Genomic DNA, 144179 nt, shown 5'->3' with positions numbered 1-144179 from the left:
CAGCAGTAAGCAATAGGCTATATGAGCGGAAACATTTCTTATTTATAGATAAATGTTCCAGTTATCTCACCATAATTTTCTGGTAAAGAGAATATCATTTACCTGGCATATAAGGTGTAGTTTCATTTTTGCTAGGTACACTTTAATTGGCTTGTCAGATAAAGTCTTTATAGTATTGCCTCAGTCTAGTGTTGACACCAGTGCTTGGGTTATCTATCCTAGATAAAGTTTAGACATTTTCTAATTTAACTTTTTTTTTTTCTTATTTATCCACAAGCACATAATCCATGTTAGTGGCAAAGAAATTTGGTGACTGTCAGCTATACCAGTAGACATATCGGCATCAGTGCTAAATCCTTATTGAATAGAGGGGGAAACCCTTTTGCTGCCAGAGCAGTTCTTGTGTTTGTGTGTGGTGTTTAAAAAAAAAAAAAAATTCTAGGGATTCACCGATACCTGTTTTTTTTTACTGGGGAGTACAAGTACTGATACTTGTACTCAAGTACTCGCTGATACCAATTACTGATACCTTCGGGGTGCGATTTTGAGCCCATACAAAATGAATGGTTTCAAATCGCACTGCAAAGAATCGCATCTGATTTGAACAGGAATGCTCTGCGATTCCTGTCTGAATCACATGTGGTTTTCCGCACCGCTCCTGTGTGTGAACCCAGGCTGAAGTTGCCGTGACTTCGTTGGAGCGATGGGGGAAACTGCATGTGATTCGGACAGGAATCTCACCCTATTCCTGTTCAAATCCCATGCGATTCTTTGCAGTGCGATTTGAGCCCATTCATTTTGTATGGGCACAAATTGCACTGCAAGGGTATCGGAGCATTTGCATTGGTACAAGTGCTAATGCTTAGTATCGGTGAAACCCTAAAAATTTCAGGCCTGAAGGTTATTTGAAACACCCAAAACATGTATTTCCCGAAAGCAGACACCCCAGAGAAAAAAATAGTGGTAGTTCATTTTAGGGTGCACAAACGTAATAAGTTACCCAAGTTGCGCCGAGTAAATAGATACCCAACATGTTAAACCTGAAAATCGCGCACCCGTGAAACGATAACAAGCTGGTCATCGGTTTACAGTTAACTTTGTGCAGTATTATGCAACAAATTTAGCACAATCCATGTTTTTGTGCATAGGTGCCCCCAGACGTGTATGTATGGTGGGGGTGGCAAAGCATTTTTTTTTGGAGGGGGGGATTACTTCCATCTGACAGCCGACGGCCAACTTGTCAGAATTACTCCCAGAGGCTACAGCCGCCGGGAGTGTGTGTAAAACACACCAAAGCCACTTCTGTAGTTTCAACAGCGATTGCAGTAAAAGGGTTAAAGCATAATGGGTGCACAAATCACAACTGCCAGCCTCTAATTTTATTTTTTTCCCATTACTAAGGGCTCTTTCACATGGGCGCGCCGATCGGATCCGCCTGTCAGCTTTTTAGGTGGACCAATCGAGCCCACCTGCCGTTTTTTTTTTTTTTTTTTTTTTTTTCCCAAGAAAAGTTTATTTTATGAGTTCAACAGCATACAAATTAAATGTATGCATATAAAGTGCAAAAACATTGATCAACAATAGACATATCATATGGTTGATCAGTTCAAAATGGCTGTAACATCTGTGGAGGAGAATAGCTCATGCAAGATGAATGCTAGGGAATGAGACTGATTCTGTTCTCCTGCATAACAAAGTGTTTATTTGGAGCTCTACCAACACTTATGACTATGTTTGATTACGGTTGTTAATCCATATGAAGTTGTATCATGAGTGTGGGTGACATCAATGCTCATTATTAGTAATTCCATTCCTCTTTCGTCGTATCTCCCATATGTCATAGCTCCAAAAGGGAATAGAGAAGTATGAAGAGAAAGACAGGAGGAAAATTAAGATAAAATTAAAAAAAAAAGGGGGAGGAAGGGGGGGGGGGGAGGAGGAACATTTGGGGGAAGTGGCGTAGAGCTGGGCTGCCAGAGAGGGCGGAAGGTTCCACCAGCTACCCTCTCCGTCCACCTTTAGCGAAGTTTCCTAATAGACCAAAGCTACCTGATGCTCCAGGTATGAAAAAGAACAGAACACTGTCTTTGTACTAGACATCAGTCACACTGACATAATCTTTTTGCCAAGGATCAGTCCCTGCTCTGTATTAGTACTTGATATTGTTTTGAATTTTTAAAGGTGAGCCATGCTCCCCAGATAGCTGAAAAGCTAGATATTCTATCCTGTGAGGTGTGGATCAGCTCCTCCATTGTCTCTATACGGTTGATACAATGTATCCAGTTTTTGGTCACGGGGGTGATGAAGCAATTCTGGGGTTTTGTACCATCTTGTTTTAACCCTATATCCATTTTCCTGTACGTTTACATTGAGCGACCCCTTGTGTATGAGTAGGTGGATGCGATCCCAGTCTGTGTCTTCTAACTCCCTGTCCAGCACAGATCCCCAGAATGCATGATCTGCATGCAGTAAGGAGTGGGTCTCTCCAAACATAGAGGCATAGAGTGCTGAGATCACATGACTCTGGGGAGCTGAGCTCGAGCATAGGGTTTCAAACATGGTGGGTGTTTTTGTAAATCCTTCCCTTCTCCCTGGGTCATCTAGAAAATGTTTCAATTGCATATAGGGCCAAAAGGGAAAGGATTTGGTTTTGGACAATGCTGCTAGGTCTTGTTGTCGCACAAACTTGCCCCTATGAAAGAAATGCTTCGCAAGCATCTCTGTATATGGCCATTCTTGTGTTGGGTAGGATTTGGCTATCCCTGGGGGAAAGTCAGGGTTTCCTTTTTATAGGAGTAATCGAGCATTCTGTGGTTGACAGCGCATGCGTTTTACATGCCCTATCAAATTCATGAAGTGTTGCCCCAATGAGGGGGTGTGAGTGTAGATGTGGACTTGTAGGTTTCTTGGAAAACCAAGGGAGTAGGCAAAGATCACACCCCGATATTAGTCGTTCAAGGTCTACTCAGTCTTTGTAAGCGGCATAAATCCTCCCGTCTACAACCCTAGTCATGTGTATCGCCCAATAATATAGTAGTATATCCGGGAGGCCAATTCCGCCTTTGGATTTGGGTAACACTAATTTTGCCCACCCGATACATGCCGCTTTGGAGCCCCAGAGGAAAGATCTACACATCTTCTTGTAGGCTGCAAAAAAAGTTGGCGGTAGGCGTATTGGTACCGTTTGCATTTTATATAATAATTGCTTGGGAGAACTGTCATTTTCAGAGCAGAGGCCCTTCCGAACCAGGACAGGGTGGAGACATCCCATTTTTGTAGGTCTTGTATAATTTTCAGCTCAGATAAAAAGTTCTTTTCATAAAGAGTATCTAGGTTACTGGGGAGTTGAATCCCCAGATAAGTGATGGCATCTGTTTTCCATTTAAAGGGAAAGTTTGATTGGCATAACTGTACTGTATTGTTCGGTAAGGACACATTCAATGCGATCGATTTTGAGTAGTTGATTTTCAAGTTAGATATGCATTTAAATTGTTCGAGAACTGGCATGAGGTTTGGTAGGGACGTCAATGGCGCTGATAAGAAAAGCAAAATGTCGTCCGCAAAGGCCGCAATCTTGTATTCCTTGCCATGGACTTCTATACCTTTTATGTTTGGGTTAGCTCTGATGCATCTTAAGAGGGGCTCTAGGGTTAGGATGTAAAGTAGAGGTGAAAGAGAGCATCCCTGTCTTGTGCCGATATGGATGGGGAAGGCGTCCGATAGGCGGCCATTGACCTTGACTCTGGCTCTTGGATTTACATAAAGCGCTCTAATAAAGGTACGCGTACAGCTCCCTAATCCAAGAGCGTCCAAGACTGCATTCATATAGTCCCAGGCCACCCTATCGAACGCCTTCTCCGCATCCATTGCAAGGAAAAACCCTTCTCTCTGAGTAGAGGTCAGCCAGTGATGCAAATTTAGGGCTTTAATGGTATTGTCCCTGGCTTCCCTGCCCAGGACAAAGCCTACTTGCTCTCTTCCCACCCAGGCCGGGACATGATACGATAAACAGGTTGCTAGGATTTTCAAGAAAAGCTTTACGTCGACATTCAGAAGCGAGATTGGCCGATAGCTGGTCACATCAGCGGGGTCTTTATTATCCTTGGGAATCACTGTGATATACGCCTCTAGTAAGAAATCTGAGGGGCAAGAATCATTACCAGTGTGTTAAAGCTTTAAGGAAACGCTGGAGCTAAGAGCTCTGCGTAACACTTATAATGTTGTGCCATGAGGCCATCTGGCCCTGGGCTCTTGCCCGGCTTTGTGGTCTTCAGTGCTGCTCCCCATTCCTCAGAGGACAAGGGTGCCTCCAGTTCAGCATGGTCGTTATCCGACAATGCTTGCGGGCTGAATTTGCTTAGGAACTGCCGCATCAAGCTAGAGCGCGCCTCGTCCTCTGCAGGGCCACGGATCCTTTCATTGTAAAGTTTACTATAGAAATGTAAAAATTGTGCAATGTCCTCATTTTTACTGTGGGTTTTCCCTGATTGGTCAGTCACATGGTGAACTGTTGAAGCCAGTTTACGCTTTTGTATGCACCTAGCCAGTAGCTTCCCGGTTTAGTTGCCTTGTTCATAAAATAATTTTTGTGACATAATGTGTTGCTTTCGCGCCTTCTGAAAAGTTCTTTAACTAACAGTGCTCTTGTGTCCGCTAGCTCCTGTGCTACTTGAATAGCTCTGGTGCGTTTATGCTGGGTCTTGAGTCTGGTAATTTTCCCAGAGAGAGCCAGTATCGTTGCTTGGTGTTCCCTTTTTTTCTGGCTGCTATAGCTAGTAGATGTCCCCCTATGACACACTTATGTGCCTCCCAATGAACCATGGGAGTCACATCCGGCGTGTCATTGTTATGGAAATAGTCCAGGAGGGTCTGTCTAATGTGTTCTGCGTCTCCTGGGTCTGCCAATATAGATGCATCTAGCCTCCACATCTTGGTAAACCCCTCTCTTTGTGGGAATTTTAGAGTCATTGTGATCGGATGATGGTCTGAGAGCGCCATATTTTCGATGGTAGCGTCCGCGAGGTATGACAGGTCAGCCTGGTGTATGAAAATATAGTCCAGTCTCGAGTATCTATTGTGCGGTGTCGAGTAAAATGTGTAGTCTTTCTCTCTGGGGTTGAGGGTGCACTAGGTGTCATGTAGTGTAAGTGTATGTGTATGTGTGTATATGTATGTATGTGTATATATATATAAATAGTGGGGATCAAAAGTTTGGGCACCCCAGGTAAAAATGTGTATTAATGTGCATAACGAAGCCAAGGAAAGATGGAAAAATCTCCAAATGGCATCAAATTACAGAGTAGACATTCGTATAATATGTCAAAAAAAGTTAGATTTTATTTCCATCATTTACACTTTCAAGATTACAGAACAAAAAAATGGCGTCTGCAAAAGTTTGGGCACCCTGCAGAGTTAATATCTTGTACTGCCCCCTTTGGCAAGTATCACAGCTTGTAAATGCTTTTTGTAGCCAGCCAATAGTCTTTCAATTCTTGTTTGAGGTATCTTTGCCCATTCTTCCTTACAAAAGTCTTCCAGTTCTTTGAGATTTCTGGGTTGTCTGTCACGCACTGCTCTTTTAAGGTCTATCCATAGATTTTCAATAATGTGGTCAGGAGATTGTGAAGGCCATGGCAAAACCTTCAGTTTACGCCTCTTGATGTAATCCCCTGTGGATTTTGAGGTGTGTTTTAGGATCATTATCTATTTGTAGAAGCCATCCTCTCTTTAACTTCAGCTTTTTCACAGATGGCATCAAGTTACCATCCAAAATTTGCTAAAATTTTATTGAATCCATTTTTCCTTCTAACTCGTGAAATTTTCCCTGTGCCACTGGTTGCAATACAACCCCAGAGGTTGGACAGAGGTTCTTTTCATTAAATTCTGTGCCCTTTCTTATCCAAATGTACCTTTTGCTCATTCCGGCCAAAAAGTTCTATTTTAACCTCATTGGTCCACAGAACTTGTTTCCAAAATGCCTCAGGCTTGTCTATATGTTCATTTGCAAAGTTCAAACGCTGATTTTTGTGGTGAGGATGTAGAAGAGGTTTTCTTCTGATGGCTCTTCCATAAAGACCATGTTTGTGCAAGTATCTCTTTATAGTGGAATAGTGTACTACAACTCCAGTGTCTGCCAGATCTTTCTGGAGGGATTGTGCAGTCAAACGTGGGTTTTGAATTGCTTTTCTCACAATCCTGCGAGCTGTTCTGTCTGATATTTTTCTTGGTCTTCCAGATCTTGCTTTAACTTCCACTGTTCCTGATGAATGCCATTTCTTAATTACATTCCGAACAGAGGATATTGACATCTGAAAACGCTTTGCTATCTTCTTATAGCCTTCTCCAGCTTTGTGAGCGTCAACTATTTTCAGTTTCAGTTTTCTAGACAACTGCTTAGAAGAACCCATGGTGCTGATTGTTGGGGCAAGGTCAGATGGGTCTGGCCATTTAAAACCTTTTGAGATTGACATCACCTGGTCTTCCCAGACGATGATTGAGAACAATCCATGACACTGGCAGGTCTCAGCTTTGCAAAGGGGGCAGTGCATGCTATAAATTCTGCAGGGTGCCCAAACTTTTGCAGACGCCATTTTTTTGTTTTCTGTAATTTTGAAAGTGTAAATGATGGAAATAAAATCTAACTTTTTTGACATTATTATAAGAATGTCTAATCTGTAATTTGATGCCATTTGGAGATTTTTCCATCTTTCCTTGGCTTCGTTATGCACATTAATATACATTTTTACCTGGGGTGCCCAAACTTTCGATCCCCACTGTATAAAACTGTAAACAATTAAAGTAGAAAAATGTTGAACAGAGCCCCTGTATGCAACTTAGTCAGGAAACATGGTTATACTAGCATTTTGGTGGTTCACAAGAGCCACGTATGCTTTCCATCTGTTAGGAAGGAGCAGCGTGTCTCGCCTACCAGCACATGTCAGTATAACTAAGTGACCCAGCTGTAGGGGCAAGATAAAGTTTTACTTGGAATATGTGCAGTATTTGTCAGGTTCCATTAAAGGCCCAGTGAGGGAGCACAGCGGTTCCCAAAATCCTCGCTTTGCTCAATGTTAGCTGTTGAGAAACGTTAATAACAACATAATTCAAGTAGGTTTGCAAATTTCTATATGACTCCCTGTGAGCAGGGGAACGTGTCCCTTTTATGTGGCCAAGTCCTGTGTCTAGGAAACCTGTCTGCTCACTGCGTTTTCACATAGCTTTCAGTGTAACCTAAACTCAGCCGGGAAGTATAAGTATATTCACCCCCAGGCCTAGGGGTATTACCTGTTGTCCTGTTCCAATAAGGCGGTATGTCACTGGGCTATCTGGCACGTGCCATATACATAGTCATCAGGCACTGACCTCCAGCGAGGGCTGCTCTTGTGAGGGTGCTAAATAAAGGTAACTTGGTTACCTATGACAAAGGTTAAGTCTTGGAGTTCAGGGTAGAAACGTATGGGTGACACTAATCTGGTCACCCGTCACTCTGTCATAGAGTTAGCGATCGGTTCTGCGTCGGACGGGCGATGAGGATCCTCTTGGGCTTTCCTCTGTTTCCATGTCCCCCTGAAACCTCGGTGGTGAAGCATTTGAATTTCTGCGCCTCCTCTGCCTTTGTCTTTGTGATCTCGGCGTGGTTTCAGGCTGCATGGGAATCCAAGGGTCTGGTTGTATAAACGCACTATACCAGTTCGAGACATCCACCGCAGGGATGCCCAAAGTATCACAAAAGGGCTGCAAGTCAGCACGGGTTCTCAATTGTGCTGTGTGGTTGCCTGCAGTTGCTTGTAAGCAGAAGGGGAATTTCCACCGGTAGGGGATGCGTCTGTCACGCAAGGTTTGCAGCAAGGGACGGAGATCTCTCCTATGATGCAGAGTAATGGCTGACAAGTCCTGGAACAATTGAATACGTGCCCCTTCAAGCTCCAGATGATCCTGATTGGGCGCAAGTCGTAATATCGCTTCCTTTTGAGCAAAGTTCACTAGGCAGCATACTGCATCTCTAGGGGGGGTCAGTGCCTCTGCCCCTCGGCCTGAGCGCTCTGTGACACCTTTCCATCTCCACAGGTGCGTCTGGTGGCCTGCCCAGCAGAGTGTTAAAGATGGCCCAAATAGTAGCCTGTAACTGGGGCCCTTCAATGGAATCCGGTATGCCTCTCACACGTAAATTGCGTCTGCGACCCCTATTATCCAGGTCCTCCATGTGTCTGTGCATTTCTATGACATGCTGGGCATGGACACTGGTTACCTTTTGTACTTGCTGTATTGCTGTCCCATGTGTCATGGCTGCTGCTTCCACGTGTTCCAGCCTAGAGGCTACAGCTCTTATGTCTGTTTTAAGGTCAGATATGGCTGCATATAATGTGTTTTTAATGTCAGTGGCAACCATCTGGAGGTCTGCTAGGCACAATAGGGTAGAGGGGTGCGCGCTGAGCGTACCTGCAGTAGCGGAGGCTTCAGGAGTGACGGCGGGGAAACTCCAGTCCGAGGCCTGAGAAGCAGCCTGTGGGTCCACCGGTTGCGTGCGGAACATAGCCGGTACATTGCGGCTCAGCTGCGTAGATGGATCCTGCAGGGACCGGGTGGCTGAGGAGCTTCTCCTGGTCATCCTCGATGCTGTGTGGGAGGTTTATCCCGCTGATTAAATGCTTTCTGGAAGCCCTGGATGGCGGAGCTCTCTGATTAAGCTGCCATCTTCCTCTGGTGCTAGGCCATGCCCCTCCCTGCCATTTTTGTAAGCGGACCTAATCAGGTCATCCATTGCCAGTCATCCATCCATGTAAATGGACATCCGATCCATTCCCCATCTCTCTTTCACTTCGGCTGTAAACGGACAGGAGGTCTGTATACATTCGATCACCTATAGAGGAAAGCAGGCTGTGTCCATGTCTGCTCCACATAAATGGAGCCTACACAGACCTATCTTCTGGCGGAGTCCGCCTGTGTGATAGAGCCCCAAGTCAAGTACTATTTTCCATGATAAGGGAATGCTCTATGTGTGTGTATTGCTACTAAAGTGTATTGTATTGCAGCTTACCAGGCTTTTGATGTGGTTGCTTCATTAATTTTTTTGTTTTTTTTTGTTTTAGTCCTTTGCTATATTTTTACTTTGTGATTCCTTTTTAATTAGTTTTTCTATCATTTCATCTTGTGATCTACGCCTGTTCCAGGGTCCCACTGCTCACTCTCTATACTGTATCAATGGAGGAGCAGTGTTATAAGACGGGATGACAGAACAACTCTCTTCCTCCATACCATAGAGGGGGGGTTCTGCAGTTCAGAAAACTGGTAACTGATAAGAGTGCAATGCAGCACACACCTCCCAAGATTCCTGGCAGGATTAACAGGTATTTCAGTAGTATAGTTCACATACCAAAGAGACACAAATATGTTTGTGGTTGCATACACTTTAAAGTGTTACTAAACCTAATTTTTTTTTTTTTTAGCTTAATGCATTGCTTTCATTAAGGTAAAACATGTTTTCAGTGTCACTGTGCCCCCCCCCACCCCCCTTCCCTGTGTGAAGGGTAAGAGGGGAGAAGAGATCAGCGCTGTGCAGGGCTGCATCTTTTCTCCTCTTCCTCTTTACACTGCATTCACCCAGGAGCAGGTGCCATTGGCTCTTGCTGTTGTGAATCAGAGGAAATGGGGGCAGGCCTAAGGCCCGCTGTCTGAGTCTATGTAGACACAGCTTGGGAGCATGGGGACTACCTCTCCCCATAGGCAGTGGCTGGCTATGGTAGTCCTGCAGAAGAAGAAGAAGAAGAAGAAGAGGAGGAGCCAAGATCGTAGCTGGGGACCCCAGAAAAGGAGGATCAGGGCCACTCTGTGCAATACCACTGCACAGAGCAGGTAAGTATAACATAACATGTTTGTTTTAATTAAAATAAAATAAAAATTGAGTAAATGGGTCATAGGAGCTGGTGTTCACCTTTTTAAATGTGCTTGTTTCCTAGCTGTCATACTGATTTTTCGAGCAGTGACCTGGAAGAAATATGTGAATATGTTTTGACTCCTGATTTTTTAAGGTTTTTTCAGATCTGTGATCTGAAATGTCAATTGATTAACATGAGAGCCTTGGCATAAGCATTTTCAGAAGGTTGGCAGCAACAGTGTTCCCAATATTCCCTTTTAAATTAAATGGGTGAAGATAAAATTTTGTAATCTGCTATTGCTGACTAAGTTCAAAAGGTCCAGGCTCAGTACTCATTCTTGCTTTGGCTTTACTACCAAGTGAGTCACTGGCCCTGGAGCATCCAAAAAAAAAAAAAAAGCAAAGAAACCATGTCTTTTTACCGTTACAGCTTGACTAATCTCTTGTTGTAGTATGGAAGTGGCAATGTACTATTGGGTGTAAAACTGACTAATTTGTGCTATTTGTAGCACCTTTTAATGTTCTATTTTCTGTATAAATACACATTATTACATAGAACTTCAGTTACCAAAGACCAGCCTTGCTGCAAAAATGACAATCTATGAGGGATTGACTCGTGAAACTGGGGTAAGAAAAATTGTTAACTGGTAACCAGAGATGTCTCGTTCCCCGCTCCGAGTGAAATGCTGAATGCTTTTATGTCATCTGAGGTTGTAGGGTTTGCAAATCAGACTTTGAATACCCTATACCGGGGTGGGGGTCAGCAACCAGTAGATCGTGGCAAGGTGACTGGTAGATTGCGATCTGGGCTTGCTAACCCGCCATTCCAGAGCATCAAACAGAGAGCAATCCAGAGATAGTGCTTGTAAAGTTGGAGCTGTAGTAGGGAGCAAGAGCCACATAAGCTGCTGCCACCTCTGTAGGTCTGGCTCCTGTCCCATGGGGAGTGATACCAACTGCACTCCACCTCTTATCCCTACTTGCGTTCTCCAGAGTGGTGCCAGCAGCAGCAAAAAAGAGATCTTCAGGTCAGTGTGAAGCAATACACTGGACATAATGGTATAGAGCTTTTTTCACACTGATATGCTGTGGTTTATCCCACCGCAGATGCAGTTTACCTGCAGCTTTCCTGGGGGTTTGCTGTGCTTAGCCATAGACTTCTATTATAGCCTGAGGGTTTGGTGCACTCTCTGAATGCAGTGGTTTTGGAGCGCTTTCAGAAAGTGCACCACACTTGCAGGATATAATAGAAGTCTATGGCAAAGCGAAGCTAACCCAGGTTAGTTGCCGATCCACGGTGCAGGTAAACCCCAGCACATCAGTGTGAAAGCAGTCTTATAGGGGCTCAGAACACTTATGGGTTCACTTACATTTGCAGTTTGGGCGGGGTGGTAAAAGTTCAGATGTGTTTTTATCACCCCTCCCCAACCGCACCCCTTTTAGCTGCAGTGGGCAGGAGTGTACACATGTTGCAGCCGTAGCAAGAGTTAGTCACCCTGTCATTGTTAGTGGTTGTAGCATATTCACATGCAATGTGTTGCCTTCTCACCACCTAATTTAAACCCATGATTGGCGTGCAGTGCACAAGATTGTGAAATGTAGTAGGACAATTAGGGATTTAAATCAGGTGTGAGGAGGTGACACTGTGCCCGGTGATCTTTGATTTCTCCCATGTTGTTCAGGTAGATCTCCACCTCCTATAAGGTTGCTTACCCTTGCCCTATACTGTGTATGTAATGCTAGAATTTTTCCTTGTGTTATTACAGCATGTCTGTCTATTATAAAGCTAACCTTTAAGAGCTTTAGGCAAATACCCTACAACAGTGGTCATCAACCCTGTCCTCAGGCCCCACTAACAGGCCAGGTTTTATGTATTACCTTGGGGAGATGCAGACTAGAATACTGCAATCACTGAGCAACAAATGATATCACCTGTGATTTATTTCAGTTATCTTGCAAACCTGGCCTGTTAGTGGGCCCTGAGGACAGGGTTGATGACCACTGCCCTACAAGAACGCTGTGCCATCTCTATTTTCTGCATAGCTGTAAGCCTGTTTTAGCCTCCAACTGATGGATCCAACGATGCCTACATGAACTGGAAATGGCGTATGCATAGTATGTCATTGTTCAGCTTCTGGAAAATATCTTATGGATTTTTGTGCAGGTTTTTCAGAAGTCTAGGTACATACATTTTTGGTAAGAGTAACTTTTACCATTTGTGCTATTATACCGAAAAAAAAAAAAATGACCTCCCATTAACCTGAAAAGGCCACTGATCGTAAGTGAAATAGGGAGGTATCTATGGCTGAACTCAATCTGAAAATGCAAGCTAACTGGCTTTCATTCTGCCTCTTAACCGCTGCATGCTAATATACGTCGGCACAATGGCAACGGTGGGCAAATGGGCGTACCTGTACGTCCCCTTTTAATTGGCTGGGTTAGTGGGCGTGCGCTCGCCACATACAGGGTGACCCTGCCCGCGGGACGGGCGGACTCTATGTCCGCCGGTCTCTCTGTGATCGTGTTACGGAGCCGCAGAATGGGGAAGTGCCTATGTAAACAAGGCATTTCCCCATTCTGCCTTGTGACATGACAGAGATCCTTGCTCGCTGTCATGTGAGTTGAAGCCCCCCCCCCCCCCCACAGTTAGAATCACTCCCTAGGACACATTTAACCCCTTGATCACCCCCCTAGTGGTTAACCCCTTCCGTGTCCTTTACACAGTAATCTGTGCTTTTTTATAGCACTGATTACTGTATAAATGACAATGGTCCCAAAATAGTGTCAAAAGTGTCCGCCATGTCAGTCACGATAAAAATAGCAGATCGCCGCAGATTACTAGTAAATAAAAAAATGTAATTATAAAAATGCCATAAAACTATCCCCTATTTTGTAGACTATATAACTTTTGCGCAAACCAATCAATATACGCTTATTACGTTTTTTGGTTTTATTTGTTTTTTTTTTTTTACCAAAAATATGTAGAAGAATACATATCGGCCTAAACTGAGGTGGAAACATTTTTTTTTTAAATATATTTTTGGGTGATATTTATTATAGCAAAAAATAAAAATTTTTTTTTTTTTCAGAATTGTCGCTCTTTTTTTTGTTTATATCGCAAAAAATAAAAAACGCAGAGTTGATCAAATACCACCAAAAGAAAGCTCTGTGGTGAAAAAAAGGACGTCAATTTTGTTTGGGTACAACATCGCACGACCGCGCAATTGTCAGTTAAAGCGACGCAGTGCCGAATCGCAAAAAGTGCTCTGGTCAGGAAGGGGGTAAAAATCTTCTGGGGCTGAAGCGGTTAAACTTCGTACACACGATCGGACTTTCCGCCATCAAAATATCAGACTTTTGTCCGAAGGGCTTTGGCCAGGAACTTGTCTTGCATACAAACGGCACACAATTGTCGGCCAACAAACACGAGCGTAGTGACGTACTACGTGGCTTTTCTGCTCTTTAGCGCCACCCTTTGGGCACCTTCTGCTAATGTTGTGTTTGGTGAGCATTTATTCCGAGCAAGCATTGTACTTTGGACTTTAGTCTGACGGACTTGTGTACACACGATCGGAAAATCTGACAACAGACCGTTGTCTGCGGAAAATTTATAAGCCTGCCATCCAACATTTGTTTGTACGCTCCATCGGACAATTGTCGGATTTCCCACAAACAGTCGAATTTAATGCCAACTGTCAACACAATTCCTGGCGGGAAATCCGATCGCGTGTACGAGGTTTTAGGGCTCATTTACACTTGATTTGACACACATTAAAGCGCGTACCGGTTCAACATGCTTTTTTGATGCTTCTGTACTTTTTTGAAGCTTTAATAAAGCTTGGCAGATGCCCTGTGTGTTGATTTCTCATGCCTACAATACCTTCAAAACAAAGCAAAGCTAAAGCTGAATTAAAGCCTCTCAAAAGCTGTAGGTGTTTCAAGCTAGCTTTGTCATAGACTTATATGGAGGCATTGAAGCATCACTAAAGCAACCTGGTGTATCATTTTTGAAGCAAAGCCAAAGCAAGGTGTAAACAGGGCTGTAAGCTATCCATTTAGTGACAGGAGCTTTGACTGGCGTTCAGAGAGCTTTAACATAGGGTGTCTGAAGCCATGTTTTGAAGCAAGTGTAAGCAAGCCCTTGGGTTCTAATATATTGAGTTGCTGAGCTTGAACAGTTGTGCAAATAAGGACTTTGGAGTTTTCTCTTACTCTGCTGTAGATCAGTAACTGAGGAATTAGTATAATCAGTGGGCTGTCATGATAGCCTGGTGACTGGCATTTTCAGGACTTCATTGTCCTAATAAGGTTGTACAATCTAGGACTTAACCCTTGGGTGGTTCAGTGGATATGCAGTTGGCTAAGGGATAGATACCAGGGATATGCAGTCAGGGGGGCAGGTGAGGCAGGCCATGAACATAAAAAAAAAATGATCAAGGGTCCTAGTTTGGTGACCCGGGGTCACAAAGACCCCAAATTTGGGGGGTAGGTAGCTGAAGTCCTACACCACCACTGGTCAATTTGGGGCTCCTATTATTTATGGTTCTGGAGATATGGGGCTCCTTGAGCAGCCTGTCATAAGCCATATACAGAGCAGCAAGTTTAAATACAAGCTGGCGCACTGTTTGCAGCAGACTGGGAGGATGAGCTTACAGTGCCTCTCCTCACTTCTTGTTAGAGGCACTGAGCTCAATGGACAGCTTGGAGTCTTGGACCAATGGTAAAGTACCATTAGCCCAAGCTGTTCAATAATAATGCTGCAGTGGAGGCACGCCTCTCACTGCAGTGTCCTAGAAGGGGGGATGTGTCTAAAAGACACATGCTCCCTTCCAGCCCAGCCCTCTTAACTACAAGGAAAAATGTGTATAAGATTTACCCATAACCCCATGTTTTTCTCACACAGTTAAGCGGGAGGATTGGCTGCTGTTGAAAAGGTACTGTTTTAATCAAGCTAAATCATATATTATTATGCTGTTATAAGATAATTTATCTATTTACTGGTTAGAAGTTATAACTTCAGTAATTTGTCAATTAAGCCACCTACTTGAGTACAGTTTTTGAAAATATATAGTAAATTACCTTAAAAATAATATATAATTATTTGTATATTACTACGGTAATTAACCACTTGCCACCCAGGCCAATTCTGATACTTCTCTTGTAAATGTAAAAATCATAATTTTTTTGCTAGAAAATTACTAAGAAAACCCAAAACTTATATTGTTTTAGTAGACACCCTAGGGATTAAAGTGGCGTCGTTGCAACTTTTTATGTTGCACAGTATTTGCGCAGCAATTTTTTTCAAATGCCTTTTTTTTGGAAAGAAACCCTAAAGTTAGTCTGATATTTTTATATAATGAAAGATGATATTACGCTGAGTAAATAGATACCTAACATGTCACACTTTAAAACTGCACACACTTGTTGAATGACGCCAAACTTCAGTACTTAAAAATCTCCATAGACAGCGCTTTAACATTTTTTTTTAGAGGTTACCTGTTTAGAGTTACAGAGGAGGTCTAGTGCTAGAATTATTGCTCTCATTCTAAAGTTCGCGGTGTTTGTAACCTGTGTGTATCTGGCTCTGATACTAGTAGCCAGTGCCTCACCAGCCACTGACCTCACCCGCACGTACCTGATAGATACCAGAGTGTGGTTGTAAATGGGGTTCATTCGGAACACTGACCAGTCACTAGTGGTGTACCACAATGCTTTGTACTGGGTCATTTTCTATTTAATCTATATGTAAGTGATATAACTTGGGTATGGTATGCCGTTTTGCTGATGACACATAGATGTATAATAGGGTTGATGTCCCTGGAGGTGGCTGTTACCTGAAACATGATTTGGTATTGCTGGAAGATTGGTCAAAGCAGTGAAAACTTCAGTTTTATTGTTGCTAAATGTAAAATCATGTACCTAGGGAAAATAATCCATTGAGAGAGTACAACTTTGGGGGTACAATGTTGGTCAGCACTACAGAGGAAAAAGATTTGGGGTATTTATTTCAGATAATTGTAAAATGAGCAATCAATGTGATCAGGCAGTGGGAAAAGTGAATAGAATTCTAGGATTCATCACTAGAGGGATCACCAACAGGAGGAAGGAGGTTCTGATTCCCCTATATAGATCTTTAGTGAGACCTCAATTAGAATACTGGGTCCAGTTCTGGAGACCTCACTTACACAAAGATAAGATGGAACAAGTCCAGAGACAGGTAACAAAAATGGTGAAAGGTCTGACGGATATAACTTATCATGGGTGACTTCAGGAACTTAATATGTACAGTCTGGAGGAAAGAAGGGAAAGGGGAGACATGCTTGAAACCTTTAAATACATCAAAGGGGTTAATAAAGTTCAGGAGGGCAGTTTTTTTCAATATGAAACCAAAATCAAGAACACGGGGACATGACCTCAAACTAACTGGAGGAAAGTTGAAAACAAATTTTAGAAAGTATTATTTTACTGAAAGGGTAGATGATGCTTGGAATAAACTACCAGCAGAGGTAGTGAGCCAGTCAACAGTAAATGGCTTCAAACATGCAGGGGACAAACTTACTCAAAAAAAAAAGTAGGAAACGTGTATTTAAACAAAAAACGGAACACAGTCTTTTTTTTTTTTTTCTGCTGTCACGTCTCTGTTTCTAATGTAAAGCAGATAAAATATATATATATATATATATATATATATATATAAAAATAATTTTTATTTTTTTATTTTTGTCCAGACAGTAGGTACACAAGTGTGGTGGGTGGAGAAATGCCCTGCACTAAGAAATTGTATTCTAACAGCGGGGACACTGGTCAGGGGCTGAAGCTGATAATCAAGAAAACTTTTCCAACGTGTTCCTCTGACAGTAGTCGATCATACATCGAGCAGGAATAGTCACACACTAAAAATCAACTGGCCGCCCGTAAAGTGGACTGTATTTCAATCAGTATATAGCCAGCTTTACTCTCGGGAATGTTTAAAGGAGCTGTAACAGGCACTGAGTAGTAATGACCCAACAAAACAGCAATGTGAAATTTTATCACATTCCATGCCAAACAAGTTTTGTCTGGAGTCGTGCTACACTTTCCTCCCCACTCCATAAATCTGATCTTGCAGAGGTTGTATGTAGTCGATATTTTAGGACTAGGCAAGAAGAATGTACAATAGTTGAGAAATGGCAGGAAGCGTGATGAGCCTTTGTACAGGCTGTTGTAATATTAACAAATGGTCTTTATTTAGTAGCAAACATAATTTTATAGCTTTGCCCAATGTGTGAAGGGTCATTGCTGTCCTTTCCTTCTCAAGGTACTGGTTTCCTGGCTCCTTTTTGCAGCCCCCTGCACTGAATACAGCACTTGTTTTTCTCTTCCCTTTCTTCTTTTTTCTTTTTTTTTTTTTTCTCCAGTACATACCACTGCAACACATTGATGTAAACTGCCCTCATAGAGGACAAGGCTTTTTGCCTTGTATTGTGCTGGGCACTTTGCCCAGTGCAGTTCCAGTGCACCTGCTGTAAACAAGCCCTAAAGGCGTATAGGCTGTTCAATTTGTGAAGGAGTTTTTCCCTTAGCTAAGTGAATGAGGTGAAGCTATATTGACTTCCTGCATCCAACTGTGATGATTGGGTATTCTTTCAATGGAAATGATGGCTGCATTCATTAACTGCCTCCGGCCTGTCCCATGTATATGTACTGCATCAGGGAGACACTCCAGCGCAAAATCATGCACCTGTATGTCATTTACGTTTCTAGCTCTGGGGGTGCGCATGCGTGCCACTGGCGACCCGCTCCTGCTGTGATTGGACACAGCAAGAGCCACTTAGCGGATCTAGTGGACCCAATGTTCGCCCTGCACCCGGTGATCGTTTCCGAGGGAGGCAGAACGGCGATCTGCCTATGTAAACAAGGCAGATTGCTGTTCTGTGAGAGGGGAAGATGGAGATCCTGTGTTTCTGCTAAGCAGGAACACGGATCCCTGTCTTCCCTGAGTCAAAGCACCTCCCACACAGCAAGCACTCCCTAGGACCACATTTAACCCTTTGATCTCCCCTGATATTAACCCCTTCCAGTGTCATTAATACAGTGACAGTGCATATTGTTTAGCACAATATTAGTGTCACTGTTCCCCAAAAAAGTGTCACTTAGTGTCTGATTTGTCCACCGCAATATCGCAGTCCCGATATACTAGTAAAAATATTGCTGATCGCCGCCATTACTAGTTAAAAAAAAAAAAAAAATCCATAAAAATATCCCATAGTTTGTAGACACTATAACTTTTGCGCAGTCCAATCAATCTACGCTTTATTGGGATTTTTTTTCACCAAAAACATGTAGCAGAATACGTATTGGCCTAAATTGATGGAGAAATTAGATTTTTTTTTTTTTTAATTTTTTTTATTTTTACAAATTTCTTTATGTATAAACAAATTATACATAACATAAGCATACTGTGGTACAAAAAGCTCAACAAACATTGTTTGTATTGTAGTTCACTTTGAATCGAGAGGTCAACTGTATCCCGATTATGTTTAAATGCCTAACATCATTGAGTACTAATAGCAAGAAAGATGGGAGCGGCCCGCTGGCCAAACATATAAGAAAACTTCCCTAGGGAGGTAAAGTAGGGGGGGAGAAAGAGAGGAGAACCTAAAAAAAAAAAAAAAGGGGGGGGGGGGGGGGAGAAAGAGGGGGGAGGAAAGGAAAAGGATATGGGTGGAAAGGGGTAGGGAGAAGGAGCCTTCCTCCAGTTCCATGCCAGCACCCCCACACTCATTTTGGACTTCTCCCTTTCTTTTTTTTTTTTTTTCTTTTTTCCTTTCTTGCACCTCTCTCTCTTCATTTTTGCCTAGGAAATTAAATCCGCAACCTTGCATACTCCGGGTAGAAAAATTCGAGCCAGTAGAACCATTTTTTGAGGAACTGTTCTCTGAGACCCCTCTCTGTGGCCACCAGGTCTTCCATTTTATTAACGTTGGCCACCTTTTTCAACCAGACTGCCAGTGCCGGAGGCTCCGTCCGCTTCCAGAACAGGGGGATACAGCTTTTTGCTGCTGTGACCAGGAGAGGTAGGATGGATTTCATGTAGGCCTTACTCGGGATTCCATGGTGGTGTAAGAGGAAGAATTCAGGAGCCATGGGAAGCTCTCGGTCCGTGAACTTCTGCATAATACGGTGAACCTCTGGCCAGAAGGGGGTCAAGGATCTGCATGACCAGAATATGTGTAACAAGGACCCTGGTGCCTCCCCACATCTCCAACATATGTCCGAACTTTGAGGAAACATCTGGTGTAACCTGACTGGAGTGTAGTACCACCTAGAGAGTACCTTGAATCCTGCCTCCTGATGGCCACCACACACGGAGATCTTGCTTGTAAAGAGAAATATTCTCTCCACTTGCCTCTCATTTAGATGGATTCCCAGATCTCTCTCCCACCTGGCGATGTAGGGAGGCCTATGTCCTCTGGGGGGTGTGACGAGTAGCTGGTATACTAGTGATACCCCAAAGGGTTCCGAGGATGTCTGTGATGCTATAAAGTGGGCCAATTGAAGCTTTTGCCAGAAGGTAAGGTTCCCCAAGAGAGGATCTTCCATGATGTTTTCTATTGACATCCACTTTCCGTTGATGATGAAATGGCAAAGCTGAGATCGTCTGATCTCTTTCAGACCTTGGAATCTGATGTCGCTAAGTCCCGGGCTGAAGGCCGGGTTCCTGATTACGGGAGTGAGCGGAGAGGGGGAGGGTGCGACTGAATGATCATGAAAAGTTTTTTTGGGCGATCCGCCATGTCTCTCCCACCGTGGAATACTTTGTGGCGTGGCATGGAAGATTCTTCTGGCACCAAGGCAACCCATCCAGCTCTGTTCCCGCCATGAGCTGCTCAACTTGGACCCACTGTTTTTGCAGCCCGTGGCAACACCAGTCTATGATTCCCGACATGTGACAGGCCATGTGGTAGAAATTTGTGTCCTGCAAAGCCATTCCGCCCAACAGTTTAGGAAAACGCAAAGTTGCCTGGGCCAGCCGCGGGGGCTTCTGAGCCCAGATAAACTTGACAAGCGTTCTATTCACCGCTCTAAGAAACACGCTCAGAATTCTAACTGGGAGGGGCCTGCTAGTGATAGAGCAGTCTGGGCATAACGTTCATTTTTATTATACTGCAGCGACCAAACCAGGAAAAAATACCCTTCTCCCAGTTCAGGAGGTCTTTTTTGATATCTGACAGTCGGGGGGGGAGTTTAGAGGGAAGATATCCTCCGTTCTACCGGGTAGGAGGATGCCCAGGTATTTAATGTAGGACCCTGCCCACTTAAAAGGGAAATCCGCACGTAAGAGGGTATCTAGAGAGGCCGGCATAGAGACGTTTAGAGCCTCCGATTTCTGTTGGTTAACCTTGAAGGACAACTTTCCGTACTTTTTCAGTTCTGTCATCAGGTTTGGAATGGATATCAGGGGGTTGGTCACGAAAAACAATAGGTCATCAGCAAAACCTGCTATTTTTGGGGACAAATTGTCACTTAGGCAAAGGCCTGAGATGTTGGGGTTGTCCCTCATCGTGCGGAGAAAGGGTTTGAGGGTCAGTATAAATATCAAGGGGGACAGGGGCCATCCCTGCCTTGTCCCATTAGCTATCCCAAAGGGGGAGGAAAGGTGGTCATTAACCTTCACTTGAGCGGATGGTCTGGATAGCTTGAATCCAGTGCATCATCCGCTGACCTAAACCTATATGGCGGAGGGTCTCGAACAGAAATGGCCAATGTACCATGTCGAACGCCTTTTCAGCGTTGGTTGATAGGAGCAGCATCGGGGTCCCCCTTGTATTAGCAGCATGTATAAGATTAACTGCCTTGGTGGTATTGTCTCTCGCCTCCCTCGAGGGAACAAAGCCCACCTGGTCCGAATGGATAAGCTTTGGGATCAACTTCATCAGGCGCATTGAGAGGACCTTAGTGAAGATCTTCAGGTCCACGTTGAGGAGGCAGATTGGTCTATAGTTCTGGCAGTGGAGAGGGTCTTTGCCCTCCTTGGGAAGCACCATAATGTAAGCCCGTAGCATGTCTTTAGGGGGGCGTGCACCCTCCCCAGCGTCGTTATATGCTGCGAGAAAATGTGGTATCAGCAGCTCTCCAAAGGTCTTGTAGTATGGAAGCGAATACCCATCAGGACCTGGGGCCTTACCGTTTTGCATCCTGCCTATAGCTAGAGTTACCTCGTCCCCAGTAAGAGGAGCCTCCAGGGCCCACAGAACCTCGTCCGATAACCTGGGGAGGCCGGATTTTTGCACATAATCCCTTATGGCCTCACGTTCAAGGGACTTCTCCCTCTCAGATGATTTGTGTGGCAGATTGTACAATGAAGTATAGTATTTTAATCTCCTCTGTGGTATGTATCTTAGAGTTATCCTCCCCCATAAGTTCAGGGATAAAGGCCTGAGCGCGTTGCGCTCTCAGGGCCCTCGCTAATAGTTTGCCACATTTATTACTGTGTTCATAAAAGGTATGTTTACATTTTGCGATGATAGTTTTGGCCCTGGTTAAGGCCAGTTTAATTGGTTTTTGAGGATGGTGAGGTCCACCTGGGTAGCTAGAGATTGTTTGTGAGTGTTTTCCAGTACCCTGATTTTATCCAATAAGTTAAGAGTTTGCTGGGCTCTCGCCTTTTTGAGGCGTGAGCCAATTTTTATCAGGGGCCCTCTGATGGTGCACTTGCGGGCCTCCCAAATCATCAGTGGAGTGCTGTCTGAGTCCGTATTGGCGGAGAAAAAATTTCTCAACTCCCTGGACACCTCCTCCACTACTTCGGGAATTGGAGCAAGGAGTTGTTAAGCTTCCATTGCCATTGTTTGGGCACCGGAGATAATAGGTCTATGTCCACAAAGACCGCAGCATGGACTGAGAAGGTAATGGAGCCAATAGAGGCGGACCGTACCCTTGTAAGGAGGGATTGAGGCAGCATCAGAAGATCAATTCTCGTGTAAGAGTTATGCAGGTGTGAGTAGAACGTATAATCCCTCTGGGTCGGGTGTAAAACCCTCCAGACGTCCACCAGGTGGAAGGCGTGGAGATTCTTCTTCAGACGTTTAAGAGCTGCATATGCAATCTGGGATGTTTGCCTGGATGCATCCAGAGAGGGATCCATCATGACATTCATATCACCCCCCAGAACCTCCGCAAAATCCTGCAGCTTGGTCAAAGTGGATTCTAAGATGGGGAGATATAAATTCACCAAGGTCACCACAGAGCTGCCCAGGGTGCCTTTCATAAACAGGGCACGCCCATCCTCATCCCTCCACTGGCCCCGCAGCGCCCACGGAGTCGTGGACTGTATTAATATACTGACCCCTTTAGACTTAGAGTCAGGGGAGCATCCATGGTAGGCGGCCGGGAAGTAGCGGTTATAGAGTCTCGGTATTCTATCAGCCCGAAAGTGGGTCACCTGGAGGAAGTAGATTTGCTCTTTCGTATGCCTTAGATTAGAGAGCACCATGGTGTGTTTCTCCGGGGTATTAAGCCCCTTTATGTTGATTGGCATGAGTCTCAGGGGTTCCGGAGGACCCATGGTCCAGGCTGGGACTGGAGGAAGGGGGAATACAAAAAAAAAAACGGGGTGGGGTGAGGATTCCTAAGAGAGGGGTGGAGGAAGGAGGGGTAGTTGGAGTAGAAAGAAGAAGGGTCACTGAAGAGTCAGTGTACCCTGTCAGCTAATACGCCACTGGTATGTTAGAGACCAAGTCTCTGAGCACACCCAAGTCTCCAAAACCGAATCCTCGATGGGATGCTGTCCTATTTGGGGAGAGTGATTGGATACAGCAGGGGTCAAGAGCTCCCTATCCAGACCCTAGCAGTTGTGAACTCATAACATAGTAAACCTAAGGTGTATCAGGGATTCAAACATAGTTCATTCCCAGGGAAACCTCCGCGCCCGCATAGCATAGCCACCGTGTCTCTACCGGAACGGCACCCAGGGGCCACCAAGGGGGGGCCCCCAGTGTCACCCTGGTGAGAAAAGCCGCAAGCGGACTGGGGTTAGCCCCCTCATGAGTACTAGCTGGGCATGTCAGCAACAAGCAGATTTACATTCAGTTCCTAACTGAAAAAATAAAATAAAATTAAACAGCAACAACATTACCCCATAATAGAACCTACCCTTCCCCCAGCCCCTGTGCCGACAAACTATGGCCGCCCATCCCAGCACCATCAACCCCCCCCCGGACAAGGTGGAACCTTTCAACCAGCGGGGCCTCCCAAAAGGGCGCCCCTCCCGGGGCGCCAGCTGGGTCCAGCAGGACCACCCGTATTCATGGCGATTTCCCCCGGTGCCCCAACCAGAGCATAGGGAGCATAGGTGCCAAAATGAGCGGCCCCACTGTAACAATAAGTTGTACCAGTCTCAGTACCGTCCCATACCTCCACTCAGCATATCATCCCCCCTGCCCCCACCCACACACAGAGTACATCACGACCCCAACCACTTGCCTAGCAGGATGAAAATTAAAATTGGTACGTTCATTGTCCTGAAGCCTCAAGCTTAGCTGATCTCACCAGGACATGGGTGGCTATAGAACGATGACAGGGCACCCCCAATAGATGTAAGAGTTTCCAGGTGATATGCGGGGGTGTCTAAGACCACCATAGCTAGGAGTATCCATTCACTGAAATGCTCCAACCCCTTAACCCCTGCGGTGTAATCCCTACTAGGAGATGATGGTACAGATTTTCCAAATCTGACTACCGCCAATGGTGTACCGGCTTCATATGTTGTCCTGCTTCCTTGTGGATACTTTGTGCCATGGTCAGGGCGCGGATCTTCTGGTTCTCCATGAACGACCGTCCGCATAGCAGCCGGCCGCGGGGGGGGGATAACCCGGGGACCCGGGCAGGAGTCTGGGGGACATTGGGAGGCAGAGGGGGGGGGGCATATCAAATCAATCCGTGGGCAAGGAACAGGAACAGGAACAGTAACATGTCTCAATCAGTCTAAACTGCCTGACACTCACATGCCGATGTTCCAGGGGATCACAGCTCTGGGTTGCCTCTCCCAATCAGGGTAGGCTCTCTCCTTTTACGTCTAGAAGAGCGGCACGGGAGGCCCGCAGGAGCCGCCTGAGGCGCCATTCGGAATTCTCTGCTCGGTAAAGGGCTCAGCCAGTCCTGGAGTGGGATAGGATCCATCTCCAAGAAGCCAAACAGATCCGGGAGATCAGCATGGCGCTGCAATGTGAACGATTCATTCCCCTTACAGACGGTCAGCTGGATGGGGAATCTTTTTACAATTTTTTAATGGATGTGTTTTATAGCAGAAAGTAAAAAATATTTATTTTTTTCAAAACTGTCGATCTTTTTTGGTTTATAGTGCAAAAAATAAAAAACGCAGAGGTGATGATATATCCCCAAAAGAAAGCTCTATTTGTGGTGGAAAAAAGGACATCAATTTTATTTGGGTATACCATTGCACGGCAGCACAATGGCCAGTTAAAGTAACGCAGTGCTGTATTGCAAAAAAAAGGCCTGGTCATGGGGGGGTGGTAAGCCTTCCGGAGCCGAAGTGCTTAATTTAAGAGCAAATTCCGCTGCAAAGTGAACAGCTCATTTGCCTTTTGTAAATCCATTCTGTCACGTTCTGATGCACTTTTTTAGAGGCCGTGTGTTTTTCCCGTTCCCCAGTACAGATTAGTCCTGACACAGCTGTCCTGTTCTAGTTCATACATTTCTTTCCTAGGAGTAAAGCTATTCCAGCCACACCCACCGACCTCATATTCCTGGTGTCTGGGATACACTGCGTTCAGAAATATAAATACCGCTCCAAAGAACAACAACAACGTGAGGACATTGTGTGCTAGCTGCCTCCACGCTACCACTTCTTTCCCTATATAGCAAGGACTTTGCTTCCTCTCCGTTAGTGTATAATGAGCCTCCATCCCAGCTCTGGCACAGAGTTTATTTTTCCAGCAGAGGAGCATTCTATTTGTTAAAAATGTAAGATTAGATTAGATATACTTTATTATCATTGTATACATACAACAATAAATGTGTTTGTAGCTTGTGCTTCCTTTAAATAAACTACATGTTTAGAGTTCTCTCACACAGCAGTTATATATTTAAAGTGTAACTCCACTTTTGTGGGGGAAAAAATAGCAAATAAAGATTAATATAGCATATACAATAGCGACACAAATCATAGTGTAATTAAATGTTCTTAAAAATGACCTTTCCTTTTCAGTCTGCAGCTCTGTAATTTTCTAAAAATGCAATGCAATATGGTTACCTGGAGGCGGTACAGAAAATGTGTACTGAACACACCCCAGAAACATAATTTCCTGCTTGTGTGATATTGGCTCACTGATTTTCCCAGAAGTCTGCACTAAGATACCAGTCAGATTTTAGGCATCCCCTGGAATGAAAATTTCATTTTTGGTGAGATGCTCCCAATAGGAAATCATGTCTAAAGGGATGCAGGCCCAGTAGATTTCCTCATTAGTGCCCTGCAGGTGCACAGCTGATTGATAATTATGAAACCACTCCAATTAGACCCCTTTCACACTATGAAGTCTTCAAACATTTTAGCGCCAGAAATAATGCCTGTAAAGCGCCTGAAAACCTCCCATGCCGCCCGAATGTGAAAGCCCGAGTGCTTTTACACTAGGGTGGTGTGCTTGTGGGACATTAGAAAAAGTCCTGCAAGCAGCATCTTTGGGGCGGTTTGGGAGCACTGTATACAACGCTCCCAAAATGCCCATTGAAATGAATGGGCAGCGTTTCCGAAGCGCCGCAACACAGGCGTTTTTAAACCCTTCGGCCGCTAGAGGGGGTTAAAATCGCCCCGCTAGCGGCCAAAAAGCGCCGCTTGAACTGCTTAAAGCGCACCTAAAATAAGCGGCGCTTTAGTGCTAACGCACGGGCGGCCCTAGTGTGAAAGGGGTCTTAGACTCACTTAGCACAGGGGCACGGAGGAACACACATAGATTTCTTCAGAATAACAAAAGGTAGGAACCTACAACAAAGGTCGTTCTAATCCCTGCAATGTACATAGATCACCCAAAGGGGAAGGTTTTCTTCTCAACAAAAGTGGAGTTATGCTTTAAGAGGTGACAATATGATTCCCAGCTGTAGGAGAGACCTGTACTGATCTGGTTCTGTAGGCTGATAGTTTGTGGAATAAGTATTCAAAGTGATGGGGCTCTGCTGTTTAGATGGCTGAGCGTCGGTTTTACTGCCCACCTGAACTGTAACCATACAGCCAGTGCCCACAATGCTTTGCTTCATGGTCATGGCATTTTTTAACTAGAGCTGCCATACTGCAAGTATAAGCCAAACACAATGTGAAATTGCAATTTTGGCTATTAAAAAGTAAATGTAAAAAGAGAAAAACGTTCAGAAAAGAAGCCTTTGTACCATTGGAGGGCCCCTATATTGAGATGCAACTGCATGATGACCTTCTTGTGTGCTGAATTTTTAATGCTGCATTGATGTGTAAAATTGGTTACACACTGTTTGAAAATCAGCTAGTTTAGCATGAACTGGTCGACTTTCGGTCAGTATATACAGAAGCTGGTCTAATGACTGGCTTTTGTTGCAGGTACAAGCGGGAAAAGCGGTATTCAACCAGCACTGATCTGTGTATTCTGGCAGGGGGGAGGCCCGTCCCAATGTCAGAATACAATAGCACAGTGGAGGAGATTGCCGCACCAACATCGCTTGTGTTGGTATGGTGATCTGTCACTTTTTCTCCTGTTCAACCCCCTGTGTGCAGTGTGTACTGAGCTTAAATCAATTGTAATCACTGTGAGTGTGGTGTGCTTGTGATATTACAGGAACTGTTCTCTGCCCAATCACTTTGATACCTGTAATCTGGTGGTAACCCCTTCCCGCCAACTGCCTCCTGGCCCCTTTTAAGGGTTTTAAAAGCCGGGAGGTGGGCATTCAGGTCATGTGACCGCTGCGATTGGTTGTCACATGATCATAAAGCTCCAGCCACTCAGCGTTAGGACCCACCTGCAGAACGGCTGCATATATGCATGCGGCCGGCATCAAGGGGTTAAACAAGATTGCCTAAAGTTGGTAATTCGCACAACTGACAGATTTATTATTATTATTATTTTGATTATTATTATGGATTTATATAGCACCAACAGTTTGCGCAGCGCTACAATTAAAAGGGAGCCAAAACTGCGACAATACAAGGTTAGAAGGGCCCTTCTCCTGCAAGCTTACAATCTAATAGGGAGGGGCTGGTGCAACGAAAGGTAATAACTGTGAGGGATGAACTGATGGGAGAAATAGATGATTTGGTTAGTCTTCAGGGTCCGCCTAAAAGGGGACAGAGTTTTTCTGGACAAATTGGGGTAGTAGTACGTTGCAGAGGATGGGAGAAGCTCTAGAGATGAGCATGGGAGGTGGAGATAGGGGAGCTGGAGAGCAGTAGGGTTTAGGAGGAGTGGAGAGGTCAGTTTGGGTGATATTTGGAGACAAGATTGGTGATGTATCTCGGGACAGAGTTGTAAATGGCTTTGTATGTTATTAGTGTGTTGAATTTTATTTGTTGGGCAATGGGAAGCCAGTGGAGGGATTGGCAGAGAAGGGTGGCGGACACTGAATGGTTGGTAAGGTAGATGAGTCTGGCAGCAGCATTCATGATAGACTGAAGAGGGGATAGCCTGCATACAGATAGGCCAATGAGGATGGAGTTACAATAGTAAAGACGAGAGATAACAAGGGAGTGAATACGTCGTTTAGTGGTTTCAACAGTTAAAAAGGGGTGTACTATGGAGATGAAGTCTACAAGATTTGGACATTGATTGGATTTGGGGCTGAAAGGACAGGTCAGAGTCCGGGTATACACCTAGTACCCTGGCATGAGAAGAGGGACTGATGGTTGTATTATTGAACTTGATAGAGAATTCAGGGGAGGGGGCACAAGCAGGAGGAAATATTCTGAGCTTCGTTTTAGATGATTGAGTTTGAGTTTGAAGATGTGGTGCGACATCCATGCTGATATGTCAATGCAAGAGGAGACTGAAGGAGTGAGGTGAGGAGTAGAGAGACAGATTTGTGTGTCGTCAGCATAGAGATGGTACTGGAAGCCATGGCAGTTTTTCAAGTGACTAAGGGAGGAGGTGTAGATGGAGAAGAGGAGGGGTCTGAGGACAGAACCTTGGGGGACCCCTACAAAAATAGGAAGTGGAAAGGAGGACATAGTTATAGGTAACACTGAAGGAACGTTGTGATAGGTAGGACGAGAACCAGGAGAGAGCAGTCTTGAAGGCCAAGAAAGTAGAGGTTTTTTTTTTTAAGGAGGAGGGGATGCTCATCAGTGTAAAAGGTCGCAGGAAGGTCTAGCAGTAGAAGTATGTAGTGGCCATTGGTTTTAGCAGTTGGTAAATCATTAGTGGGCAGTTTCAGTGTAGTGCTGCGACCAAAAGCTGGTTGTTGTCCATGAGGTAGGAGCTCAGGCGATTCTAAAAGTTTAGAAGTAAATGAGAGCAAGGAGTTGGGTCTTTAGTTGTTCAGGCTGGTGGGGTCCAGTGAGGGCTTTTTACGTTTGGGGGGTGATCAGCGCATGTTTTAGAGGGGAGGAGAAGGTGCCAGTAGAGATGAAGCATAGGATAGAAGAAGAGGGTGACCGTTGTAGTTGTGAGGGAACAGGATCCAGGGGACAGGTGGTAAGGTGGGCTTTTGAAAACCTCTTAGGTAGTAGCAAGGTCAAAAGAGGAAAGTGTTGAGGGTGGGTTTGTACAGGGTATGTTAAGTGGGATAGATGTCTGTGCAGTGGAGATGGCACCACGAATTGCATTAATCCTTGTTTTTGAAGTGATTGGCAATCCCATGAAAAGTGAGTGAGTTACTGGGTGGAGGTGGTGGAAAATATAGAGAGTTAAAAGTAGAAAGAGACAACGAGGACTGGAGGACAGAGTATTAATGATGGCGGATTCGTATTTTAAGAAGGCAGATTTATATACGGTGAATGCTTGCTGTGACTTGGTTTTATGCCACAATCGCTCCAGTGTGCGGCTATGTCTTTTAAGATTTCTGGTGTCAGTCTGCCAAGCTTGTAATGGTCAGAGCATGGTACTTGGTGTAGTGATGGGGAGCAAGAGTCCAGTGCAGATGAAAGCGAACTGTTGTAGACAGAAGTGGTCCAGGTCAGGGAGGACGGGGGTGCGACTTTGTCATAGAGGTGGTCAGAGTAGGAAAGAGAAGGATTAAAGTGGTGAAGGTTTCTGCGGGTAATTATTTGCTGCTTGTGGGGACAGGTGGTTGGAGACGAGGACTTTGTGAAAGTGATTAGGTTGTGATCAGAAAGAGGAAATGGTGAGTGGAGGACTGTGTCCATTGTGTTAGGTCAATGGATGAGGTTAATTTGAAAATTTGGGATGTAGCTGGGCTGTTAACATTAGTGGGGATGTTAAAATCACCAAGAAAGATAGTGGGAATTTCAGAGTAGAGAAAGTAGGGCAATCAGGCAGAGAATTCTTTAAGGAAACATGACACTGGTCCAGGAGATCGATAGATCACTGCAATCCTTGGAGAAATGGGAGAAAACAGACAAATACAGTGAGTCTCGAAAGAGGAGAAGGATAGAGAGGGAGGGGTAGGAAAGACTTGAAAGGTGCTCAATGGGGATAGAAGCAAACCAACTCCACCTCCTTTCCATCCATTGGGTCTGGTTGAGTGAGTCCAGTGGAGGCCTCCATGGGAGAAGTCTGCATGAGAGGCTGAGTCTGATGCTTGAAGCCAGGTTTCTGTTAGTGTAAGCAGGAAACAAAAAGGTTGTGGGCTTGGTGAGCTTGTTGCAGACAGAGTGGGCATTCCAGTGGGCATATGAGAAAGGGGGAGGTGGATTTTGAGAGCATGGGGATCAAGATTAAACTGTAGTAGTTTGCGGCTAATGCTGGTGCAAGGAGGGTGATGGGTGTGGGGGTGAGATACTGGAGGACCAGGATCAGTAGAAGTTAGGAGAAGGAGGGTGAAGAAAGTAAGATGGGAGTGGGATGTATATGAGTGCACATACCTCCCTGTCCTGGTGTTTGGCAGGTGGATTAAGTATTTGCAGGTGATGAGAACAGTAGTAGGGAAAGGGTAGAAGTGAGGGTAATATGTACATGTTTTGGGGTGGAAATGAGGGGTAAATAAATGAGAATTTGAGAACAGAGGATACTAGTATGATAAGGAAGAGTAGAGGGAGCATATTAAAGGGTAGCGCGATTAGGAATTGGAATTATTTCCAAAGTGGAGCAACGTTCTTTGTGGTAGGCTTTTGTGTACACTACAGTTCATAAACTTGAGTTTAGGAGCTTTTGGTGTTTTTTTTTATTTATTTTTTGGCCAAAGCACCTAAACTCAGCTCCATAAAAGCCTATGTGTCTACACATAGGCTTTTATCTGAGTTTAGGAGCTGCTGCAGTTAGGGTAGCTTCAACCTCCCTCTCCTGAATGAGGAAGAATCGCGTTCAGGATAGGATAGTTTTGACTGCCGGCCGCAAAGCGCTGCAAAATCATGGTAAAAGTAGGCTATGTGTACATAAAGCCTTAGATTATTTACCCTAAACATAGCAGTGTTTCAGGATATCAGTGAGACAGTTTCAATTGGTTCTGAGACAATAGCATTACCTGTGAAAAAGATATGATGAGAGAGTGACACTCTCTCCACAGTGTAGATGGATGACTCTCTTGCCTTGTCTATTGTATTTTAACAGTAGGCACTGCCAGCTGTCAACACCAAAACTGTGCCAGAACATGACTGAATGCAGGTGCTGTTTCTGTGACAATTTTCCACCCAGCTCCTGTGACTGATTTTTTTTTTTTAATCAGTCAAATGATGTTTGGTGGATGAGTGCCAAAAGGGCAGGGATCAGCTGAAATTCACCATATGTATGACCAGCTTAGTCATTGTAAAGACTTTTTTTTTTTTTTTTTTTTATGAAAAGACAAGAGGCAAGGGCTTAATCACATGTATGTCAATACCCTGTGTTTTAGCAGCATTTAGCCCTGGTTCACATTGATGCAATTTGACATGCCAAATCACATGTCAAATCGGCGGCAATTGCACCGACCTAATTGGTGCGGAGCGGCAACGATTCCTAAAAGTAGTTTATGTACAACTTTTGGTGATTTCGGGTGAAGTTTCCTTTGACATCTGTGCAGGAATCTGCACAGATGTCTCTGAAATCGCCCCTGAAGTCGGGGCTGACATGCTGGGATAGAAATTGTGCGAGTTTAGCTGAACTCGCACAGTTTCATTCCCGCAGTCAGTGTGAACCAGGGCTTATTCAGTTATATTATTTTTTAAAACCCCATAATGACACTTCAGTTCTTGCTGTGAATATTACAGTTGGCACCACACAGTGTCGTACACACAGGAACGGTAGCGTTGTGTTAGAATTTAAGCAGCATGTTGCTTTCATGAGGCATCCGCGCTGATCAGCTGATTCCATTCATTTTAATGGTAATAATCTATAACCAGACTTTAACAGCACCTATAGCATTTATAAAGTGTTAGCTGGGTGCTGGCCTGGGGCAGAGACAGTGGAGGTTCCTGTATTCCAGAATGCACTTGCAAATAATAGAGAACTAGGACAGTGGGGCCCCAGCCACTTCCTGTTTGTACTGAACAGCCGTGTGGTAACACCATTTGTATCGGCGTGGAGGCAAAGGCGTCAAAACCGCCAGTAACACTGACAGTGCCAGACAGGAGCATAGGCAATTGAGCATGATTGTCGGTAGGAAAGCCTTTTGTGTCCGCAAAGTTGAACTGAACTAAGCCAAATGTCAGAGTTAGGTAAGTATAAGAATCCATCTTGCAGAGAATTCCAATGTCTGCTGTCACACCACAACCCAACCATGACTCGAACATCATTTCCTCTACAGCACTTCCCCTTTAAGTATTTCCCTGTAGAAAAAAAAACACTTCCATGGGCATTTATTAAGCATTTGGGAAGCTTTCCAAATGAAAACGGACCATGAATACATTATAAATGCTATTGCAGCATCAATACGCATTGTTTCATGCTTCATAATCGGCACCAATTTGAATGAGCCCTTATACTTACCTGCTCTGCTAATTTTTTTGGGGTCCCCTGATGGTACTCTCCACTCCTTCTTCCAAGCAAGATGGCTGTTAAGGAGGCTCGTGAAGTACATCCACTTCAACCAAAAAAAAAACAAAAAACATATAATCCCATATACACAATCCTTCACCCACAGTTGATCCAGAGGAAGGCAAAAAACCCCAGCAAAGCATGATCCAATTTGCTAAAGCAGGGGAAAAAATTCCTTCCTATATATAGTGTAAAAGCTTGACCGCTCATATTCATGATAAACTAAATAGTCGCATAATTAGACAAGATATGCACAAAAAAGGAATACATCCAAGCAGGTAAAATGACACTTTTGGGTAACGCAATGACGTTGACAAGTAACTCCTCCCTACGCGTTTTGTCACGATAGGACTTCTCCTGGGGCATGAGCACCATGTCTAGTCATCGCTTTTATACATCTCATGACATATATAATCTAGTACAATAGGGATTTATCAGGAGCCCTATTTGGGGGTATTGATAAATTTGTGTCCCACTTTACAGGTTAAATGTTGACTGGATGTTAATTACTTTATAGACAATTCCTGACCTGTAAAACAAAAGTATAGCGCTAGTAACACTAGAATCCCTGACCTGCTTTTATTATTTTCAGTTGTTTAACAATTTGTATTTTTTTAATTTTAATTATTATGTATAGTTACATGAAGGTAGGCTTAAGGCCCCACTGCTACTCCCAGTATATGCAATAATTGTAGTTATATTTCTTAATTTGTATTATAGTTTATTTAGTTGGCACTACTTTATTTTTTTGCCTCCAACCGGAACTGTATAGATATCTGTTCTTGTTGTCTCGACTTATCACTTCCTCTATTATAAGGAGGTGGGTGTTAGCTTGAGAAGAGGCTGAGTTTATTTGCTTTAAAGCTTGACGCTTCTATGTTCAAAGTGAGGTGTGACCAGTAATATGGCCTGGGAACAATAGTGAGGCTTGGTTGTTTATAATTAACTGCTTGACACTAGAAGTGACAGCGAGGCATGGTTGCTATTAATGGACATAAAAGGGATGACTAGACATGGCACATGTGCCCCAGAAGAAGTTCTATCATGACAAAACACGTAGGGCGGACTTACTTGTCTTTGTCATAGCGTTACCCGGAGGTGAAATTGGACGCCATTTTACCTGCCTGGATGTATTTTGTTTCATAGCATATTTCGTCTAATGATGTGACTGTATTTCTTTTATAATAAATATGAGCTTTTAAGGTTTTACACTATATAGTGTTTTATTCATCCACATTTTCCATCGGGAGTCTGTGGTCGTCATCATGGATTATATTGGGAGATGACACCTTTGCTGTTTCCACGATCCCTGCTGGAGCATGTGCAATAGGAGATACCCCATAGCGTGTTTGACCTTCCTAAAAGGAGGTCCTGGCTGTCCATTATGAGCATATTTCATCTATTTGGTGGTGGTCGACCCCTGCGGTGGAGGTAGATTGATTAGTTTCACCTCTGATCCTTAATTAAAGCAAGAGAAAGTGGTGCCAATCTAAGTGCAGTATCAGATTAAAATAGTCCACTGCTGGTTCTCCATCCCTCTGGTGACACCTGGCTCTCTCTTCCGCCCACTGTCCCGGAGCTCTGGATGCCACAGGCACCAGGGCCGTCTTTAATATTGATTGGACCCTGGGCAAGAAATTTTTTTGGGCCCCCCTCCATGCAGTTTTGCTCTCCACCTGCTTTAAGAAATACAATAAAAATCAGCTAGACTCAAAATCAGTTTACTGAATCAGATCAGACAGCGATTGCAATTGGTTGCCAGAGGTTACAATGTATCATTACCACTCACTGACTGGTTGCTAGAGGTTACAGCACATAATTTCTGCTTGTTGATTGGTTGCTAGAGATTACTGTACATCAATACTGCTCACTGATTTTGGAAAAGGGTTTGGGAGTTTCTTCTGCATTTGTAGCGCATAGAGCAGCCCATTGAAATGAATGGACTGCCCTACACATGACCTACATCTTTATCCACCCTGTCAGTACACCTTTGCATCCTTAAACCCATGCTAACCTCTGCACCACAAACCTCCCCATCCTCTCCACTCCTCCTCCCCCTTTAACTCTACCTGCCTCCTCTGCTCATCTTTGCACCCACCTTCCTTTCCTCTATACATCCCCTCCTTGCTCACCTGTGCACCCCAAACTGTAATTCCTTCGCTGCCTACCTCTGCACACCCCACACTACCCCCCCCCCCCCACCCCACTAATTTGCTTACCTTTGCAGAACAGGCTGATGGTAGGATTAATGACCACAGTTGTAGGCAGGACTTTCAAGTATGCCTTTTACCTCCCCAGTGGGCAGCATTCAGTATAGGTGATGGTGGATATGACCTCCAGGGGGGCATGATATACATATGAATTCTGCCTCTATTTACATATGAATCCTGCCGGTCTGCCGCTTTACATATGAATGTCGTCACTATTTACATGTCAATGTCGGTATTTACATATAAACACAGGGTCTGCAGGTGAGTCATCTGTACACAACAATAGGGCAGAGCTGGGCAGCATTAGTAACAGAACTTTACACCAAGATATCAGGACACAGCATGGGACTAAAACCTCAAGGGACAAGGGAATTTAAACTGGGATAGTTGCCAAGTATGAGGCAGCTGCTTTGGGCCCCACAACAATGACAGGGCGCAGGGCAGCTGCCCCTTTTGCCCTGCCTTAAAAACGGCCCTGACAGGCACTGCCGGCAATGTGAGACGCTGCAGATCCTAGCTCTCCACTGCTTTTATCCTGTGAGTAAACTTTATAATAAAGCGTGACTATTTTAATCTGATACTGCACCTAGATTGGCGCAGCTTTTTCTTGCTTTCATGTCCACAGACCCCCTTCTTATTCTGCATAGCTGGCTGCCTATCTGCATCTAACCAACTACATCTCTCTGCATGGATTTTCCCTCGGACTCATCACCACATATAAATATGTGCTATAGACAGCTGATAATAATAATAATAATAATAATAACACTGCTGAAGGAGATGAGGTATGGGTAATTCAACGCTTGCAGACTTTACATAATAAATACAAGGTATGTAAAAATAATGCTAATTATTGCAATTGTCTGCCAGCGCTGAATCAGCCGTAGTTGTAAAGCAGAGTTGTAAACCAGGATTTTATAGATCAGGTCACCCTATGGCAGTGATGGCGAACCTTAGCACTCCAGATGTTTTGGAACTACATTTCCCATGATGCTTAACTACACTGCAGAGTCCATTAGCATCATGGGAAATGAAGTTCCAAAACATCTGGGGTGACAAGGTTTGCCATCACTGCCCTATGGCATATATGTCAACTAAAATTATCTCCCACAATCATAGCCTGCAGCAGCCAGGTTTGTGTGCTGTAGAATGTAAAAAAAAAAAAGTATAAGAACATATATTAAAAGCTCCATAAAGAAGTGTGCCCATGTGGAAATAAAAGACAGGCATACTTGGATCAAATTCGGCCGCTTCAGCAGGGACTGGCTGAATTTCCATTCATATATGGGCAGGAAGGTTGTGCATAAGTCCATCTACCGATCGACTTTTGTACAACCGCCCTGTCAGAATATCCCTGTTGGATTAGCACCAACAACAGGGAAGTCGCCCTGCTGGCAGAATACAAAGGCTCAGTAGGGGAATCAAGTCAGTTTTTTTCGTTTAACCTGTTGGTTGAATGAAATAAAAAGAAAAGACTCCTCTGATTGGCCAAAGCCTTATCTCCCCTAGCGGTGTTACTATTATGTAAGGCGGCTGTGTGCACACTGCTATGAAAGGGAGCAGGGGGGTGTTCTTGGACTGATTGTTTTCGCATACAGTCTGTGCAGGTAATACCCACCTAGTAAGAGGAGAAAAGAAACGCTCACAAATAATGCAGGTAGAATAAGCAAGCCCAGTAAGCTAATTCAGCTATAGGAGTCGGGCCAAGGTCACAACTCCTAAAGAGGAGTGAAGTTTAACCACTTTAATACCAAGCACTTTCCTGCCCAGGACAATTTTCAGCTTTCAACGCTGTCGCACTTTGAATGACAATTGTGCAGTCATGCAACACTGTACCCAAACTAAATTTTTATTATTTTCTTTCCGCAAATAGAGATTTCTTTTGGTGGTATTTGATCACCTCTGGGGTTTTTATTTTTTGTTAAACAAACCTAAAAAAGACCAACATTTTTGAAAAAAAAAAAGTTTTTCTTAGTTTCTGTCATAAAATTTAGTTTTCCCCTTCACTGACAGGCACTGATGAGGCGGCACTGATAAGGTGGCACTGATGGGAACTGATGAGGAGGCACTAATATGTAGAATTGACGGGCACTGATATGCAGCACTGATGGGCACCGATAGGCAGCACTGATATGCAGCACTAATGGGCATTGACAGGCGGTACTGATTGGCACTGATGGGTAGCACTGATGATGAGGTACTGACAGGTGTTACTGCTGGGCACTGATTGGCACTGTAATGGGCACTGATTGTCACTGTGGTGGGCACTGGCAGACTTTATTATTGGGGCATTCATTGGCAGCTGATTGGCACATCTGAGGGGGCTGTACTGATAATCAATGTGCTGATTATCAGCACAGGCCCCCCCCCCCCCCCCGCCAATCGGCTCTCCCTGTCAGCACGAACGGAGGAATGCCATTTAGCGGCACTTCCTGGTTCACGCAATGATCAGCTGATCAGCTGATCAGCTGTGATTGGAACCACTTCCTGGTCATCATTCTGCTATAGGCATGGCAGGAAGTGTTTAAAGTGGTTGTAAACCTCTGAAATTAAAAATGAGCAATGCATATCCTCATGTAGTGTGTACTTGCCTCAGTCCATTGTACTTAGTGTGATTTCTGTCTGCTCATCTCCTCCCTCTGCAATCTGCATGAATCCTTTTTCCCAAAACCCAACACAAGACAGTCCTGGGAGACAGCTCCGCCCCCAGCGTACAGCAGGTGATTGACAGCCTCAGCTGTGCATGTTTCCCTATAAGACTGTGTAGGGTGGGGGGTGTCCATTCCCTTCACTCAGGCCTCAGATTACATTCAGTTCTCTGCAGACTGTTCTGTGCACTGTGTATAGTGAGATCCCTGGCACCTTCCTCCTGGAAGCTGAGAAGTATCCCTTAAACTGTGTACTATGGAAGGCAGTAGAGTAGAGAGGGCTGCAGATAAACAGGCATAGCTTATGTAGGAGGATTTGTTTCATGTTTGTGTACCATCTATAGCAAGATATTTTATTTCTCTGTAATGGAACTTTGGGAGCGAGGGTTAGGACCAGGACACCCTTAGGTAGTTGCAATATTAATTTGGCAGACTTCTTCATGTAGAGAGTCATACAGGGAAAGGCATCCAGCAAGACACCACATCTGCATGTGTAGGAATGCTGTCTCCTATGGCAACAGTCTTTAACAGTTTCTTCACTTCCACTACAATCACTTCTGGTAGTTCTTCAACCCACTGAGCTCCCAGTCTCTCTCACTAGACTAGATGATCCACTGCCACTGAATCCCTTGAGCTCCTCCAATCTTCCTCAAGCATCACCCCCGCTTCTCTGCTGGGTCCCTAGCTTGGCATTCCAGATACTTCTCAAGCCTGCTCGGTCCCTGGCTTGGCACACAAGGCTGCTCTGCAAGCGTCACCTCCCCTGGCTGGGTCCCTGGCTTGACACCTGCTGAAGTTTCCCGATTCTTCACTGTCCCCGGTTGGTGAGAATACTGCTCTGGGAATTTCTTCAACTACTCACTGTGGTCCCTGGTAATAAGGTGGATGGTCCCTTAGTGGCGATAGCTTCCCCTCTTCCTCCCACAACGACGTGTTCTCTGGCCGGCAGAACCGCCACTTCTGGTTGGACTGCAAGCCGCAATCCTAACCCTGCGCTGCTCTCTTGCTTCTGGATAGGCCCTCAGACAGCCTAGCAGCCAGATGTGCCTGGGATAGGCTTGTGAGCCCAATCTGCCCTCATTACCTGCGATGGTAGTGGTGGTCTGGCAGCCACCAATAGCAATTCTCCACACCGATAGCACTGACTCCAAGGATGCAAGAACAGAGCAAACCCGGCAAATGATCCCCATAGCTGCACAACTTTGAGAGATATACAAGTCGATCTCTCCTCTTGGCACCATCCAAATACCCGTGTCGGTAATCGTGGTTCCAGAGGCAAATAAACTGGCAATTTCCTGTGGTTCATATTCAGCCAATATTAGATGGGGGGCCTCAAATCCAGGAGCTCCCAGATGTGCATGTTGCCCCTGAGGCCACAAGGTTTCAGCATGTGGACCCAAGATGGCGATTGGTGAGTCAGCGACCCGAACAATAGTGCGTCCTTCTCCCCCTGCCAATGGATTGGTGCAGACACTCTCTGGAAACTTTCGTGCCCACCTCCTTCATGCTGCGGCGCGCCAAAATTCAGATGGAGTCCATTTTGGAGTCTGTTTAACCCTCACAGCGCTGGCGGGAAGTGTCAAAAGACCAGGCTGATCCTCTCCCATGAGCAATGAGACTTGGTTCTTCCCCACGTTGTTAGTATGCACAATAACAGTCTATGAGAAGTACAGATGTTACTTGCCACCATCCCATGGAGCCATACGAAATCCCAATGGAGATGTAGCCGGTTGCTATGGACGACTGCTGCGAGGATAACAACTTTTGGCCTTCGTTGGGCGCCAAATGTAACAAGGTCCCAGGCCTCCTTCAGTCTAATGAGAACCTCCAGAGCCAAGAGCTGCTGACATCCTTCTGGATAGAGTGGGTTGTAAGGCATAGTGGGTGAAGTGTAAGATATATTCATGGGTGCCAGACACTTCTTGAATGCAAAGAGATTTTATTTCTCTTGAAAAGAACTTTAGGAGAGAGGTTTAGGGCCAGGACACCCTTAGGCAGTTGCAATGTTAATTTGGCAGACACCAAGACTTCTACGGGTAGACAGTCATGCAAGGAAAGGCATCCAGCAAGACACCACATCTGCAAGTGTAGGAATGCTGTCTCCTATGGCAACAGTCTTTAACAGTTTCTAACACAAGGTGTAACAGTTCCTTTACTTCCACTACAATCACTTCTTGTAGTTTTTCAACCCATTGAGCTCCCAGTCTCTCTCACTAGACTAGATGATTCACTGCCACTGAATCCCTCCAATCTTCACTTTAGTGTCTTCCTCAAGCATCACCCCCACTTCTCTGCTGGGTCCCTAGCTTGGCATTCCAGATGCTTCACCCCACTGGCCTGCTCGGTCCTTGGCTTGACATACAAGGCTGCTCTGCAAGCATCACCTCCCCTGGCTGGGTCCCTGGCTTGATACCTGCTGAAGTTTCCTGATTCTTCACTGTCCCCGGTTGGTGAGAATACTGCTCCGGTACTTGCTTCAGCTACTCACTGTGGTCCCTGTGTAAAAGTCTCACACATGTGGTATGTGGTGGGGAAGATGGGGGGATAGGGAAAAGTGGAGTGGGATCCTTCATAGTACTTATTATTATCAACATTACATGCCATAATAATTCACCCAAGACAACCAACTGATCCAGAATAACCCTATTAAATCATTATTTGATTCTTATTTACCAAAAAAAAGGGAGTGAAATATGAATCACCATCATATTTAGAAAAAAAATGCAGTTTTTATTAATATCCTAATCCATATTATACTGTGTCTTAATTAGTGTTCTCCCAAACCTAGTGTATTCGTGCTCAGTTTATTGTTCCCCTCCCCTCACGTAAGAAGCAGTCTGCCCCTCCCATATCCCTTTTATCCCCCTCCCAAATAGCTCTCAGTATGTTATTTCAACTAGCCCAGTTCAAGAGACAAAACAAAACAAAAAAACCCACTCCCCCATGCCAGATGTATCCAAGCCTTACCTCTACCATCATAACGCTACCAGAACAGATTGTTTGTCTATGGTTCTTATAACTGTACACCAGATATCTCTGGGGAGTAATATAGCCACCCTGCCCAGGTATCGCTAAATTTGTCATATTGATCTCCAACCAGGTGTACCCATCTGTCAGCTTACATTATTCTGTCTACCTCCCTTTTCCAATCTCCTGTCGTGGGGCATTTGGTTTGTTTCCAAAACCTAGGTATGAGTATTTTTGCGGCGTTCAACAGATGTGGTGTAATACTTCTTTTATAAAATTTAATAGAGGATGGCATCCCATGAAAAAGAAAATGTAGTGAAGAAAATTCTATAGGTCTTAACATCAGTTTCTTTATCCAAAGGGGAATTTCCTCCCAAATCTTTTTAATTTTTGGGGCATGTCCACCATAAGTGGCGAAAAGAGGCCCCTCTGTTTACATCCCCTCCAGCACCGAGCGTCCGCCGCTGAATACATCTGTGCCAGCAGCACCGGGGTACGGTACCATCTGGTCAGGAATTTATAAGACATTTCTTGTATTTGGGAGCCTCTAGTCGTTTAATGTGTTGCTCTAATCAGTCTCTGGATTTGTTCTGATGTAAAATTTTTACCCAATTCTCTTTCCCATTCTCTAATAAAGTATGGGATTGAGATCTGTTGAGCACTAAGAACCAATTTATACATTTGGGAAAATAAATGTCTGAATCTGGAATCTCGACACACCAGGATTCAAATATAGTAAGAGAGTTTAAGGGTATAACCTGGGGTTTTATTTTATTAAATAAATCCGTTATTTGTCGGTACTTCCAGGGGCCATTGGTATCTCCCCCAAAGACGTTATCAGCTCCGCTAAGGGCAACAATGTGCCTCTTGGTGCGAACCTTGCACAAGTAGCCTTCCCATCTCTTCCCCATAGATTTAAACTTCCCTCTTCTTCCCCTGGTGGAAACCAAGTGTACCCTCCCAATGGGGTTAAGGGTGATATTGCTATTCAATCTATCCCATACAGACAAAGTTGTCTTGGTCAATGGCGATACCCAGTCTGACAGGCCCCTAGAGGGGCCCCAGCCAGGTCTTTACCTGCCAGTGTCTTCTCCAGGGGCACCCAGAGTTTATTCAAGAAGTCATGACGCCATTTCATAATTTGTACCAATGTCATAGCTTTGTAGTACAAAGATACACCGGGAAGTCCTATTCCCCCTTCTTGTTTATGTAACCATAGTATATCATGTGCTAACCTAGAATGTTTATCTCCCCACACAAAAGTTGTGAAAGCCCTCTGTATTTGTTTTAAAAAAATCTGTGGAAGTGCCACTGGCACCGTATATAGAATATAAATGATTCTAGCCAATATACTCATTTTAAGAGCATTCACCCTTCCAAACCACATCAACAGATGGCCTCTCCATCTCTGCAAGTCTTTCATCTCCCTCAACAAGGAGCCATAATTAAGGTCATATAAACGCCTCAAGTTGGGGTTGATGTATGTCCCCAAGTCACAATGTTATATAAAAGGAAAAGACTGTTGCAGAGAGGTCGCCATCCTCAATGGGACATGGATTGGAATCAGTACCGATTTCTCATAGTTTATTTTAAAATTAGATAGAAGACCAAATCTGCATACTTCACTCATCAATTCAGTTAGAGATTTCTGTGGGTTAGACAGGTAGAGCAGCAGATCATCCGCATATGCTGAAATCTTGTGTTCCATTGCTCCAACCTGGATCCCTACTATCTTCCTGTTTTTCCTGACCATACACATAAATGGTTCCAGCACCATTGCGAACAGTAATGGAGACAAAGGACACCCCTGCCTTGTCCCATTCCGTATATTAAAACAATCTGATAGTCTGCCATTTACATTGACCCTTGCCCTGGGGTCCGCATACAATGCCAATATCCATCCTAGACCCATTTCCCTCAAAACTTCAGTCATGAAGATCCAATTCACCCTATCAAATGCTTTTTCCGCATCCATTGATAATATCACAATTGGGGTCTTATCCGGTCCATTTTGTACCCAGTGTAATACATGCAGGACTCGGATAGTATTTTCTCTGGCTTCTCGGCCCTTCATGAAACCTGTCTGGTCCGGATTAACCAACCTTACTATATGATCTTGCAATCAGAGGGATAGGATCTTTGCCAACATTTTAGTGTCTGAGTTAAGGAGGGAAATGGGTCTATAATTAGCACAAAGTTGAGGATCCTTCCCAACTTTCGGGGGGACCATCACATACACCAGTAATGCTTCTGTGGGCAAAGGGTTACAGGCTGTAATTGAGTTAAAGTACTTACAAAGGGAGGATGACAACATTAGCCAGAATTTTTTTATAGTAGGTGTTTGTGAAGCCATCAGGCCCTGGACTTTTGCCCTTTGACAGTGTTGCCACCACAGCTTTCAACTCTTCAATGGTAATCGTCCGCTCCATTTCTTCCAGAGCCTATGGAGAAAGACCAGGAAGCCCAAAGGCCTTTAAACATTCCCTAATACTCCCCTCCTGTCTTTCCCCAGCACTCCCCACAGGCATCAGGCCTATATTGTATAGTGCTCCATAAATGCAATGAAATTCAGCAGCTATTGATTGGGTATCCATTATCTGTTTATTATGACCCCTTAACGTATGGACATGGGATGAATCTTGTTGCTTCTTTAACTGTCTTGCCATCAACCTACCCCCCTTATAGGGTTGCTGCCTGTCCAGGATTCACCCGGACTGTCCAGGTTTTGAATCATGTGTCCGGGTTTCAGTCTGCCTGTTACATAGTTACATAGTAGGTGAGGTTGAAAAAAGACACAAGTCCATCAAGTCCAGCCTATGTGTGTGATTATGTGTCAGTATTACATTACATATCCCTGTATATTGCGGTCATTCAGGTGATTATCTAATAGTTTCTTGAAGCTATCAATGCTCCCCGCTGAGACCACCGCCTGTGGAAGGGAATTCCACATCCTTGCCGCATTTACAGTAAAGAACCCTCTACGTAGTTTAAGGTTAAACCTCTTTTCTTCTAATTGTAATGAGTGGCCACGAGTCTTATTAAACTCTCTTTTGCGAAAAAGTTTTATCCCTATTGTGGGGTCACCAGTACAGTATTTGTAAATTGAAATCATATCCCCTCTCAAGCGTCTCTTCTCCAGAGAGAATAAGTTCAGTGCTCGCAACCTTTCCTCATAACTAAGATCCTCCAGACCCTTTATTAGCTTTGTTGCCCTTCTTTGTACTCGCTCCATTTCCAGTACGTCCCTCCTGAGGACTGGTGCCCAGAACTGGACAGCATACTCCAGGTGCGGCCGGACCAGAGTCTTGTAGAGCGGGAGAATTATCGTTTTATCTCTGCAGTTGATCCCCCTTTTAATGCATGCCAATATTCTGTTTGCTTTATTAGCAGCAGCTTGGCATTGCATGCCATTGCTGAGCCTATCATCTACTAGGACCCCCAGGTCCTTTTCCATCCTAGATTCCCCCAGAAGTTCTCCCCCCAGTGTATAGATTGCATTCATATTTTTGCCACCCAAATGCATTATTTTACAGTTTTCTACATTGAACCTCATTTGCCATGTAGTCGCCCACCCCATTAATTTGTTCAGGTCTTTTTGCAAGATTTCCACATCCTGCGGAGAAGTTATTGCCCTGCTTTAGCTAAGTATCGTCTGCAAATACAGAGATTGAACTGTTTATCCCATCCTCCAGGTCGTTTATGAACAAATTAAATAGGATTGGTCCCAGCACAGAACCCTGGGGAACCCCACTACCCACCCCTGACCATTCTGAGTACTCCCCATTTATCACCACCCTCTGAACACGCCCTTGTAGCCAGTTTTCAATCCATGTACTCACCCTATGGTCCATGCCAACACACCTTATTTTGTACAGTAAACGTTTATGGGGAACTGTGTCAAATGCTTTTGCAAAATCCAGATACACCACGTCTACGGGCCTTCCTTTATCTAGATTGCAACTCACCTCCTCATAGAAGGTTAATAGATTGGTTTGGCAAGAACGATTCTTCATGAATCCATGCTGATTACTGCTAATGATATCATTCTTATTACTAAAATCTTGTATATAGTCCCTTATCATCCCCTCCAAGAGTTTACATACTATTGATGTTAGGCTAACTGGTCTGTAATTCCCAAGGATGTTTTTTGGGCCCTTTTTAAATATTGGTGCTACATTGGCTTTTCTCCAATCAGCTGGTACCATTCCAGTCAATAGACTGTCATTGTGTTAGGGCATTACTTGACAAAAGAAGGTCAAGTCATCTAGGCATACAGTATATGGTGTATGGGTGAACCATCTGCCATCCCTGGTCATACGGAGATGTTAGGGAACCAAAAGAAAAAGAACAGGAAGCCAGCTCAGTCTCCAGGAAGATGTTAGTTATTGCGTGACCAGCATTTTGGAAATATGGGATGTGAGATTATTATTATTATTATTATTATTATACAGGATTTATATATCGCGAACAGTTTACATAGCGCTTTACAACTTGAGGGTAGACAGTACAAATACAATACACATTAATACAGTAGGAATCAGAGGGCCCTGCTCCTTAGAGCTTACAATCTAAGAGGGAAGGTCAAGAGATACAAGAGGTAATAACTGTGGGTGATGTGCTGATTGAGAAGATAAATGTACAGTTGTTAGGTGGGGGCCAGATGGGCTTCTCTGAAGAGATGAGTTTTCAGGGATCGTCTGAAAGTGGATAAAGTAGGAGAAAATCGGACGGATTGGGGTAGAGCATTCTAGAGGATGGGAGAAGCTCTGGAGAATTCCTGAAGGCGAGCATGGGATGAGGTCACAAGGGAGTTTGAGAGCAGGAGGTCTTGGGAGGAGCGAAGAGAACGATTAGGTTGGTATTTTGTGACTAGGTTGGAGATGTAGCTGGGGGCCAGGTTGTGGATGGCTTTGTAAGTTATAGTTAGTATCTTGAATTTTATTCGGTGACTGAGTGGCAGCCAATGGAGGGATTGGCAGAGGGGTATAGCAGACACTGAGCGGTTTGTGAGGTGGATGAGCCTGGCAGCAGCGTTCATGATGGACTGAAGTGGGGATAGCCTATTTAGAGGTAAGCCAATGAGGAGGGAGTTGCAGTAGTCGAGGCAGGAGATGACCAGGGAGTGAATTAGAAGCTTTGTGGTGACATTGGTTAGGAAGAGGCATATCTTGGAGATGTTGCGGAGGTTGAGGTGGCAAATTTTGGATAGCGATAGGATGTGGGGCAGAAAGGTTAGTTCAGAGTTCAGGATTACACCTAGGACCTTGGCGTGGGGGGACACATTGATAGTTGAGCTGTTGATATTGACAGAGAAATCAGGGGAAGTGGCACACAGAGACAGCAAGCAGAGCTGAATAGATGTGAGATCAAAGTCCATTATCATTTGTTTGCTTTGCTATAGTGATAAAAGGACAATCAAGAGAATACATTGAAGTAGACCTTTTATTTTGGTTTTTGATGATGATTCTTGGGAGTTAAATTACATGCTGCCAACACCTGGTATAGTTGTCAGGATACACTGTGCAAGAGGATACACTGTTTGGCAAGAAATATTCATTGTGAGCTAAGAAGCAGATGATCAGCACATGTACTAGACAGGTGACCAGTACATGACCAGGACCATTTCTTGCTGGTCCACAGTTATTGTCTCTTTTTCAAGCGCTTGTATTCCTATTTATCTATGGTTTGGCTGATTTGCATCTGTATGTAAGCTGTGTCTACTCTGCTGAATTCAACGGAACGTCCATCCAGACGCTGTATTACATACATTAGATTGGTGTCTCATTGGATACCTTCCTAGCTTGATTGGCTTGTCAGGTGTACACCCGTACAAGTCCAATCTTTCTGGTAAGAGACTACTACTTTTGGTGGTGGTCTTTTTATGGTTATTCACCATTCACTTTGATGCCTGCTCAGGATTTTAATGATCGTCACATGCTTGTTTTGGATCACTCACCACAGGGATTTACCATTATATGTGGTCCCTTTTCATCACATATGGACATTTATTTTTATTGATCTTTATACTGGTCATATGTCACTTTATTTACTGTATATTTATGTCTCTGTTCACATATTATTTCACTTCTTTTATTGTGACATCATTGTCGACAATTACATTTTTGGTATTTATTTGTTTATAGCGCTGCACTCCCCCTCCTTTTTTTGACCATTTTATTTACATTGTCGCGTTGGCTGCTTTTTCACATTTTTTTTGACAGCGCGGTACTCTTTGTGATTTTTTCATGACCAGGACCATGGCCAGAGGTGTGATCTGAGGCATAGCCAGTGCATGATCAGATGAGGTAATGCCTTGTTATTTGAAGATGCAAAATAAAGGGCTGTACAAAAGTCACCAGTGTTTGGAAATTCACTTGGCTAAAGTTTGGCTGGAGCACGTCATCATGTTGCCATAGAAACTTCCTTGCCAAGAACCAAAATCAACTTCCGGGTGTTCTGACACAGGTCTTCAATTACAGGCATTTAAAAGCTTAGCCCAGTGTCAATATAGGAATGGAGAGGTGCTGTGACGCTGTTTCCAAGGTATTAGAGCCTTGGTAGACAGGTTGCTGCATGGGCAAGGTGCACAGACAGCAGGAATTTCTTGTTTGGTGCCCAGGAATCAGTGGAGGCTCCCCAGGATCTGGATATGCAGGGGGATGCCAAGAGTGTACTTGTGCCTTCAGGAGAGTGATACCGGTCCTCCAGGGCCCTATCAGGTTGGATCAGAGAAGCTGTGTGCTGATTCCCCATGCCAGCAGCCCTATTTCAATCCAGCGATGTGCACGAGAGCAGCAGATCTCCTTGGTCTCTTCCTCCTCATTGGCTACCACTACTGTCCATCACAGCCAGTGAGCTAATGAGGAGAGAGCAGGGGTGGGGCTACTTACTATGGGAGCACTCAACAGGAGCCAGGAGTGGGAGGGGGGGCGGGAGTAAAGGAGGATTGGGGCTTCAGAGCCCAATGTGTTTCATCTGTGTTGCTTGTGTAACTCTTTTCCTTTTAGTACTTGAGTGATTTGTCATCACCTGCAGGCTGCAGTGAGGGGACAGCCCAGGAGGTCCCGAATGCCAGGATTGAGACTGTCGCTTCTCCACTTATGGATGCAACACTACATTGAGGTGTGTTGGATGAGGAAACTCCACTTTGCCAACATACATATGCCCTGTAGGGCTCTGGACTCCTACTTGCCACCAGGGACTGCACAAGAGAGAAATATGACAAGGTTGTCCTGGTTGCAAAGATAATTCAACTAAGTGGTAAAGAACTGGCATAGATATGAGTATCCTTTTGTGCCAAAACCACTGATGCAGGCACTTGAGGCGGAGTTGTGTTGGAGTACTTTGCAGTCCCACAACCTTTATGGGTCCTTGAGGAGGATGCTGCTGTTGCCAAGTACCTCCAGAAATTGTTTCAACAGTTGAACTTGGGGAGGCATATTTTCATGGACTGAATTGAACTGCTTCCCAATGCTGAGCCAGTTGTCTTGCACGTCGTCACTCAAGCATGGGGGATTGGGGTTGTTTGCTTTACTCAGCTTATTACATTTGATATGTGAGCTGTTTTTTAAGTATTCCTGTGTTTATGTTGTTTATTATTTTGCTGTTGACATTTAATTGGGGGTCACATACAGAGATGTGTATTGGGTCTTGATTTCAATACTGACTATTGTGAAATGTATATGTGAAAATTACTATATGCTAAATCTTATCTAGTTCCTCCTGTATTGATTTGTATTGTAACTGTACTGTCTGCCCTCATGTTGTAAAGCGCTGCGCAAACTGTTAGCGCTATATAAATCTTGTATAATAATAAAATAATAATAGTATAGAGACTGACTGTGTTTAGGAAGGAGTGTAGGCAGGGCCTACAGTACTGTCTATCTGGTTTATGCATTGGTTAATTCCTGGTAACTGTGGGGTTATGGGGTTAACTGTGGACAGCTGTTTGTCAGCCGGTGGTTGAATCACTTCCCGTTTCAGGGTATAAAGAGGGAAGGAGGTTGTTCTTTGGGGCTCTTTCCATCGGAGGTCGGAGGAAGGCCACACATGTGACAATGTAGTCACTGTTGAGTGGAGAGTAATTACCTGAACCTATGGGACGGGAAGAGGAAAGACTAATTAGCATTTATAGTGGAAGTGTCAAAGCTATAGGTATTCGCACCACTGTCACAGCCAGAGCCACATTCTGTTAAAGTGTGTTAACCATTACTAACAGTGTTTGAATATATCACAAATGCTGCATTATTGAACTATATCTAGCCTGTCACCTAAGTGTCAGGAACTAAATACTGTAAACGAGTGCCCTTTTTTCAGCAAACTCTGGTCTGGTCACTATATTAAGGATTTACGTTTTTTGCGTTTACAATGCATGCTAATGGGGAATGATGTATAAAACCATATCTATGACAATTAGGATTTGGACTTTACTGGTACAAAAGAGGGCAAAACATACATTTATAAAAATACCAAAAATGTATTACAAATTTAAAAACACATGTAGAAAAAAAATACACTGTCCGATCCCATTGGAACCAGTAATATTAACCAGAGAATGGCTGCTCAACAATTATTGTATCCGTAGTTACACCAAGAGATCTAACAAAGGTTGACTCGTTTCAAATCCTTGCTTCCTCAGGACCTTGTATCCTTGAGTATAATGATGTGTAGCCTGGCTAGGGGATACACAACCTATAGTATACATTTTTAAATTTCAATACAATTAAACATAGTAACATTAGCCTAAAGTGTCAACACCTTAATACATGTATATGGGCAGCATTAACCACTTGCCGACCACTGCACGGCGATATATGTCGGCACAATGGCAGTGGTGGGCAAATGGGCGTACCTGTATGTCCCCTTTAATTGGCTGGGTTAGTGGGCGCGCGCGCCATAATGTCACAGTCATGCAGATCGCTGCCATTACTAATAAAAAAAAATTAATAATAAAAATACCATAAAACTATCCCCTATTTTGTAGACGCTATAACTTTTGCGCAAACCAATCAATATACGCTTATTGCAATTTTTTTTACCAAAAATATGTAGAAAAATACATATCGGCCTAAACTGAGGAAAAAAAAAATGTATATATATTTTTGGGGGATATTTATTATAGCAAAAAGTAAAAAATATTGCTTTTTTTTCCAAAATTGTTGCTTTTTTTTTGTTTATAGTGCAAAAAGTAAAAATCTCAGAGGTGATCAAATACCACCAAAAGAAAGTTCTATTTGTGGGAAAAAAAGGACGTCAAATTTGTTTGGGTTCAACGTCGCACGATTGCGCAATTGTCAGTTAAAGCGACGCAGTGCCGAATCGCAAAAAGTGCTCTGGTCAGGAAGGGGTTAAAATCTTCCGGGCTTGAAGCGGTTAAACAAAGTGTTTGCAGAAATTTAAGAAATGTTAAGTTAGTAACATTGTCTGGTATGGTATTAAAATATTATCTATCCATTAGCCTTGGACATTTTAGGTGATGCATCATTGTCTACATGGGTTTAATACCAACACTCACATAATTCCATCAATCGATCAGTAGTCCTACTCAGTACTAAACAGAGTATTCTATTATATATCTATATATGACAGTATAAAAAATCGCCACTAGATGTCAGTCTTGTTCTGTGTATACATGTACAGATTCGATCCTTCATGGATTTTGGACACAATAACTGCAGGCAAGGTTTATTATGATAGAGAAAAGATATTTACACCAGCACCACCAGACATGGGGGCAGATAGGAGATCTATAAGTAATGAAGCCTGGACTGTGATGTAATGGTCAACTCTCATGTGTTTTAGGACACCAACATAAGACATTTTGTTCCCTGAGTAAAAATGATTTTGCATTCAATTTGATCTTAAAAGTAACCAGTGCTAAACACAGGTAAGACCTGCTGCTGGTAGCCAACATTACTGTATGTTCATACTTTTTCATTAAAGGTCCTCTACAATAATGCCTGCTTAAAGAGGACCTTGCATGAAAATGTTAGCATATATACAAATCCTATATTTTTTTAATATTCTAAATGAATAAATAACATTAAAAATAAAAAAGGATTTTTTTGTGAGATTTAGGATTCTTTTAATTCCTAAGATCCCTTGGGATAAGAGGTATTACTGGGCCAAGACAAAACAGCAAGAGGCTGCAGTAAGTATTTTTTTATTTTATTTTTTTTTACTTTTTTTCTTTTACAGTTTTCTTTTTCTTTTAGGTGTCACTTAACATTTTTGTATGGAGGGCTTGAAAATAGCAGGACCTTGTATTTTATGCAAGGTCAACTTTAAGGGTCCCCACTTATGGAGGGGATATATATCTATATGCAATTGAGAAAACAGAGGCACAAAACACTCTGCTCACTATCATCTCTTTGCTCAACTGGTTATACTAACCTTATTTTTTAGGTCACCCTTCACACTCATTTAGAATGGCACCACAACGCAGTGTACAGAGTAATGCATATTTGACTGTTCATTTAGAATCACATCCCAACATACAGTACAGTAGTTGCAGTGCGGGACCCACACTGGCAGCACACCATAGTGCACATGCATTGTGATATGCTGCATTTAAGAAAAGATGAAGCTTCATCTTTTGTTTACTTGATGCACATTGTCAGCCATTCAACATGAATGAGCTGCTTTAATGCAATGCATGCATTACCACCCGTGAATGTGTGTTCAGTAGGGCACCGCAGGGCTGGCACAAGGGGTGGGCACGAAGGGCTGCTGCCCTGGGCACTGTGTTATCATGTGAGGTGGGGGGGGCACCACAAGGAGGTTGGGGCGAGGGTATTTGTGTTGGGAGGGGGAACTTGGGGGGCGGCAGGGGATAAGAATTGTTCTAGGAGCGGAAATTTAAGGTGTGCTAGGAGTGGTGAGTTGAGGGGATTTATGTTGGGAGGGGGGATGGGGAAAGAAGATTTGTGCTAGGAGGGGGAATTTTGGGGGGTTTGTGCTAGAAAAAGTAATATGGTAAGGGAGGATGGGAATTATTTTTTTGGTGTTGGGGGGGGGGGGGGGGGGTTTGTGCTAGCAGGGTCGAATGGGAGTATTTGTGCTATAAGGGGAAATTTGGGGGGATTTTTGGTTGGATGGGGGACTGGGGAGAATTTGTGCTGGGAGGGGGGATTTGGAGTGTGTGGGGGGGGGGGATTTGTGCTCAGAAGGGAAATTTGAGGAGTAGAGGATTTGTACTAGGAGAGGGGGATTTTTTTTTTGGGGGGGGGGGGGTTGTGTTGGGGGTATATGGGGAATGAGATGATTTGAGTTGGGGGGTTGGGGAAGCAGGTGGGATTTCAGCAGGGGGGGTGGATTTGTACTGGGAGGAAAGGGAATTTATGCTTTGGGAGTAAGCATGCAGATTAATGCTCAATTTTTTTTTGGGGGGGTTATTTGCTTATACATAATGCTCATACATCTTGGGGGGGGAGGGCACATTTTGGACTGCAGCAGTGTAAGGGGCAGATGTGCAGGGGACATGAGTTCATAGGGCCTGATGTACTAAAATATGAAAATAAACGATCCTGGACCTTACTTACTAGAAGAATGTAAGGTGAAGTGCCCCCCAGGGTTCAATTCAGATGTCCCAGCACTTGAAGAAGCTCAATTTTTTACATTTTCCTGCACAATTCAACTAATGTTCCACTATAGTTAATCAGGAAAAGCATGACGTTATGGTACCTCACCTCGCTCATTCTATTTAGAATTACTGTGTTTAGATTTTAGGTTTAATCTACTTATTATACTGTATTTAATATTCAGTGCAATGGCATGCCACAGTCCATGATAATCACAGATCATTTTTTCTTAATATGATTACATAGTAGTGCTAAAACTGACTTGGATTTGGTTGCTATGGGCCATTTTTACCTCAACAGATCAATTCAATAAAGCAGTGCAAACTGCTGTGTTAGGCCTGTTTCACACGGCTTTCAGCTTGTATAAGAGCAGTGTGAACAGCAAGCGTTGGCAAAGCATTTGCAAAACTTTCAGCAAGATTTGTTGAAGCTTTTAAAGTACCATACAGTTCCAGTTAATAAATAGGAAACATAGACCCTAATGGGAATGCTGATTGCTACGTTAAGTAAATCAACCACAAGGTGTAATAACCTATAGTGAGCGTTCAATAATATGCGTACTATACACTGAAATCAGATTGTTTGCTGAGTTAAACTGGAGAGTGCAAAATCTGGTGCAGCTCTGCATAGAAACCAATCAGCTTCCAGGTTTTTTTTGTCAAAGCTTTATTGAACAAGCTGAAGTTAGAAGCTGATTAGCTACCATGCACAGCTGCACCAGATTTTGTACTCTCCAGTTTAAGGCTCCATTCACACTTGTGCGACTTGTTATGCGACTTTGGACACCAAAGCCAATTCTTTTTAATGGCCTTGAGTGCTGATTTCTTCCCGTAAGCATGCTATATGCAGTGAGATATTGATTAACTAAAATCTGGCAAAGTTCCTTTGCATTAAAAAATACTAACAGACAAACACTAAACTCTGAAAAAAAAGGAGAAAGGCTGGTGCCATGGAAGTTGGCTAAAACACAGTTTTACTATAGCATGTAAACAACAGTCAAAAGAGCCTACGTGTTTCGGCCATCAGGCCTTAATCATGGCCCAAACGCTAAACTCTGGATTTTAAAAAAATCTATTCAGGTATATATTCTTAGGTCAAAATGACCTATTAGCCTCCTCAAAATATATTTGCTTTTCTTCTTTTTGTGCGGCTGTGATCAGACTTCCTGTTAGAGGGCGGCTACATTTGTTCTCCATAGCCCCACTGCATTTAGGAACATAGCCAAGCTCTCTTGCTTGATCCCAAGTTGGATTATGGGATTTGTAGTGTGCATAGAGCAGTGCACACAACTAACATTAACTGCTTGTTTCACACAAACCGTCAAGCTGCACATGGTCAGTTTGGTGTGTATTGCTGGAGAAGTTTTTTTTCTTTTCTTGGGAGAATGCATGTGATCAGCACAGGGGCAGTCACCACTGTCCAGACAGAGGGTCAGGGGTCCTGCAGTCTCATAGGTCAGTCAGAAACCTCCTCCTACTAGCTTTAACCAGTGCATGGCTGGACACTGATAGAAGTCACAAGACTGCTATATACTGCTGCTGAGAAAAGGTATTTAGCAGTTTATATTTGCTAAAATAATTGCATTTCCATATTCTGTGTACTGTGGGAGACCAGATATTGTGAATGTGGGGTCCTGGGTTTATTAATACTTTAAAGTGACATTAATGTCTTTTTTTTTTAAATAACAATCATGTCATACTTACCTGCTATGTGCAGTTGTTTTGCACAGAGCAGCCCAAATCCCCCTTTTCTCAGGTCCCCCACCGGCGCTCCTGGCCCCTTCCTCCTGCCGAGTGCCCCTACAGCAGTCAGCTTGCTATGGGGGCACGCAAGTCAAGCCACTGCTCTGTGTATCTATTCAGATACAGAGCCACAGCTCGGCCCCCGCCTCTTACTCTCCTCATTGGCTTACTGACTTTGACTGACAGCTGCGGGAGCCAATGGCGCCTGCTGCTGTGTCTCAGCCAATCAGGAAGGAGAATCCCGGACAGCTGATGCTCTCGTTCAACATCGCTGGATGAAGATGGGGATCAAGTAGAATGCATTAAGATTAAAAACCTTCTGCCTTTAGAGCTACTTTAATTGAACAAGCTGAAGTTAGAAGCTGATTGGCTACCATGCACAGCTGCACCAGATTTTGCACTCTCCAGTTTTAGTAAATCAACCCCTATGTTTGATTTATGGCCGGCTATCGGCTGTATGTACTCCTTCAGCATGATTTTACTACCTAGCGAACTTTTGGCACCACAAACCTTTGCATGGATTAGTGTATGAGGAATGGCACCTACCCTTGTCACACCATCTACGAGTACGCAATGCTGTGCTTTCTTCATGATCAATTAATGACCTCCTTCAAAGTGCCCACCCCTCTGGCTAGTGATATACATTCTTTAAGGCATCTGGTTTCCCCGTTTCTTGGGTCTCACTTTATATGTGATGTATGTCCCCCGCATTTGCTGTAGTGCCTGATGCTGTGCTGCCCTGTGCTGCTCCCTCCCTCCTATCCTATTGATTTGTTTTTTCCAGTGGCAGTGCATCCATAAGGGCACATGGGCACCGCCCCCTCTCTCCTGCCACCCCCTCTAGCACCAATAGATAGATCTATCTATGTCCGCTGCTGCCACCCCCTATTCAGGCGCCCGGCCCCGTTTCGGGCACCGGGCAACTGAATTACAGTGCAGGGGGGGCGTTTTTGAAGCACCTGATTAGAGCCATAGGCCATAGACTCTAATAGGCGTCAAAAAAGGTGACCTGCGAGCGCCATGCTGGGCGCTCGCAGGTCACTCAGCTGTGTTAGAAAAGCTGTGTTAGAAAAGCGAATGAATATTCACTTTCCTAGCACTAAACCACCTTAGGTACTCGGATCTGTTACCTGTCACCTGATTGGCTGAAACGACAGGTGCTGTGATTGGATGCCTATCAGGTGTCCTATCATAGCAGAGGATGGGAAGAGAGGACGGGAGAAGACATCGAGGAGCATCGAGGAGCTGTCCCACCAAGACAGGGTAAGTGCAGACGGCGGGTGGGGGGCACACTGGCAGCATTTGAGATGGCACAGTGGGAGCATTTGATATGGGCACAGTGACAGCATTTGATGGCACAGTGGGGGCATTTGATATGACACAGTGGCTGCGTTTGATGTGCACAGTGGCTGCGTTTGATGTGCACAGTGGCTGCGTTTGATGGCACAGTGGCGGCAATTGATGGGCACAGTGGCTGCGTTTGATGGGACAGTGGCTGTGTTTGATGGTACAGTGGCGGCAATTGATGGGCACAGTGGCTGCGTTTGATGGCACAGTGGCTGCGTTTGATGGCACATGGCAGCAATCGATGGGCACAGTGGCTGCGTTTGATGGCCCAGTGGCGGCAATTGATGGGCACAGTGGCTGCGTTTGATAGCACAGTGACTGTGTTTCATGGTGCAGTTGAGACGATTGATGGGCACAGTGGCTGCGTTTCATGGGCGCAGTGGCTGCGTTTCATGGGCACAGTGGCGGCAATTGATGGGCACAGAGGCTGCGTTTGATGGCACATGGCAGCAATCGATGGGCACAGTGGCTGCGTTTGATGGCCCAGTGGCGGCAATTGATGGGCACAGTGGCTGCGTTTGATAGCACAGTGACTGTGTTTGATGGTGCAGTTGAGACAATTGATGGGCGCAGTGGCTGCGTTTCATGGGCACAGTGGCGGCAATTGATGGGCACAGAGGCTGCGTTTGATGACACAGAGGCTGCGTTTGATGGCACAGTGGCTGCGTTTCATGGGCACAGTGGCTGCGTTTCATGGGCACAGTGGCGGCAATTGATGGGCACAGAGGCTGCGTTTGATGGCACAGTGGCTGCGTTTCATGGGCACAGTGGCTGCGTTTCATGGGCACAGTGGCTGCGATTGATGGCATAGTGACTGCGATTGATGGTACAGTGAGGCTGCAATTGATGGGGTTTTTTTCAGAATTTTTCAGTTTGTTTGCACCCCCCCAAAAATTTTGAGCACCAGCCACCACTGATTTGTACCAAATCTCCTCAGAAGTGTATAATAACGAAAAATGTCGAGCTTTATCAAGCTAACTTGGGTTTCGGCATTCCCTGAATCTCTACTGTTACAACTATGTCACACTGGGGTTACCTGGCCCATGACAAGCAACAGTTCGTAGCTTGGTGATCATTATACAAAGTGTGTATTTTTTTTTTTAAGACGTTTTTATGTTTTTGTTACTAAATACATTTTTTAAAATTTGTTAACACATTTTGTATTATTTTGTGCCTAAAAAAGTGCATACTCTCTTGCAAACCAATCCTATATATTAGATTTTAGGACGTGGCACAGCTTATTGCCAATACACCCACATTACCACCCTGTGGTTGTGTAGATATTTTCATATCGTATTTCTTAGTACATTCTTGGACCTCTTGAGGGAGATCTCCCCCCACCATAGAGATAGCTATTACAGACAAAGATCAGCTTTTCTGCCAGACAAAAGCTCATGGGGCACTTACGTGGCAAGTGACAAAAGAGCAGGGCAGCCCATAGAAACTAATTTTATATCTCCTTATCCCCTGAAGTTTTTATACAGTAGGTTTTAGGGCCAGTTCACACCAGATGCAGTTCCGTGCGCTTTTTTTCTGCACTAAAAATGCATTCACGGTGTTTTCCATGTATTCCAATGGCTCCAGTTCACACCAATGCAGTCAGTTCCAGTCAGTTTCCGGTCAGTGACCGGAAACTGACTGGAACTGACTGCACTGGTGTGCACTAGAGCCATTGGAATACATGGAAAACCCTGTGCATGCATTTTTAGTGAAGAAAAAAGCGCACGGAACTGCATCTGATGTGAACTAGCCCTAAGTGCAGAAAAAAGCGCACGGAACTGCATCTGGTGTGAACGAGCATTTAATATAAAAGAAAGAATAACAATTGACCACTTTGATAAAGGAGAAGTTCAGGTTTGGGAACATGTTCCACCCGTTTTTAGAGTGGAACATTTAACATGTTCCCGCTCCTGCAGCGGCTCGACAATGCAGAGTTCTGTGAATGAATGAACTACAAGTACCGACATCCCTTGTGGCTGTCGGCTTGTAGTTCTCAATGAACTACCATGGCTCTGTTGAGCTTAACGATGTATGGGCAGACAACTCATACTGACAGGTCTGCAGGAGTCCTGCATGGCACCAGCGATCTGCTGATCGTAGGTGCAATGCTTTCCAGGCTCCTAAAAAACATATAGTAAATGCAAATTTTTTTATCTGCAGAAAAATGTGCATTTATTATTTTATTGTATTATAAGGTGAACTTATCCTTTAAATGTTAGTAGACTGCCAACACTTTTGGTAACCAGCTGCACAACAGGGTTTGCACTCCATTCTGTCAGTTAGCAAATCTCTCTATCTAGGAGATATATTTTCATAATTATTATTCAGAATTGATATAGCACCACCAACAGTTTGTGCAGCACTTGCAAAAAAAAAAGGGAGGCAGAACAGTTACAATACAATTCAATACAAGAGGATTAGGGGGACCCTGCTCCTGTAGCTTACAATCTAAAAAGGAGGGGCAGATGGTACAAAAGGTAATAGCTCTGGGGGATGAGTTGATGGAGAATGTTGAAGTACAGTTTTTAGGTGGAGACAGAGTAGGCTTCAATAAAAAAGATGAATTTTTAGGGATCACCTAAAGGCAGACAACACAACAGATTGGGGTAAGAAGTTCCAGAGGATGTGAGATGCTCTGAAAAAGTCCTGGAGGCGAAGTGTCAATTGAACTAGAGAGCAGGAGGTCTTTGGAGGAGCGGAGTACTGCAATCTGCGAGCAATCGCACTATTGATAGTAGTGAATCTAAAAAATGAACCTGCTAACCATTTTAGACGTACAGTATATAGCTAACAACCAGTATACCTAGACATACTATGTTGAGGTGGCCCATTCACACCATATGTGTTAGGTTACTCTGGGCAGCTTTGTTCAGTGCAGCCCCAATTGCATAGACAAGGTAAATTACCTGGTGTCCTATGTGTTCAGTTTACACCAACGCATAAAAAGTAGCATGTACCCTACTGTTTTCACTGTAGTGAGTTGTGACGCACTACACCTGCATTGCAACACTGCTGTAAATAAAATGAATGAATGTCACTCTGTGACCTTTCAATGAATTGTGAAAAAAAGTAAACAGTTTGATACATTGTAATTGTCAGATCTGTTTACTTCTGAGGGCACACCAGGAGCCATGGTAGGACATGACCACAAATGTGAAACAGCCCTAATAGCGTATCTTAACCCAAGAACAAAAACTGATAGTATTGTAGCTTACCTATCCTTAGATGTGGTGGCTGCATTCGTTTTCTTTTTATTCACACTCACTTTATTTTTACCTGGCAATCCTGCCATTATTACACTTTCTGTCCTAGAGTGACAACCATACTGAGCAACGTTGTCACGCTAGGACAGGGAGTGTGTTGGGACTACATAACACTGTGTTAGGACTACATGGCACCTCTCTCTCTTCTCCATAACAAGAGGAGTTGTTATGTAGTCCACAGAAATAGCAGGAACCATTGCTAACACATAACAGTCCAAATACAGAGTGCAGGAATTATCAGCTCACAAGATTTCTGGCAGGATGAACAGCTACTTTTTTTTTTTTTTTTATTGCACTTGTCGAGTGGACATAATATAACTCATTCAATGGTATATTTAACAGAACATATGGAGAACAAAAAGGATCCAGAACTGCTGGTTTGAAGTATATATCCAGAATGGTTGTTTTATATTTTAGTATTTTTATTGAGAAGTTTTCCAAGTATTACAAGTAACAGAGCCGCTTGGGCAACATCGGTAAGGACATTACAAACAAGGCGTAGGTATGTAAAGAACATCAATTACAAAGTCATAACAAAATAAATGACAATCAGGTGAAGAAGTGACAATTTCGGCAAAACCTATGCAGTAAGTGTATATCAGTGGTGCGTCATGTGGCCAATATGGTCAGAATGGTTGTTTTAAAGTACAGATCCAGAACCGCTGGTTTATAGTACAGATCTAGAACTGCTGGATTATAGTACAGATCCAGAACCACTGGTTTATAGTACAGATGCAGCCTTATGGGAGCAAGCAAATAAGCAAAATGTATTGTTAGACTTTAAATATACTTTAAAAGAACCAAAAACCCTCCAGTGCATCTACATCCTACATAAATATCTAAAATAGGGGGTTAGTGTTATTTTTTATTATCAACCAAGGCACTACCTGCCTGGAGTTTGCATGTTCTCCTTGTGCCTGAGTGGGTTTCCTCCGGGTACTCTGGTTGCCCTGCACACTCCAAAGACATGCTGGTAGGTTAATTGGCTCCTGTCTAAATTGGCACTAGTACAGTTTGTGTATTAATGAGGGTTAGGAACCTTAGACTGTAAGACTCCTGGAGAAGTCCTGAAGGGGAGCATGGGAGGAGGTAATGAGGGGTTTCTCATTTATTTCAGGATAGTGGTGGAGCCATGCAAATTATTCATTTTTGCCCCTGTGCCAACTGTACATCCAGAATAGTTAGTTTATAGTGCAGATCTAGAATGGATGGTTTTTAGTACAGATCCAGAACTGCTAGTTTATAGTACAGATTCAAAACTGCTGGTTTATAGAACAGATCCAGAACCGCTGGTTTATCATACAGATCCAGAACTGGTGGTTTATAGTACAGATCCAAAACAGCTGGTTTATAGTATAGATCCAGGACTGATGGTTTATAGTATATATCCAGAACGGTTGTTTTATATTTCAATATTTTTATTGAGAAGTTTTCCAAGTATTACAAGTAACAAATCCGCTTGGGCAACATTGGTAAAGGCATTACAAACAAGGCGTAGGCATGTAAAGAACATCAATTACAAAGTCATAACACAATAAATGACAATCAGGTCAAGAAGTGACAATTTCGGCAAAAGTTATGCACTAAGTGTATATCAGTGGTGCGTCATGTGGCCAATATGGTCAGAATGGTTATTTTATAGTACAGATCCAGAACCGCTGGTTTATAGTACAGATCCAGAGCCGCTGGTTTATAGTACAGATCCACAGCTGCTGGTTTATAGTACAGATCCACAGCTGCTGGTTTATAGTATAGATCCAGAGCCGCTGGTTTATAGTATAGATCTAGAGCTGCTGGTTTATAGTATAGATCTAGAGCTGCTGGTTTATAGTATATATCCAGAACTGCTGTTTTATATTTCAGTATTTTTATTGAGAAGTTTTGCAAGTATTACAAGTAACAATATGGTCAGAATGGTTGTTTTATATCCAGAACCGCTGGTTTATAGTACTGATCCAGAATGACTGGTTTATAGTACAGATCCAGAATGACTGGTTTATAGTACAGATCCAGAATGACTGGTTTATAGTACAGATCCAGAACTGCTAGTTTATAGTATATATCTAGAACTGTTGGTTTATAGTACAGATCCAGAACTGCTGGTTTATAGTATATATCCAGAACCGCTGGTTTATAGTACATATCCAGAACTGTTGGTTTATAGTACAGATGCAGCCTTATATTAATATAAAGTGTAGTAAATTATTCCTAACTCCATACAGCTGATTCAGAAATTATATGCATAGCCCAGCGCAGAAATAATCGACATGGCTCCACCTACTATCCTAAAATGAGGAATAATCCTCTTATTTTTTTGGATATGTGGTAGAAGTGAGTAATGTAGATGGCAAACAAAAGTAATAGCGGGCACCTTGTCACTGGAGGGTGAGCACTGTCATTTCTGGTCATGAACTATAGGCACACTGCTATGCCTGTTGTTATGCAGGACATTTCATTCTAAAAGCTTAAAATTACAGGTTTATGTTAACTTATCAGTTATTGCTTACCAGCTATGGCGGTATATTACTAAAACTGGAGTGCAAAATCTGGTGCAGGTCTGCATGATAGCCAATCAGCTTCTAACTTCTGCTTGTTCATTTAAGCTTTGACAAAAAAATGGATAGCTGATTGGTTTAAATGGAGAGCTGCACCAGATTTTGCACTTTCCCATTGTCTCTTCACAAAAAAGCTTTGCTGGGCTAACAATTCAGTAACCATTCAAAGATCTCGGTATATATCCAAGTGAAAATATTTTTTGACAGTATTATAAAGAATAAATGATTTCATCACACTTCTGCGTTTATAGAAAACTGCTTACAATGTAGGCATTTAAGCTGGCTGCTGCTCCCTGCTTTGATGTCCCCACAGTATTTCTCATACTGTGAAGGCACCGAAGACGATTATGAAGAAGGATCCATCTCAGAAAGGGGTCAATAGACCCCAGAAGGGGTGAGTAGAACATCAGCTCCCTATAACTTATTCATAGGCTTCTGGACTGCAATGCGTTTACTGAGGTGGGGGGGAAGTCAAAGGCCCGTTTGATAAAGATGATGTAATGAGACACAAATAGCTCTTTCTGTGTCCTATTGGTTAAAATTAAGATGAACACGTCACGTGCTTAGGCTTATAATGACATGACTGTACTGGGTTAATCCTTCTTCCTATTATTAACTGCTTCGTAGCTGAAATCTATTATAGTGTAACAAGAAGACTATGTGCTATGCTTCTCGGATTCCTATGCCATTTTAATTTTCCATTGTAAGAGTCAGTCTTTTAATTTTCCTTTCTTGACTTGCATGCAATTTTCTTGCACACTGTGAATTATTAAGATTGTGTTTAAAACATGCAGCATCATTTGGAACAATATAGTAAAAGATGACTTGCATTCAAATTAAGTCTCAAAGCACACATACAGTACATCGTAAATTCCCTTTAATTAAGGCTTTCAAAGTCCCCGTCTGGCATTTTACATGACAATGCACATTGGGATTAGTTCACTAAATTGCATTCAATATTTTATCATATGATATATTTTTTAAACAAAATATACAAATCATAAATATAAAGATTGTATAAGGGTGAAAACTTTTTTCACATAAAATAGTCTGTATTTATCATCAGCCGGTATTTTATCTTAGGAGTTATTTTACCTCCATTTCAAATGACTCTTTTCTCTCCTCTCCTTAACAGAAACCTCAGATAACATATAACCCATATTTATGTCAAGGTCCCTTGAGATAAGGTGTGCATTGTGCTGATGGCCATGGAGAAAATGTCAGCAAACCTGACTGCGATACTGAGCAGGAAAAGACACTCAAGGGTCCCAAAGATGCACATAGAAATAAACTGCCATTTTAGCAATAAAGACAACTAGGTAATCTGCATTGGAGAGGATTGCGCTTCATAGTTTCCTAAAACAGATGGACTTACTAAATGACAGTGAGGACTTGGGTAGGTGACAAGTCAATAAATTGTTACATACTTCCTACCCAGACCTTCTGCAATGTATGTGATGTTAACAAGGAAAAGAAGAAGTGTGCCCTTACTGCTGGTAGAGGTAAGGCTCCTCATTCATTGCTAACAAGATGCTAAGTCTATACCCCCAATTTGTATCTCCCACCCCTCCCCCTTTATTAGCAGTCCCTCAGACAACAGAGATTTTGTGACTCTAATAGGATTTGCAACTGAAACAGCAGGTGATGATGATGAAGTTCTCTGGGTTTTGGGTAAGGAGACAGATCGACAACTGAAAAGATGAAGGTTGTGGTGTTGCTGTTGACTACTCTGCTTCTTTCACAGGATGGGGAGATGGCATGAGCCTGGAACCTATCCTTATAGAGCAATAAAAGGGTCATCTGGCAATATGGACATACTGTAAATTGGCAGGCTGGAGGTACCTGCAAAATGTTACCGATCTTCCACTAATGTCCACGATCTTCCACTAATGTCCACAGCTGCAGCAGTACTGGCCTTCCAGGTAGCAAGGATATCGTACCACAAATTTGTGGCAGTGTTGGATTGTAAGTTTTGTTAACTTGCTGCACATTTTCACTGGCAAGTTGTACACTTGCAGATCACTTGAAGCACAAGTTCTAGTTGACACATTTCCAAATTCAGCCACAGTGACCCCTGTGGTGGGATGACTATTGCACAAAATAACTGAACCAGAACTTGCAGCAGACTTGCAGATCTGGATCTGGAGTCATGCAATGCAGACTTGCTACAATTGTGCAACACACTTTTGAAGCCTGGCAAGTCTAGCAATAACTTAGCAAGTCATTTTCAAACTTGCAGGTCGATTGCTTGTTATCTGGGCTTCAAATTACTTTGTCTATTGTGTGGTACATTGTCCAATGTGGCAATATTGTTATGTTGTAACTTGCTAGAGTTCTAGAGTTCTAGAGTTCATTTTGATTAATCACATGTGTGTTGTTAAATTGTATTTAAAACCTAACACCGATCTTATATTCTCCCTTTTGGCTTGTTAAATATACAGCTGGAAGCATTTTGTTGTATTTGTTTCTCAAGTGCCTCTGGATCTTATCAGAAATTTAGAGCTGTCTTTGTGTTCTCTGCACACTTCCTACACAATCTCATACAGACCTCCCTCCTAGTGTAGCACTTACGCCCCCCCTCCCCCAAAGGAGCTAGGTCCCCTGTTTTCTGTGCCCAGGGCTCTGCAAATAGCACAACACATTCTGACACACCTGGGCTGAAGCGGGAATTTTTTTTTAAAATGTATATTGTAACCCAGCAGTTTCAAGGGAAAGAAACAGTAGTAATTATTTAACAAATAGGTAAAACGATGGCAATTAAGCTGTATAGTTAGTGACAGACAAGTACAATAGACTAGAGAGTAGTGCCACAATAATAGCATATCAGTCTATATTAAACCACTTTGCCCACTGGCCAGCACGTTGGGGCCCAAATCTGTTGTTGGAGCGCCCAGAATAAAGTTCCTCCAAACAAGCACCTGCACTGTGACCCACATGGGCAATGCTGTTCCTTCTTACAGTGTGTAGTGGGGCTAACCAATGGTCTCTTCCTGACTCTTGGGGCAGTAGATGATCTCTCTCTGTTTCCAATAAAGTTGATCAATAAACTCAGTAACCACAGCATTCTTTCCAACAACTGGGCAGTAGGCTCAGTCAGTAACAGTGACGATCTCAAGTACCAGGGAGTGTCCTCTGTGATGCCTCCCTCTGTCTTAGATGGGGTGATAAGCATTTCGCCAGCAGCCAGATGCATGCTCTCTCTCTTAATGTCCTTCTTGTGTCTCCCTGAGCCCAGGAACAAGCCTCCTCCTTTTCCTCTCCCCAAATTTATCTGGTATCTGTAGTTTCTCTGCGTAGTCCACAAAGCAGCTTCTGCTGCTTTTGCTGGCTCTTCCTGGTGTCCCCACTGGTCAACTTCCTTGTTCCAAGCACCTTACATCATATCCACACGGAGGTGCTTGCTCACCATCGACCACCTGGAAGATTGCCACCTGCTGGAGACTTATTGATAGCTTTTTAATGTCTTTCAAATGTGAGTGCATATTTATTGTTTTTCATTTTAACAATATGTTTTAATAAATGCTACACTTAGGTAGTGGTGCTTTTCTTTCCTTCTTATTTCTGTTTATACTTAGTCCTCAAAGCAGGCTTACTCTATATGGAAATGAAAATAAAAATATCCAGTTTATATATCAATCATTAAATCAAGTGTCCACTTCATAAACAAAAATCAATATTTCTAATGTAAACAAATACATAAAAAGTGTGAAATAAAGGAAAGTCTCCAAATACGTCTCTAGGAATGAGTGCCAAAGTAAATCCACAACCTTCACCAAGATAGTGGCAAGATGCAGGCTTACCAGATTGATAGGTGTCTTTCCCCCTCCTTCACAGAGTCCTCCAACACTCGCTGTCATCCAAGCAACCACCTCTGATTCTCAACCACATTAGCTCAGGGCAGAAACAAACAAATAAATGCCCACATAGTGTAAAAACCTCCTGGTACCTTTATTAATTAAAGTTTTGCATTTATGTATAGAAAAAGAACAGTTGCGCATTAAAAATCACACTCTTGATGGCAAATACCGCAACTTCCGGGTCCCTTACACGATGACGTCAGCAAATGGCTCCACCCTACATGTTGACTAGTGCCTGCCACAGGTGCCATCACTCATGGAACTGAAGGGTTAATACTCACCTGTCCAACAGTCCCTCACCGGCATCTTCTAATCGCCAGTCTTTGGGCCTATTCATGGGCATCCGCAGGAGGCTGTCATCCTGACACTCAGAGACCAGCCTGGCACTGTAAGCTGAGCTGTCCATGCACAGCTCAGTTTTCAGCGTTGCAGAAGATAGCATGCAGGCAGGTAGTATTTTATTGCAGAAAAGACATTGCACGTTTGCTTGCTGTTTGTTACGGCAAAACTTCAGTTCTGCTTTTACCCCCTCAGCAGAAATCTTCCAGGGGACAGAGAATATCGGATTTATGTTGAACACAGCATCTACCAGCACACTGGGCACTTTTCTTTCATAGTACGTACCGTCCCTAGTACTTACTATGGAAAAAAAATTAATAAACTTCAACTTTGGAATAATCAAGAAAATGCTTTTTTTTATGTACTGGTCATTTAGTAACATAGTTTAATTGGCGGAGCTCGCATTTTTCACTAAAATTATGATGACCATATTTTCTTTCTCAGTAGTCACAAATCTATAGTAGAATATTATGCTGTCTAAGTCACTAGTATTAGAGAGGTTGTATTGAATTGAAATCTATTTTGACAAATAGCAGGAGAAAAAAATATTCTGCGAGCTCTACAATAGGTAAAATATGCAAGAACTTAAAGCCCAACACCAGCCAAGATGTTTTTTTTATGTTTTTGTTTTGTTTAAGAAGAGATTTTAAAGTTCAATTGTAGTTTCTGTAAAAACAAATTAGATAACTTAAAATGCATGTTGCCCCAACATTTTATACTTTTGGTGTTTGTCTGGGTTACCATGTATTTGTACGAAAAAGTATCCCGTTCTCTGCATTGTTTCCTTTCTGTGAAACAATATCTTACTTTTACTGGCTTCTTAATTTTGCTCTAGGAGCAATATAAATTCCTATCTGTGGGGCAGTAAGATGCAAATAACTACCCTGTGTGTGAGAACAGCAGTCGTGAATGCCAGCCCCATACACCTCTGCTGGGTCAGTGCTAGAGCTCTCCAATCAGCAAAGCTCATACTCCCTGTTTCTTGGAGGGCTCTACCCCTGACCTAGCAAGGCTGTGTCTAACCACTGCAGAAAGGCTATCACCAGCCCCAGGAATAAGATTTTATACTAGTACTGGGACTCAATTACTAGCCCATTGAAGGTAAAACATTTGTTTTGAATGCTGTTGTGGTAATTTCACCTCATTTCCTGTTCTGTCTGACACCCATCACCTAAACAGGAAGAAACTTCCCAATCAAACTTCAGACAACGATAAGGTTCTAATCCTTCTTTACTAGAAATATGGGTTTTTCTTGGTCAATGACAGTAGGGTAATATATCAACTGTGCTTTTTCTTTTAGTCCTTGAGCAGATTGAAGTGTAGCACTGGTAAGGCAATCGTTTATGCAGAAAATATTTTCTCTGAAAACTGCTTATTTGGTGGTTCTTGGATTCTCTTATCTCTAGTTCTGATCTAATAATTTAGCGGCATTATTAATTAACTGGTATAACCATTATAACAAATTGCTTGAGCTTAATGGTGATTAAGTGTTATATCTTAACAGATGATATATTACCCTACCCAATTCACATGCATATGGATTTTCAAGCAACATAAATCAGAAAATCTACAGCACAGAATAGAGGATATGTTGGCCTAGAGTAGGGGTCTCCAAACTTTTCAAAGTTTACTGTCCTTTAGACTTTTTTGGGGGCGGATGGGGGTGTATTTTTGGCCAATGAGAATAGAAAATGTCCCGGACCCAGCATCAGTGAGAATAAACATTACCTCAGGGTTGGTGGTCAGTTACATAGCAATTGTGGTCAGTAGGAGGAGGAGGAATAGTGGCCCATCATTGGTATTCCTGGGGGGAATAGTGCCCCATTATTGGTATCAGTGGGAGGAATAGTGTCCCATCATTGGTGTCAGTGGGAGGAATAGTGCACCATCACTGGTATCAATGGGAGGAATAGTGCCCCATCGTAGGTATCAATGGGAGGAATAGTACCCCATCATTGGTATCAGTGGGAGGAATAGTGCCCCATCATTGGTATCAGTGGGAGGAATAGTGCCCCATCATTGGTATCAGTGGGAGGAATAGTGCCCCATCATTGATATCAGTGGGAGGAATAATACCCCATCATTGGTATCAAAGGGAGGAATAGCGCCCCATCACTGGTATCAGTGGGAGGAATTATGCGCTGCTATTGGTGTCAGTGGGAGGAACAGCGCCTCATATCAGTGGGAGGAATACTGCACCAGGGGCCAGATAGGAAGCCTAACAAAGGGCCACATCCAGCCCCTGGGCTGCAGTTTGGAGACCATTGGCCTAGAGTTGTTAGAACAGTGTGTTGTGTAATCTCCTCCAAGGTACTAAAAGAATCAGTTTTGCTCTACACAATAGTTTTGGGCATTTCCCACTAGTGTTGAAGTACCCCGCGTCCAATTCGCATAGCAGGAGAATATGAGCCGCTCCTCATGGAGCCAGTTCACATGTCTCCCCGGCGGTTGCGGAGCGCACTGCACAGAAACACTGTGCATCTTTGCCTCCGTTTCAGGGCCAAATTCAGGCAAAGATTCTGCCCTGATTCGTCCCTGAAATGGAGAACAGGGACGGACAGCATTGCTGTGCGATCCGTGGCCGGTTTAGGTGTGAACCGAGCTTAAAGGCAAAACTCAAGCCCAGCCAAAAGTTAACAGTATATAAATGATTAGTTCAATAAAAGATAAAATAAAACCAGTTTTGCTGCAATATTCATCTTGAAACTGGAGATTTCACTGCAGTACTTTTTCTGCCTCTAGATGTCCTTGGTCTTATAGCCAGCATCATTCAATCTCTTCCTTTTGAGCCCAGGTCATCCCGGACCTGCCCCAGCCTGTGACTGGCTAATGAAAGGAGAAACAGCACCGTGGAGAACTCATCTCTTTGTCATTCTTCTCTCTTTTCCTATAAGCATACTCCTTATAAGCACATGAACGGATTTGCTCACTGTGCTGCTTCTTCCTCTTACACTCCAGCTCTGCTGAACAGGGACTGAAAAGGAATGATACCAGGCTCAATTTAGGTACTTAACCACTTCAGCCCCTGAAGGATTTGCCCCCTTAATAACCAGGCCATTTTTTTGCGAAACGCACTGTCGCTTTAACTGACAATTGCGTGATCGTGCGACTATGTACATAAACAAAACGGACGCCTTTTTTCCCCCACAAATGGAGCTCCCTTTTGGTGGTATTCTATCACCTCTGTGGTTTTTATTTTTTGTGCTATAAACAAAGAGCGACCATTTTGAAAAAAAAAAACATTTTTTTTTTACGTTTTGCTATAATACATATCCAAAAAAATATCTAAAAAAACAAATTTATTCATCAGTTTAGGCCGATATATATTCTTCTACATATTTTTGGTAAAAAAAAATCGCGATAGGCGTATATTGATTGTTTTGCGCAAAACTTATCCTGTCTAAAAACTATAGGATAGATTTAGGGACTTTTTTTAATTATTATTGTTTTTACTGGTAATGGCGGCGATCTGCGATTTTTAGCGGGACTGCGACAGTGCGGCGGAAAAATCTCTGTACTAGGCGATCGCTGGCACGCTCCCGCAGCGTGCAGCAAGAGTGCGCCGCCGGCGGTGCACGGCTGCTCGCTTTCACGCCTGCACGAGCCGACGTACAGGTATGCCGATTTGCGCAGGCGATCCAACCTGTCGCCGTATAGTGGCGGCGGCTGGTCGGCTAGTGGTTAAACTGTTTTCTCTAAAAAGTACATTTAATGAATACAAAAGCTGCATGAATGTGCACCTTTTATATCTGCATGAAGTTCAGCTTTAAGTGAGCTGGTTGATGGTTTAGGGTGGTGGTGAAAATAAGGGTGAGGTCAAGGGTTACATTTTGGGGTCAGGAAGAATGTGACAAGATTTGTATCATGGTTACATATCATAGCTAGCTTAAAGCTGAAGTATAAGTGTGATTTTTTATTTTTTTGCATAGTTACCTTAAAGTTATGTAAATATGCATAGCTCATAGCATAGTTACCTTATGGTTATGTAAATATGCATATCTCATTCCTGTGTAAACTGCAAATCACCGTAGTAGAAGCCACTACTACAGTGATAGCAGTCTTCGGGGACCAGTAAAGAGTTTCTGCAATTCTGCATAGTAACCACAGGGGGGCACCGCTTGGCACTGCGACCATACAAAGATAGCCTTATATTTTTTCAATGAATAGAAGGACTTCTCTGATTGGATGAGTTGGAAAGACTGTGCAGTGACGGCACTGGGCCCAGAAAACTGCTGCTATCACTTTGCTACAGGGATTTGCAGCTTACACAGAGATCAGACAGGTTTCAGATATGCATACGTACATTGGTCAAAGCTGGACCAATGTACCTATCCAATAAAATTCACAACTAAATTTCATCTTTAAATGTAAAGGATAACAGGCAGATTAAGTGCTTGTATCCTTTGTGTATTAAGGGTTAACTTTAGAGGTTAGTTTAGCTTTTAAGCTAAGTATAAAGCTTCCTACACACTAGTAATTTTTTTCGTTCAACCCAGGTTGAATGAGAAAAAAGAATGACAGCTCAAGCAATTCGATGTTAGTACAGCGATCTCCCCTGCCGTGCTATTGTGTTCAAACAGGGGGACGCCCCTCCCCTGCCAGAACGCTTCGGTCAGCACTCTCAACGATTGGCTAAGAGTCGGTCGGCAGACCTTTTTTGGACCTTTAGACAATAAGCCAAATCATTGTCATCAATTCACCTTCAGCAAAAGATGTGAGCCAAAATGGTCTGGAAAAAAAATGAGAGAATTCTTTTTAAAAAAAAGCCCAGCTTATTATTTACGTAACATGAAATATTACAATCGTTTTTTGCATTCGGTCAGTAAATGGGCAATAGTAATAGTATTGGTAATAAAGGATTATCTGCCATAACATCATCACCAAGTCAGGAAATTACGTAATTCTTGCAGTATCACCAGGCTTTACATGTTTCCATATAAGTGACTGTTACTAAATATCACAAGTTAAGAAAAATTAATTGTCTACTGCCATCCACTGGCAAATGCCACCTAAATTATATTTATATACACTATATGCCAAAAGTATTGGGACGCCTGCCTTTACACGTACATGAACTTTAATGGTGTCTTAGTCTGTAGGGTTCATTATTGAGTTGGCCCAACTCCTCTAGGAAGGCTTTCCACAAGGTTTAGGAGTGTGTCTATGGGAATGTTTGACCATTCTTCCAGAAGCACATTTGTGAGGTCAGGCATTAATGTTGGATGAGAAGGCCTGGATCGCAGTCTCTGCTCTAATTCATCTCAAAGGTGTTCTTTCGGGTTGAGGTCAGGACTCTGTGCAGGTCAGTCAAGTTCCTCCACCCCAAACTTGCTCATCCATGTCTTTTTGGACCTTGCTTTGTGCCCTGATGTGCAGTCATGTTGGAACAGGAAGGGGCCATCCTCAAACTGTTCCCACAAAGTTGGGAGCATGAAATTGTCCAAAATGTCTTGGTATGCTGACACCTTAAGAGTTCCCTTCAATGGAATTAAAGGGCCAAGCCCAACCCCAACCCCTGAAAAACAACCACAATCCCCCCTCCACCAAACTTTACACTTGGCACAATGCAGTCAGGCAAGTACTGTTCTCCTGACAGCCACCAAACCCAGACATGTCCATCCGATTGCTAGACAGAGAAGCGGAATTCGTCACTCCAGAGAACACATCTCTACTGCTCTAGAGTCCAGTGGTGGTGTGCTTTACACCACTGAATCCGACGCTTTGCATTACACTTGGTGATGTAAGGCTTGAATGCTGCTGCTCGGCCATGAAAACCCATTCCATGAAGCTCTCTACGCACTGTTGAGCTAATCTGAAGGCCACATAAGGTTTGGAGGTCTGTAGCTATTGGCTCTGCAGACAGTTTTCGACTTCTACGCACTGTGAGTTGACCCTGCTCTATCATTTTACGTGGCCTATAACTTTGTGGCTGAGTTGGTGTTGTTCCCAGCTGCTTCCACTTTGTTATAATACCACTAACAGTTGACCGTGGAATATTTAGTAGCAAGGAAATTTCACGGATGGACTTATTGCACAGGTGGCAACTTATCAAGGTACCATGCTTGACTTCACTGATCTCCTGAGAGCAACCTGTTCTTTCACAAATGTTTGTAGAAGAAATCTGCATGCCTAGGTGTTTGATTTTATAAGATTTTTTATATGATTGAGACACCTGAATCCAATGATTTGGAGGGGTGTCCCAATCCTTTTGGCAACATAGTGGTTTTTTTTTTTTTTGCATCTCAATGCTGTTGTTATCCCCCAGCCTCTTCCTCTGTGCTCCGGCATTAGCTGCACATCATTCCACAGGACCACCAGCTTTATGAAAATTTAAAACAAGGCAATGCCTTTGCAAAGTTTGTCGAGGACACCAATGGCAAAGGAAAAAATGCAGAAGCATAGTTAGGAGACAGTTGTCACCTCATAACAGCAAGTGCTTTTATGGCAGGATTGCCATGTAATATTTTAAAGCTGAACTCAGGTCAGTTTGTAAAAATCACCCTTTGGTAGCTACCCTCCTTTTCCTCATAGTAAGGTTCTAATGCTTGCTTCCTCTACTGGGATTAACAGAGAGAAGTACGTACCTTATTTCTTGCTCCTTTGTCAACAACTCTGCCCCCGCTTCAGGTCCAGAATGTGATTGGGCTCCTAAAATTCTCACATACAATGAGGCCAACTGTTGAAAAGGAGCAGCTTCCTGGGCTTGTCAGTCAGCAGGGATGTAGCAAGCTGGAGCAAGAAATAAGGTTAGTAACTTTGTTTATTACATGGCCCCCCCTCCTACTAAACAAGTATTAGAATCTTTCTAAGGGTTGAACCATCAAAAAATTATTTTAAAGCTTGAAGTGGTTGTAAAACTCAGACATGATATATGAAATAAAGCATATCACTATAGTGTGTTCTTGTCTCGATTAGGAGCACTAAGTGTCATTTCTGTCTGCTGCTTCGTTCCTCTGCTATCAGAAGGAATCACTTCTGAAAAGTTTTCCTGACACCAAGAGAAAAATGTTGACAGGGGAGGGACCTCCAGCTGGATGACAGCCTCAGTTCTGTTCCTGTATGCTGAAGGGGGTGTGTCCCTTCCCTCCAATCAGCTCTCAGTCCTCTCCTTACTGAGCTCTGCAGAGTGTAACTTCAGCTCCCCACCTCCTTTTTTCTGAACTATTGGAGAAACTTTATAATTCAGCACTTTGAACAGATGTAGAAAAGAGAGGGCTGCAGATAGACAGGTACAACGTATGTAAGAGGATTTGTTAAATCTGTGTATGACCTGAGGCCAGTCACTTCACTGAGTATATGTAAAGGTTTACAACCTCTTTAAAGGGGCTGTAAACCCTTGTGTTTTTTCACCCTAATGCTTTCTATGCATTAGGTGAAAACCTTCCGTAGTGCTGCAGCCCCCCCCCCCCCGGTTTTACTTACCTGAATGCTGTCATCCTTCAGCTCTAGCTGGTGTCTCTTGTCCTGATTGGATAGATTGATAGCAGTGCAGCCATTGGCTCCCACTGCTGTCAATTAAATCCAATGCAAAACAGGTGGGGTTGGCACTTTAAATGAGACATGGTGGTGTGTATATTGACGTATGGATGAAATAAATTGGATGTCAAAGTTCCCTAAAAGACATCATAATTGTATTATAATAATAAAGCCAGTAGCGATAAAGCATTTATGATACAGAAATGTAATCATAAAAGAACAATTTATAATAATAAAAATGCATTTAATAACAAATGATTGACTAGGGAACATAATTAATGACAGACATGAACACAATAATTGATCCGTCATCAGATATGTACAAATAATTCATACGTAATCAACATAGAAGAAATTAATGGATGATATGATATAGTTATCAGAGTAGGCTTGTGTTGGCAACCATGGATGAACACTCAACGCGTTTCATGGCTGCTTGCCAATTGTCAGGAGTTGGGATGCATAGAAGAACTGAAGATTAGTAAGTAAGTTTACTTTTTTTTTTCCTTTTCTACATTATATTTCTCCATCTCCATCTTAATTTACCCAACATTTTTATCAGTGTTTTTAGAACTAGAATTTTCTAGTTGTTTACCAGCCAACCTTCTACTGTCCCATATTTTATTAATTGCCATCCTAATTATTCCATCTAGGGGTTTTTTTCATAAATCTCACTTCACCGGGGGCGTGGTCTGGACATGGCCGAGTGAAGACGCATTTGCACAGAGCTCCCGGCCTCTCCTAACCCATCTTGGCTATTTTAGCTCTTATCTCGCAGAATGCTCTCAGCTAAGAAGCGCACAAACAGACGGAACAAGAAGAAGACTTTTCGGCAGATCTCGCACCGGCTCTCCGGATCTTAAAATGGCGGACCCCTGTGCCTCCGGCTCGCAAACCCCTGACCTCATGGAGACTCCGGCCTTCCTGGAGGGACCCCGCAGCCCGATGCTCTACTCCAACTCCCCCAGCCTACCAGAAGCAAACTTTGATGGGACTCCCCGCCAGTCATTCATGGTTGGAGCAGACGCTGAGTTGAAGGCTCTCCTACGAGCGCTGCCGACCAGAGCGGACATCGAGGCCCTCGTGGGGAAGGTGAAGGCGGCGCATAGGAAAGAGCTGAACGTGGTGAAGCAAGAAGTACACTCGCTCACCACGCGCCTGGCAACAGGCGAAACCTCGCTTGGGGCCCTGGAGCGGAGATTGTCCTCTCTAGAGACGAGCCAGGTCGATCACAATACCTCAGCAATAGAATTACAACTCAGAATGGAGGAAATGGAGGACAGGAGCCGTAGGAACAACCTGCGGCTCTGAGGCCTCCCAGAAGCTACGGGGCAAGCAGATCTCCAAGCCACAGTGACGGACATTTTCCGGAGGGTGGCGGGAGACCATTTACCGGAGCGGATCGAAATTGACCGTGTACATAGAGCCCTGGGCCCCAGATCGTCGGATCCGACCAGACCCAGGGATGTGATTTGCTGCCTCCATCACTACACCCACAAGGAGGTTATTGCACGGGGAGCTTGGGAGGCGGGAGAGCTGGAATTTGATGGCGCGCATGTGAAGCTGCTTCCGGATATATCCAGATCAACCCTCATCCGCCAAGCCACTCTGAAACCTCTGCTGGACCTTGCCCGGCGCTGCAATGTCACTTACCGATGGGGCTTCCCGCTGTCAGTTACTTTCATCAAAGACCAGAGATCCTTCCTTCTATGCTCTCTGGATTCCCTACCTGCCGTGTTTGATTTTCTAGGCACAGATCCAATTGACATTCCCAACTGGCTGGACTATCTTCCTAGAGCACCTGGTCGCCCTAATACAACGCGGCACCAGGCACCGAGACCGCAGAGAACACAGAGAAGCAGACGTCGCCCCCGATCTCTCTCTCAGGAGAGCCAGCGGGAAGTGTGAGTACACTTTTGTTTTTCCTCCTCTCCTCCACACCGCAGGAGATGTTACTCCATAGGTTTATGGATGGCTGTTGAATGCCCCCCTTTTATCATTCCCCTTGGAAGATCCTTACAGATTCCGTGTGATCATTCCCCCTCAGAGAGCCTCGTCCTGAACGGGCTCCTCCTGTCTCCTCACATCGCAGGACTCTCATGATCAGACACGAACCCATGATCCAATATTGATATCTAAGTGTGCCACTAATGTTTGCCTCAATCCACAGCTTCAGAGGTACTATTATATATCCATCAGCCCTGATGAGACCCCTGGAGTCTTTCCTTTAATCTTTTACATGGTGGACACAGGACCCTCTGGTGGCCAAGTCGCGACACTACCTGCAGCTAATGGCCATCGTTTTCCCTGGAGGGATTCTGTTGATCTGAGGACACACCAGAGAATGACCCAATCTGGCTTGATCAGAACTCCCCCCTTATGGGGCTGGCCTAAGTTGTGGCTCGCAAGTCAGGCGTGAGGTAACCATTTCTCCACAAATGCTGGACTTCCCCTTTTATGTTTGAGTTAAACGTTATGTTTTGTTTCTGTTTGATAAGAGGGGAAATCTTGTTGGAGTTTGCACTGCTGAGCTGATTTTTAGTATGTACTAAGTTACCTGTGCACACGGGGGAACACTTTGTCCAATGAAGGGGATACTTGGCCGTGGGGGAGGGGGGATGGTTTAGGCTACACTATGCTCATGTTCTCTAGAGATGACGGTTCTCCTCTCCCCGCTGGCGACGATAGCATCCAGAGAGACCGGCCGGACATATACTTTGACTGGAGGCTGTCTGGGGGGAATAACCCAATTTACACTGTTAAGGTGGAAATGCACCCTGTGTGCTACGCAATCTTGTTATGGGCCTGTACATCTAGCCTTCATGGATCACCGATTTACAACAGATGGTGGCCGTAGAGGAGGAGAGGAGACCCCTAACCCACTTCCCTAGGGGGACGAGTACTAGAGATAGCCGGGGTAACCAGCTTTCTTCTGTTTTGTTTTCTTTTGTTTTTCTTTTTGCTATAGTATTTACCAATTACAGTATGGCTTCTTAAGCTGACCAAGATGGGAAGGAGTCCCGGGACCTCACCCACGGGCGATATCCATCCACACCCCACGTAGGCCATTGCATATATCCGGGTTTTATAGGGTATTATGCACTATAAGTAAGAATTATCTTACTAAATTAGACTTAAACTAGGTGAGACAGCTAGAGTGTGAGTAGTCGCTGTCCTAACGCCTTCTTCTTTTTCTTTAACCCCTCACTTCCACTCTATCTTTCTTCCCCCCGTTTTCCTCCTATCTGCCTGTGACCCTTGTCAGTTTTCCCTCTTACCCTCCCGGAGGACATGGCGGTTGACACTTTCAAGGTGACATCCCTTAACGCTAAGGGCCTTAACAGAAGAGACGCATGCTACTTCATGATCTTAAAAAATCACGCACAGACATTGCGTTTATTCAAGAGACCCATTTTAAAACAAACAAATCTCCTGCGCTCCAGAATAGATCTTTCCCACACGCTTACCACTCCACAAACTGTAGCGCCAAATCTAGGGGCACGTTGATTCTAATCTCCAATAGGTTGCCTTGGCGTTTCCAGGAAATACTAGCAGACCCCGAGGGACGTTATTTGTTTCTAAAGGGACGTCTGGGGGAGGCCCAGTTCACGCTGGCCACCATTTATGCTCCCAATGAACAGCAGGCAAACTTTATCAGGTGTACAATAAGGAAACTGATAGAATATAGGGAAGGCCAACTGATCTTGGGGGGTGACTTTAATGTTCCCCTGGACCCCTCAGTGGACACATCTTCAGGCACCTCTTTTCGTTAACAGTCACACCGAAAATGTATTAGACAATCCATGCATAATGCCCATTTACTTGATATCTGGAGGCTCCAGCATTCGGGAGAGAGAGAATATACCTTCTTCTCTTCCCCTCATAAAGTATACTCCAGAATAGATTTCTTCCTGGTACCACATGACCAGCTACATCTAATGGAAGCTTCCACAATTGGTCAGATCACATGGTCGGACCATGCGCCAATCCACCTCTTGTACACACTTACTGAGAGACCCTCACCTAGGTCTCTCTTCTGGCGACTGAATGAGAGCTTGTTGCAGATCCCGGAGGTGCTGGGAGATGTGTCCAATGCCATAGATGCATACTTTCAGGAAAATGATACCCAGGACTGCGACCCCGGTATTTTATGGGAGGCTCACAAATGTGTGTTAAGAGGGGTACTTAGTAGCCTCCCTGGCGGTATTCCCGAGTGTGGCTCGGGGTTAAAATTCAGTACCATTAGCGGTAACCCCGAGCCACACTCGGGATCGCATTGCAGGATCCTGGGGCGGCTTTACTTACCTTGTCCCCGGGATCCTGCGATGTCCCCCGCAGTGTCCGAGGGCTCCGTCCTCCTCCGAAGCCTCTCCGTGCCAGGCTCCGTTCCCTGCGAGCGGCGCGACGCACGGGGGCGGAGCCTGGCGGCAAATTAAAAAAACAGTAAAAATCATAACACACACAGTACTGTAATCTTACAGATTACAGTACTGTATGAAATGATTTCACATCCCTTTTGTCCCCAGTGCTTTTGGCCCATGCCCTGCATGCAGTTTTACATGATATACACTGTTCTTTCTGCCTGGAAACTGGAGATTATCCATAGCAACCAAAATGTGTCCCTTTACGTCAAAAGTGGCTTTAGACCAGCTAGAAAACAGCGATAGTAAATTAGAACACTTGCAGAATTGAGCGATAGTGAATTGTGGGGAAATTTATTTTATTACTATTTTTTTTTTTTTTTTTTAATTATTTATTTTTATTTATTATATTATAATTTATGTTTTTGTGTTTCAAACTTTATCATACCCGGGATATCTACTAGACTCTGGTTTGGACAGATTTAAGTGTGTTATTGTTAAGATTTACAGACCTACAATATAAAACGCCAAATTTCCATGCAAAATAATGGTACCGCTTTCAGCACCTAAAATCCAAAATAATCATACCGCCAGGGAGGTTAAACATGGGGCCACCATTAAAAAAGAGAGGAATGCACAGCTTACCGGGTTGCTCTCTGACCTGTCTACCCTAGAATCCCAACGTAAACAGTTGCCCACCCGAGACCTAGAGGTGAAGCAGGGGAACTTGCGAGCACAAATTAATGACATACTCCTCTACAAAGCAAAGGCTGCTTGACAGTTCTGTCGCAAGATGTCTTACGAGTCGGGAGAGAAATGTGGTAAGCTGTTGGCTAGGTCGGTGAAGGAAATTAAAGCAGCCTCGTACATCCCACAGATAACATTACCAGGTGGTGAGAAGGCCATCATCCCGAAACAAATTGCAAACGGTTTTGAAGCCTTCTACTCTGACCTATACAATCTCCCCCCCCCCCTCTAGCCTAGTGGATATCGACAAATACGTATCGGAAGCCCAAATTCCCTCACTGACTGAAGAAACCAAGGACCTGTTAGATGAACCAATTACATTAGAAGAACTACAAATCGCAGTAAAATCCATGGAAATAGGTAAAGCACCAGGACCGGACGGTTATACAATCCAGTATTATAGGACTTTCCTAACGGTTTTAGGCCCAAGACTGGTGACATTTTTTAACACACTAGGAGTAAACTCTAGCTTCCCCAATGAAACTCTCAAAGCTCATATCTCTTTAATCCACAAGGAGGGGAAAGACCCATGCTCATGTGGGAGCTATCGTCCCATATCTCTTTTAAATGTCGACCTTAAAATATTCTCTAAAATCATAGCAACTAGATTAGCGGCACATCTCAATTCCCTGATCCACCTAGATCAAGTGGGGTTCATCCCATCCAGAGAAGCCAGGGATAATACCATTAAAGTCCTTAACCTCGTCCATATAGCAAAGACTAAGAAAATCCCCAGCATTTTTGTTAGTACAGACGCGGAGAAGGCCTTCGACAGGGTGCATTGGAACTATATGTTCTCGGTGCTCCGTCATGTCGGCCTAGGAGACAGAATGCTGAAATGGATCGGTAGTATTTATTCGACTCCATCGGCACAAGTAAAGGTCAATGGTATACTCTCAAGTCCTTTTCCTATCAGGAATGGTACGAGACAGGGGTGTCCTTTATCCCCCCTGCTTTTCGCCCTTTCCCTTGAACCCTTCCTTTGTAAGATCAGATCACACCCGGACATAACAGGTCAAGTAGGTAATACGCACTGCAAAATTTCAGCATATGCCGACGATCTTTTGTTCTCCCTAACAAACCCTAAAATTTCCCTCCCAATCTAATGCGAGAGTTCAAAACATATGGAGAAATTTTGAATCTGAAAATAAACTTCACTAAGTCTAAAGCAATGGGTGTATCGGTCCCCCCTAATATTTTAACCGATCTCCAATCAAACTTTAAATTTAAATGGCCCTCATCAGCACTTAAGTACTTGGGCACGTTTATCCCCCCAGATGTAACACAGGTATTTGACCTAAACTTCCCCCCACTGTTGACAAAGATCCGGACATTGTTGGACAGATGGCACAGAGGCTTCCATTCCTGGTTTGGGAGATGTAACCTGCTTAAAATGAGTATTTTACCGAAATTCATATACCTAATTCAAGCTTTACCGATTCATATCCTGCCCTCTTTCTTTAGGCAGACCCAAGCACTCTTCACCAGATTCATTTGGGCACACAAAAGGCCGCGATTACGCCACTCACAGCTGACCCTCCCTAAACATTGTGGGGGACTGGCAATGCCCGATATTCGATTATACTACATGGCCTCACACCTAGGACGTATACTCGATTGGAGGAGAAAAGGAACTTCCAAACTGTGGATAAAACTGGAACAATCACAGTCGAGTGTGCCTCTGGGGGGGCGTTATGGTGTGTTAGCGATCTTCCAAGCTCCCTGAAAACTCACCCTCTTATAGGTACCACCCTGAGGAATAGCCACCAAACCACCGCCCACACAACTCTTACTTCAAAGACATCTCCCCTATTCCCCATTTTGGGTAACCCAAAATTTGAACCAGGCATGGAAGTAGCGGAATTAACGTTTCTTAGAGAGACTGGAAGGGACTGTGCAATTACATTTATCAGTGGGGGGAAGTGGCCAACTTTAGAGGATTTTTACAACCCAGCAGGTCTGTACCGACTAACCTTCTGGAAAGCAATACAACTACACCACTTTCTCCACTCACTTCCAGAACCACACAATTTTTCTCGAGAACTAACGCCATTTGAGGCACTCTGTTCTGATGACACCCCTTTGGCCCACATCTTATCACAAACGTACCTTTTACTGAGTACACCAACGACGCAACCTCATTTGACTTGCCTAGCCAGTTGGGAAAAAGATCTACACCGCACCTTCTCTCCCTCACAGAAGGCTCGAATCATTTCCCTCTCCCTCAAATCTTCGCTTTGTGCTAAAATACAAGAATCTAACTTTAAACTGCTCACTAGGTGGTACATGACACCTTCTAGACTAAGAAAATGCTACCCGGACTCCTCCGGGCTATGCTGGCGTTGTGAAGAGGGGGAGGGAACTCTGATCCATGTCTTTTGGACATGCCCTAAGATACAGGCCTTCTGGGGCGAAGTTAGGCGAATTACACAAAAATTTACTGATTACGTGGTGCCAGAGGACCCCGCATTCTTCCTTCTTCACCTCTCTTCGGTACCCATTAAGACATATAAAAAGTCACTTGTTCGACATCTCCTTAATGCAGCGAAGGGTTGCATTTCCATTTTTGGAAAGCAGACTTTCCCTCCTCCTATAAAATTCTGGCTTCAAAGAGTGGAAGAAATTAAGCGAATGGAGGATTTGATACTGACAGCGCAACATAAGCAAGAGACATTTAAGCAGACTTGGGACAATTGGAATATGTTTATATTTTCTGATGAGGGTCAACGACTCTCGACCTGATTCGGTTGGCTGTGACCACTTGGCTGGAAATAGTGCGAGTACCTGCCTGCCGCCATGTCTTCCCCCCCCCCCCCCTTTTTTCTTCTCCCCTTCTACTCCATATGTACTTTCCACCCCCCTTACCCCTCCCCACACATCTCTTTCCTTTCCTTTTTCCTTTCTCTTTTCTTCTATCTTCTTCTTTCTACATCTCTTAGCTACACTATAGATACCTTTGGGTTCCTTTTTTTTTTCCTTTTTTAAAGTAAAGTGTAAAGTCGGGTGAGGACCACCATTAATAGATATTTCCGATACAAGATGAGGATCGCTATAGAATATACCTTAATGGCAGATAATGTATATGTCTGTGAACCTTATGATTGCAAGCCTGTACTGTTCTATACTGTATACCTCTCCTCTACGAATTACAACTGTAACACGGTTTTTTCCCAAATGTAACTGTTTGTATTGGTGGGTTCCCCGCCCGTGTTTGGAGTTCAATAAACTTTATATTTGAAAAAAAAAAAATCCCACTTCACCAACCATTCAGGGTATCAATGGTGGGTCAGTCTGTGTACGTCTCAGGTCTTCCGGGGTTGCGATGAACTCAGGTCCCTCCCTCCCCCCGCTCGTCTCTCCTTTGCGACGGGGGCAGGGTCAGACCTCAGTTAATCAACGTCATGTCTAGCGCACCCTACGCCGGGCGCCACAAAACAACATCCCGCGCTCTAGCAGGGAGAGTTGGGTGTCCCATGCCCCTCCCCCACCTCATTTGTGCGGTTATACATGACGTTGGAGGGGACCCGCCCAGGATCGGGGGTATATTTGACTGGGGGCGGACTGCCAGCTCACTCCACGGACCATCACTCTGAGGTTTAGAATCCCACACACTGCATATATTTTCAGCTCAGGTAAATGGGGTATTCTCATTTTTCTCATCACTCATTTCCAACACACATTCATACAGATGTATACAAATATCCATACTCATCCCTCCAAATACTTTCAACGACTCGCATACATAAATACATATACTGACATTCACACATACATACATTCACATATACAGTTATTCAATTATACATACACCTATACATGGTTTACACTATTCAATTTATTTTTTTATTTATTCACTGGTGTATCTTCTATGTACTACTGTTCTACTTCGGACCCATCCTTCATTCCTCATCCTGACAGTGCCCATTACATATGGGCTGCCTTGTAAGTTACACTAACATTTTCCTTTCCTTTTCTCCCCCTCTCTCTGGGCTTGTCTATGGGGAATGGTGGATCCCCAGAAACTACCTAACATATTTTTTTACTTATTAATCTTCAGTTCTTCCATGCATCCAACTCCTGACGATTGGCAAGCGGCCATGAAACGTGTTGAGTGTTCCTCCATGGATCCCAAACACAAACCTACTCTGATAACTATATCATTGTCAGGGCTGGCTCAGTTCTTCCTTCTCTGAGTTGGTCGCTCAGCTGTCGGCTAATTGCCAGCTCTCTTCTTTCTCCACAGTTAACCAGCTGTTGTGGATCTGCTTGTCAGTCCCGCCTACTTAAAGACGTCAAGCTCACTTAATTCCTGCCTTTGCCTTGGTCACATCACAAGAAACCATCTCCTGTGTTCCTGTTTAAAGACTGGCTTTGCTGTCATCCCTTCTGGCTCCTTATCCTGCTTGCTGTTCCTCTACTTGGATCCCTGACTTCTGGCCTGGCTGATTACCCGATCTGGTTACTGAACTCTGGCTTGGCTGACTATCCGATCCGGTTACTGGACTCTGGCTATGCTTTGACTACGCTTACTCTATTTACCTTTATTTTTATTAATAAACAAGTGGGATTTTACTGTACTTTTGTCTAGGTCTGGTTCATGGTTTCTGACAATGATATCATGCATTCATTTCTTCTATGTCCATTAGGTATGAATTATTTGTACATATCTGATGACGTATCAATTATTGTGTTCATGTCTGTCACTAATTATGTTCCCTAGTCAATCATTCGTTATTAAATGGATTTTTATTATTATGAATTGTTCTTTTATTATTACATTTCTGTATCATAAATGCTTTATCACTACTGGTTTTATTATTATAATACAATTATGATGTCTTTTAGGGAACTTTGACATCCAATTTATTTCATCCATACGTCAATATACACACCACCATGTCTCATTTAAAGTCCCAACCCCACCATTTTTGTTTGTTTTTGCATAGTATTTAGGGATGGAGACATCTTGGTGCGTTTATAGGTTGAGACAGGTCTCACTCATTTTTATTCATAACAATTAAATCCAATGACGCGGCGCCGGGGCGTGGGGCCGAGTACTGCATTTTGTGTGAATGGACACAAATACAGAACGCGGGAGCGCGCCTGCATGGGTGTCCACCAAGGAAAGCGCTTCTTCAATGTGCACACGCGATGCAGGGAGGAGCCACCAGAGCTGCTGAGAGACCCCAGAAGAGGAGGACCGGGGCCACTCTGTGCAAAACAAACTGCACGGTGGAGGTAACTATGACATGTTAGTTATTTTTAAAAAAACAAAAAACAAGGGTTTACAACCCCTTTAGGTTTAGTCAAAAATAATTAAAGCGGGGTTCCACTCAAATTTTTTACTTAATCTTACCCCCTTCAGTTAATTGCATAGATGTTCAAATGCTGCACTTTATCGCTGTAATTACCTTTATATTGTACTTTATTGTGGCATTTCCTGTCTCTCCTCCCATGGGAGTAGGCGTGTTTATTGCCTCTCCCCAGCGCCGTCTCCTGGGAGCTTAGTGTCAGGCTTCCCAAGATTCAGTGCGTGAACAATGATCATGTGTGTGAACAGGCTGTGAATGAACAGCATTCACCGCATCCAGGAAATCAATGCTTGTGGGCTTCACATGCCCACAAGCAAGATGGAAACAGCCAGCATCACATTTTTAAAGTTATTCTTCAGTACGAAAACAGACAGAGGTGGAAATATTACACCCAAACTATGAGTATTATTTTGGGATTAGCAAAGTGTCTCAATGACCTAAAAAAAAAAAAAAAGATTGGTCGCCGGACTCCCACTTTAAATCAGCACAGGGGACATTACTTTGTTTCAAAGAACAAAACACACAGTCTCCTGCTCTTAGTGGTGGGCCCAGACGCAATTCTAGACTCCTATCCCAGCTTATCCGGATATGTCACATCTTGCTGCCCTTCAAAGACTTGGGAAGTCTGATCACACTGGAAACATAAAATAAAACAGAGGGAGCACAGGCCTAGTGTATTATCCTCAATGCATGTCTTTAATAAATGAAAAGAGGTAAGGTAAATGTTATACTCACAAACAAATGCTTTTATCACAGCTTTCTATGAAAAACATCAACTCAAGTCCATGGTGAAACATCCACATCACAAAAGGACTATCCAGCGATGTCATTGACTAATGCGTTTCAAGGCTGGCCTCTTCCTTAGAGCCAACTAGACTGTGTCTCACTCACACACTTATTTATTGTACATTAACATAGTGATAATACCACAAGGGGTGTGTCATGCTCCCCTTAATGGGCATGAATGCCCCAGGACGGGCCGTGCTTGTTGGCGTCACTTCCATCCACTTGGTTCCAGGCCGCGGAACGCAAAACGTTTGATAGGAGTTGATATGAGCATTTAGATTGTGTAATGTGAGCCTCTTGATAATGTAAGTAGTATACTGCTTGTTTTTAACCTTTTTTAAATAAACAGAATTACACTATGGTACATTGTCTGGCTTATATTTCCCACTACATTTATATGATGGAGCCTTGATGGAGCATTTTGAGTATATTAATGCAGCTCAGGAGGTTCAGAGGTAGGTTGGTCCAGGAGGAGCTGCCACCACAATCTTAGGGTGCATCTATTCTTGCCCTTTCCTCAGATTCCATGAATAAAGCTTCCATGAATAGAGGAGGTGGACAGAAAGTGCAGGCAAAATTGGTACTTTTGTTGAGTGCATATGACAGAGGGACACAAGGGTTACATCACATTAATTATAAGTAATGTATGTCCCCTGTGCTGAATTTTTTCTTTTTTACTAAACTAAAGGCTCGTACACACGATCGGATTTTCTGCAGACAAAACCGCTGACTTTTGTCCGAAGAGGGTTGGCCCCAATCTTGTCTTGCATACAAACGGCACACAATTGTCGGCCAACAAACACGAATGTAGTGACGTACTACGTGTTTTTTTAGCTCTTTAGCGCCACCCTTTGGGCTCCTTCTGCTAATTTCGTGTTAGTAGAATTTTGGTGAGTGTTGATTCATGCTTTTCATTTCGCGCTTTTCAGTTCACGCTTTTCAGTTCGTTTCTGAACGGTCGTTCGTCAACCAGCCATGTTGCGGAATCGGAGGAGATAATGTGTTATTTATTATTGGCCTTGGAGTTATTGCTTTGACCCAAGTCCAGTCCAGGAACAGGAGGAGGGGGAGTTCTTGGACCAAAAATTGGTTGCTTTATTAATCGTGACCAATTATGTCATATGCCTTTGCTGCGGGAGCTCCAGGAGAATAATCCGGATGTTTTTTTGGAATTATCTCCGGATGAAGGACCCCTGCTTTCACCAACTCTTGGCATTGTTGACCCCCTATATTAAGACGCAGAACACATGCATGAGGCTTTTATTTTATTTTTTGGTTGAATAATGATTTGATTTGGTTTATTTTCTATATTTTTGGATGCATAGAATGCACTTTTTGGTTAAGTTCTATTGGCAGATAGCATATCTAATTTTATTTGTTTTCTTTTTTTAACGCACAATAAAAAAATTGTGTAGAATAATACTTGGCTATGTGTTTTACTTCAAATGACAGTTTGGGAGTAGGCAGTTACATTATAAAAAATACAATGTAAAATTAACAAAGGACACTAATATAGTTGTATCTTTGATCTTAAATACTATGGGATAATGGTGTTGTGGTACCTTGCACCAAAAAAAAAAAAAAAAAAATATGACAAGCATAATAATATTATTCTTGATATCACTGAAAAAAAAAAAGTTTTTGAAAATTCGTTTGCCATAACTCCATTACTATCACCAGCAAAGCAGTTTCATTATTATCCCATTAAAGAAGAAGAGAATGTACGCTGAATTTCGAGATTTTATAATTTGCCACGTCACGAAAGTTAATTCTCCATTACGAATGTTAGTTTACAAGAGCGACCGCTTACGGATCGTCCTTGCTTCCGAGCATGCGTGTTTGTACTTGGGACTTTTGTCCAACGGACTTGTGTACACATGCTTGGAAAATCCGAAAACGTACATTTGTGTATGAAAAATTTTTAAGCCATACAACATTTGTCCGTAGAAAATCTGAAAACAATTGTCCGATGGAGCGTACAAACGGTCGGATTTTCCGCCAACAGCCTGTCATCACACATTTCCCGTTAGAAAATCCGATTGTGTGTACGAGGCTTTAGTCTTTAATAATAATATTAATAATAATAATAACATGCTAACTGGAGTTTAGCTTTTATAAAAACATCAGATTTAAAAAGGTTAAAAACAATGTGTGGAATTACATTACTATTCGCTACTGGTTTCCAGCTTCTCCTTCTGACCAATCAGGGCAGGAGGCAGATCTGAAGAAGACCAGGTTAGCCGGGAGGAGAAGCCGTGACGGTTGAGGGGTGAGTGCGGACCTGGGAGAGGGTTGTTTTCCAACCCCCCAAAAATGTTTAGCACCAACCACCACTGGTTTTAAAGTGAACTTGATCTGACCTAAAAAGTGCCTGATGTAACATTGGTTATAAAATGCAGGCAAATTATGTTATCAACCATACAAGGAGTAGCTGTGTTAAGCTGGTCATACATTATGTTGCTTGTTTTTAAGACAAACAATATATGAGGTCTATAGTGTTTCTTGAGGCTTGGTTCACACCTAAACCGTCCGCAGATCGCACAGCAACGCTGTCCGTCCCTGTTCTGCGTTTCACGGATCAGGGCAGAATCTTTGCCTCAATTTGGCCGTGAAATGGAGCCAAAGATGCACAGCGTTTCTGTGCAGTGCACTCCACAGCTGCAACGGAGATATGTGAACCGGCTCCATAGGGAGCCAGTCACATTCTCCTGCTATGCGAATTAGATGCGGGGAAACCCTTAAAGGAGAAGTATGGAATGTAAAAAATCTCCGGCCGGAGTCCGGCCGGAGTCGCGGGGAGCAGCAGAGGCATGGAGAAGTGTTCCCTGTCAACCATCGATCAGTTCCTAGTTTTATATAGAGCCTGGTTACCACCGTGAGTCAGTAAGCGCGATCTACAGCCACGGTGGTGGGTTTTCACTTTCCCCCCCTCTCTCTCTTTTTTTCTTTTTGTTGTTTTGTTTTTGTGTGCTCACCAGGGTGTTGGTATGTCTGTATGTCCATGCTAAACATCTGATTATACTACACTATGGCCAGTTTTTTGTGTTGTTTTTTCTCCTGTATCCATTGAGGGGACTACATTTTGAAAACGGACGGTGCAGATTTGTTTTTCATCCCAAAGGCCCTGGCTGGGTTTAATGCCATCCACTCATTGTTACTGATGTTCTGGTAAGGGCAATCATAGCTCATATTTTTCGGATCGTTACTTATATTAAGTTGAACGTCCTGCTATTTTGAGGATTGATCCCATTTCAAGAAATATCTGGACTTTTTCTTTGTGTTTAAATATTGATTTTTGTTTTTTTATATAATATTTGTGGGTGGTAGAAAAAAAAACCCACTTTACCAATTGTATATTAACTTTTACTTAGCGCGGTTTATTTTTTCTATAAATAAACATTCATAATCACCTCTATCACATGACTGCTGATCATGCAGTTTTCTGTCTGCACTGCTCTCTGCTCTGCTCCTCCAGCACTCACTGGAGCACCAGGCTAGGGAGGGGCTTGTGGGGCTGGCTCCGGCTCTCATAGCCATGTCCAAAAAGGCAGAGACAGCTGTCAAACAGGCAGCGGGCTGGATTCTGACAATATTGTCGGGATCCTACCCAAGCCTGGCGTGGCTCTGCTCTGTTAGCTGATAGCAGGCAATATCCCGCTATCAGCTGACTCTGGGCCACAGGAGAATAAAAGTAAATGTACTCCTGTGACCCACAAAAGAAGTATGGTCTAATAAACGTTGACCATACTTCTCTTTTAAAGCTGAACTCCAGGCAAATATACTTGGTGCCCTTCTTTACCCTCATTCAAATTTCAGGTATGCATATCTCTCAAAGCAAGGTGCCTTTGCTTTCTTCTCAGGTAATTGCATACCTAAGATACTGGACGCCATTTCAGGTAGTACAGGGGCACTCTGGATGATAAATGGAGGTGGGTACAAGCAGCTGTAGGTGTCTGCTTTCAGGTTCTACTATTTAATTTGTTCAGAACGAGTGCCGGATTATTTCAAACTATTGGTATTTTCTGATATTGTCACATTATTATTCTTCTTTTCTCTGGGACCTGTTGAACTATTAAAAAAAAGTGGTAGAAAAATAAACTGAAAAATTATAATTATAATATCACGTTGACACACAATACCTGTTTAGATCTTAGCAAACTGATAAATAAAAACTAAAAAAAAATACTGTATGCAATAAAAAGTTCAAGCATTGGAATTTAACCCACAGTTTTGCTTACATACCCAGTATAACAATACAACTTCTGGTGTAGTACAGCTCCCAGTGTAGGTGCTCCCTTACCTCTGGTTTCCATATCTTTTTTTTTTTTTTTTTTACATTGTAATTTTGTACAGGCAGATCTCACTTCTGTTGAATTGTGACTTTGTGACTTTGCAATTACATATTCTTGTTCATTTTTTGGGGATCTGCATGAGATAACATTTTTAATTTATTTTTTTGTAGAGCCACACATAATGTTGCTGCAACTACATTACTATTGTTAACAGCAGTAGTAGTAATATTTGAAAAAAAAACAAAACATTTTTTATATGTATATACTGTATATATATATATTATTGGAGAACTGACAGCTATAATATGGTTGTGAGAAATGTATTATTATATATTATAAATACATCTAAACAGCAGAAATAGTGGAAAGCTGGCTCTAAAGATCACATACTTATCCCCGCATTCAACAATATTTTACAACACATCTGACTTTCACAAATTCTTTTTTCCTTCCTTTTGCTTACATGTAAGATGGCATGAAGTAATTGGTTGTATGGGAAAATTCAATATATGTTAATTAGCTAAAATTCTATACAGGTGTACTATTTTTCACATTAATAGGTGTAAATATATTAGTAGCTCTTCTACATAATTTGAAGTAAATTTATATTAGTTGTAATAGTTAAGGCTACTTTGAGAGATACTACTGCTTGCTGACAGTTATCTAATTAGATTCACATTGATTTCATTGAGCTCCAAAGCAGATTACTGCCAATAAGTGGTTAAATCTCAGAGTAGCAAAGAGATTATATTGCATGTGTAGCCCTAAACCAACTGTCGGGTGTAGTTCAATTTTAAGTGTTATCTTTCAAAAATAAAAATAAAAAATGCGTCTAAAGCATATGGTGTTTTTTTTTTATTACAGGTGTATTTGTTCTTAAACTATTGGATGTAGTTATGTATTTTAAAGCATATTTTTCACATAAAAAAGAAAATTAAAAAAAAAGAATACCAGTTTGTGTATATACATATATGTGTGTGTTTATGTGTAATTACAGATACGCGTGTGTATTTCTTTTATTTACAGTGTTATCTTATTTAGCAACACTTTACAGTAGTGTATACAGTAAGCATACAATGTGAAGGAAAACCTGTAGAGAAAGAAATATGTAAGATGGTATTGGTAAATAGCCTCAGAAAATGCTAGTTGCCTGACTGTGTTTGGCTTTTACACTTTGGGGTTGATTTATTAATGTCAAATATACTACGCACTGCAAGTGCACTTGCTCCAGAGCTTAGTAAATGAGGTAAAGCTTCACTTTGCAAATAATACCCAATCACATGCAAGGAAAATTTTAAAAAATTGCATTTTTCATTGCACATGATTGGATGATAAAATATTGATTTTCCTTTAGTAAATCAACCTCCCTAAGTCACTGACCTGGAACGAGCATACAGCATGTGAAGTCAGAATGCTTTGTGTATATGTTATTAATCTATGAGTTAATGTAGAATGTACAGCAAATTTTAACAATACAGTATGGTAATGATATAGGTCTTGAAAAATACAAAATAGTAATAATATAGACTAAGAGACAAAATATAGGAGGGTCCTGCTGCTGAAGACTACAATTTAATAGGGGACAGGTTATTATATAAAATAAGTGAGAACCTTATATTTACATTTCCTAATGTGATCTAAATATTATAAAATAGGTTTTAGTCATATTTAGTCATAAACACACTTTTTTTCATAATTATTATTATAAAGGATTTCATACAAGGAAAAAAATACACTCAGTTAGGCCTGAATAGAGATTTATCATCTATGGTGTAGTCACCGGGCAATATTTAGCAAGTGGATAATATACAAAACACAGCAACCTGTGTAAATACCCTCTACTTGCTTTGACTCCTAAACAAGAGATGATCTTCTGCCCCTATATTATGTCCATATGGAAAAGAAATAAATAAAAAATGGGCAAAAGTTGAATTTAATAGATAGTTTCAAAATGTTTGCCTGTTTGTGACACTGAATTCTCTAAAACACCAGTTTAAGCCTGTTTTTGAATTGTCCGTAAGCAGCATATCTTTGCCCAGTTTTGTCCTTATTCTTTGGTTACATTGTCTGACATGAGGCCTGCCAACATGAGACCATGAGACTTATAAATGTTGCAGTAGAGGCTTAACATGAGATGGAGCTAGTGTTATTGTATCCTTCTGTGATAATGCCGGTTCTGGAGTATATTGTTACCTAGCTGTCTCTGCAGATGGATAAAGGATGCAGGTACAGTGAGACGTACTGGTATTATTACTGAATAGGCTTTGCTAATAGGCTGTTTGGAGGCTGTCCTCATATTGCCTGACAGGGGGCCACAAAGGAAGGGGTGATATTGAGAAACCAAGGGACCTTTGGCTTCCAAGTGTTTGGCGTATGAACACTGTAGAAGCACTTAGAAAAGACCCTTTTTGATGTAAAGTAGATAATTTATGAGAAATTACTTTCTCCAAACAGGATAGTGTGCTAAACCTGTATGTATACAAGAGAACCAAAACCTTTGCTAAGTGGAAGAGTGGTTTTGATAATAAAGTTGGCAGTGCCTCCACCCAGGTGAGGGTCTCTGTTAACAGAAGGGATTCCCTTCCTGGGAAATTAACCAATAACCTAATTAAAGTAATTGGACGCAACCAGCATATAACTTTAACCATAACTATATAGACGCACACCAGTATTGAAATAATGCAAGCTTTATATATTAAAAGAATTATAATAGTACATGCATCAAATGTATAATTAAGTATTGTCAACAAAGGGAATTAAATTAGGTATAAAAAAGAATTTGTGTGTGAGAACTTAGGGACATTTTTAATCTTTGGTAAAAAACAATTTTGGTCCAACTCTATGTTCATACTGGCTGGTTGCATAGTGCACTATGCAACCAGCCTGTATGAACATAGAATTGGACCTAAATTGTTTTTTAACAAACGATTAAAAATGTCCCTAAGTTCTCACACACAAAAGTCAACAAAGGGCCCAATAGGACTTTTGCTTGGAAATTTGTATATATACCCATGTATATATAGTTAATAATAAAGATAGCTCCGGATGAATGTTGCAGCAAGGTCCAGTTGCAGGGGCCCCTGAAGACAATCATAAGGTAACGTATGTCTTGAAGAAGACCTGAAGCAGGATACACAATGATGGGGGGGATCATCCAATTGTTGTCCAACCGACCTGGAACGCAGCTTCTCACCAGCAGAAACCATGATCTGAAACAGGAACTCAGAGTCAGCCTATCTACACTGCGTCTTTGTCCCTAGTAGCTTCTAATCTGTCATGCACCCGGACCTCTAACTACCAAGTGGCCGTCGGATACCTTTTCTGGTTCTAGTCTATGCTGGTTATTGAGCTCTGAGCTAAAACCAGCTATAGAATCCCAGACCAGAAGGGTTCACTTGAATACCAGGAGTTGTATATAATCTCTATTGCAATAAACAGGTTCACCTACTAACATACAGCAAGGTGACCAATACACACGCACATTGTGTGACAGACTGAGCTAGTTGGTATAGGCCATGTGAGATACCAACAAGGGGACAGATAAACTTATGCCACCAGTCTTTAAATAGACTATATTAACAAAAGTATTGGGACGCCTGCCTTTACATGCACATGACCTTTATTGGGATGCCTGCCTTAGTCCGTTGGGTTCAGTATTGAGTTGACCCACTCTTTGCAGCTATAACAGCTTTGACTCTTCTGGGAAGGCTGTCCACAAGGTTTCCTCCACCCCAAACTCGCTCATCCATGTCTTTATGGACCTTGCTTTGTGCACTAGTCCAGATCATTTGGTGGAGGGGGGGAATATGTGGGGTGAACATGTGGGGTTGTTTTTCAGGGGTTGGGCTTGGCCCCTTAGTTCAAGTGAAGTGAACTCCTAAGGCGTCAGCATACCAAGACATTTTGGACAATTTCATGCTCCCAACATTGTGGGAACAGTTTGGGGTGGGTCCATTCCTGTTCCAACATGACTGCACAACAGTGCACAAACAAGGTCCATAAAGACATGGATAAGCGAGTCTGGGGTGGAGGAACTTGACTGGCCTGCACAGAGTCCTGACCTCAAACCGATAGAACACCTTAGGGATGAATTAGAGCGGAGACTGCGAGCCAGGCCTTCTCCTCCATATCAATGCCTGAACTAAAAAATGCGCTTCTGGAGTTGTTGAAGCTGTTATAGCTGCAAAGGGTGGGCCAACTCAATATTGAACCCTACAGACTAAGACTGGGATGTCATTAAAGTTCATGTGTGTGTAAAGGCAGGCGTACCAATACTTTTGGTAATATAGTGTATATACACCCATAAGCTATCGCCAACAATAGTAAACTATTAAATATAGGAACACTTGTCTAATAATCCCTGCTTCTGGTCTGGATTCAGCAGCAACCCTTCCATAGCAGAACATGTTTCATTAGACTCTCCCTTTCTGCTTTCTCCCTCTAGGGTTTCTGACTCAGCCTTACAGAGACAGGAAGTGATGTACATTTGTAACCTTAACAAGAAACAACTATTTACAAATTTAGGCAGTAGGGGGCAGCAAATCTATACACAACTAATACATTTTTTCTATTATTCCACCGATTCTTAACTATCCGCAAGGCCATCTAACAATTGGCAGTCAATAACAAGTACCATTAAAATTAAACCGGAAAGGCTCTGAACCATGGTGATTTATCATAATGTGGCTAGAGCATGAATTTGTGGATTGGCTACTTAAGCTAAGGCCTAGGGCAGCCAATATCTAGGGGCTGCAGACTGTCTCTTGTTTTACTATCTAATTGATTTTCTTATATAACTCTGTGGCGAATAAAAACATTAGGAAATTAATATTGCATTACAGAAAGAATACAGTTTATACTATTGTGTGCCCACAAAAATCTCTGATTATAGTGAAGACACTGGTAAAATAAAAGTAGACTGTGAAAGGATATGCTGAAATCCAACCCAGACTGTACAATCAGTAAAAAAACAACAACAGAGAGATACAATCTAATTGAATGGATTTCCATCTATTTTTGGCTCCCAAAACACTTATAGGATCCAACATGCGTTTTAGGTTTACCCCTCCCTTAAAGAATACCTAAAGTAATGTTACCTAGAACTGGCGCAGCTTGGATCATATAGTCTTTGGCTGCCAGATGCATTATGGGTGTTTAACATAATTTAGAGGCTGCAAAATTGTTTTCGGTAAAATAACACACGTTTTGTTGGTAATTTGACATAAACCTGTACATAATAATTGGGTCAGAAATGTAATCAAAGGTTGTGTGTATATCCCATAAAACATTGTTTTGGAGTTGAGAGCTTTACATGGTCCTCATAAACAGCAGTATTTGTATAGAAAATCTCAGTTGCTATTGTTCACCAGCGCTGGGATTCAATACACAATAAAAGCAGATGTATTCCAATACCCTATGGGTATTTAAGTATATGCAAATGTACATATACTGTATATATATATATATATATATCTATATATATCTATATAGATATATATATATATAGATAGCACTACACTATGTTAATTCTATTAATTAAAAAACAAAAACAATATAAAGCTAAAATAAAAATCATGAACTTAAATATTTCTAAAAAGTGTCTGTGCTTAAATATAAATATAAAAGTGTCCATGCATTAGAATTTCTGATTTCTCACAAAGTGCAATGTACTGTGCCAGAAATAACCTCGCTTCCAATTGCCTGATTGTTCATCGGTGCTCCAGTTATCCTCCACCATCACACCAGAAAACTCACCAACTTTCCAAGACCACCCACTACAGGTAAGTCATTCAGCATTTGTATCACAGGGGTTTCCACCATCCACATCAAGCTTGGGCCAGGTATTTCTCCTCTCTTCACATCAATATATCAATGTGCATATTTTGGAAGTAGCATAGAGAAAACAAGGAAAGCCTCCGTAGTGTAAAACCTTTAATATCTATTAAAACTCTAAACAAATCCTCTCGTACAAATGCCCAATCACATTTGATAGTACTATACCTCATACAAAGGTAAACCGTAAACATCATGGAGAGATGCCAAGGTAACTGCTTCACAAACAGACTATGCAATCGGCTCACTCATCCTTTCTTCCGGGTGTATGATTACATTATTTCCGGGTGTATGATTACATCACTTCCAGGTGTATGATTATGTCACCTCCAGGTGTATGATTACATCACTTCTGGTGTGCAGTGCGGGATGACGTCACTTCCTGCTCTGTGGAAGTGTCTAATGCATGGACACTTTTTATATTTATATTTAAGGATGGACACTTTTGGGGAAATATTGAAGTTTATGATTTATATTTTAGCTTTATTTTGTTGTTTTTTGAAGTGATATAATTAAGACAATATAGTTCTATGTAATTAGTTATTTGCAGTATTTGTATAAACTTTACCTACACTCAATGGGCACTGTATAAAGTTCAACTAATAACCATAAAGGGGTGCAATATGTACAGTAACAAGAGGGAGGTAGGCTGTGGCATTCAATTGATACTCAGGTGGGACTAATGGGACTAATGAGTGTTAATAAAACATTCTATTTACCACTACCGACACAGCCTAAGCCACTACTTGAAAAGATGGATGCAGGATATGTGTGTATGTAACCAGTCATTCCTGACTCTTAGCGATTCTGTGGGTCAGATCTCTGAGCATCATGGATTCAGGGAGTGGATGCCAATTATGACCCATCATGTACGTTATAACAAAAATTAACATTTATTAGAGCATGCAACATTTTCGCAAGCTTTGGTTGTTCAATTTTGCTGATCCCATTGCCCCCTGTAGCTTCATTTTTCTGTTCTCAATGGGCATGAGTGAGATGGTCTGCTGCTACTGTAGTCTGTGTCCTTCAACATTCTACGCATTTTCCTTCAGAAACACCCTTCTACATGCCAAAGATTTGAAGAGGGTCATTTGAGCAGCTTCGTTAACTTTGTTCACCCACAAAACTGCCATTCACTGGATTTTTTTTGTATCTGTTTTACCTAGTGACTACAGTGTTAAAATTCCAGGAGGATTGATAGTTTTTAGATGCTGTAAACACTAACACTGACATTCCTTTTGCAGCATGTTATTTTTAAACCTTTTTTCCTTTGTTTTCACCTGGTTATCCTGTGAATAACAACTTTCTTGTCCCTGGGTGGTTATGTTCACTGCTGTATCTATGGAGCAGTGGCGGCTGGTGAAGTTTTAGGATGGGGGGTGCCAGACCCCGCCCTTCCTTTTTGACCCCTCCCACCTGGTGAAAATGGGCGGGGTTTCAGTGAAATAGTGGGCGTGGCTGTAAGGTGGCGTGGTTAGCGTCTGAGATGAGCGAGAGATGGAGGGAGAGGGAGAGAGAAATGGAGGGACAGCATGCTCAGATCCTACACAACAATAGAAATATGTGTATTCTAGAAAGTTTAACAATCAGCAGATAAAGATACTCCAATCACCTGGTGTTAACACTTCAATCATCCCCGCACCATGGTTGTTATGGTGTCAGGATGTTTGAAGCGCATTATTTCTATTATTACATTGTAATATAAAATTAAATCATTCAACTCACCATAATGCAGAATCAGTGGGAGCCCTGAGCGTGTCACTAGCCACGTTGCCTGCCACCAGATGTCATCAGGTATCCCCAGCGGAGTCCGTCCTTACATCAGGTGCCCCCAGCGGAGTCCCTCCTTACATGCAGCCTGTGTCCCATCAAATGCAGCCTGTGTCCCATCAAATGCAGCCTATGTCACATAAAATGCAGCCTGTGTCACATAAAATGCAGCTTGTGTCACATAAAATGCAGCCTATGTCACATAAAATGCAGCCTGTGTCACATAAAATGCAGCTTGTGTCCCATCAAATGCAGCCTGTGTCACATAAAATGCAGCCTGTGTCACATAAAATGCAGCTTGTGTCCCATCAAATGCAGCTTGTGTCACATAAAATGCAGCCTGTGTCACATAAAATGCAGCTTGTGTCCCATCAAATGCAGCTTGTGTCACATAAAATGCAGCCTGTGTCACATAAAATGCAGCGGTGTGTCCCATTAAATGCAGCGTTGTGTCCCATTAAATGCAGCGGCGTGTCCCATTAAATGGAGCCTGTGTCCCATTAAATGCATCCTGTGTCCCATGAAATGCAGCGGTGTGTCCCATTAAATGCATCCTGTGTCCCATTAAATGCATCTTGTGTCCCATCAAATGCAGCCTATGTCACATAAAATGCATTAATAAATTTGTGACTCGCGCTAATGACAAATAAAGTAAATATAAGGGTGGTGAAACATCACCTTAAACAAAATTCAAATATGTATGTGACCATATAGCATATGGAAAAAGCATGTGCATTAAATGATGAGACTTGCATCAGAGGCTACAATATATTGTGCAACAAAAATTAGAAAATGGTTGATATTAGTCCACGTGTGAACACCTGAGTATGGTGTTAAATCAAGTGAGAGTCCGGTTATATAAAAACACAAGTGCTTGGGTCCACCACCATAAATAGAGTGCCTGGCCGCTTACCAGAAACTCATGACCCCCCGTTACAGAGGGTCTGAGTAGGCTGTTGAATCTTAATACTCCGGACCACCATAAGGCCAAGATGGATAGCTGGAATGGGACATCAGGGACTATAGTGTAGATGGATAGATCCATGGGAAACCTGGCCCTCAGCGGAATGATGTAACCATTAAAAGAGAAGGGGAGGGCTCCGACAGTGTAAAATCATAAGGTTTTATTAAAACAAATAAAGTGGGCTGAGCGGCGTCATCGCGTCACCTCCCACTGTTGTTGTGAAGACCAGCAGGACGGGCCGTCTGTTTCTCCAAGAACGTTTATTCCTGAGCTTACATGTGAGTGTATACTTTATTTGTTTTAATAAAACCTTATGATTTTACACTATCGGAGCCCTCCCCTTCTCTTTTTATGGTTACATCATTCCGCTGAGGGCCAGGTTTCCCGTGGATCTATCCATCTACACTATAGTCCCTGATGTCCCATTCCAGCTATCCATCTTGGCCTTATGGTGGTCCGGAGTATTAAGATTCAACAGCCTACTCAGACCCTCTGTAACGGGGGGGTCATGAGTTTCTGGTAAGCGGCCAGGCACTTTTTTTTATGGTGGTGGACCCAAGCACTTGTGTTTTTATATAACCGGACTCTCACTTGATTTAACACCATACTCGGGTGTTCACACATGGACTAATATCAACCATTTTCTAATTTTTGTTGCACAATATATTGTAGCCTCTGATGCTAGTTTCATCATTTAATGCACATGCTTTTTCCATATGTTATATGGTCACATAAATATTTGAATTTTGTTTAAGGTGATGTTTCACCACCCTTATATTTACTTTATTTGTCATTAGCGCAAGTCACAAATTTATTAATGTTCACGTTGTGTGTTTGTGTCACATATAGGATTTCGCAGCTTTTTTTCATAATTCATTTTATTATATTTTACTGATGAGCAGTTATTTTCCACTTTTTTTCTGATCACATAAAATGCAGCCTGTGCCACATAAAATGCAGCTTGTGTCACATAAAATGCACCGGTGTGTCCCATTAAATGCATCCTGTGTCCCATTAAATACAGCCTGTGTCCCATTAAATGCACCGGTGTGTCCCATTAAATAAAGCCTGTGTCACATAAAATGCAGTGGTGTGTCCCATTAAATGCAGCCTGTGTCACATAAAATGCAGCGGTGTGTCCCATTAAATGCAGCGGTGTGTCCCATTAAATGCATCCTGTGTCCCATTAAATGCATCTTGTGTCCCATCAAATGCAGCCTATGTCACATAAAATGCAGCCTGTGTCACATAAAATGCAGCCTGTGTCCCATTAAATGCATCCTGTGTCCCATTAAATGCAGCGGTGTGTCCCATTAAATGCAGCGGTGTGTCCCATTAAATGCAGCGGTGTGTCCCATGAAATGCAGCGGTGTGTCCCATGAAATGCATCCTGTGTCCCATTAAATGCATCTTGTGTCCCATCAAATGCAGCCTATGTCCCATCTAATGCAGCCTGTGTCCCATCAAATGCAGTGGTGTGTCCCATTAAATGCATCCTTTGTCCCATTAAATACAGCCTGTGTCCCATTAAATGCAGCCTGTGTCCCATTAAATGCAGCAGGGTGTGTCCCATTAAATGCAGCCTGTGTCCCATTAAATGCAGCCTGTGTCCCATTAAATGCAGCGGTGTGTCCCATTAAATGAAGCCTGTGTTACATAAAATGCAGTGGCGTGTCCCATTAAATGCATCCTGTGTCCACTTAAATGCAGCGGTGTGTCACATTAAATGCAGCCTGTGTCCCATTAAATGAAGCGGTGTGTCCCATTAAATGCAGCGGTGTGTCCCGTTAAATGCATCCTGTGTTTCATTAAATGCATCCTGTGTCCCATTAAATACAGCCTGTGTCCGATTAAATGCAGCGGTTTGTCCCATTAAATGCATCCTGCGTCCCATTAAATGCAGCGGTGAGTCCTATTAAATGCAGCCTGTGTGCCATCAAACCCCCTCCCCCCCTTCTCTGTGGGAGCACAGCGGTACTTACCTTGCTATGTTGTCCTCTCCTGTGGTGTCTCCTTCCACTGGCAGCGGCAATAGAGGAGTCCGCTCCTCATACTTCCGTTTTTCTCTCTCTCGGGCGCAATGGGAGAGAGAAAACAGGAAGTGACATCTAATTCAGATGCCAATCAAACCGCCTGGCCGTAGTAATAGATACTACGAGCACCGGGCGGAAGTTACTCGGCGCTCCAGAAAGCGCCGCAAGGCAGGTCGAGAGCCCGCAAATGAAGCACCGCGTCTGCAATCTCGTGATTGCATAGACGTGGTGCTTCCCATAATGCCCGGCTTCCGAACACAGTGCACTTAATGACCTTTTTTTGTATCTTTTTTTTTTAAAGAGCCAGTTTTAAATTTTTTTTTTTGAGACTGCCTGGAGGGGGGGCAGCCCTTTGGATGGGCCGCCACTGCTATGGATGCAGCCAAGGTTGCCATTAGGGTTGCCACCTCATCCCTTTAAACTTGAACAAAACTCACGCAGTGAGTTTAATTACCACCTTAATCAGACACAGAACCTATTTAATTAATATGTGTTTGGTTTTAATTCCCCCCCCCCCCCCCCCACAAAAAAAGTGCCATTTCTGAAAGAGGAGCGGGGGAGGAGGCCTTAAAGCGGAAACTTCCCCTTTTGGATGAAGCTCTGCTTTAACCATGTCTGCCTTTGTTCATCTCCATTCCTGGGGGTGATGGGATTGGTAGTTTACACAAGAAAGATAACATTTTTTTTACTTTCAAAGGAAGTGACAAGGACGCTGAGTTTCTGGTAAGATCACCAGGCATTTCTGTACTTGGCAAATATGATTTTAGCCTGAAAAATGAAATCTAATACAACCCACACATATGAAGACTGGAAAGCTTCAACATATTGCATTTTTCTTTTAGCTATATTTTAAATTGCATATCTTCCCAATTCTTTTTGGCTGAACATAAAATGAACCTGTCTGTAGATTTAGCATTGAATTGGTGCCACACAATTCCCAATTCCCTAGTCTCTATTCTCTAGCTATGGGAGTATACAAGCAAGTGTATCCAATAAAATCACAGGCGAGTGTAGATTAAGTATGTTTTGAAGTCAAACTAATTTTAAAAGTTCCTATAAATTACTGTTTTTAGGCAATGTTTGGGTAGATAAAGTACACGGTGCTGGGATTTACTGCAAAGTATATAGTTATTCTTATTAAAAGCAATAGAAATAATATCTTGTGCAGTGTATTAGTAAAGTCAGTAGGAAAACTCTTAACCACTTCAATACCAGGCACTTAGACACCTTCCCGCCCAGACCAATTTTCAGCTTTCAGCGCTGTCGCAATTTGAATGACAATTGCGCGGTCATGCTACACTGTACCCAAACAAATTTTTTTATCATTTTGTTCCCACAAATAGAGCTTTCTTTTGGTGGTATTTAATCACCTCTGCGGTTTTTATTTTTTGCGCAACAAATAAAAAAAGACCGAAAATTTTGAAAAAAAACACGTTTTTCTTTGTTTCTGTTAAAACTTTTTGTAAATAAATACGTTTTCTTCTTCAATGACGGGCACTGATATGGCTGCACTGACGGGCACTGATACGGCGGCACTGATGGGCACCGATGAGGTGGCACTGATGAGGTGGCACTGACGGGCACTGATGATGGGCACTGATAGGCGGCACTGATGGGCACTGATAGGTGGCACTGGTATGCGGCACTGATGGGCACTCATAGGTGGCACGGATGGGCACTTATAGGCGGCACTGATGGGCACTCATAGGTGGCATTGATGGGCACTCATAGGTGGCATTGATGGGCACTCGTAGGTGGCATTGATGGTTACTTATGGGTGGCACTGATAGTTGGCACAGATGGGCACGGATGGGCACTGATAGATGGGCACTGATGGGCACGGATGGGCACTGACAGGTGGCATGAATGGACACTGATGGGTGGCACTGATGGCATTGCTTATTTGCAGTGATGCCCCTAAGGGTGGCATTGCTGGGCATCACTGCAACATAATTGTGCCAATCAGTGCCCATTTGTGGGCACTGATTGGCACAGATTTGGCACACTGGGCACATGTGGATGGCCATGGGGTACATACCTGGCCATCCACATGTTGCCCCTTCCCTGGTGGTCCTAGTGGCGATCCCTGGTGGTCCAGTGTGGTGATCTGCGGGGGGGGCTGCGCTGATAAACAATCAGCGCAGACCCCCCCTGTCAGGAGAACCGCCGATCGGCTCTCCTCTACTTGCGTCTGTCAGACGCGAGTGAGGAAGAGCCGATCAACGGCTCTTCCTATTGACAGCGTGATCAGCCGTGATTGGACACGGCTGATCACGTGGTAAAGAGCCTCCGCCGGAGGCTTTTTACCAAGATCAGTGTAGCGGTGTATCAGACTGACACACCGCTCCACCGATCGCCGCGATGCGCGCCCCCGGGGGCGCGCTGCGGCATGTTATCCTGCTGAACGTCATATGACGTCCAGTCAGGATAACAGAACCACTTCCTGGACGTCAATCCGCTATAGGGCGGGCGGGAAGTGGTTAAGCCTCATACACACAATCGGATTGTTGGCCAACATAAACGTGGACTTTTGTCCAAAGGGCGTTGGCCCAAACTTGTCTTGCATACACATGGCACACAACTGTTGGCCAACAATCACGAACGTAGTGATGTATTACAGCTCTTTAGTGCCACCCTTTGGGCTCCTTCTGCTAATTTCGTGTTAGTAGAAGTTTGGTGAGTGTTGATTCACGCTTTTCATTTCACGCTTTTCAGTTTGTTTCTGATTTCTGTTCCGTTCGTCAACCAGACATGTTGTGGAATCGGAGGAGATAACGTGTTATTTATTATTGGCCTTGGAGTTATTGCTTTGACATTATTTTTTTGGTTGAATAATGATTTGATTTGGTATATTTTCTATATTTTTGGATGCATAGAATGCACTTTTTGGTTAAGTTTTATTGGCAGATAGCATGTCTAATTTTATTTGTTTTCTTTTTTTAATGCACAATAAAATAATTGTGGAGAATAATACTTGGCTATGTGTTTTACTTCAAATGACAGTTTGGGAGTGGGCAGTTACATTTAAGGGACAAGGGACACCAACATAGTTGTATCTTTGATCTTAAAAACTACGGGATAATGGTGTTGTGGTAACTTGCCCAAATTAAAAAAAAATCATAATAATATTATTCTTGATATCACGAGAAAAAAAAGCCTATGGAAATTTGCTTGCTCCATCAGTATCACTAGCAAAGCAGCTTCATTATTATCCCATTAAAGAAGAAGAGAATTGTGCGCTGCAGTTCGAGATTTCATAATTTGCCACGTCACGAATGTTAATTCTCCATTACGAACTCTAGTTTACAAGACCGACCGCTTCTGGCTCATCCTTGCTTCCGAGCATGCGTGTTTGTACTTTGGACTTGTGTCCCACGGACTTGTGCACACATGCTCGGAAAATCCAACAGACATTTGTTAGTGGAAAATTTTAAAACCTGCTACCCAACAATTATCCACGGAAAATCCGACAACAATTGTCCGATGGAGCATACACACGGTTGGATTTACTGCCAACAGTCTGTCATCACACATTTGCTGTTGGAAAATCCGATTGTGTGTACAAGGCTTTATTGTTCTTGTTGCAGTCCTAAAGCTGGCCATATACGGTTCCAATTCCCACTGATTCCTACTGAAATTCAAGCTATGAGTGGCCCTGTCATCACCACACGAGTCAACAAACCCTGAGGCTGGGTTCACACTTATTGGAGCTGGTTCACACAGCTCTGAGGCAGCCGCAGTCCACACTGGAAAAGGGTCCTGTGCGTCTTTGGCTCTGTTTCAGGTCCAAATTCAGGCAAAAATTAGGGTCTGATTTGTCCCTGAAACAGATAACAGGGACGCACCGGACCTTCCTACTGCGAGCCATGGCCACAGCTAGTGTGAACCCGGCCTGAGTGAAAGCTTGAAGGACCTGGATTGAAAATTGTTGGCTGATTAGAGATTGCATCCTGTCAGTCGACAGCGGTTGTCTGAATACAATAGCCGGCAGGGGAGATTCCTCTATCCACACTGTGTAGCATGAATGAAGCAATAGGGGTTGAATGGAATAAATATATACCTGTATGGCTAGTTTTAGCTGACTGAAATAATACCTTTCCTTCTGGTTATCAGTCAGGCTATTTGACTATCAGTTTTATTATGAAGTTCTTTATGTATCTTGCACGATATTAATCGTCTTTGAAATCTAGTTTTGATGATTGCATTGTACTTTTTTCTGTTCAAAGAGTGAACACTGAGAACATTTTGTGAAGGTGCCCTACAGATCTTTGGCACTACATCCACCCAAGGGAATCATCACAGAAGAAGTGATTGGTCCCTTGGGTAACCATAAAGAATCTACTGCACAAATAGTGTGGTGTAATAACCTGTAACATTACCAATGGCATGGGTAAGTGGATGTCTTATCAGTGATATACTATTGTCTGTTAATATTCACCACATTCTGGTAAGCACTTTGAAATACATGCTTGTAATAACTGCTCACCCGATTTTATTATCGTCCATGTGGACATTACAGAAACAGAAAACTAGAACATTTGAAGAAAAAAAAAAATGTAACTAATTCCCCGAATATTTTGTGTAACTTGTGTGACTGGGAAAAAGCTGGACTGGATGCCAGAAGTCTCACGTTTTGAGGACTCCTCCTCTCCCTGTTCTTGAGCTGAAGAACCCATCCTGTGACCCCACTTTTACAGTAGACCACCATCCACTGAGTGCTGTCCTTGGGATTGACTGAGCCAAGCGGGAGCAGAGACTTCTGGCATCCAGCCCAACTCTTCACCTGTCAGCTGGCCACCCATTGATCCGGACATTGTGACTGCTCATCCATCCTTTCCTTGTGACTGTGATGTGTGGGCTCTTTCTCGTGGACTATATGCGCTCTCTCACATTTTATATTATGAGTATACAAATATGTTTTTAAGAAAGCTCTTTGATCTTTTTCTCCCTTCCCTTGCTTTTGTCTTCACAGGTGGAGTTCCCTCTCCCTGATTACAACAGCACTCCTCCTAATGTGTAGTAGTTGTGTGTCTTAAGGCCCATACACACGATCAGAAAATTGCACGAAAAATACAGATTTCGAATCGATAGTACGATAACCTGATAGTTCATACACAGCTTACGAAAGCCAATCACAACAGTTCATCCGAAATGATCCAAAGGGACAAATATGAAGATTTTCCATGTACTATACTAGGACTGGACTGCAAGTTATACAGGTGGCCATGGAGGGGCCTTGCAGCTTACACATGCGTTTGCAAATGTGTGCTAATTAAACCCCTGTTTTTAAAGCATACTGTTGGACAGGTTAATTCAGGTGGTAAGCAGACTGGTTCGTGAGTTGAGCTGGGAATTTTCTCTGGTTTTGTCTTTCATGCGTTTGCCCTTCCATGTGCTCCTCGCTGTGAAGGACAGTTATAGGTGGGGCAGGGGCCATCTGTTTGTTAATCGTATGATTTTCATTGAACTTCACACCGAAGTAACACAAATATGCGGCCCCATTAAACTAGGCTTTTTTCTGCGGGGCTGCATATTTGCGTATCTCCCTTTGTGCTGGGAGCGCGCCGCATGGCACACTCCCAGCACAGAGACCAAGGTCTCACCCTGAGCCCTGGGTCCCATATAGAGTTGCCACCTCATCCCTTTAAACCCGAACACCTTTGAATTACACAAGTTCTGAGGCTAATTAAATGCAGATAAGGCACCAAGTGAGTTTAATTACCACCTTAATCAGCCACAGAACCTGTGTAATTCATATGTGTTCGGGTTTAAGGGGATGAGGTGGCAACCATAGTCCCATACTAATGATCGGAAACCTGGAACTCACGGTTCCGGGTCACCTGATCACTCTGATAGCCTCTGATTGGACAGAATTTTTTAATTTTATTTTTTAAGTTAGTGTCAGTGAGTATAAAAAAAAGCAAAATGCGCACTATTGTTTTTTGGCTGTACTACAGGTACATACAACCAACATACAGTACACATATGTGGTATCGTGCGATCGTCAGGAGCAGGAGAATTAAGGAGAATACAGCTGAATTTAAATTTTGTAAAACTTTTTTACTATTTTTGGGCCAGTTTTCCTTTGATGATTAACACAAAAAAAAAATTTCGATATCCATTACCATTTACCACCAAATGAAAGCCCAATTTGTCTAGAAAAAAAACAAGGTATAATCCACCTGGATGCACAAAGTGGTTGCCATGATATGTACGGTTTTACTATCACATGTCAAAGTTGCAAAATTGTGCTTAGGCATTTTGATTTATTTTACCCTTAGACGCGAAGGAGTTAATCAGTACAGTAGTTGTACAAAAATTCAATACAAATACAATGCAACACATTACATCACCTCTGAATTTTTTTATTCGTACAAGAATTTTTGTAACTTTAGTAACCTCTTCATTTTCAATATGGAGACTAGCATGCAAAAAAAAAAACTGACAATCATTCATCTGATAATCTCATTGTGTGTACTAGGATTAAGGCTGGGTTCACACTAAGGATGGGCTCGGGCGTGTTCGCACACTCCACGCACAGAGCCCGCCAGGAAGTCGGCACGGCGCTGCGCTAATCACAGGCAGTGAGACATTTTCCAGATGTGCGGCTGCAGAGATCGGGAAATGTCTCACTGCCTGTGATTAGCGCAGCGCCGTGCTGACTTCCTGGCGGGCTCTGCACGTGGAGTGTGTGAACACGCCCGAGCCCATCCTTAGTTCACACTTAAGAACGCAGCGGCTCACAGCAGGAGTCTGGTGCATCTCCATTCACCGTTTCAGGTCTGATTTCAGTCCGAATTTTCATTTTTCCAGTCCAAAATACCTATACATTTTGACAATGGTTTTAGGCACAAGTTGTTTGTGAGGCCAAATAAAAAATCCTTTACATCTCAATAAGGGCTTTGGGTGCACAGAGCGATCAGAGTTGGATTACTTTACAGAGGGTGCTTGACCAGTGGTGAGAAGACAGTATATTGCATCCTCATTGCCTGTTTTAACTCCTAAAAACCAGCACCATGCAATGTACACAGCTGAGGGGCAGTAGCGGTGCGACCACATTCGAGCAACAGTGAGTATAATTTTTTCTTTGCATCAAGGTGGCAGCATGTGAACACCCCCGTCCGTTGTCTTTGCAATGTAAATGGTTGTAAAGCCTAAACATTTTTTTACCTTAATGCATTCCTTGAAATAAGGTAAAAAATGTTTAGGTGTCAGTATACCCCCCCCCCCCCTTTACCTACCTGAGCCCTCATTCGATCCAGCAATGTGTATGTCTGCAGCTCTTCTCTCCCCACTTCTGGGTCTTGTTGGCTTTGCTGGGGCACAGACCAGGTAAGTATAGATATGTTTGGTATTTTTTAAGAAAATAAAATATTCTGGTACAGTCGCTTCAAGTTGATGGGATCGAGCCATGTCTTTTTACATCAGGTGAAAGTGAGGCCTTTAGGTTTTCGGTTAGCCCGACAAAAGGCTTGTGCCGGAAACGATTGCTTATATGTGTTTTGCTCGCTGAAATAAATGTTCATCTTTTGCTGCGTGAAAGACCACATATTGAATCTCAGGTCAAGGTTCAGGTTGCTGTCATTGATAATACTCAAAGCAGGTGTTCAGTCTTCACCTATTGATTGGCATATATACATATAGTATATAAAAGTCTAGTTTTCCCCTTTATTGTTTTGAAATTGACATTAGGCGGGGACAAGCGCTATGAAGTTTTGCATCCCTTTAACAGAGGGACATTGTGAAAGGTGGTAATTGGGGCTTCCCTGGGGGCAGTGACACCTGTAATATGGAGGGAACTGCTTTGGTGGAGGGCTCAGCCATGCCTGAGAGCAGATGTTGCATGACAAGCAGACTTTGGTGTGGGGATGGTCCTTTGCATACACCTCTGAATCAGCAGAACACCTGAGGGAGTTCATGCCTCCTGCACACAAGTATAAACACAGTCATGGAAATGATCTTGTTCTGAATGTATGGATGGCTGCATTTGTAAAGATTCAAATCTATCCCAAAGCACATGCTTATGGGGGAGGGGACACTCTTCCTTTTGCTTTAACCCCATCTGTGACAGTAGTATGCTCTATCCCACTCATAAGTAATCAGTTAGACCCCTTTCGCACTGGGGCAGCGTTAGTGCTAAAGCGCCGCTCATTTTAGCTGTTTAACCACTTCAATACAGGGCATTTTCACCCCTTCCTGCCCAGGCCGATTTTTAGCTTTCAGCGCTGTAACATTTTGAATGACAATTGCGCGGTCATGCAACACTGTACCCGAATTACGTTTTTTTCCCCCACAAATAGAGCTGTCTTTTGGTGGTATTTGATCACCTCTGCAGTTTTTATTTTTTGCGCTATAAACAAAAAAAAGCGACAAAAAAACACAATATTTTTTACTTTTTGCTATAATAAATATCTCAAATTTAAAAAAAAACTAATTTTTTTCCCCAGTTTAGGCCAATATGTATTCTTCTACATATTTTTGGTAAAAAAAATTGCAATAAGCGTATATTGATTGATTTGCACAAAACAGGTTAATGATTTATGGCATTTGTATTATTATTATTTTTTTTTACTAGTAATGGCGGCCATCTGCAATTTTTTTTGTGACTGTGACAGATCGGACACTTTTGACAATATTTTGGGACCATTGACATTTATACAGCGATCAGTGCTATAAAAATGCACTGATTACTGTATAAATGTCACTGGCAGGGTAGGAGTTAGCACTGGGGGTGATCAAGGGGTTAAATGTGTTACCTAGGGAGTTATTCTAACTGTGGGGGGATGGAACTGACTAGGGGAGGAGACCGATCGGTGTTCCTATATACTAGGAACACACGATCGGTCTCCTCTCCCTGACAGGACGTGGGTCTGTGTGTTTACACACACAGATCCACGTTCCTGCTCTGTCACGAGGACATCGCGGCCGCCAGGCACGTGCATCGGCTCCTCGGTAAAGCGGCGGTGCGCCCCCTATACTGCTGGGAAGATCCCATCTGTGGACATCATATGACAATGGGTGGGATGTGAAGTGGTTAAGCGGCGCTTTTCAGCTGCTAGCAGGGTGCTTTTAACCCCAAAGAAGAGGTTAAAAGCGCCCGTGTTGCGGCGCTTCCAAAGCAGTGGGCAGGGTGTTTTGGGAGCGCTAAATACAGCGCTCCCAAACCGCCCCAAAGATGCTGCTTGCAGGACTTTTCCTAACATCCTGCAAGCGCACCGCGCCAATGTGAAAAGTCACATTGAAATGAATGGGAGGCGGTTTTCAGGCGCCTACAGGTGCTATTTCTAGCGCTAAAACATCTGAAAAATGCCTCAGTGTAAAGGGGTCTTAAGAAGACTCAGGCTGCTGGTCAATACAATAAACCTACATTTACTTCAGAGGAGATTAGAACATATTTATTTCTGAGCTTGTGCCAATAAGAAAAACCTACCAGGACATTTTTGTCCACTACACCGCAGTTCACAGCAGTGCAAAACAGGAGCAGGGAGTTTCTGAGACAGTATAAGAATTTGGTACCGGCACCTCCCGGCCCTTTAAAGGTTTTAAGATGCTGGGAGGCGTGGCAGGGTCTGTGATCATGTGATCGTCGTGATTGGCTGTCAAGACAGTCACATGATCTGAAAGCTCCCGATCCCCGCTGGTAACTGTGCCGGGAGCGCGCAGGGCGTGTGCTCTCGGCACAACTGGTTTTGCAATGTTGCCAGCAAATATGCGGCCGCTCGAGGCCAACCTGCCGAGATATCTGCGTGCCGTCTGCGCCAACAGGTTAAAGAGTAACGCCACTTTTGTTGAGAACAAAAACATTCCCCTCTGGTTGATTTATGTAAATTGTAAGGATTTTAACAAACTTTGTTGCAGATTCCTATCTTTTGTTATTCTGAAGGAATAGCTGTTTGTTTATCTGTGTCCATGTGCTGTGTGAATGAGAATGGGAGTGACTTTATAACTATCAATTAGCTGCTGCACCTGCAGGGCTCCAAAGAGGAAAGTGGCAGGGTCTGCATCCCTTTAGTGATTTCCCTTTGGGAGTATCTATCCCAAAAATTAAATTTTTGTTGCAGGGGATGCCCAAAATCTGACTTGTATTTTAGTGCAGACTTCTGGGAAAATCAGTGAGCCAATCATACAAGCAGGAAATGACATATCTAGGGGGTGTTCCATTAACCATCTGTGTACAGAACGCCTCCAGGCTGCCATATTGCCATTTTACAGAAAATTGCAGATTGAAAGGGGAAGGTCATTTTTAATAACATTTAATCACAATATGACTTGTTTAGCAATTGTATATGCTATATTATTTTTTTATTTGCTATTTTTTATCCCACAAAACTGGAGTTACCCTTTAAATCACAGCTTAATTTGTACCCCTGTAAAGTAGCACTCCTTCAGCGGAAAACCTTTTTAGGAATGCTCCTGTATATAATGTCTTGATTTTGTTTCACATTATGAAGGACCTATTTAAAATAAATGTCCACCCCAAATTAGTTTTTTTTCCATTTTGGATAGATTGGGGGGTGGGGGGGGTGGATTTTGCTTGGGCGGACATGTGGCTGAAGTGGGGGAATCTTTCTCTGAGTACAAGTGTTTGACGGTTGTGTTTGGGTTTCCATCGTGTCCATCGGCTCTCATATTCCACCATCTGTGTGGCCTACATATTTACAGCATTGGCATATGTAATACCTACATTACATTGGGTTTTTTTATTACTCTATTTGATGCTGGCTTTTCCCATGGGCCAGCAGGTGCAATCTTGGACACTGTTCTCTTTTTATGGCTTATACGTCATACATGCATACCGTATATTCTTTTAATCTAATCAAAGCTATGTGTACAGAACAATTTATATGATATACATTATATGGTCCTGATGAAGCGGGGGCTCCTGCAAAATGCGTAGATCAACCAATTATTGATTCTCAGACCAACTGATTATTGATTCATAAGTCTACAATACATACGAGCTCTGTAATTTCTGGAGGTTTTTCTTTATAGCCTCATAAGTACACTATATTACCAAAAGTATTGGGATGCCTGCCTTTACATGCACATGAACTTTAATGGCATCCCAGTCTTAGTCCGTAGGGTTCAATATTGAGTTGGCCCACCCTTTGCAGCTATAACAGCTTCAACTCTTCTGGGAAGGCTGTCCACAAGGTTTAGGAGTGTGTCTATGGGAATGTTTGACCATTCTTCTTGAAGCGCATTTGTAAGGTCAGGGACTGAAGTGGACGAGAAGGCCTGGCTTGCAGTCTTCACTCTAATTCATCCCAAAGGTGTTCTATCAGGTTAAGGTCAGGACTCTGTGCAGGCCAGTTAAGTTCCTCCACCCCAAACTTGCTCATCCATGTCTTCATGGAACTTGCTTTGTGCACTGCTCCAAGATCATTAGCTGGATGGGGATTATGGTGTGGGGTTGTTTTTCAGGGGTTGGGCTTAGCCTCTTAGTTCCAGTGAGGGGAACTCTTAAGGTGTCAGCATATCAGGACATTTTGGACAATTTCATGCTCCCAACTTTGTGGGAACAGTTTGGGGATGGCCCCTTCCTGTTACACCATGACTACACACCAGTGCACTAAGCAAGTTCCATAAAGACATAGAGGAGGGTGTTTGAGGTGGAGGAACTTGACTGGCCTGCACAGAGTCCTGACCTCAACCCGATCGAACACCTTTGAGATGAATTAGTCCACATCAGTGCCTGACCTCACAAATACGCTTCTGGAAGAATGATCAAACATTTACAGACAAACTTCTAAACCTTGTGGACAGCCTTCCCAGAGGAGTTGAATCTGTTATAGCTCTAAAGGGTGGGCAAACGTAATATTGAACCCTACGGACTAAGACCGGGATGCCATTAAAGTTCATGTACATGTAAAGTTAGGTGTCCTAATACTTTTGGTAATATAGTGTATATTTTAATTGCTGTTTTATTATGTGATACCATAAATTTTGATATTTTTTATATAGTATTGTATGAGTGTGCTTCTCAAAAGCATATACAAAGTCCCTTTTTCAAGTGTTTTTGTATATATATAAAAATATATATATAGTGTCATGGTCTGGGGCTGCATGAGTGCTGCCGGCACTGGGGAGCTACAGTTCATTGAGGGAACCATGAATGCCAACATGTACTGTGACATACTGAAGCAGAGCATGATCCCCTCCCTTTGGAGACTGGGCCGCAGGGCAGTACTCAAACATGATAACGACCCCAAACACACCTCCAAGACGACCACTGCCTTGCTAAAGAAGCTGAGGGTAAAGGTGATGGACTGGCCAATCATGTCTCCAGAGCTGAACCCTATTGAGCATCTGTGGGGCATCCTCAAATGGAAAGTGGAAGAGCACAAGGTCTTTAACATCCACCAGCTCTGTGATGTCATCATGGAGGAGTGGAAAAGGACTCCAGTGGCAACCTGTGAAGCTCTGGTGAACGCCATGCCCAAGAGGGTCAAGACAGTGCTGGAAAATAATGGTGGCCACGCAAAATATTGACACTTTGGGCCCAATTTTGACATTTTCACTTAGGGGTGTACTCACTTTTGTTGCCAGCGGTTTAGACATTAATGGCTGTGTGTTGAGTTATTTTGAGGGGACAGCAAATTTACACTGTTATACAAGCTGTACACTCACTACTCTACATTGTAGCAAAGTGTCATTTCTTCAGTGTTGTCAAATGAAAAGATATAATAAAATATTTACAAAAATGTGAGGAGTGTACTCACTTTTGTGAGATACTGTATATGTATATATACAGTGGGGACGGAAAGTATTCAGACCCCTTAAATTTTCCACTCTTTGTTATATTGCAGACATTTGCTAAACTCATTTAAGTTCTTTTTTTTTCCCTCATTAATGTACACACAGCACCCCATATTGACAGAAAAACACAGAATTGTTGACATTTTTGCAGATTTATTAAAAAAGAAAAACTGAAATATCACATGGTCCTAAGTATTCAGACCCTTTGCTCAGTATTATGCCCTGTACACACGATAGTATCGAGCTTGACGAAAGAGCGTGGCTGCCACGTCATTGCAGCCCGTACGCTCATGAAACACGTCGCTTGCCAGTGACGTCATCTCTCCTCGCCTGCCCTCCATCTGTGCTTCAGGCCTCGCTTTGAGTTTCATCTCCACTGCGGCCGGATTTACCATCCAGCGGTGTCCAGCATACACAGCCACAGGCCCGGCAAGCAGGAAGAGACAGCCTGACCGATCTGATGACTTACAAATTAGAAAGGTAAAACCCATGTTGGATTTTTCAGCTATCTAGGGCTCCATTAAAGAAATGTATCCTGACCCCCTGTCCTGGTAGCAATGGTTTATCAGATAGGGAACAACAAGAGATCACCAAGGCTAGATTCACACTAATGCATTTTTTTATGCTTTTTGCAGAAAAGCATTTCATTTTTTTTAACATGGGTTCCTATGGAACACGTTTACATCAATGCATTTTTGTGCCTCTGCATTTTTGGAAAGGGTCGGGGACTTTTTTTTCCCGCAAAATGCAGTGTTTTGCATGTTATAGATTTCAATGGACCCGCATCCAAAACGCAAGTACTGCGTTTTTACCACAATTTTACCATGATTTTGCACGATTTGCGTTTTTCGATTTGTGTGGACTTTACATTCACTGCATATAGTTGGTTGCTAAGGAGCAGGCCGGGAAGCCAGCTGCCGCATTCTTAACAACCGATGAGTCATCAGCTGTCAGCGGGCTTTCCTGCTGATAGCTGAATGTAAAAAAAAAAAATTCACGAAAAAAACGCGTGGGGACCCCCCCAAGACCATATGAAACCCTTCGGTTTGGTATGGATTTGAAGGGGACACCCCCACCCCAAAATGTAAAAAAAATACCAGACCCTTAACTGAGAATGCAGCCCACTCCAAAGCACCTTGTCCCCTTGTTGATGGGGACAAGGGCCTCTTCCCCACAACCCTGGCCAATGGTTGTGGGGGTCTGCGGGTGGGGGGCTTATCAGAATCCAGAAGCCCCCTTTAACAAAGGGGCCCCCAGATCCCACTCCCCCCATGTGAATGAGTATGGGGTACATTGTACCCCTACCCATTCATCAAATATGTAGTGTAATGTGAGAAAAGACAATAGACAGTTTTTGACAACTCCTTTATTAAAAATGTCTTCTTCTTCACCCACTTCTTCCTCTGGTCTTCTCCTTCTCCCGCTCCTTCCTCCAGTCTTTCTTTCTCCACTGTTCTTCTTCCTCCGCCAGCACTGCCGCCGCCGACCTGCTGAAAAAAATAAAAAATAAACCTCCTCCGACGCTGCCCCTTTGTGACGTCACCACCCGGGGGGGCAGAGCCCCCTGCCTCAAAGCACCCCCCCATGTTGAGGACATGCTGCCTGGTATGGTTCAGAAGGGGGGGGGGCGCTTGCTCGTCCCCTTAAATTCCTGACCTGCTGGGCTGCATGGTCATATAAGGGTCCGGTATGGATTTTGGGGGGCTCACACAACTTTTTTTTTGATTCTGTCGTGGGGGTGTCCCCTTCAAATCCATTCCAGACCGAAATTGCCGGCAAATTTTTTTGTTTACATTCATCTGTCAGCGGGGAAGCACACTGACAGCTGATGACTGAACGGCTGTTAAGGAAGCAGCGACCGGCTTCCAAGCCTGCTTCTTAGCAACCAGCTATATACTGTGAATGTAAAAAAAAGCGAAACGCAAATCGCAGTAAAGACGCAGTTACAAAAACGCGGAAAGCACAGCAAAAAGCACTGCAGAAACACTCAAAAGCAACATGCATAGATGTGAATTGAGCCTTATGCCACGTACACACGACCGGACTTTCTGGCAGAAAAGGTGCGACGGAACGAATCCGTTGGATATTCCGATCGTGTGTGGGCTTCATCGGACCTTTTCTGTTGAAAAATCTGACGGACCTTAGAAATAGAACATGTTTCAAATCTTTCCGACGGACTCGATTCCAATTGAAAAAACGTTCATCTGTATGCTAGTCCGACGGACCGAAAATGACGCAAGGGCAGCTATTGGCCACTGGCTATTGAACCTCCTTTTCTAGTCCGGTCGTACGTCATCACGTTAGAAACGATCGAACTTTGGTGGGATCATGTGTAGGCAAGTCCGTTTCGTCGGAACTCCGTCGGGACTCCATCGGAACTCCGTTGAAAAGTACTTCGGAGTTCAGTCCAACGAGAAGTCCGCTCGTGTGTACGCGGCATTAGGCGTAGCTTTCACTTGCAGTTGGGGGCCAGTAAAACATGAGGTTTAATCATGTTTTAACCCCCCCCCCCCCCCCAAATACTCAACCTTAAGCTGCAAAGGAAAAGAGTGAGTGGGGTTTAATCTCATCGCTGTCAGAGCCATTTTTGGGTTTTTTTTCACACAAGTTTATAACATCATTTTAGGCCTGGAGATTACAGTTGCAATAAAAAGTATGTGAACCCTTTTGGAATGATGTGGATTTCTACACAAATTGGTCATAAAATGTTATCTGATCTTCATCTAAGTCACAACAATAGACAATCACAGTCTGCTTAAACTAATAACACATAAAGAATTAAATGTTACCATGTTTTTATTGAACACACCATGTAAACATTCACAGTGCCGGTGGAAAAAGTATGTGAACCCATGGATTTAATAATTGGTTGAACCTCTTTTGGCAGCAATAACTTCAACCAAACGTTTCCTGTAGTTGCAGATCAGACGTGCAGAACGGTCAGAAATAATTCTTGACCATTCCTCTTTACAGAATTGTTTCAGTTCAGCAATATTCTTGGGATGTCTGGTGTGAATCGCTTTCTTGAGGTCATGCCACAGCATCTCAATCGGGTTGAGGTCAGGACTCTGACTGGGTCACTCCAGAAGGCATATTTTCTTCTGTTTAAGCCATTCTGTTGTTTATTTACTTCTATGCTTTGGGTCGTTGTTCTGTTGCAACACCCATCTTCTGTTGAGCTTCAGCTGGTGGACAGATGGCCTTAAGATCTCCTGCAAAATGTCTTGATAAACTTGGGAATTCATTTTTCATTCGATGATAGCAATCCATCCAGGCCCTGACGCAGCAAAGCAGCCAAAACCATGATGCCCCCACCACCATACTTCACAGTTGGGATGAGGTTTTGATGTTGGTGTGCTGTGCCTCTTTTTCTCCACACATAGTGTTGTGTGTTTCTTCCAAACAACTCAACTTTGGTTTCATCTGTCCACAGAATATTTTGCCAGTACTGGTGTGGAACATCCAGGTGCTCTTGTGTAAACTGTAAATGCGCAGCTATGTTTTTTTGGACAGCAGTGACTTCCTCTGTGGTATCCTCCCATGAAATCCATTCTTGTTTAGTGTTTTACGTATCGTAGATTCGCTAACAGGGATATTAGCATATGCCAGAGACTTTTGTAGGTCTTTAGCTGACACTCTAGGATTCTTCTTCACCTCATTGAGCAGTCTGCGCTGTGCTCTTGCAGTCATCTTTACAGGACACCCACTCCTAGGGAGAGTAGCAGCAGTGCTGAACTTTCTCCATTTATAGACAATTTGTCTTACCATGGACTGATGAACAGCAAGGCTTTTGGAGATACTTTTATATCCCTTTCCAGCTTTATGCAAGTCAACAATTCTTAATCGTAGGTCTTCTGAGAGCTCTTTTGTGCGAGGCAGCATTCACATCAGGCAATGCTTCTTGTGAAAAGCAAACCCAGAACTGGTGCGTGTTTTTTATAGGGCAGGGCAGCTGTAACCAACACCTCCAATCTCATCTCATTGATTGGACTCTAGTTGGCTGACACCTCACTTCAATTAGCTCTTGCAGATCTCATTAGTCTAGGGGTTCACATACTTTTTCCACCTGCACTGTGAATTTTTACATGGTATGTTCAATAAAAAACATGGTAACATTTAATTATTTGTGTGTTATTAGATTAAACAGACTGTGATTGTCTATTGTTGTGACTTATGCCGCATACACACGAGTGGACTTTACGGCAGACTTGGTCCGGCGGACCGGAGTCCGTCGGATAATTCAATCGTGTGTGGGCTCCAGCTGACTTTTTTTTTTCCCAAAAGTTCGACAGACCTAGAAATGAGACATGTTTCAAATCTTTCTGACGGACTCGAGTCCGGTCAAAAAGTCCGCTCATTTGTATGGTAGTCCGACGGACAAAAAACGACGCTAGGGCAGCTATTGGCTACTGGCTATGAACTTCCTTGTTTTAGTCCGGTCGTACGTCATCACGTACGAATCCGTCGGACTTTGGTTGATCGTGTGTAGGCAAGTTCGTTCATTTGGAAAGTCTGTCGGAAAGTCAGTCGAAAAGTCCCCCAGACCTAGTCTGTACGCGACATTAGATGAAGATCAGATCACATTTTATGACCAATTTGTGCAGAAATCCATATCATTCCAAAAGGGTTCACATACTTTTTTTGCAACGGTATGTATAAAAACCAATTCTGCACACAAATTAATAACATCTAAGCTGCATGCAAAATAGTGAAAAATCACCCCAAAATGTGTGTATGTGTTTGCTGTACTTCTCAGGCTGGCCAAACATTATACAATTTTCTTATTCAATTTCCTTTAGATTTACCAACTATGTAGTGCACGGGCCTGCATGATTGCATACAAATTGAAAGTGTTTAGGTTTGACCTCATATTATATGGTTTTGGTAAATCTAAAGGAAAATTATACAAGAAAATTGTATAATGTATGGCCAGCCTCATTCAATCTAACATACATTCATAAACAATGAACTCCAGTAAATATACAATCACTCAAATACATAAATATGTGCTGTAAGGATGAGCTCAGGCGTGTTTGCAAACAGCATATGCAGAACCCACCAGGAAGTCGGCACTGCGGAGCGCTAATCACAGGCAGTGAGGCATTTCCCAATCTCTGCTGCCGCGCATCGGGACAATGTCTCACTGCCTGTGATTAGCCCTGTGCAATGCCGACTTCCTGGCGGGCTCTGCACATGCTATTTGCGAACATGCCTGAGCTCATCCTTAATGTGCTGATAGGCAAATAAATTTTACTAAATCATTAGGAATAAAATACCAAAGTGCAAATGAAGTTTATAAAAGGAAAAAAATAAAAATAAAGTGCAGGTCCATGAGAAAAGTCCACCATAAACATTGTATCAAGTGAAGAGATGTATCCACGGTGCTTCCCATTTGGGCACACTCTCACCTTCTAAATATGGCCCCCCACAAGCATATTGTGCTTTGATATAAAACACCCACATCTGTGTTCCCTTGCTGAAAGTAATAATAACTTAAAGCACATATACAGTAATAAGAATTAATCAGGTTGGCCAGGCATATAGTCCATGGCTAAAATGTTGGCAGCCCAGGGGTTAATAAGGGTCTGACAGTTCGGAGCATATAAAGTAGGTTACATGGCTAGAATGTTGGCAGTCCAGGGGTTAATAAGGATCTGACAGTTCAGAGTATGTGGAGTGGGTTGGTGGAGCAGTGGATCTAAGAGGCGGCTGCGGTCCTCAGAGAGCTGGCTCTGTGGTATGCAAGAGAGGGTGAAGAAAGGAAGCGCCACCTGAGTGCAGCATTAGTAGGTACTTTTAATGACACAAAGTAAAAAAAAAAAAAAGTGTCATTAAAAGTACCTACTAATGCTGCACTCAGGTGGCGCTTCCTTTCTTCACCCTCTCTTGTGTTCCCTTGCTGAACTGCTCACAGGAATCCCGCTCTCCTCCACTTGTTTGGATTAACTAATTTCCCAAAAAAAGACAAAACTGCTCTCCGGAGCATTTCTATTAAAGACAAAAATGAATTGCATTTACATGAAAATATGAAAAGTACCATGTATCTGTTTAAGACAAAGCAGTGCTGTTGCTTATCTGAATGGCTGTGTCTATCTCAATGTTAGCTCAACCCAGCCAGCCTGCAAACAGCTCCCTCTCCAGGATTGCCGTGAACCATGCCCAAACCACGGTCTGGTGTGCATGGTGGGTGTGGTTAGGGTGGTTCGCAGCAATCCACCGCAGAGAATCCCCTGCTGCCACTGACGTATGTCCTCTGAAGGGCAGTCCAATGCAGATCGCTCTTCAGAGGGCATCACATGCATGAACAAGGTCTAACAGCAACACAGATTGAAATAAAAATGCTTTTCTATAGCACAGTAAGGAAAGGATAAAATAATCTGTTTTATTTTTTATTTTTTGTCTGTTTCTGTTGCAGATTTTCCCTAACTTTATGTGTGGTGAAACTGTTGTCATCAGAACAGGAAGTGAGGGTAAATTTCTCTAAATAATAATTAAAAAAAAATTAAATTTATAAAAAAATTTATAATGAAAAAAAAATTAAGGTGCCCCCTCCCCTATGGTTCCGCACGCACACAAACAGCGATCTTCCACACATGTGAGGTATTGCCACAAATGTCAGATCATGGACAGTAATTCTAGCAGTAGACCACCTCTGTAAATCTAAAGTGGTAACCTGTAAAGGCTTTTAAATTGTCGCCTATGGATAGTAAAATGTACGTTTTTTTTCTCACTGTTGCACGGGCGGGCGCAATTTTCAAGCGTATCATGTTTGGTATCTATTTACTCAGCATAATATCAAAATGGTTAAAAAAAAATGGTTTATGAATTCAGTTTTTTTGCATTAAATTTCCAAAAAGTGATTTTTTTTCTAAATAAAAAGCATTTGAAAAACCGCTGCGCAAGTACCATGTGACATAAAAAATTGCAAACCCAACCAATTTATTACTTAGATCCTCTGCTTTAAAAAAAAAATATATAATGTTTGGGGGTTCTAAGTAATCTTCTAGCAAAACATACTGGTTACATGTAAACAAAAAGTGCCAGAATAGGCCCGGTCTGGAAGTGGAGCCATTATTAGAATGTAGGGGACATCCTTCTAGCCACCTTGTTTGTTTGGATGGAGGAATCTGTTCATTTATTCATTCGGCCCACTGCCTGAAATATCCAGAGGCTGTAGTTGCAGGTCTTAACAGGAAGCAGGTCTCCATATAATTGCCTGTATGTATCACTGACTAGGGATCCTACTGAATAATGTCTAAATATGGGCAGCTTACCAACCCCAATGGGTTGCTGTTACAATGAAACCTGTATTTGAGGCTGAAATATCCAGTGTGGTCTAAAAAGAGCCTTGGAAGTTGAGGTGACCCCTGCATACTCACTACTCAGCAAATTGGTAAATTGGGTTGGGTAGCATGGGTGAAGTGGATTACAGTTATGTTCTTTGTCTCTATCAGTAACCAACAATGGCCAAACACTAATGAGCTTATGTGATGGTGACAGCATGCCATTGTTTTTAAGCAGACCGATAAAGCATTTTTTAACGTGTGCTTGTAAGCACTGGTCAAGTAAAATAAAATCCTTGTGCTACTTAAGTTTTTGCTGGTAATTCTTTTTTCATTGGTCCTTTGTTATCTGATGTTCATCTGTCGCTCACCTTATAAAAGGCTTATAGTATTCTTCTCATCTTTTTGTGAAGTACATATAGAAATGAATACAAAAGGTGAGGATGGTGGCCAATTTCAGGAACGTGTAATATATATGTTTCATTCAATGGCCGTATGGCCTTTGGCTAATGTGGCCTGTGACAGCTGCCTTGTGTGCTATATCAGTTAATAACAATGACAAAGCAGACAGACACTCACAGGATGTTAAGTGGTTGGTTTCACAGCTGGACAACTTCTTAAAAATAAACTATCTGGAAGTTGATAAATCAAGCAGTATTCTATTTAGCTGCATCAATTGTAAAGACTGGGTTGTGTATGGCTAGCCTGAAAATTTGCATTTGTCTTCCTCCTCCATTTATGCTGCCAGTAAACGAAACTCATTATAGCTCACCCAACAAATAACATTCAAATTACTAACAACAACCTTCAAAGCCATCTACAACTCTGCCCCCAGCTACATCACCAACCTTGTATCAAAATACCAACCCAGCTATTCTCTTCACTCCTCCCAAGACCTCTTGCTCTCTAGCTCCCTTGTCACCTCCTTCCATGCTCACCTCCGGGACTTTTCCAGAGCTTCTCCCCTTCTCTGGAGATCCTTAGCCCAATCTGGCCAACTTTCTCTTACTCTATCCACCTTTAGGCAATCGTTGAAAACCCCTCTCTTCAAAGAGGCCTAACCCAACTAACCCTAACTTTCTTCATGAGCTCATCCCCCACATTTATTACTTTTTTGTATCCCTTTCCCCTTCATTTTAGAATGTAAGCTCTAACAAGCAGGTCTCTCTAATTGCTCTTGTGTTGAATTTTATTCTAACTGTACCCCCCCCCCCCCCCCTCCGTTTTGTAAACCGTGCAAACTGTCAGTGCTATATAAATCTTGTATGATAATATTAATAATAAAACACACCTAAAAAGTAAGTAACCTATGTGCACCACAGAAGCATTTAATTTTTTTTTTTTTGCCAGAAACATTTAATGGTCAATAAAATAAATTTACGACAAGCACTGAAACATGGCCATAATGACAATAGTGCAAGCATTATTTTCCTTTATGTGTGAAAGTGCCAATAAGCATTAGGGATAGATAATATCTGACAGGTTATGGGAGCTTATAGAAAAATAGTTTCACATGACCAAATCTGCACTGAATTTGGGGGACCAAAAATGAATATATCAGATATTGATAAACCTCTTTAAAAGTCCAGACTGTAATGAATAATTAAAAAGGAAAAAAAATTGTAGTTGCATTCAGTCTCAAGTGGATTTCCAAAAATGTAATGGACAGCTGGTTGCTTCACAATTACAGTGGGTGCAACACAAGAAAATAGTACTATTAGTCTCTATAGGGAATTTGTGTAGTTTAGAAATCTAATAGTAATTGGCTAAGAAAACAAAATGGTTATTATTGGCCCCTTTTTAAGCATAGATATAGAAAACGGCTACTCAGCTGCTTGTGACAGAGCTGAGTTCATTAGACACATCTCATGGGAATGACATACTGTCTTTAAGTGGTAGTAAAGAATCAGACACTATATACTGTTTATGTGAACCATGGTTTGCTACCATTAGGTTACCCTTCATTTTTATAAGTTGATTTTATTATGAAATTTATGCAAAAGACTTAATGATCATGCAAAATAATAATAAATAGCCACATGAAGACACATTGAAATGGAAATGTAACTTGCTTTGAGTGACTACAGGCCTCCATGTCGTTTTTGTGGCAGTTTTCCTTAAAATTAGTTAAATGGTAACTCCACTTTCGTGGGAAAAACAATTAGCAAATAAAAACAAAAAAAATTATATAGTGTATACAATTGCGACACAAGTCATAATGTTAATAATTCAATGTTATTAAAAATTACTAGTCTTTCTCAATCTGCAGGACTGTAATTTTCTGTAAAATGCAATGCACACATGGTGTACAGAACGCCCCCCAGATATGTAATTTCTTGCTTGTGTGATTGGCTTACTGATTTTCTTAGAAGTCTGCACAAAGATAAAAGGCAGATTTTGAGCATCTCCTGCAAAAAAAAAATTATTTTTGGTGAGACTCTCCCAAAGGGAAATCACTTCTCAAGGGATGCGGACCCTGCCACTTTCTTCATTAGAGCTCCGCAGGTGCAGCAGCTGATTGATATTTTTTAAAACCGCTCCCATACAGATTCACTCAACACATTGACACAGACAAACAAACAGCTATTCCTTCAGAATAACAAAAGGAATGAATCTGCAACAAAGTTTGTTATAATCCCTGCAATGTAGACAGATCAACCAGAGGGGAATGTTTTTTTCCCAACAAAAATGGAGTTACTCTTTAAATAGAAATGTGTGAAGATTCTTAGTAAATTGGTCTCAGTATATGTAAAAAAGATATGTAAAATACATAGTAGTAGGTAATTTGGCAAGGACAAAATGACTGCATATTGAAGACAATCTGTCACCAGAAAAAAAAAACATATCAGAGAATTCTTGGCGTGTCCTGGGACCCGGACACTGTAAGGAACTGCTGATGCAGGAACTTGACAAAAAAATAAACTCAGCGCTCATTTGAGGAGAGACCCTGGAGGTGTACACAGATCAAATAAATGTAATTAATAAAGTCTCTGAATAGGAGGGACAAGGTCCATAGCAACAGTCTCTAAGATGAAGAGGGAGAGGAATCCATGTACCAGCACTAAGGGCAGCCAGTGTGAAGAGCTAGAATGCAACAAAGGAAAAGAAACACAGCGCCTCTAAGTGCAGTATTGTTAAACCATTTAAAAAGTCAAAAGTAAAACTACTCACAAAGGGAGCATAAACACAAGCATGATAGTAATCCTGCAGCAAAATCCGGAGGTGTTTTTTTTCTCCTAAACATCAGTGTCTCTGAAGTGCAGCTGACAGCTCATGCAGGTGGATTCCAGCATTCGCAGCCCATGAGAACAGCAGGGAACACAGGGGCGATCGGAGATGATGTCACTTCCTGGTGCAGGGTGAGAGGAGGTGGCTTCGCTTTCGGAGCATGCTTGCTCCTTCCTCAGGCCATCGTAGGCGAACGTGAAGCCACCTCCTCTCACCCTGCACCCAGAAGTGACGTCATCTCCGGGTGCAGGAGATTAAATATATGTAGGGTGATCTAAGGGTTAACTGTGTGCCTAGCCAGTGTTTTTGTGTTAGGCGCTTTTACTGGCAGAAGTAATGGTTTTTATTTCCTGCTTTGCAGGGACACAAAATCCATCACTTTCCACCTGTCAGAACAAAGCTCTGCCTCTGCTCCATTCTGTGTCTCTGCCCGACGATCAGCGGGTATCGGTAGACATCCAGTGCCGGGCACTCGCAAATCAGATTCTGCTGTGAATAATCAAAAAAAACATAGAGGATTGTGGAAAAGACTAAAACAATTAAAAAACACTTTTTTATATTTATTTATGTCAAGAAACCAGCAGTGGATTTGGCACCAACTAATTAAATGTTTGACTCTATAAAAGTGAGCAGAATAGAGACAGAAGTTCTTGGCATGTCCTGGGACTGGACACTGTAAGGAGCTGCTGATGCAGGAACTTTAAGGACCAGCCGCTGCAGTTATATTGCCTCAGGTTAGCTCCCCTGGGCGAATCGCCGTCATGGTATGTCAGCCGCTTTAAGAGCTCTAGGGGGGCGCACGCGCGGGCGGCACAACGCCGATGCTCATGGCTGGCGGTCGCGATACCTGCAGGCCACCTGCGATCGCTCCTGACAGAGACAGTACAGAGATCTGTCAATGTAAACAGACAGATCTCCATTCTGTCAGGGGAGGAGAGACAGATCTGCTGCTATTAAAGATTAGGAAAAGCGATCGGTCTCCTCCTCCAGGCAGTCCCATCCCCTCACAGTTAGAACACACATGAGGGAACACATTTAAGCCGCTAGTGTTAACTCCTTCCCTGCCAGTGACATTTATACAGTAATCAGTGGCTATTTTTAGCTCTGATCGCTGTATAAATGTCAAAGGTCCCAAAAAAGTGTCAAAAGTGTCCGATATGTCCGCCGCAATGTCACAGTCCCGCTAAAAATCGCTGATCGCCGCCATTACTAGTAAAAAAAAAAAATAATAATAAAAAATCCTTAAATCTATCCCCTAACTTGAAGAAGCTATAACTTTTGCGCAAATCAATATACGCTTATTGTGATTATTTTTTTACCAAAAATATGTAGAAGAATATATATATATATAAACTGATGAAGAAATTTGTTTTTGTTTTTTTTTTTAATTTATTATAGCAAAAAGGTTTTTTTTTTTTAAATTGTCGCTCTTTTTTTTGTTTATAGCATAAAACGCAGAGGTAATCAGACACCACCAAAAGAAAGCACTATTTGTGGGAAAAAAAGGACGTGAATTTTGTTTAGGTAAAGCGTCGCACGACCGCTCAATTGTCGGTTAAATCAACTCAGTGCCGTATCGCAAAAAATGGCCTGGTCATTAAGGGGGCAATTCCGTCTGGTCCTTAAGTGGTTAAAGTGTATGTAAAGCCTAACAATTACCTTTGCTTTCTTTTGGTCCATTAAATATACCTATGAAAGCATTTTGTTATATCTGTTTTATAAGTGTGTAGCGCTCACCCCCGCAAGGGCTGCTGATTTGCCACAGGCTTCTTTCCCAGATTAGTGCAACAGCAGCCAGGTACACAGCAACAGTTACTCTTCTGGCTTAATGTACAGTCTAGGGGTTGCTTTTTTTGATATTCATTGCTGAACAAACTTGGAAAGGGCATAGGGAGCTGTGGGATTCCATTAGCACTAAACAGTAACAAAATTACACTCTTCATCTTGTTGCTACTCCTAAGGACAGTCCCTTTATTAATGGCTCAGAAAATGGACAGCACTGAGACACTATCAGAAATATCCCAGGCCAGACAAGCACTAGTACTGATATACAAGGGATGGCAGCAGGAATAGTCACCAGGATCATGAACTCAGTTCTGTGCTCACAATGTCCCTGGATGTGACCACGTATCTTGTTAAACTCCCTTCTGCGAAAAAGTTTTATCCCTATTGTGGGGTCACCAGTAGGGGTGAGCTTTGTGTTCGAGTCGAACCCATGTTCGACTCGAACATCGTGTGTTCGGTCGTTCGCCAAATTAAGAACAATATGGTCCGTTCGCGCCAAATTCGAGTGGCGCGTCACGGCCCATAATTCACTGCGGCATCGCAGTGCATTGCTGGCTGATGATTGGCCAAGCATGCACTATGACCGCATGCTTGGCCAATCACAGCGCTGTGTGTACAGAGAGCCGTAATTGGCCAAAGCCAAGGAGGCTCAGGGGGTTAGTACACGCCCCACACTATATAAGGCCGGCTGCACGTCGGCCCTGTGTAGTGTGTTCCGGCGTTGAGACATAGATAGAGAGAAAGAGACAGTGTTATTTGATTTAAGTTAGATAGGGTAGGCAGGTCAAGTCAGTTAGCTGCAGTTACAGTGTATTGTGTATATATATGTATCCCAGGTGTTGTATGTATATATATATATATATATATCTATCTATATATACTGTATTCAGTTTAGCTAGATCCTGTTCTTCTCTTCCTAATATACTGACAGGCAGGCAGGTGTTTTTACAGTATTTCCCGTTACTGTACTGTGTACCCCGCACAGTCTCACCTACAGTATAGCTACCTGCAGCCAGGTGCTTGTGTAGGCTCTTTGAAGTATTTCCAGTTACTGTACTGTGTACCCCGCACAGTCTCACCTACAGTATAGCTACCTGCAGCCAGGTGCTTGTGTAGGCTCTTTGAAGTATTTCCAGTTACTGTACTGTGTACCCCGCACAGTCTCACCTACAGTATAGCTACCTGCAGCCAGGTGCTTGTGTAGGCTCTTTGAAGTATTTCCAGTTACTGTACTGTGTACCCCGCACAGTCTCACCTACAGTATAGCTACCTGCAGCCAGGTGCTTGTGTAGGCTCTTTAAAGTTTTTCCAGTTACTGTACTGTGTACCCTGCACAGTCTCACCTACAGTATAGCTACCTGCAGCCAGGTGCTTGTATAGGCTCTTGACGTATTTCCAGTTACTGTACTGTGTACCCTGCACAGTTGCACCTATAGTATAGCTACCTGAAGACAAGTGCAGGTGTTATCATACTAATAATACTACAGGCAGGCAGTTGATTCTGCTAGCTGCAATATAATCGGTATATATATATATATATATATATATATATATATACACATCCCAGTTTTGTGCAGCTCACTGCAGGCCAATAGTATGTCTGGAAGGCCAACAAGGAGAGGCAGACAGTCACAAGCCAATAAAAGAGGGCAAGCAGGCTCTGTGTCTAGAGGCAACAGTGCTGGTCATGGACACGGTGCATCCTCATCAGCACGTGGCCGTGGGACATGCTTGGCCTTTTTTTTGCCAGCTGGCCGTGTTGAGCCACAACACGCAGAAGACTTGGTCGAGTGAATGACCAAGCCATCCTCATCCTTCTCATCCTCTCTCACCCAGGCTCAGGGTACTTTGTCTGGCAAAACAGCTGCCAACGCGGCCTCTTCCCTCGGCTCAATGGCATCAGTGACTCCTTCCCTAGCCCCACCATGTCCTCCTGAGGAGTCCCTCGAACTGTTTGACCACAGTGTTGGGCACATGCTCCAGGAGGATGCCCAGCGTTTTGAAGGCTCTGATGATGGTACTGAGCTAGATGAAGGCAGTAACGTGAGCCCGGACAAATGGGATTCCCAAGAAGGACAGCAATCAGGCAGTCATGTTCCCCCTGCTGCAGCATACTGCCAGGTTTGCTCCAGTGATGAGGAGGGAGGGGATGATGAGGTCACTGACTCAACGTGGGTGCCTGATAGGAGAGAGGAGGAGGAGGAGGCACATCACCAACGAGGCAGGATGCCCTCCAGGGGCCAGCCTAAGGGCAGCACACTGACTGCATCACACCGCAGAGCTCCGCATGTGCAGGTCACTGCTGTCTCTGCGCGTTATTCCAAAAGCTCTTTGGTGTGGGCCTTTTTTGAGATGAGTACATCAGATCGCACCGCTGCTATTTGCAACATATGTCTCAAGCGTATCTCGTGTGGCCAAAACATCTCCCGCTCGGGCACCACATGCTTGACCAGACATATGTTGACCTGCCATGCAGTTCGTTGGCAAGCGTACCTAAAAGACCCACACCAAAGAACAAAGAGGACCTCTCCTTGAGATCATCAGCTGGGATCTCCAACTCCACTATACCTTCAGTCCTCTCTGAGACCTGCACTGAGAGGAATGAGGGTGTAGAATTAGGTGTGTCACAGCCAAGTACTTGCGGGCAATCTGCTTTCGGTACACCGACGTCAGATTGTAGCAGGCAAATTTCCCTGCCCTAGCTGCTGCACCGCAGAAAGAAGTTCGCTCCCAGCCATCCACATGCCCAGCGGTTGAATGCTGGCTTGGCAAAATTGCTAGCACTTTAACTGCTACCTTTTCAGTTGGTAGACTCTGCCCCCTTCCGTGAGTTTGTGAAATGTGCGGTTCCTCAGTGGCAGGTTCCCAGACGCCACTTTTTCTCACGGAAGGCGATTCCTGCTCTCTACCGGCATGTGGAAGGCAATGTCTTGGCCTTGCTGGACAGGGCAGTCAGCGCTGATTTATGGTCCAGCTGGCATGGACAGGGTCGTTACCTAAGTTTCATGGCGCATTGGGTGACTCTGCTGGCAGCTGGGAAGGATGCAGGACAAGGTGCAGTAGTGCTGGAGGTTGTTCCGTTACCACGCCTCCAAAATGCCAGTAGTGGTGATTCTGACACACCTCTCTCCTCCACCCCCTCCTCTTCTTCTTCCCCCATGGCCTCTTCCTGTGCTTTGTCCTCGGAACCAGCGGTGCTCTGTAGGCGTTCAAGGGGCTACACAAGTACGCAGGTCAAAAGATGCCATGCGGTGCTTGAGCTGGCGTGCTTGGGGGACAGGAGCCACACTGGGGCAGAGATTCTGTCAGCTCTGCAGGGGCAGCTTCAGAGGCGGTTGACGCCACGCCGACTTAAGGCAGGAATGGTGGTTTGCGACAATGGCACCAACCTCCTCTCTGCCCTCCGACAGGGAAAACTGACCCATGTGCCCTGTTTGGCTCACGTCCTTAACTTGGTGGTGCAGCAGTTCTTGGGCAGGTACCTGGGCTTACAGGATGTCCTGAAGCAGGCCAGGAAAGTCTGTGTGCATTTGCGCCGGTCATATAATGCCAGTGCTCAGCTGGCAGACCTCCAAAAGGATTTTAACCTGCCCAAGAACCGCCTAACCCGTGACATGCTCACCAGGTGGAACTCAATGCTGGCCATGCTGCAGTGGCTGTACACGCAGTAGAGGGCCATCAATGAGTACCTGTGTGACTATGGCACCAGGACAGGGTCAGGGGAGCTTGTTTTTTTTTCCCCACGCCACTGGGCCATGATCAGGGATGCATGCACTGTCCTGTCACCATTTGAGGAGGCCACGAGGATGGTGAGCAGTGACAGTGCATGCATGCATCAGTGACACTGTCCCCCTTGTCCACCTGTTGGAGCACACGCTGCATGGAATAATGGACAGGGCACTTGAGGTAGAATAGAGGCAGGAAGAGGAGGACTTCCTTAGCTGTCAAGGCCCCCTTTATCCAGACAGTGTTCCTGCGTGCCCGCTGATCACACAGGAAGAGGACGAGGAGGAAGAGGATTGTGTCAGCATTGAGGTGGAGCCTGACACTCAGCATTAGCAGCAGTCTTTAAGGGATCATTTACAGTCCCAAGAAACCCATGGACTTCTACGTGGCTGAGAGGAGGTGGCTGCGGATCATGTCATCCTTAGTGACCCAGAGGACTCCGGACCGAATGCCTCAGCAAATCTAAGCTGCATGGCCTCCCCGATCCTGCAAAGCCTGCGGAAGGATCCTCGTATTCGTGGTATCAAGGAGAGGGATCAATACTAGCTGGCAACCCTCCTTGATCCATGTTACAAGGGTAAGGTTGCAGACCTTATCTTGCCGTATCAGAGGGAGCAGAGGATGAAACATCTTCGGGAGGCCTTGCAGAAAGGTCTGTGCAACGCGTTCCCAGAGACTGGGAGGTTACAAGCTCCTGTTCCTGGACAACGTGTTGCTGAGGCTTCGGTCAGTCATAGGAGGAGCAGTGGAGAAGGTGGCCGTCTGACCGATGCGTTCAGACAATTTTTTAGTCCGCAGCCCCAAGGTATGATCGGTTCCAGCAACCATTGCCAGCGTCTGTTTTACATGGTGCAGGAATACCTAGGGGCAAGATCTGACTTGGACACCTTTCCCACCGAAAATCCTCTGGGTTACTGGGTCTTGAGGATGGATCACTGGCCAGAGCTTGCACAGTATGCAATTTAGCTACTGGCCTGTCCTGCATCGGACCTTTCGGAACGCACATTCAGTGCTGCTGGAGGCTTTGTAACCGATCACAGGGTGCGTCTGTTCACCGACTCGGTTGATCGAATGACCTTCATAAAAATGAATCAGTCTTGGATCACCACCAGCTACGAAGCACCTAATGCTGATGTAACCGAATAATTTTTTTTGAAATGTCAGATCCCTTCAAGACTGCCTATGCTGATGCTGAGTGACTATCCTGTTATGCTGAGTGATTATCCTCTTCCTCCTCAATGATCATGCTGATAGCTTGTAAGAACATTTTTGGTTCTGGGCGCTGCCACCAGTGGCTAAGGCCCAATTTTTCAGCCCCTGTTTAACAGGGGCGTGTAATTACAATTTTTGATGCAATACTTTGCAGCAGGGCTCGTTCCTGCGCTCCAACTAGAGTATCTGTGAGGGGTTGCAGTGTTGTGGCATCAGCACCAGTGCCTAAGGCCCAATTTTTCTGCCCCTGTTTAACAGGGGCATGTAATTACAATTTTTGATGCAATACTTTGCAGCAGGGCTCGTTCCTGCGCTCCAACTAGAGTATCTGTGAGGGGTTGCAGTGTTGTGGCACCAGCACCAGTGCCTAAGGCCCAATTTTTCCTGCCCCTGTTCAACAGGGACATGTAATTACAATTCTTGATCTAATATTTCACAGCAGGGTCCGTTCCGGCGCCCACCAAGAGTAACTGTGAGGACTTACAGTGTTGTGGCACCAGCACCACCACCACCACCACCAAAGGCCCAATTTTTCTGCCCCTGTTCAACAGGTGCATGTAATTACAATTCTTGATCTAATATTTCACAGCAGGGCCCGTTCCAGCACCCACCAAGAATAACTGTGAGGACTTACAGTGCTGTGGCACCAGCACCACCACCATCACCACCACCAAAGGCCCAATTTTTCTGCCCCTGTTCAACAGAGGCATGTAATTACAATTCTTGATTTAATATTTCACAGCAGGGCCCTGTGAGGGTTGTGGCAACACCAACACCTAAGGCCACAATTTCTGCAGAGTATATAGGGCAGGCCCCTATTTTCAAACATCCAACTTACAAATGACTCCTACTTGCAAACGGAAGGAGACAACAGGAAGTGAGATGAAATCTACCCCTAGGAAGGGAAATTCTCTCCTGTAAGAGTTAATATGGGAAAAACGTTCCTCCTTCCCACTGATGATTTATCACCAATCCTTGTTTCACTAAAAACCCCAAATTTTCTAAAAACATTTGTCATTGGGACAGAAAGTGAGGTGAAATCTTCTGAAGAGGAGCACAGACAGCAAAACAAATGTCACAGGGGTGATAACCCTTCCCTATGTTTTCCAAGAAGCTTAAAATAGATTTTTGGGCTGGAGCTAAACAGGTTAAAAATGTGCCAGTTCAAAATTACAAACAGATTCTACTTAACAACAAACCTACAGTCCCTGTCTTGTTTGCACCGCCTGTATACTGCTGTTCAGAGTATATAGGGCCTGGTGGCCCCACGCCTTTCCTTTTTTTAATTTGGGTGTGGGGTTCCCCTTAATATCTATACAAGACCCAAAGGGCCTGGTAATGGACTGGGGGGTACCCATGCCATTTGTCTGACTGATTTTCATCCATATTGCCAGGACCCGATATTACAATAAAGCCGCAAGCAGTTTTAAATGACTTATATTCCTTAAATATGTCATTTTGTGCAGGGACTGTTCTAAGCACGGGAAACACGCGCAACTTTACAGGCATACTATAGACACCCCCCAGGTACGATATTTAAAGGAATATTTCACTTTTTTTTTTTTTACTTTAAGCATCATTAAAATCACTGCTCCCGAAAAAACGGCCGTTTTTAAAACTTTTTTTTTGCATTGATACATGTCTCCTGGGGCAGGACCCGGGTCCCCAAACCCTTTTTAGGACAATACCATACAAATTAGCCTTTACGTCAATGGGGTTCTAACATTTGTGCGAATTTTCGGTCCGTTCGCAGGTTCTGGTGCAAACCGAACCGGGGGGTATTCGGCTCATCCCTAGTCACCAGTATGGTATTTGTAAATTGAAATCATATCCCCTCTCAAGCGTCTCTTCTCCAGAGAGAATAAGTTCAGTGCTCGCAACCTTTCTTCATACCTAATATCCTCCGGACCCTTTATTAGCTTTGTTGTCCTTCTTTGTACTCGCTCCATTTCCAGCACATCCTTCATGAGGACTGGTGCCCAGAACTGGACAGCATACTCCAGGTGAGGCCAGACCAGAGTCTTGTAGAGCGGGAGAATTATCGCTTTATCTCTGGAGTTAATCCCTTTTTTAATGCATGTCAATATTCTGTTTGCTTTGTTAGCAGCAGCTTGGCATTGCATGCCATTGCTGAGCCTATCATCTACTAGGACCCCCTGGTCCTTTTCCATGCCAGATTTCCCCAGAGGTTCTCCCCCCTAGTGTATAGATTGCATTCATATTTTTGCCACCCAAATGCATTATTTTACATTTTTCTACATTAAACCTCATTTCCCATGTAGTTGCCCACCCCATTAATTTGTTCAGATCTTCTTGCAAGGTTTCCACATCCTGTGGAGAAGTTATTGCCCTGCTTAGCTTAGTATTGTCCGCAAATACTGAGATTGAACTGTTTATCCCATCCACCAGGTCGTTTATGAACAAATTAAATAGGATTGGTCCCAACACAGAACCCTGTGGGATCCCACTACCCACCCCTGACCATTCCAAATACTCCCCATTTATCACCACCCTCTGAACTCGCCCTTGTAGCCAGTTTTCAATCCATGTACTCACCCTATGGTCCATGCCAAGGGACCTTATTTTGTACAGTAAACGTTTATGGGGAACTGTGTCAAATACTTTTGCAAAATCCAGATACACCATGTCTATGGGCCTTCCTTTATCTAGATGGCAACTCACCTCCTTATAGCAGGTTAACCACTTAATGACCGAGCCTCTTTCTGAGATTTGGTGTTTACAAGTTAAAATAATTTTTTTCTGCTAGAAAATTACTTAGAACCCCCAAACATTATATATTTTTTTCTAACACCCTAGAGAATAAAATGGCAGTTGTTGCAATACTTTCAGTCACACCATATTTGCGCAGTGGTCTTACAAGCGCACTTTTTTTGGAAAAAATACACTTTTTTGAATTAAAAAATAAGACAACAGTAAAGTTAGCCCAATTTTTTTTTTATATTGTGAAAGATAATGTTAAGCCAAGTAAATTGATACCCAATATGTCACGCTTCAAATTGCGCCCGCTCATGGAATGGTGACAAACTTTTACCCTTAAAAATCTCCATAGGTGACATTTAAAAAATTATTTTTAGGTTGCATGTTTTGAGTTACAGAGAAGGTCTAGGGTTAAAATTATTGTTCTCACTCTAACAATCGCAGCAATACCTCACATGTGTGGTTTGAACACCGTTTTCATATGCGGGTGCTTCTCACGTATGAGTTTGCTTCTGCGCGTGAGCTCGGCGGGACAGGGCACGGTTAAAACTTTTTTTTTTCTTATTTATTTTACCTTTTATTTTTTATTTTTACACTGTTCTTTTTTTTAAAAAAAAAAAGTGTCACTTTTTTTTCCTAAACATCCCTTGTAATAGAAAAAAAGCATGACAGGACCTCTTAAATATGAGATCTGGGGTCAAAAAGACCTCAGATCTCATATTTACACTTAAATGCAATAAAAAATAAATAAATAAATAAATAAATAAATAAATAAATAAATAAAATGTCTTTTGAAGAAAAATAAAAAATAAAAAATGTCTCTTTAAGAGCTATGGGCGGAAGTGATGTTTTGACGTCGCTACCGCCCTGCAGTGTGAAAATACGGGGCAATTTAGGAAACAGCAAGGGCTCAACACTCTCCCCTTCTCTAATACCGGGTGCGCGGTGTGCCACTACTTATATTGGCATGGGGCAGGGTCATCATGTGATGTCATCCGGAGGCCCCACCCCTTATGACCACCCATCATCCCCCAGGCGGTGATGTCATAAGAGGCGTGCCTCCGGTGACTCCGCTCCATGCCAATATAATTAGTGGCACACCGCGCACCCGGCATTAGAGTGGGAGAGAGCATTGAGTCAACATCGGAAGAAGAACAGACGGAGAAGACAGTGGAGAAGACCGGGCAAAAGAGCGAGCAAAAAAGCGAGAAGGTAGCAGGAGAGACCTGGCAGAAGATAGTGGACAGAGGGAGAAGAACCGGAGAGAGAGCGGAGAAGAACCGGAGAGGGAAGAAGAACCAATAGAGGCAGAAGATGTCAGCGGAGGACACAGAAGAGCCAGAGAAGAGGAAACAGATCGGAAGAGATGCCGGAGCTGCCTAATAAATTACTTTAAAAACATGTGTAATGTGTTTTAATTTTGACACTTTTTTTAGGTGAATGGGTAGGGGTACAATGTACCCCAATTGTGACCAATTAACCACTCCCCTTAATTAGTAGGCTGAAGGAAGGAAAGAAAAAAAAGGCTGTTAAAAAGTGACAGAAGGGGTGTTAAAAAAGCTGCAGGGAACCCCCCCCCCCCAAAAAAAAAGAAAACCTAAAGATGCAACACAGCAAGCACCAGCAGTCAAAAGCAAAACTTGTTCACACTCCACTCAAGGTTCCCACTGTTCAGATCCCAACCAGCAATGTCTGTCCTAACAAAGGGTTAAAGGTGTAGCGGCAGGACAGATTTGGGACAGGCTCGTGCTAAGGCGGGCCATACGTGGTCCGAATCCTGCTGAACCAGCTGAGATTCAAACCACGTATGGGCAGGCTGAATGTACCAAGTTGATCAAACCCATAGTTGCAAGAAAGAAAATTGCACTGTGTATGGCCGGCCTTACATTGTTCAAAAAACCTTGCAGTCAGTCATGACACCTCCTCCTCAGAAACATCTAAAAGCTAAAAAAAAAAAATTTAACATTTTTTTTTTAGATATGCTGTGTGAATGGAAACACAAAAAGAATGGGCTTTTCTCAAATATTATGTAATTGTAAAAGTGTTAATATGTTTTAAAGTTCCTGTTTGTCACTTCCCTCAATACGCTTTCTCAGTTCCCCTGCTTGACATTACCGGTGGACGTCCGGTATCCAACGCCTTACCAGACCTCCTATACACAGCAGACTTGTTTGTAAGTACTACTATGGGATCGGATCCATCCCATTATGTATATAATTTCTTCTGCTATATGTAAACCATTGGACAATTATCTATTTCGTTTCAGATCATTATCAGGTGCTTTCTCCTGATGAGTGGTAATACCAAACCAAGAAACGCGTCAAGCTAGTTGAAGCCACGTGTGGACCTTTATATTACAATATTTTTTATACTCATGTGTTTTACATTTTATACCCATTTCGGTATAGGATCGAGATACCGTATCTAGGGTCTCTTTCTCAATACACCTGGCAGATTAGTGAGTTTGGAGGTCATTTCCATTATTGCAATTACTGTTCTGATATGTCTACAATCAACATGTATGTGTATATAGATGAAATTATGGGTTATACTACCACTAATAATTATTCTTGTTTTATCAATCATGGTCCTATTGTATCTTAATAAACAGATCTATATTTTTACTATTGATAGTTGGTTATCCCTGAGACTGTATATTTTATACATGCGTAGGTGTATATAGATCGTATCCAGGTGTTACATTACCACTATCACTTATTGATCTTATTTTGCCAATCATGGTCCCATTATACTTATAGAAGCAATTATACCATTGATAGCTGGTTGTCCCTTAGACTGCATGCTTCATATAAAGTCCCATCTGTTCCAACTGTCCCCCCCTTTCCCCAAAATTTTCTATATACAGTATGTGGCTAACTCATTTCATTTCAGCTTTTGTCATATCAAGCAAGGATGATGACAACAGTCCCTGATATACAGTATAGATAGACACTCTAAGGAGAATCTACAATTGTCTCCCTTGTGTTTCTGCGCCTGTGGACATGAAGCGACGATGTACCACATATGGTGACAGTGTCCTTAGGTGAGGCGTTTATGGATTAGGGTGTACAATTTAATCTACACTCTTATCCAAGTAAACCTTGCCAAATCCCGAGACAAGCTCTGCTGGGCTGCAAGGGAGAGTCAGCTTCAAGACCCCAGAGACGTCTCACAGCCTTTATATTCATATCAGCAAAAATTATTATTGAAAATTCTTGGAAATTGGCTGTTTTGCCATTCAAACAGCTCAGGCTCAAACTTTCCTGAATTATGATTAATAAGTGCATGTCAGTGATGCGAATGTTTGAGAAAGTGTGGGACCCATGGGTCAAGTACCTGAATAGAGATCCAAGATCTATACCCGATCTATACCCGATTAAGGTAGTTTCAGGACAGTGGTATTTGGAGTGCGAGGTCATACCCTACTTTCCCTCTCAACATTCCTCCTTTTTTTCCTTTTCTCTTCTCAGTCTTTTCTTTTATATCTTCTAGGTCTTCTCGCCGAATCCCTCTAAATTTAGAGAAGCTACCCCAGGGTGAAGACCTGTTTTTGTGTGAGGAGGGGTGTGGCTTCCTTTCCCTGGAGGTATAGGTCACCTTCTACAAATGTATACAGTTTATACTAGGCATATTTCCAAGCCATTGTGGTCAACGTGCTGACCTTAAGTTTGGAAGCACATTAGGAAGTTCCCATGTCCTGTAGTGCACAGTAGGCCTGAGATGTGCCTTGTTAATGCATGACTTAGAGTCTTGAACAAGTCTTGGGTTTTCCCTACACTGACATTCTATACTGACTGTGAAGTTTCTAATTTTGGAAGAACACTTTTTTTATGCCCTTTTATGTTAAAAAAAATGTTTGGACTATTACCCATTCTGTATGTATTTTACATTGTGAAAGATCAGCATTCTTTGTTGTAACTTTTGTACTCTCTTTTGTGAAAATACATCAATACAAAATATTGAAACAGAGAATCTGCAAATCTGTACATACAATAGAGGCTGGAAACTATAAAATAGAAAGCATATAAAATGTGGAAATTGCAGCAAAAAAATTCTAGTAAATGTAAGTAAAAGATTAAACTTTAATAAACAGTTTCTTGTTAAAAAAAAAAACTTTAATAAACTGTGCAAGAATAAATGGGCAAAGTAAATAGGCCAATTTCAGTGGTAATAAGTCCATTTTACTGGTATAATTTTAGATAATTTTCGCTTTAAAAATGCAACATTATATTAAAGTGAATTCTGGTTAGGTCTACGAATTACTGGTGGAATTGAATCAATTGGAAAAATTAGGATTTGAATCAAGTTTTTTTTTGTATTATCAACTTCATTCTATGGAATGCCTGCAGTGTGCTGACTCAGGGGCATATTACCTCCTAGCAACACCTATCCAGTGAATGTACTGAGTATCTCTTGGGTGACTCCATTTCCATTACTCAGGGGTTTGGAGTGATGCAAATGTTACACATATGAGATGCATTTGTTTGTACTGTCAACAAATACTATTTGAGAAAAGAACTTGCTGAATAGCAGTAAATGTAAAGATGTAAAGTAAAAAATATACAAAAATGTATTATTAATTCATCTAACTCTAAAAGTAAACTTCACAATTAAAAAAAATAAGGATCAAGCTGAGGGTCATTTAATATGGAGCTAAAGCCAAAACAGGGAGCCTGCCTCCCTTGCATGGACCTTTTAATTCAGATTTAATTCACATGTATCTAAGAAGGACTAACCATGGGAAATGTAGTTCCAAAACATCTGGGGTGCCAAGGTTCGCCATCACTGGCCCTAATTGGGACAGCTTGTTCAGGTGTCTGGTGTCCTGGGTTGTTTCCTTTTTGGAGGGCTAGTTAAACAGAGCGGGTAGCCCATTTGGGGTCAGATGAGGAAGAGGAAGGTCCCTCGAAACACTTCCTATGACCCTGGATTCTAGATGGACATCACCATCCATCATCCACTGACACCAGGAACAAGGAAGCCGCAGCACTACACATGCTGACTGGGCTGTCAGAGCCATTTCCCCATTACCAGCCAGTGACACAGAGATCCGGACTTGTGCCTGTAGTAGCTCATCATTTTTTAGAACTGTGCCTCCACCACAGGCTTACACTCTCCTGTGGACTTCCATATATATATATATGTGGATTTTATACTTTTATGGAGTCCCACCTCTGTTTTGACAGAAGCACCCTTAGGGCGTCAGTTCCTTTTGTCTAGCTAAAAGGGCTAACTGCTCATAAAGCCCCAGCCCCCCCCCCCCCCCCCCCCACTTTTGGTCTGTATTGTCTTTGTTCATTTTATGGTTTATTTTTTTAACCGCATCATTCACATTTCTCATGAGTGGTTTAGCGCTGATAGCCTAGTGCCATTCCTGGTTTTGGGGAATAATAATAATTGTAGGTTTAGGTGCCTGTTCTAGCTGATAGAAATGAAACCTTGTGTCCCCCCCCCCCTTTTTTTTAAGGATTAAACATATAGTGCATTTAGAGATGCCCTGTACACACTGTTGTTGTAGAGGGGGTATTTGAGTAGTATCATTCCCCTTCTGTAAATGCTAGTTGTCCAGATAGTTCACTAACCAGCTGGAAGGTTTTGAGCCACTGACCTGGACCTGGAACCTATGAATATCTATAAGATCAGTAAAATAAAAAAATTCTTGTTGGCATATGTGTATCAGATACAAGGGATTAAAACAATTGGCTGAATTTGAAAGCCAGGAAGCAAGCATATGGAGAATGAGAAGCAGCAATAGCAGACTTCAGGTCTCTCCTAAGAAAGGTTTCCTTTGAGGAGTAGAGCTATCTAAAAAAGTAGCCACTTACAGAAGGAAAGTCCACATATCCCACGGCCTTTTGTCAACATTTGTTACCATGCTTTCAAGCATTCTAGCGGCCATAGAGCTCCATTATATCTAAAAAGATGGATTGCTGCTTTCCTTGGCCACCAGATGGCACTGTATATGGAGTCTAAGACTACAGCAACCTCTGGTTGAAATATTGGGAGCCGGTTGAGGAGGATTCCTTCTGTATACTGTAATTCTACCTAAGGGGTGTTTTATTTGAAAAAAGAAGGGCTCTTTATGAGTAAACCAATTGAGGAAGTTCCTTTAATTAATGATCTGAAAAACAGTTTACTTGATGGGATTTCCAAGCTATTATATATGGGTTATGGTAGAATAATTGATATTGGCCTAGGGTCCCATATTTTGAGCTAGACATAACCGTAGCCAAATTATAATATATATATACAGTATCTCACAAAAAATGAGTACACCCCTCACATTTTTGTAAACATTTTATTTTGTTTATCTTTTCATGTGACAACACTGAAGAAATTACACTTTGTAAAGTAGTGAGCTTGTATAACAGTGTAAATTTTCTGACCCCACAAAATAACTCAACACACAGCCAATAATGTCCAAACTGCTGGCAACAAAAGTAAGTACACCCCTAAGTTAAAATGTCCAAATTGGGTCCAATTAGCCATTTTCCCTCCCCGGTGTCATGTGACTCGTTAGTGCTACAAGGTCTCAGGTGTGAATGGGGAGCAGGTGTGTTAAATTTGGTGTTATTGCTCTCACTCTCTCATACTGGTCACTGGAAGTTCAACATGGCACCTTATTGCAAAGAACTCTCTGAGGATCTGAAAAAAAGAATTGTTGCTCTACATAAAGATGGCCTAGGCTATAAGAAGTTTACCAAGACCCTGAAACTGAGGGACAGGTTCCACTCAGAACAGGCCTCGCCACGGTCGACCAAAGAAGTTGAGTGCACGTGCTCAGCGTCATATCCAGAGGTTGTCTTTGGGAAATAGACATATGAGCGCTGCCAGCATTGCTGCAGAGGTTGAAGGGGTGGGGGGTCAACCTGTCAGTGCTCAGACCATACGCCGCACACTGCATCAAATTGGTCTGCAAGGCTGTCGTCCCAGAAGGAAGCCTCTTCTGAAGATGATGCACAAGAAACCCCGCAAACAGTTTACTGAAGACAAGCAGACTAAGGACATGGATTACTGGAACCATGTCCTGTGGTCTGATGCAGTGGGGCTGGTGCTCAAAATTTTGGGGGGGGCAAACAAACTGAAAAATTCTGAAAAAAACCCCATCAATCGCAGTCACTGTGCCATCAAACGCAGCCACTGTGCCATCAAACACAGTCTCTGTGCCATCAAATGCAGCCACTGTACCCATCAAAAGCAGCCACTGTGCCCATCAAACGCAGCCACTGTGTCATATCAAATGCTCCCACTGTGCCATCAAATGCTGCCACTGTGCCCATCTTATGCAGCTACTGTGACCATCTTATGCAGCCACTGTGCCCATCAAATGCAGCCTCACTGTGTCCCATCAAATGCAGCCTCACTGTGTCCCATCAAATGCAGCCTCAGTGCCTCACTGTACCATCAAATGCAGCCTCAGTCTCACTGTCCCATCAAATGCAGCCTCAGTGCCTCACTGTATATATATTATATATACACACTATATTACCAAAGTATTGGGACGCTTGCCTTTACAAGCTCATGAACTTTAATGGCATCCCAGTCTAAGTCCATAGGGTTCAATATTGAATTGGCCCACCCTTTGTAGCTATAACAGCTTCACCTGTTTCAGCTTCGCATTTGTGAGGTCAGGCACTGATGTTGGACAAGAAGAAAACTAATAGCAGGGCGCTGAGGTCAATATCAAATTAAAAACAGTTTATTAAAATAAGCAGCACACTTACATTGAAGTTAGCATGAAACAGCATGGAGAGGGAACACCTGAGACCAAGCAGCTGTAATCAGTGTGAGGCTGCAGGCATTACTGAGTAAACAGAGACCGAGGATGACAAGGAGCCAGCCAGCTTAAAGTATGGATATTAGTGCCGGCATTCAAGGCTGCACATGGGGATGACAGCTGTCAAAATGTCTGTTGGACGAGAAGGCCTGGCTCGCAGTCTGCACTTTAATTCATCCCAAAGGTGTTCAATCAGGTTGAGGTCAGGACTCTGTGGAGGCCAGTCAAGTTCCTCCACCCCAAACTCACTCATTCAAGTCTCTATGGACCTTGCTTTGTGCACTGGTGCGCAATCATGTTGGAACAGGAAGGGGCCATCCCCAAACTGTTCCCACAAAGTTGAGAGCATGAAATTGTCATAAATGTCTTTGTATGCTGACGCCTTAAGAGTTCCCTTCACTGGAACTAAGGGGCCAAGCCCAACCCCTTGAAAACAACCACACACAATAATTCCTCCTTCACCAAATGATTTAGACCAGTGCACAAATCAAGGTCCATAAAGATATAGATGAGCAAGTTTGGGCTGGAGGAACTTGACTGGCCTGCACAGAGTCCTGACCTCAACCCGATAGAACACCTTTGGGATAAATTAGAGCAGAGACTGCGAGCCAGGCCTTCTTATCCAACATCACTGCCTGACCTTACAAATGCGCTTCTGGAAGAATGGTCAAACATTCCCATAGACACACTACTAAACCTTGTGGACAGCCTTCCCAGAAGAGTTGAAGCTGTTATAGCTGCAAAGGGTGGGCCAAATCAATATTGAACCCTACGGACTAAGACTGGGATGCCATTAAAGTTCATGTGCGTGGAAAGGCAGGTGTCACAATACTTTTGACAATATAGTGTTATATATATATATATATATATATATATATATATATATATCATATAATTCACATAACTGGAAGACAAAAAAAATATGGTATGTAGTCTTATTTAAAAAAGTATGTATGTATTTCTATGTGTTTGTGCAATGTGTATATCTGCAAACACACATATATTTAGTGTGTGTGTAAGATCAATGTTGATCATCACACCCCATCAGCTCCGTTAGTAGCTTCTTCTTCCAATAACACCATCCCAAGGGTTAAGAACAATACTGCACTGTCCATGTTTCCCTGACCTCTTTTCCCAGCTTGCAGGATTATCCATGTCAGCTGGGCTGTGATCTAGAAACCTAAAACAGGAGCTGCCTTGCAGAGGGACTCTAGGATAGTGATTGCACTGTGAGGGGGTTGGGAAGACTTGGTTGTAATCCCAGGTTGCTGGCTTTTAGCAATATGATCCCAGCTCTGGCAGACCTTGCAAAAACTGGTCAAACTGGTTTTATTATCCAACATCCCAAATTCCCTTCTGGACACATTTTGTCTGTGGTAGCTCTGTTAGAAGAATCAGAATTCAAAATTCTATGTTATCATTCGTAGCTGGTAACTGAGCCGATATGATTCTGGTATTTTGTTCCACTATCCTGGTAGTCTGGTTGAAAAATGGTTTGCGTCTTTCTATATAAGACATTGGTATAGTTGTTTGAATATTTCATTAAAAGAGTATTTTCAGTTTTTGTCTTGTCTAATATGCATGTTATATTTGTAGGAAAAGTTTTGTTTGTAGATTTGTAGAAATGTGGATGAATATAAATATATTTGACAATATACGTTATTAGGTAATGATATCCTTGGTTGTCATAAGCTCAGCTGTTTGGTGCATGTTGCTGGCAGACCCTTGGGAAGTGTCTTGTAAAACATCAGTACCGAATTAGATCAACAGCACAGTTTAAAGTGCCCTCCTTTAAAATGCATCTTACAATCCAGATATGCAGGGAGTTCAGAATCATATCCAAGAATAAATATTCCATTTAAACCCTTATTAAAATGATGTTATAACTGGCACTAAAAGTGTATTCTACAATAAAATTACTACTAAATTCTGCAATAAAACTACTAATTGTCAATAAGGTAATATTGTGACAGCTTTACACAGCCCTCTTCAGTTCTTCAAAAGATGAACCAACAAATTTGCATAATGTGAAATAATTAATTTTGTCAGTTTACAGAAGTTCTGATTTATTTGAGTTCTGATGCACAGTGCCTTCATCAGACACAATACCACTGAGCGCTACTCTCATTTAGTGTCATTGTGTCATCATCATTCACCACAGTCATATTTGCTAATTGTTTATCTTAATTGTCTTCTGAAATGGGATTGTTTAACATGCTGGAGTAACCTGTACACAATCTTGAGCTTTGCCCGTGCAATGCAAAGCAACAAATTTATTTTAATGGTGGCCCAACCAACAGTAAACATTCACCTTCTGTTTGTTCCTTCACAGCTTCTTTTAACTGCCACGAGTAAAGAAAACCAGCCAATACTTAGAAGAACATGAAACGTAGCTTGCTTCTCTCCAATGCAACAGGGCTGTTTTTTGGCAATTGAACACTCGGGCATCCATTTCTGTTATATGTTGGTGGGGACAGAGTCCTCAGCCCTGTGTAAGCTCCAAGAGGTTACACCAGAGATCAACAATCCTTGTTATTACCTATAAATTTTAGTATCCAGTTATAATTTATGCATTCCAGGATTGCATCCAGCTCTTTTTTAAAACAATATACTGGTTGCCAGACCAGGGGTCTTCTGAGGGGATGTATATCTGTGGTGCATACCTCTCTCACTTAATCAAACTCAAAACTTTCTTATCTGAACCAATGGTTCCAAACCGGGTAGCATCCTTTTACATCGCCGAATTGTTTTCGTTGGGGACGATGTATCACATCTGGTGGCAATGCCCCCTTGTGATTAAGTTCTGGATCAGGATATTTACTCTTATAAATTCGGTGACAAGGATGAACATTCGCAGATCCCCAGAAGCAGCCCTTTTTCACAAACTGCATGATGAAGTGCCCAGCAAGTCGGTGAAATTGATCACTTACATATTGTTGGAAGCAAGGATCACAATTGCTAGGAATTGGAAGCAGTCGGTTATTCCCCTTGAAAACGCAATTGGATCATGGTCAGCAAAAAACTCACTCATACACTTCATAACAATTCTAAAAAGTTTGATAAGATATGGGACCCATGGATTCGTTATATATCAGTTACCCAATGAGCTCCAGGTTGACCCTCTTCTTCTTCTTCTCCTCCTATTTCTTTCTTTTCCCCCCTTTTTTTCTTCTTTTTTTTCCGTCTCTCTCTTATCTACATTTAATGTATATTCAATTGTCTTTAGGGCCTTATACAGTTGTGTGCCCAACGATAGTCTCAGGGATTAGTGTTAGGGGTCTCCCCGCTTCTCCTTACCCATTATTTTTCTCCCACCTTTTCCCCACCCCCCCTTCTGTTCCCCCGTACTATGTCTTTGCTCCTGCTCTCCATCATACATAACTGTATTCCTGGTTGCCGATAGGAAATGTTTACCCTCTGACCCTTTATTGCTCAGGACTTGGTCTTTTTGTTTTATTTCTTGACAATGATGGATAGTACACTTAACTTTTGGATATGAACCTGAGACCATTCCTTGCCTGATGCCTTTTTCTTCCAATGTTGGATTTTACTTATCTTCACTGTTCATACATTATTTACTTGTGTTTTGATATCATGACAACCTGAGAATTGGCTTTGTTCCAGTGTTTTTTCTGTTATTACCAGATCTTTTCCATAAAAATATTGAAATATAAAACAATCTACTGGGTCTGGTACCCCATCTCTTTTGTTTATCCTCTTTGCTCTTGAAATATTTAATCTCTCTTATGTACCATGTTGCTGCATAGTATTGATATCATGCATTACATTTTATTTTACTTGTTTTAGTATTGCATATTCTTGTTTGGGCTGGTCCGCTTTGGGATCCCTGCTGTGGCTTTGAAGTGGATTACCCCAGTTGCTGTTTTCATTAGGTGAGAAGCTGTTTATTCGCTATCTATTTGTCACCTCTGCAATTTCATGTTGTGGTGATTTCTGGTACTTATGGATTGTCTTTCTCATCCAAAACTAGTATAGAGGCACTCACAGGTCTTGTAGATCAGGTAGATCAAAACAGCAGCATTTTTTTTTTGTGTGCCGTGGCTATACTTGGTACTGTTTATATATATACGTATCTCAAGTGAGTACACTCCTCCCATTTTTGTAAATATTTTATCACATCTTTTCATGTGACAACACTGAAGAATTTACACGTTGCTACAATGTAAAGTGTTGAGTGTACAGCTTGTATAATTGTGTAAATTTGCTGTCCCCTTAAAATAACTCAACATACAGCCATTAATGTCTAAACCGCTGGCAACAAAAGTGAGTACACCCCTAAGTGAAAATGTCCAAATAGGGCCCAATTAGCCATTTCCCTCCCCAGTGTCATGTGACTTGTTAGTGTTACAAGGTCTTATGTGTGAATTGGGAGCAGGTGTGTTCACTTTTGTGTTATCGCTCTCACTCTTTCATACTGGTCACTGGAAGTTAAACATGGCAAAGAACTCTCTGAGGATCTGAAAAAAATAATTGTTGCGCTACATAAAGATGGCCTAGGCTATAAGAAGATTGCCAAGACCCTGAAACTGAGCTGCAGCACGTTGGCCAAGACCATACAGTGGTTTAACAAGACAGGTTCCACTCAGAACAGGCCTCGCCATGGTCGACCAAACAAGTTGAGTGTACGTGCTCAGCGTCATATCCAGAGGTTGTCTTTGGGAAATAGATGTATGAGTGCTGCCAGCATTGTTGCAGAGATTGAAGGGGTGGGGGGTCAGCCTGTCAGTGCTTAGACCATACGCCGCACACTGCATCCAATTGGTCTGCATGGCTGTCATCCCAGAAGGAAGCCTCTTCTAAAGATGATGCAAAAGAAAGCCCGCAAAGAGTTTACTGAAAGCTAAGGACATGGATTATTGGAACCATGACCTGTGGTCTGATGAGACCAAGATAAACTTATTTGGTTCAGATGGTGTCAAGCATGTGTGGCAGCAACCAGGTGAGGAGTACAAAGACAAGTGTGTCTTGCCTAATGTCAAGCATGGTGGTGGGAGTGTCATAGTATGAGTGCTGCCAGCACTGGGGAGCTACAGTTCATCGAGGGAACCATGAATGCCAACATGTACTGTGGCATACTGAAACAGAGCATGATCCCCTCCCTTCGGAGACTGTATTCCAACATGATAACAACCCCAAACACATCTCCAAGATGACCACTGCCTTGCTAAAGAAGCGAGGGTAAAGGTGATGGACTGGCCAATCATGTCTCCAGACCTAAATCCTATTGAGCATCTGTGGGGCATCCTCAAATGGAAGGTACAAGGTTTCTAACATCCACCAGCTCTCTGATGTCATCATGGAGGAGTGATAGAGGACTCCAGTGGCAACCTGTGAAGCTCTGGTGAACTCCATGCCCAAGAGGATTAAGGCAGTGCTGGAAAATAATGGTGGCCACACAAAATATTGACATATTGGGCCCAATTCGGACGTTTTCACTTAGGGGTGTACTCAATTTTGTTGCCAGCGGTTTAGACATTAATGGCTGTGTAGTGAGTTATTTTGAGGGGACAGCAAATTTACACTGTTATACAAGCTGTACACTCACTACTTTACATTGTAGCAAAGTGTCATTTCTTCAACGTTGTCACATGAAAAGATGTAATAAAATATTTACAAAAATGTGAGAGGTGTACT

The sequence above is a fragment of the Aquarana catesbeiana genome, linkage group LG03, assembly GCF_042186555.1.
Source record: "Aquarana catesbeiana isolate 2022-GZ linkage group LG03, ASM4218655v1, whole genome shotgun sequence".
NCBI lineage: Eukaryota > Metazoa > Chordata > Amphibia > Anura > Ranidae > Aquarana > Aquarana catesbeiana.
Note: the sequence above shows the minus strand (reverse complement) of the source record.